The 121,896-nt window shown below is 43.0% G+C and overlaps 1 protein-coding gene across 1 annotated transcript; it reads right to left on the minus strand.

Moving 5' to 3' along the window:
- Window positions 1-61,740: 61,740 nt before the first annotated feature.
- PTPN20 (protein tyrosine phosphatase non-receptor type 20) lies at window positions 61,741-115,285 on the minus strand. Its single transcript, XM_055566452.1, has 10 exons — window positions 115,150-115,285; window positions 106,231-106,427; window positions 95,401-95,501; window positions 92,164-92,267; window positions 88,167-88,315; window positions 85,382-85,472; window positions 77,381-77,715; window positions 72,893-73,108; window positions 64,204-64,266; window positions 61,741-63,323 (listed from the first exon to the last, which is right to left on the minus strand). Exons 1-10 carry the CDS (start codon window positions 115,181-115,183, stop codon window positions 63,258-63,260), a joined length of 1,356 nt encoding a protein of 451 aa, XP_055422427.1. The 5' UTR covers window positions 115,184-115,285; the 3' UTR covers window positions 61,741-63,257.
- Window positions 115,286-121,896: the final 6,611 nt, after the last annotated feature.

Consider the following 121,896-nt stretch of genomic DNA (forward strand, 5'->3'; position numbering starts at 1 on the left):
CAGTGACAAATCCATATCTATTGAGACTATGGACAAAAGACATGGATTTACAAAAAAACAGCAATCCTTCCCAAATCCCATATTAAAATGTCACATATCAATCTTCCCTCTAATCTTCCCCAGGCTTCCTGTCTGTGGACAGAAGCTCTCAGAAAAAGAAAGCTGTCTCTGCCCTTTTCTTTTACATGGAAAATCAAAACCAAAGCAGCACTGATTGCTCAGTCCTTTGAAGGAAAGAAACAATGGTTCACAATTTGAGGCTGCAGCTTTCCATGCAAAGGTGTGACGGCCTCTTTTCTTAAGCTCCTCTTTCATTTCTACATCTAGGAAATGGACTCTACAGCACATGTCCGAGGCAGCCAGCATCACTTCTCTCTGGGTCTCCCTCCCTTCACTGGCCTTGAGATGGCTTAATAGTGCCTGGCATGTTTCTCGCAACGGTTGTCTTACTCAGGGTCTTCCTGCACATCTGAAGCACTTGCCCCAAATTAACCCTCCCCTCACACGCCAGCCTTTCCAAAAAGACATTCGGTGTACTTGTAGGGCATAATGAGGGCATCCCCGGTGGCTCAGCGGTAAAAAATCTGCTTGCAATATAGGAGACTTGCAAGGGATGTGGGTCCCATCTCTGGGTCAGGCAGATCTCCTGGAGGAGGAAATGGCAACCCACTTCAGTATTCTTGCCTGGGAAATCCCATGGACAGAGGAGCCTGGTGGGCTGCAGTCATGGGGTTTCAAAAGAACTGGACATGACTGAGTGACTGAAGGACAACAGCAGTAAGCCATGATGAAGGGGAGGCAGCCTCCTGTGTGCTCAGAGCACTTATCACACCTTGTGTGAATGCTGATCGTTTGAAGCTTCTGAGGCAGGAGGCCCTGTAGTTCTTCTCACTGGGATGAACAACTTTCTTTTCTCCCCCAGCCCTGGTTCACACTTTGGAGTTGATGCCAGTATCTGAGTCCAGGGGATCCCCATTCAGGTAACCAAACAGGTAGCCATCCCTCAAAGGGGAAAATAAATATCTTGAAATCCCAAAGCAGGGAAAACATCACTTGAACGTATACTTACACATTCTTGCTGCTACTGCTTCTGGAAATAATTCTGCACTGTCCCTGATTCTTTACATCACTGGCTCCCAGTTTAGGACGTCAGACAAGTGATTCTGGGCCATATAGCCTAGCAGCAGGGAACCTGGAAAGGCAAATTTACAAAATGATCAGCTTGTGTGAGGGCTGATTCTGGGCTAAGGGAGCCAATAATGGTGCACAAATCTTACTAGGTACCAAGATATATTACAATGCTGTAGGAATCAGAACATAGCAGCTTTAGCTGAGGAAAAAACAAATTAGTGAAAGGCAATAGAGTCCAAGAAAAAAGTAGCTCCTCTCTGTTCATGAAATTCTCCAGGCAAGAATATGAGAGTGGGTTGCCATTGCCTTCTCCAGGGGATCTTCTCGACCCTAGGATTGAACCTAGGTCTCCTGCATGGCAGGCAGATTTGTTACCATCTGAGTCACCAGGGAAGCCCATAAATGAAAAAAGAATAATGAAGTAAATAGAACTAGCAGAATCAGGTATCAACACCTGTGTAACAGATCAAAGATGGTTATAAAGTCCTTGATGCTCTTCCCATTGAGAGGTGGAGTCTCCGCTTCCACTTGTGAATCTGGGGTGGATTTTAACTGCTTTAACCACTAGAGGGCGGAAGGAGTGATGCTATGTCAGCTCTCGTCCTGGACCTTAAGAGACAGCTGACGCTGCTGCCTCTCTCCTGCAGCCCGGAGCTGTCGTGTGAGAAGTTTGATACCCTGCGGCAGACATGCTGTGAGGAAGTCCATGCTCACCACATGGACAGCCAGTGGGAAAGAGAGATGGAGGAAGATCCTGGGTCAGCCCCCAGCTGTATGAGGCATCCCAGCTGAGTTCCCAGACATTATGGACCAAGAAGAAGTCATTGCTGCTACGCCCTGTCCCAATTTCTAATCCCATAATCAGACGATGTAGTAATAACAAATTATTTGTTTTGGCCACTAAGTTTGGAGATTAGCTTGCCATGCAATAATAGCTAACGGGAAGACTTTAGGGTAGGAGGGTAAAGTTAGACCTCTAGTTTATAATGCACTCCAAAGTTAGTTCCATAGTGATTTAAATAACTTAAAAAATAAAAGATTAGAATAAAACCAAGACTGACAGTTTACACTACTAGCGAGGAAGTAGGGAAATGGCCACTTTCACTCATTGCTTGTGAGACTGTGAATCCCATGATTTTTTGGAAGGAAATACACCACATCTACTAAATCTATCAATTCTGAAAACCCAGCCTGTGGAAATCAAGGCCAGTGTGTAAGACTCTCTGTAAGAGGAAGCGCATCACAGCATCACAGACAGCGGCAAAGTACCAAGACAGCCCGGACGGTGGATTCAGCGGCACGACATCCACGCCATGAGGAAGAGCTGCGAGAAACAAAAAGGCTCGATCTGAGTTTAGGAACCCCGAAGGGTCTCAAACAATATTTTTAAAAATAGTTTCACAGTCTGGAAAATGGAAAACGGCAAATTTTTTATAAAACTAACCATGCATTACCATACGACCCACATCTTTTCATTCCTGGGCATTTTTCCAGAGAAATCAAACTCGTGTTCACACAGAAACCTGTACTCAAGGATTCATAGTAACTTTATTCACAGTAGCCCAAAACTAAAATCCAAGCCAGATGTCCTTTAACAGGTGAATGTTAAACAAACAGTGGTCTGTCCATACTATGGAATCCTACTCAGCAGTAAAGAGGAAGGGACTATTGAGAGACCCTGGATGATCCAAAGAATTACGCTGAGTGAATAAAGCAATCCAGAAAGCGATTACACTGTAGGTTTCATTTATATAACATTTTGAAATGACAAAATTATGGGAATAGAGGAGTTTAATGTTGCCAGGGGTTAGGGACTGGAGGAAAGTGGATGAAGTGTTGCTGCAGAGAGCATGCAGGAGGGAAGTGGATGTGCTAATAAAAGGGAGACAGAAAAGGATCCTGATGGTGATGAACTGCTCTGTATCTTGACTGTGGTGGTGGATACATGAACCTGCCCCCGTGATAATGTTGTACACCCACACACACACACAGAGAAGTACAAATAAAGCTGGGGAGAAGACCCCTGGGTCATCCCTGGAGCCACTATCCTGGCTGTGACTCTGAACAGTTTTGCAAGATATTACCGTCGCAAGATATTACAAGATATCTTACAGTTTTGCAAGATATTACCATTGGAGGAAAATGGATGAAAGATACACAGTATTGTTTACAAGTACATGTAAATCTATAGCTATCGCCATTAAAATTTTTATTAAAAATATTCTTAAAATGCAACAACAGAATCTATAATAAATAAAGCTTTAAAATTAATTTCAGAAATATTAAAGTGCCATCTTCCGATTTTAATAAAAACAAAGCAAAATTAAATCCCATAAATCTGAATATGCATTTGAATGAGCATAAGAGAAGGGGTGGAGAAGGAAATGGCAGCCCACCCAGGTATTCTTGCCTGAAGATTTCCATGGATAGAGCCTGGCAGGCTACAGTCCATAGGGTTGCAACAAGATTCGGACATGACTGAAGCATCTTACAACTCAGAAGAAGGGTGTGGATGACCTCAAACTGCTAAGGCTGGTAACCTGAAGAAGTTGGCCTGGAAGTAAAAAGGAAAGGATTGCTAACTTATCCTGTGACACGTCTCTGTGTTGACTATTGGGCTGCATTAGGATGCATTCTTTGACGTGAAAAATTGATATTTTAAAAGGCTAAATAAAGAAGCCATGAAAGCTTTAGGGAGAGAATTATTTATACAACTTTAGGGTGGGGGCTCCCTTCCACAGAAAGGAAGATTCAACACCCAGAATCCATAAAGGAAACAACTGCGTAATCTCACAAAAATTAAAACACATCATAAAGAAAGTTTAAAAAAAAACAAGCATTTGGAATTTTCTAACAAGCACACGATTCATAGCCAAAAACAACTCTTACAAATCACACAAAGAAAACAATCTGATGGAAAAATGGGTAAAGGATTGGAAGAGACCATTAAGACGAAGGCGATGGTGCTGGATGCTCCAGTGGGCTCTTTCATTCTTGGTTTGCGCAGCCTCCAAAGGTCAAGCACAGCACCGAGGATGCCAACTACCCCCCAGGGCCCAAAGGCTGGGTTCAGAGCCTGCCAGAAGTACTTTCTAATCACTCATTTTCCACCCACCTGCGAGGCAGAGGGACAGGGAATTGGTCCTGGGCTGGTAGGGCCAGGGCAGGGTGGGATGGGAGGAGTCTCCAGAAGAGAGTAAGCGAAGAAAGATCCGTGGGCTACCCAGGGTGTTAATCCAGTCTCTCCTGGAAGTTTCCTAAATGACAGCGAAGGAGGGAAAATAAGGTGAGGACAAAGAAACGGAGAGGAAGCAACAGTGACAAGAGCTTGGAACCCGGAAACCAGCTGCCTGAGTGGCCGTGATGGAGCAGATGTGAGAAGCCGGAAGCCTACCCAGGTGACAGGCGGAGCCTGGAAGCAAAGCAGGGTCTGCCAGAAAAGGATCAAGATCGCAAGCGGCAGTACTTCTGCAGGTGGTAATGTGAGTGGAGCTGAAAACAAAGGGCTAGTTAAAAATCAGTATGAGAATGTTTCGGCCTTGCCCTGATTTGTACAGGTCAGGAACTACTTCCCCGTTATCCTGGCAGAAGATGGGGCTCTGCTCTCTAGCAAGAGGGAACTGGGGGCTCTGGATTCAGGAGCCATGGGCGCAGATGCATGTGAGGGTACCAGGCTGACCACGGAGATAAAGTGAACGTGCTGAATGCTGAAACTTGCATCCTATACCTCTTTCTCCTTGAGAACTAAGAACTCAGTGGGATTTTGGATGACTTTTCTCTTAGGGATACTGGGCCAGCACAATAGAATCTATTCAGAACTGGCAGTTCAATCCCTCACCCCCACCCAGTAAAATGGCCCAGACTAGTCTTTCTCCAACAAAGCCCCATCCAGACACACAGAACTTCCAATGTGTTTGTTACAGCCTTACTATTACATCAAGTCACAGGAGAAAACTATCAAAGAGCAAAAAAAGAACTTAGAGGAAACAGAGACACCTCAAAGAGTAGGGGAGAAAAAAATGATTAATATATGTAAATTACAAGTGCTATATCCAGGAAATAAGAAGATAATTCATGTATCCATGAAATGAGTGAGCGGGATGCTTACAAAATAAAGACGGTTTTAAAAGAATTGTTCAGAATTTTTAAAGTGTTTTTGGAAATTAGCATGGCAGATATGCAAAACAAATTAGCATACAATAAGCTTCAACAGAAAGGTTAAGACATCTTTCAAAAGACAAAACACAACCAAAGAGATGAAGCATAGGAGAGAAAAACTGCAAACTCTAGAGAATCAGCTCAGGAGGTCCATGACTATGAAGCAGAATGGGTTAGAAATGAGACCAGAGAGAAAAGATTGGGAGGATGAGCTGGAGGGGTAGAAAATAATAAAAGAATATTTACCAGATTGTGAGTAACAATCATGAGTCTCCAGTTTGAAAACCCCCATGTGAAATGATACCCCATACCCGAGCAGCACAAGAATGAAATGTCTGAAAGATTTCAGAGAGGAAACTGGCCTGAAGAGAACAGCCTCTGACTTCTCAACAGCAGCTCTGTGAGCCGGAAGGCAGTGGGCGACAGCTTCAGAGTCTGAGGGTCAAGCATCTCACCCAAGCTGCCAATAAAATGTGAGGGTAGAATGGCTAAGTTTTGCCTGAACAAACTCTCAAAACACTGTATTAACATAAAACGTTTCTCAGGAACCTCTTGGAGGAGGCAGTTCATCAAAACAGGAGAAAACCAAGAGACTCAACTCGGGGAAGTCAAAGGGGTGCCCAGGACCCCAAGACCACGAGGTGGAGGGGGTCAGTACAGGGAGTGGCCAGTCCACGCTGGAGAGCACGTGAATCTGTACAAAGAGCAAGGAGAGCCTCCTTGAGCCCAGAGTCTACGAATGACTAGTAATCAAACACTAAACAAAGAGAAAACTTGGCAACTCTTTATTCCAAGCAAAACAAAATGCTGTACAAGATAGGAAATGTGCTCTACATGGTTTAGCTGTGAATAATATGAACATAGTCATAACTACATAAAACCGAGTATTGATTTGGCCAAAAATCACGCTATAACTACCGTGACGGGAGGATGAAGAGAGTGTGCATTTGCGGGGGGGGGGGGGGGAGGTGGAGGGTGGCTTTAGAGTGCTAAGTCCTCCTCTTCCATAGTCAGAATTCATCAAATAACATTTAAACTGGAAAATCAAGAAATGCAAGTCTAAGCATGTTATTTTAAAATTAGAAGGAAAGCACCAGAAGGATTCAACGTGATGGCCTCTGGGGAGGAGGGTCAGCAGGGGGGAAGGCAAATGCTGGTTTTCATTATAAGTCATGCAGAACCCTTTAACTTAAAACTATGTACATGTATGACTTTGATAAACATAAATTTAAAAAAAAAATCTACCAAAGAAACAACAAGGAAATGATTAAATGGGTGAAGTCAGCACATTTTGAACTTTTTATCCAATGAATCTCTAGTGAATGAAGAAGTCATTTGGGGCATTTGGGGCACAGACAGAAAGAAGCAGCAATCCAGAAAATTATTTGAAATCTTCCTTATAATCCTTAAAATTCATGCACAAGTTTCATTCTCCCTCATGATACATCCCTGCTTGTTTTTATAGTATGTGGAAGATTTTTTTTTTCTTTTCTTCTTTCTCCTCTTCCTCTGAGTCAGGAACACACCAGGCTAGGATGACAGAGACGGACACTTGGTTAGCATAATAAGGTCCGGGGGCTGGCGTAGGGGGGCTCCAGGTGCCTGGAGGATTGCTCACCAGGGAGAGTGAAATGTCTGAGCATCTTTCCATTGCTCTCGGCTGAGTTTGACTGCTCTGCTGACCCACATAGTCCCTCAGGTGCGCTGCCCCTCAATGCGACCATGTGATGAGGAGGATGCAGACAGGTGAGCACCCCATGTGGACTGCAGAGCTAAGCCTGCTGTCCATCAACAGGGCCGCAAGGATGCCGTCGCTCATCCACTTCTCAGTTGATCTGGCCCCAGTGTCTCATTTCTCAGTTGGATGTAAGCAGAGGAGGAGCGTAATGGTGTGTTATTTATGAGACCCTTAAAACCTCAACAGCCATGTGTCAGGCGCGGTGCCTGGTGCTTTATAAATGCAGCATGTCATTGGATCTCCACGACTCTCAGGGGTCAGGATTCGTACCCTGTGAATCAGACCCTCGGCCTCTGCGATTCCCAGCCCCGCTCTGTCTCCCCTGCACTGCAAAGCCTCCCAGTGGGTACAAGCACGATTGCCTCTAAGGGTCTGGTGAGGAATCACAGTGACATGGTTTGGTGTGAGGCCTTTGTCACCTGGAAAGCATGGAGCAAATATAGGCTCCAGCTTTGGTTGCTGAAGAACTGATGATGTCCTGACAGGGGATGGAGGCGGCCGTGGGGGCCCTGTTCCCTGCTCGTCTCAGCCCACACGTTCCCCTTAGATGATTTCATCCGCCGCGTGGCTCCAATTACTGTCTATCTGCTCAGAGTTATGTCTCCAGCCCAGACTGCATGTGGGGATCTGGCTGCAAGCAGCCCCTCTCACTCGGCAGATCCACAGTGACTGCCTCATCCTCATTCCCAGGTCTCCTCCACTCCAGCGTTCCTCTATCTCAGGATATAACCCCATATCTCTCTGATGCTGTCCCCTGTCTCCAGTCTAAGAAGCTCTCCTGGCTCTGTCCATTTCTCTCTCACCACACTGGCCAACATGCTTTCCTGCCTCAGTCACCGCGGTGTCTCTTAACTAGTCTTCCATATCCACTCTTTCCCCTACCTGACCCATTCTGGGCATTAGCCAGGATAATATTTTCGAAACACAGTCCAATCATGTCCACCCCTCACTAAAGCCTTTTGCATATTTCTGGTCCATTTGGAGAGAAAGCAGAGCCCTGGTGCAGCCCCTGGCACAGCAGGGCTGGCCCTGCCCCTCTGCAGAGCCCTGTGCACAATCACCCCCTCTGGACAGCCACCCCCTTGCAACTTGAGCTGCAGCCAGACTCCTTCTCTCTGCACCTCAGAGACCCAGCCCTCCCTGCTCAGGGCCTCCTACAGGTCTTTTTACTCCCCTGGCCTCTTGCTGCTGCTCTCTTGACCTGAGTGACTCCAACCACCCTTCAGGTCAGATGTCACTTCCTTGGGAAAAATGCCCTCATCCTGTAGACTATTTCGTGTCCCCCACCCCCACCTCACTCATTATTTCTGTGAAATACAGATGACTGAAGAAAACACTTATGGCTATTATGATTATTTTGGTTATTTTCATTTCTGGATGATGGTCTTTCTGCAGAATTATATTGTGACCCTAGGAATCTCTTCAGCCTGTTTCTTGACTATATCCCTTGGGCCTCAGAGACCGATTAATAAATATGGATTGAATGAATTACTTAGAAGTGGCTATTAAAGTATAAAATCATGGAATATATTGTTTTTAACAGCTTTTTATTTTTTAGAGAGGCAGGTTCACGGCAAAATTGAGCCAAGAGTAATATAGAGATCTGCCATATGTCCTTGTGCTCATGTGCGTACCATCCCCATTATCAACACCCACCCCAGCAGAGTGGTACCTTCATTACAATCGACGAACCTATACTTACATATCTATCACCCAAAGTCCATAGTTTACACTAGGGTTCACTCTTGGTGCTATACATTCTATGAGTTTGGACAAATGTACACAGGCATATCATGTTTTATTGCATTTCACAGATACTGTGTTTCCTACAAATTGAAGGTTTGTGGCAACTCTGCCATGAGCAAGTCTATTGGTGCCATTTTTTTTCCAACAACATTTGCTCACTACTTGTCTGACATATTTTGATAATTCTTGAAATACCTCAAACTTTCTGATTATTATTATATTTGTTGTGGTGATCTGTGACCAGTGATTTTTGATGTTACCATTCTGACTCACCAAAGTCTCAGATAATAGTTAACATTTTTTAGCAATAAAGCATTTTTAATTAAGTTATGTCCATTGTTTTTTATACATAATGTTATTGTACACATAATAGACCACAGTAGAATGTAAGCATAATTTTTATATGTGCTGGGAAACCAAAAAATTTGCGATTTGCTTTTTGCAAAATTTACCTCATTGCATTGGTCTGGAACTGAATACACAGTACCTCCAAGGTCTGCCTGGAATGACATGCATCCACCACTGTCACGTCATAGGATTTCTCTAAAAAGCCTCTGTGCTTCCCCTATTCATCCCTCTCTCCTCAGAAGGCCCTGACAATTATTGATCTTTTTTTACTATCCTCTTTTCTACAATATCACTTTCCCTTTTCTAGGATATCACTTGGTTAGAATCATACTGTATATACAAATTTTTGCCCCTTTTTACTTGAGTTGTTCACTTTCTTACTGTAAACTTTTAAGAAGTCGTTGTATATTTGACATAGTCCTTTATCAGATACGTCTTTTGAAAACGTTTTCTCCTAGTCAGTGGCATGCATTTTCTTACTGTTGTGAGAGCTCCTTGTATAGTATACATAAGTCTTTTATTAGATATGCCTTCCAGTCCGAAGCTTGTCTTTTCTTGAATTATATTGATTTTTAAAGACAAAAATAACCTGAAACTATTTTAAGGAATTTATAAGAGATATAGATCCATAAAATTTATTCAGGCCTTCTCCCTCACTCTTGAACCCAAGCACAAACACAGATTGGTAGGTATTCCTCAACATGAGAGAGCAGGTTTGTCAGGAGTTACAGAAATGTCTTCTTAGCTCCCCTGGTGAAGCTGAATAACGAACATGGTCAAGTCCATCTCACCTGGCCTGCTAAGCCACTGTCATCTACTCAGGCTAAGGCTTTGGAAAGACTGAAAGTCCTTTGAATAGAGATTCCAAAGTGCAGAGGGATGGCAATCCAAGATCGATGCCACAGGTGGACCTACCTTCAAGCTAATGCCACTTGTAAGCCAGGCTCTGAGTTTGCAGGAGCCCCTTTCAAAGCCCTGTGTTAGCCGCTCAGTTGTGTCCGGCTCTGTGCCTCTATAGACTGCAGCCTGACGGGCTCCTTTGCCCATGGAATTCCCCAGGCAAGAACACTGGAGTGGTTAGCCATTCCCTTCTCCAGAGGAGCTTCCCAATCTAGAGATCAAACCCAGGTCTCCTATATTGCAGGCAGATATTTTTACCATCTGAGCCCCAGGGAAGCCCAATACAAAAAGTGAGATTGCCTTCTTTTGCACTGGGGATACCCCTTTGTCACGTATGTCCCCACCCCCATTACGTGGCACCGGTGGGACTCCAGGCATTTTCGTATCCAGCTAAGGAGACATTCAATTGGGAATATATTGTTTAAATTATAATTTAAGAAGGCATCTTAAACTGTTGCAATAAAACAAATAAGTTATTTGTACGAATAAATTTTTGTACTTAAATTTTTAATTAAGAAACTTAGAGATGAGGCATACTCTCAATATAGAAGACAAACCAGTAGTTACCGGTGGGAAGAAGAAAGCAAGGAGGGGCAATGCAGGGGTAGGAGAGCAAGAGGCACAAACTACTAAATAGAAAATAAGCTACAAGGATGCATTTATCAGACAGCATGGGGAATATAGCCAATATTTGACAATAACTATAAATGGAGATAAACTTTAAAATTGTGAATCACTATATTGTATATCTGTAACATATAAAATTGTACAGAAACTGACTTCAATTAAAAAAAAAGAAACTAAGAGACACAGATGTATAGAACACTCTTTTGGACTCTGTGGGAGAGGGAGAGGGTGGGATGATTTGGGAGAATGGCATTGAAACACGTATATCATATGTGAAACGAATCGCCAGTCCAGGTTCGATGCATGATACTGGATGTTTGGGGCCGGTGCACTGGGATGACACAGAGGGATGGTGTGGGGAGGGAGGTGGGAGGGGGGTTCAGGATGGGGAACACATGTACACCTGTGGTGGATTCATGTTGATGTATGGCAAAACAATATAATATTGTAAAGTAATTAACCTCCAATTAAAATAAATAAATTTATATTTTAAAAAAAGAAACTAAGAAAAATATCACATTAAAAAAAATCAATGGACTATGATGTTTTAAAGATGTGCAATGGAATCAATAAAAATATTGTTAATCAAATTAAAATTGTAAATGTTCAGATTTTACCATGAAGAGGAAGAGCTAATTCTCTAATGAAAAGCATAAATAGGGTCTTGGAATGTTGAAAGGAGTGAATTAAAAGCAGTGAATCCCAGGAAGATAATGGGAAGATATTTAAATTTCCTGCTGAATTCACTAAAACTGACAATGAAAAAAAACACAAAATATAGAAATGCCACTATAACATGGACAAAGATGTGAATATCATCATTCAAAGACTATTTAAGAATAAAAACCATGCAAAAGCTTGAAATGCCCTAAAATTTTATTCCTCAGATACAAACAGAAACATAAAACAAATATTCCCCAAATCTGATAATATCCTATAATTTACATATCATTACCAGTGAGTTATGAAATTGAAAGCAATTTTTCTAAACTACTCAAACACTTTTACTATTTTTGATCAGCCGTGCTCTGAAGAAAGACTAAATTATCTTTTTATTATGACTGTAGAAAATCATTGTCACATGAAGAAAACAAAGAATCCTCAGCTAAATGTAAGGAAAGTGTTATAGAAGTATGGCTAGAAGTGAGTCAAAATTATGTGTTTGAAGGGCTTAATGATATTTATGTTATTTATCACCTTTTAAAAATGTCTGATTTATTGAGATTCTGGTCACATTGGAAATGTTCATTTTTTAGATCTAATTTTGTGCTCATACCTCTGTGTTTTTTCTTAAAGAAGCTTCCCAAATTGAAGAAGAACTACTAGAACCCAGGTCTACCGTGACTGACGGGGACGGAATGGGGCTCACTTGCCACCAGACTCGCTAGCACCTCAGTCTTTTGTGGGAGGTTGCCTGGTAGCCAAAGGCACACAGAGCCAACCTGAGAACCTGCAGAAGTGTAGGCTTTTCTACAGGAGGCCAGCTCTCTGTCCCTGACACCTGAGCAGAAGGACCCCTGCCAGGCAGCTCTGTGTCACGAGAGGATTGGATTGGCATCCAGTCACTAGATAACTAGGCACCAGGCTCACTTCTGAGTCATCTCCAGCCCTAATCCTTTCTTAAAGACTGGTGGTGGGTACTATCACACTCCTGGAGACAAAATAAAGTGACTCACACTTTCTGGAAGACAAATTGGCAGGATATAGTCAACATGTTCACACCCTTCAGCCCTGTGATGCCCCTTCCAGAATCTATGAATAGAAATGATTAGAAATGCAGGCAAATATGTCAGCAAAATGAAGCTCCCATGGCATTACTTGGCACAATGATGATACGATAGCAACAGTGTTTAAAAAAATTCCTCTCCTGTGTGCAGTTAGGTGTCTAGAACTAGAAGAAATTTACCAGAGTATTGCTAAAATGCTTCTGAGTGCTGCCATTTGTGATTGTTGATTTCTTCTTTATTTTTTATCCGTTTGTGTGTGTGTGTGTGTGTGTGTGTGTGTGTGTGTGTGTGTGATGAGCATAGGTAACTTTGATAATCAGAAGAACATGCTTTATTAAAATGAACCAGTCATAGAAGGAAATCAGACACCTACACTAAGTGACTTACACACCTGCTCCCACAGGAATGTCTGTCATCAGTCTTTCTTTAAAATAAATTGCTTTAGTCATCAAAAAAAGGATGACTAAACCCACCTCGTTTCTGCAGGATACCTGAAGCCTTTGCCCAGACACTTTGATTCAGCAACTCAGGTAAGTTAGGAGCCACTCTTTGCAAGATTCCTCGCTTCTAATGGGGGCTTTCCCCACTGTAGGTAGGCTATTGAATGCAGCCCCCAGGCACACCCTTGGTCATCTCTGTCACAGGAGTTATGCCTTACCTGGATGGGAATGTCTAAGAGAACATAATCTGAAAATGTCCTTCAGCTGTGGCATCCTTTAGACCTTACAAAGACCAGGAAGCAGAAAAAGAACAAGAGCCCACGTGATGGACCTCATTCCCCTCTCTGTAAAGTGAGGGACTGAGTTATTTCTGGGAACCTGGCTCTACCCCTTAGGGTACTGCTATCACAGAGGTGCATCATGGTAGCTACAAAGCGAGGACATAGACTCCACCCTGTCCAGTGGGATTCTCATGGCTCCATTTTAAGTTGAATGGTTCAATATTATTCATCCCAAACTCAAACTAGCTTCTCTAGGCTGCTCAAGTCTTTAGAAATAAGGCTGGGATTATGGACATATATAAATTAAACATGCTGTACAGTTGTAAGCTTTTAAACAGAAATGAGCAAGGGGAAAGGAGGCAAAAATACTACGTGCCTTTGTGTGCCTGGTCCATGCATGGCGCCTGTGTACGCGTGAGACAAGCCCACGAGCTGGCTCATTGCCCCTGAAGCCAGGGAGGAGATGGGCAAACCTGGTGGTCAGAGCAGGGGTGGAGCTGGTGCCACTGGCCGGTCCTGCCACGGGCGCCTTTGTGCAAGGGCCAGCCATGAGGAGATTCTTCATGGGACTCAGGGCCATAGGAAGTCAGGGGAGTCCTGGGGCCCAATCCCAGGAAGAAGGGGCTCCAGAGGGAAAAAGTGGGGCCCGGAGAGGTCAAGCTAGATGCACAGCTCTGTGCCAGGTACAGAGAAAAACCAGGAAATCCCAAGGGCAGCATGGGCTCAGGGCACTTTGAGGCCGCCAGCCAGGTGCAGCTGGGGAGGAAAGCCCCGGAAGTGGGTACCTGAACACAGCGTGGCCCGCAGACCCTGTCCTGACAGAGGCTCTGCACCCACACCCTCTCATCTCCCGTATCCTGGTATTCATACAAAAGCAGTTTCTATATGTCTATCCAGCCAGCAAAGGCCATGAGCAGCCACAGAAATGAGGTGAAACAGAACCCTTCCAATGCCTTTAAGTTCTTTGATCCTTTACTCAGTGTTATTCAGGCCGGTTCATGACACAAAGAACCATCCACTGCAGAGGCTCTACCTCCAGGAAGCCTTGGGTGCCTCCTTCGAGCCTGCTTGGAAGAATGTCCACATCACAGAAGGTTGGCCAATGTCTTGGAGAAGCTGGGGAAACTGAGATCCACAGGGGGAGGCGTACCACACAGTCCCAGCTGGCCGAGGCAGACTTGGAGGCAGCTGGAAACCACACTGAATTACCATGGTCTGTTTTGGCCACAACCCCCAAGAGGGCATTCCCCCGCCCCAACATGGCCTGCTCATGGGCTTCCAAACCATCCACTTGGAAGCGCCCCCCCACCAGCATCTAATGAAATGCACTCAGCGCTCCGGAGCACGGCCCCACTTTAACCGATTGGAGCAGCCCCTGGTCCAGGCCACACACAGCTGGGGGCAAGCCACTCCGGCTGGTGTGCTGTGAGATGCCGGGAAATGGTCTGCAAAGCTCTGATATTTATTACTTTCCAAATTTATCACAGCTCAGTCTTCCAACACAGAAAAATATGGTTTTAATTTTGTCATCAATGCCTCCAAAACCTCTGTCTGTGGGTCCTCAACAACAGGCCCCTCTTGGTGGGCAGGGCCTGAGGCCCGAGGCTGGGCTCAGACAGGTTGCCGAGCCTTCCTGCCCAGCCCAGCTGCTTCTGAGGACAGCACTGGTGTTGCCGACCTTACTGGGCATCAGCAGAACCCACACAGCCCGCGCGGTGCTTTCCCAGATGCCTGCAGGCTGGCTGAAGCTTCCCTGGTGTGCTTTCCCTGGAGGGCAGGGATCTCCTAGCAGGAGACACAGCTGCAGCCATCATAAGGAGAGTTCTTGGACACCTGGCGCACGCAGCATCCTTAGTACAGGACAAGCCCTGACACAGGCCTCGAGCCAGGCCTTGGAGGGGAGATGAGAGGACCAGCTGTTCTCAGGTCTCAGTGCAGAGGGGTGGGCCCCCGGCTGGTCCCAAGTCAGGTCGAACCGACATGTCCCAAGAAGCTCATTCAACTTCCTTTTCTTTCTTGTTCTAAATCTGTGTCTCCCTGTCTCTGCGGATCTCTGTCTGTCTCCATCTCTCACCTGCGTCTCCCTCTGTCTGTTTCTCTGTCTTTCTACATCTCCCCTTCTCGCTCAGTCTCTCTCTCCTGTCTCCTCCCCACCCCATCACCTTCAGGCTCATCTCTGTGCCCAGGGTCACCTGGGGGCTGCCAAGGTGGGTCCAGCTGCATTGCTCAGCCCAGGCTGACCAGCTCTTGCCCCTGGTCCTGACACCAGGAAGCTCTTCTTGTGCCTCCCAGGCATGCCTGTCCCGGGGAACTGTGGAGCCTGTTCTCCACATTCCTGCCTCCCCCTCAGCTTGGGGTTAAGAACAGTTGTTCCCATGTCTGTTGTCTGTCCTGGAAGCTTGTGATCTATCTGGAAGCTTCTGGAAAGTTTAGGAGCCTCTTTTTGCCCTTTCCCTTCACCTCCCCAGAGTGAGTGGAGCATTCCTCCCTATCACTGTGACTGGGGTCACTCAGCTCCAGCCTTCTCTCTCCCGGAATGAGAGAATCAGAGGTTGAGCTACTCACAGGGTCCTGGGGTGGTTCCTGCCATCAGGTTTCCAGCCCAAACCCGAATCATTAGTTCTGAAGTGGGGAAGCCCTCTCTCACTGCTTCCAATTCACTCCCTACTTTACTCTGGACTGCTGAGACCAATGACCTTGGGCACCTGTCACCACCGCCATACTCCTCTCCAGAGCAACTAGGATCATAGATTGAGGGTCCTGGGGAGGGGCCAAGGGCTGGAGGAGGACATCCCCATCCATAGTGGGGGCTGCTAACAGAGTGGTCCAGTGGGGGACATATAAGCAGTGAAGAGGGGCAGTACAGAGAGCAGTGCGGTCTGCAGTAGCCCTTTCCCCAACTACAGAAACTGTCTCTTCTCTCACAGTGTGGTTAGATCCTCCATTTTTTCAAGAGAAACTTCAAACCTGGATTTTTTAATAGCAAAATGTTGGGTGGGACATAATCAAAAACTTTTTGAGAAGCACTCTGTAAGTGAAATCAAATACCTTGGCTGGACAAATTTGACCTTCACACCACATTTATGACCTACCTCTGTTTGGTATCCCTTAACACCCATCCCCTAACCTCTAGACCACCCTGAGGATTGGCAGAAAGGCTCCTCACATATCCCACACTCTTCCTTTGCCCCCACCTGGGTCACATGCCCTGTGCCCCAGAGCCATCGAGGTACTCAGATGCTCCCCACGCAGGGACCAGTACAGCCTGCAGCCTCCAGGCTGGTCACCCTCCCCTTGGCCTGCAGACCCCTGGACTGCTCTTACTGCCTCTCACCCAGCATGGCTGACCACAAACTAATCCAAGGCAGCAAGATGGTCCAGGGCACAGGGAGTCCCTAGAGGGCCAGGCTGCTGATGACATGCTTGCTTGGGTGTCTTTCCCCTTCTTTGCTGCTACCAAAGATGATGTTTAAACGCACAGCTATTTTCTGTCTCCACTCAGGCAACCAGGTCTGAGAGCCTGCCAGAGGCTGAGTCCCCCAGCGAGGCCTACCCCTCAGGTGGTGAGAAGCGATGTGTGTGGGTCAGTTACCAGCTTTGCTGAGCTAAGGCTGAGTGGCCAGGGCAAGTGACTAAGCTCAACTGACCTTCATCTTCATCCATAAAACTCATGCTAGATAAAAAGACACAAAATTAGATACCATACTTAAATTTCGTCCCAACTTCCTAACCTGCAGAAACCCTGGAATAATAATAATGGTTAGCATTTGTTGATCCCTACTATGTGTGAGGTGCTGATGAGTGATTATGAATGTCTCATCTAACCTTCACAACTGCCCTGTCAGGCTTTATCATCGCCCCACCCTACCCCCATTTCCCATTTACAGTTGGAATTCCCAGCTCCAGAGAAGCTAGCTAGTTGTCCCTGGAAAAGCTCAGATTTGAAAGTTTAGTTTGTCTTAATGTTGACTCTAAAAATACCCAGGTAGGATTCGGGACCACCCATGCTGGTTTCAGTGATCAACCTCCATCCCTTCCAGCCCCCTTGTCCTAGGAGTGAGCCCCTCCCTGAGAGTCTACCGTTGGTCCTGGGGTCCACCACGTGTGAGTTCAGCTGCCTGAGCGCCCCATGGGGGTGGCTGGCCTCAGCTCTTGGCACGGACCTGCGACCTTCTACCACCTGCCCCCAACCACCCGGCTCATACTTCCTGCTTGCGCAACACAGGCCTTGATAGTGGGACGCAGCCCAGCCAACTCTCATTCATCCTCCAGAACACAGTTCAGACAAAACTTCCACCGAAGCTGTGCCTGGCAGCGCCCCCAACCCCCAGCCGAAGTGGACCCCTCCTCTGGGCCACCTGGCACCCACACTTGTCTTGTTGGTGCGCTCTTCATGCTGCATGCACTCCAGTGTTCTCGCCTGGAGAATCCCAGGGACGGGGGAGCCTGGTGGGCTGCCGTCTATGGGGTCACACAGAATCGGACACGACTGAAGTGACTGAGCAGCAGCAGCAGCATGCTGCATGAGTCCACAAAACAGTGAGTACAAAATTAGCAGAGGCCAAGCGGCCCCTCCAGGTGTGACCTGAGGGTCCCAGCAGCGTTCCCAGGGCCCCGTTCTTACTATTTGCCACTGCCAAGAAAACCACACCCTGCCAGGCGGCCTTAAGGCCCCCAAATCTGGGAGGACAGAGGCCTGGGGGTCCTGCTCCAGAGAAGCCCCTGGCCTTCAGGCTCCCTGTTGCTCCTCCTGTGTGGACTGGCACCTTCCCTTTCTCTGATTTTATTTCATACACGCTTCAGATGCCTTTTAACGGGGACCGTCTGTCCCTTCCTCAGGCCTGAGAAGGGTTGAGGGGACCAGGAACCCCAGGCTGCTCCGGGTGTGACATCCTGTGGTATTATTAGCACAGGAGGCAATGAGGTGTGGATGGCTTGCCAGCTAGGACTGGAGTTAGATTACCATCCAAGCGATGCCAGAGATGGGCACCCACTCAAAAATGTAAAAATATGTATTTCAGCTGTTGGAAGTGTTTCCTGGAAAGATTGGGGGGAGGGGCCACTCAGTGGCATCGCTCCCCCTGCTGGTCATGATGAAGATGACGCTTCATCCTTTGCCACAGGGAGAGACGAGTCGTGCACGCATGCACCACTTCACTCCATCACACACACACTGATGCCCCTCTTGAGCACCCTTGTGCGCACTGGCACCACAAACCAACCAGTCACATAGCCAACAAGTCTATAAGCACCTACTGCATGCAGACACTGCCCCAGACTCACCATGTCTGGGGTGACCCCAGCCTTCACTCCCTGTCTTCAGTTTGCTATGGGGTCCCCTGGCCCTCCTCCAATGGCCCCTGCCCCACAGAACTGGCCCTCAGCCTCTTCCTTCAGGCCATCATGCCCTCACAGAAGGAGGGCCTGGGGCCCAACGAGTTACCCTGCTTCTGCGGGGTTCTGCACTCCACCCCACACTCCACAGGCGTCCACTGCTTCCTCCCAAGCCTGGAGGGCTCCCCGTGGCAACTAAAGCCTTGGGTCCTGAGACCAGCCTGCTTACCAGCTTCCTACTCGCTCACTCATCCACCCTCCACTCAAACCGCAGCCCTGTTTCCTGAGAGCACCTCCTACCCGCAACCTCACAGACACCGCTCGCCTGCCAGGCACACCTACTTTATGCACCCCGCACAGCCCCAGCCCTGCTGCCCGCAGACAGACTCACACCGTTTCTCTTCCCTGCTCTGTGCTGTGTGTGTCCCCCTCCTCTCACCTTTCTGCATAAGACCCCCGGTCCCAGAAGTCCTTTTCCCTGACACCCTCTCATGTCCAGTCTCTCCCCTGAGCTCAGGGCTCTGCGGAGAAAGGAGGAACATGGGGGAGCATGAAGGTCCCAGGCCCCAGTGCCCAGTTTCCCAGGAGGAGACTTTCAAAGGCATTGCATTCAGAGGGCAGTGGTTGGCCGCCAGGGCCCCGCGTCCTGGTTGTGCCGGGCAGCCAGCAGGACCATTGTTCAGGCCTCGGCTGCTGGAGCCCCTTTTCCATTTGTAGAGGCAATGGGAAAACTAGACCTTGAACCCGGAGGCCCAGGGGCCCGTTTGAGCAGCTCTCCTCAAGCAGAAGTTTCCCATATCGCCTTCCAGCTGGGGCGTTGCACCAGGCCTTCCTGCCTCCCCAGCAACGCCCGCCTCCAGCTTGCTTGGCCTCTGCACTGGGTCCATCAGAGCAGGAAGGGCTTGGGAGAGGGGGATAGGTAGGAAGGTTTAGCAGCCTGGCCAGGCTCCTGGATGGTGGTGGTCCTTTCTGGCCCCCAGACCACCTCTTCCCACCACCCAGAGATACCTCAGCCTGCATGGGGTTCGAGGGGTGCACAGAACCAAAGTCCACATTACTGGGTCCCTTCCAAGCCACTGTATGACCCCAGTCAAGTGAGGGGACCTTTCCTGCCCTGTCTCCTCATGCTCTCCCCACTAAAGCAAGCTGGGAGGGCCCACGTGGAGATTCAGAGAGCAATCTCGTGTACAGGCCCCAGAGCAGCATCTGGCACCAGCGAGAGCCCCTTCTCAGATATTTGCTTGCCCAAATCTGAGCATCCTCAGCACTCAGAGACCCCCACACCCAGGTGGAACGGGCTGCTCTCTCGCTTTCCCCTCTGGGCACTCTGTTCCGGCTACACTGGGGAGGCTGTGTCCTCAGCCCTTACAATGCCAACTGCCCTTGGCCTGAGAGACTAGACGCTGGCCCTCTGTGTCCCCACTCTGAGCCCACCTCTTTGCTCCAGTCCCCCCACCCCACTTGGCCATCCGGGACTTCCAGCCCTCGCTGTTCCTCTGACAGGTTTGCTTCCAGCCCCAGGGTCTCACCTCTACACCCAGCCCCTCAGCAGGGCCAAGTTGCCTCAGCAACAGCTTGGCGGAGGGCAAGGTGGGGGCCTTTAACACACAGATGCCTTCTGTGTTACTCTAAGGAGAGGGGACCCAGAAAGTACTAGCAACTCAGCCTTCTTGTCCCCAGGCCCTTTTGGAGAAACGCTTTCTCCCTGCTGTCTTGGGACCCATCCCCCATGGCTGTTTCCCATTCAAGCTGTAGCCTAGCCATCCCAGTGGGTCCTTGGGCTCCCTGAGTCCATGATTACATGGAGGCCTGGATGTTGTGGTCCTTGGAGGCTCAGGATCCAGGTGCAGAGAGCTCAGGGCCACCTCCTGAAGTTCTCTCTGCAACGGTTCCTCCCATCAGGCCTGCCACATGGGTGGCTATTCACAAGAACATAGCCAGGCTATTCCTGCCTGGCTGGTCCCAGGACCTCTGAGCCCACCCCACCTAGCCAAGATCAGGAGGCCCTGCGATAGGCTAGAAAACTGTGCTCCTCCAGGGTCACCTGTCACCTTGGGAAGTACCACCTGTGAGTGCCTGGCACACAGTGGTGCTCATTAAATACTGGGAAGTGTCCACCGACTTGAGGTCAAGCGGAGGAGCGCGACCTCCCTTGCTGGCTTGAGTCCCATCTGTGCCACGCCCACACGTGTGCCTGCCTCATCTAAAGCTGAGGAGGGAATTGCGTCCACACAACTGGAAGGTTTCTCCCCTGTCCATGGCCAAGTGGACCGATGCCAGAGCTGCGATCCAGGGCATCCCTGCCAAGTTTCCAGGCTCTTGTCATATCCCCCTCTTACCCAGGAGGAAAACCCCTGCACGTTCTCACTTCTTCTGAGACAGATCAATTTGAAGAGAGTTGGCTCGCATCTAAGATAAGGCCTATTTTTTCTACACCTCTTTTGGAAGAGTGAACAAATTATTTTCCTTATTTTCAATGGGTTACTTAGGATGGGCTCTGGGGCACATGTTCCAAGGCACCTGTCGCTAAATCCCAGGGCTGGGAGGAGATAGTGCAAACTGCCAACTGCCGTGGGCTTTGGGATTAAAGAGAGAAGGAACCACTCAGGTTCTCTGTAGTCCAGCAGCAGCATCTTTCAGGAGATATGGCAGGGGTGCCCTGAATGTGCAAGCTGCAATGATGAAGCTGAAGGGCAGGTCTCCACTCAGCCAGGAGACCCTCTCTTGGGCCCATAAGAAATGCACCATAGCTCAAACCCACAGTGGGTAGAAGCAGAAGTGGGGTTTGAACCTAAGACTGTCTGGTTTCAAAAATGCACTTATGAACCACTTTGGTTCACAGCCAGATGGTGCTCTCCCGGGCATCCGTCCGGCAGGCATGGGTACAGAGGCTGTGCTGGGCTGGCATGTTCTCTTCCTGCCCACCTACAATGGACCGTTGATGTTCATGTCACAGCTCTAAAATATTATCACTGGAGGCCATGAGATTTCAGAAAGAACTTCCTTTCCAGAGCCACGTTGCTGTCTATAATTAGCACAAGTTTCCATAAGCATCAAGAAGAGGTGGGAACAGCTGCCCCACGAGCTAGGTTTGTTAATGTAAGGCATTCCTGGGGCTTCTGTGCAGTCCAGGCTGTGCTCTTCCATCCCTCCCTGCTTCCCTGGCCCCTGCCCTCAGCAGCCACTAGGCCCTCATTAAGGGATTAGCAACATCGGCTGTGCAATGCCTTGGCCGTGGACGCAAGAAATGCTGGGCTTTCTGCTCTGGCCCTTCTGCCCCTTATCAGTAATCCCCGAGCCATGTTTGTGCTGGAGAAATCATAGCAGGGCTTGGGCGGAAATTATGAACAATTGGTGTTACACACTAATTAAGGACTCCAGGGTCAAGCATCACGGAGGGGACCGGACTTCAACCTTAGTCCCTCTGCTAATGGAATGTTGAAAAGCACAGCTGGGGCTTCAGACTAAGAAAGCCCACTTTGCCAAGTGAGAGAGATAAAAAGGTGATGCAGCCTGCTGTGCCTCAGGAAAGATGACAGGTCTTCCTTAACCAAGTCCAGAAGAGGGGTTCTCCTACCTGGACCCCATGCCTGGGTCACAAAGGGTGCCGCTGCCAGGGCCTAGCCACATGCTGCAAACACCACCACCATCAGCGGCCCTCTCCTTTCAGTGCAAGGAGACTGGAGGGGCCCTGAGGGATATTCTCACATTGATCACAACACATTTATGACCTAATAGGATACTTGGCGGAGAAGGCAATGGCAACCCACTCCAGTGTTCTTGCCTGGAGAATCCCAGGGATGGGGGAGCCTGGTGAGCTGCCGTCTATGGGGTCGCACAGAGTCGGATACGACTGAAGCGACTTAGCAGCAGCAGCAGCAGCAGGATACTTGGGATAATTCTGAGGGTCTATATCGCTGTCATTAAAAACAAAACAGATTAAAATTCAAGGACAATTCCGAATAATGGGAACTAGACAAACATACAGGGGAGAAATAAAAATGTAATCCTAAATGGCTTCTCTTGTTGGTTATTTCCCAGACTCTCAGCCCCCTAGATCATGAGCAACTCCATCAATATGATCTTCCTCTGTTCCTATACCCAAGAAGGGCAGGTGAAAGGTGAAAGCCTGGGGCCAAGTCAGTTGCTGAGCACATATCCTTGCACGAGGGGTGAATAATACACCCAGGTGTCAGTCATATCTCCTTTTGCCTCCCAAACTCACTCAGTCCTTCTTGTGACCGGGGGCCCTTTCTCGAGCCTCCTCCCAGCTCCCAGCCCTTGCTCTCATCTTGCTCTTATCTTGCTCCAGATCCCAGCTGAGGACGAATGGACAGAAGACTCCTTTGCTGGTTGCAAAACAAAGGCTGTAAATATGAGACCACTAGAGTTAAGACCTGGCAATATCAGTGCGTTGATATTGCCGGAGTTGGCATAAGCTCCTGCACAGAAAGTATTCATATGATCAGGAACTAGCTCTAAAGTGTCCCATGGGCCCGGAAAATGTCCACAGAGCATAAGCAAGGATGAGCAAAGATGCTCACTTCCAGGACAAGGTAGCACGGGCAAGGGTCCAGCTCAGAGCCCCTGCCCACTCACTGTCCTCTGGTCAGGACTCCCAGTGGTGGCACTTCCGTTTTGGAGTGATGGTCAGCCCTGGCCCAAGACTACCCTACTCAGTGCAGCCATGTGGCCAGCCTGCATCTACTGGCCCAGGATATTCTCCAGCCTCTTTCTAGACCCCTGTAGGAGAGAGAGTGTTCAAGTTAGGCCTGCCTGTGGCTGGTGGTGCTTATGTGTCAGGGCAGATGCTCTACGGTACAATCCAGTCATTCTTGAGGAAAGCTTCTGAGCCCCTTTCTCTTCCTCCTGCCTGATCTCAAGCCCCACTTTTGTTGAACATGTTATTCAGCTTCTTCATCATCCAGTTCCACTTCCTCTGATAGAAGGGACCTCACTTTTATTCAACACCTACTATTTTCAGCCAACTAAGGCCTGCAGGTTGAATTCTGCCCACTGTCGTTTGTCAGTCAAGTTTTATTGGAATGCAACCAGGTCCATGTTTTGTCTTTGGGTGCTTTCAGGCTACAGCGTCAGGATTAAGTATTTGCGACAAAGATCGCATGGCCTGCAAAGCCTAAAATATTTACTATCTGACTCTTTACACAGAAATTTTGCCAACTTTGTTCCAGGAAGTTTACAACAATGGTTTTGTTGTGTCTTCATAGTTACCCTGAACACTAGACCCTGATTTCTATTTGGAGAGAAGCCTCTGAAGCCTGGCAAATTCAAGTAAAACCCACAGTCAGTAAGTAGGGGACACAAACCTCAGTCCACCACACTCTTGGCACTTGGCTTTTATTTTGTGACTTTGGTAGAACAAGCTGAGGGTGAACAGTTGCCTTGGTCTTGTTTGGGCAGCTAGAACTATGGCTCTCAAACCAGCAAGATGTCTGGTAGCAGACTCCAGCTTTTCTCCATGGAAATCCTAATTAAAAGAAAAAGATAAATGACCTCCTAATTATCTCCCAAGATGCCCAAATTAATCACCTAGATGACTAAGTCCCTCCTTTTACCCTTGGGTTTGTGACATGACTAAGTCCCTCCTTTTACCCTTGGGTTTGTGACATAAAAGTCAATCAATCAATTAGCCCCTTTCCTTTTCCCTCTGATCCAGGTATTAGGCATTTGGACCCCAAACCAATTGGGTAAGGCTAGGCCACACAGCCCTCAAAATCTTCTCTGGGAAAATCAGAGGATTCCCCATGGGCCACGAGACTCAGCCTGAGGAGGTTGATGTGGAAAGGGCCTTAAGGGCACCCAGAACCCTTCAGACCTTATCTTTAATCACCAGGGTCCCCAGAAAACATGTGAATTGGCACTAGGCTGCTTCTCATTCTCTCTGCTGGCTGCCAAGCCTCTGGATGCCCTTTCATGCTTGGAGAACCGGCCTTGGCCTGAGGCTCAGGGGACGCAGGGCACAACCACCGCTATGGAAACTGAGCAGTACGCGCACAGCTCTTCAGCCTTTCTCCTCCCTGTGCCCACAGGCCATGTCCCCACACTCCTCCAGCCAGCAGTGGGAAAGGGTGGAGGTGGCAGCATGGGGCAGTGGGGCCAGCGTGGCGGCAGTGGCCTGGGCCCACACCCTCCCAACCCACATGCCAAGGCCATGTAGCTGACCTTGGCAGCTCCACCTGCCTTGATTCCTGCCTGTTCTCCAAGCCCATGCACCAGGCTTCTTTGGCCCTGGCCTGATCTCTTCCAATAAATTCAACTTCTGCTGAAGCTGACTCAGGTCTGCAAAGAAACAACTTGAAGAGAGTAGATGTCCCTCCAAAGCAACACTAATAGTAACAGGTGGATCTGGGACTCAGTTCCCCAGCTTCTCTGGACTGAATAGGCCATGCCTTTCCTCCAGCCCACACTGCCTCACAAGGAGTCACACCACTTATTATAGAACCTTAGGAACCAGCCACCACCCAGATAAGGTTGGGACTGTCTCATGTCCCTCCTCACTCAGATCCCAGCCACAGCCTCCCTAACAAGTCTTTTCAGGTCCAGGGCAGCCTCTTGACCTAACTCCTGACTTCTCAGGAAACATAGTCAAATTTCTGGACTACCAGGTAGGTTCCAGAAATGAAAATGGAATTTTTAATCATGTTTGGAATGATGAAAGGAGGGATGGGCTTGGAAGGTACCAGTTAGCTTCAAGATGGGCAGCTTCACCCACGGGCAACAGCCACGGGAGGAGCTGAGTGGGAGATCGGATTCCTGGAGGGCCTGAGACCAAGACAAAGCATGGAGAAAGCGAGCCTGTGGCGGCTTGTTGTCGTACTAGAGCAGCATGATCAGGGCTCACTGGGTGGGTTGTGCAGGTCGGGAGCTGAGAGTGACCTGGGCAGAGGCCACAGTGGCTGCATGAGACAATGCCTCTGGCTTGCACCCCAGCAGGGCCCCTGTATGCTAGGAGTCTTGGGACTTCAGACTTTTTTTTTTAACCCTCTGAGCCTAAGTTGTGCGGACAGGACAGGTCTGGACTTTATATCGTTCCTCTTGCTCTTGTCCAGACACTGTGGTGGGGGGAAGGGTGGCATCTGGCTTCTAAGTTTGGGAACCCATGGGCACTGATTTTGCTGTCCAAGGCCAGGCATCTGGGTCTATTGGATTTGACTATGTTCGCTTGGGGTGCTCCCTCCAAAGGTGAGCGTGACAGCCCCATGCTGAGTACTTCACATAATTACATGATGGATTAGACAGATATATTTGCTGGTCTTCTAGCCGTCTCATTTTTATATCACAAAAGTGAAAATAAATAGGCTTTTAAAAAAGAATTCCTTTAACTTACTTTGCAGAGAAACTTAAGAAATGATCACACTTCCTCAGGCCTCCAAGTTGCCTTCAAATTTCTGTTGGAAACTTGAAAGGGGACCCGTAACATCCTTGTCAGACTGACCTGATTAACTCAACATTTTATTTAAGTTGCAGTTAGCACCTGCCTCCAATTACTCGGCTCGGGGCAGAGAGCAGAGTTCTCAATAAACGCTTGGCCCAGTTTTTGCACACCATTGCCCCAGGCGAAGGCCCGGCAGAGGAGGCGGCATCTGTCTTCATCAGGCCTGTGCTCCCGCGCTCTGCCACCAGCTGCTCAGGCGGTAAGAGGACGATCAGCCCCCGAGGTGGCCAGGGAGCGATTTGTATTCATTACTGTTCCCCCAATCGCTGTCCCTAGGTTTACGTACAGAACAGACTGCAAAGGCAAGGAGGTGGGGAGGCTAATGCCAGCAATGATGCTGATGACGGTGATGATGAGAGAAGGTGGCGGCCACAGATGCCAATGCCGGTGAGCCCTGTCACTTCAGGGGCACCTGCCATGACCAGGTACCATGGCCATCGTGTGGTCCAGTTCCTCCCAGGTCACACCCACACCAACTCTGTGGGATTAGGTTCTTGGGTTCTCCTTCCATTTTATAGCCAAGGAAATGAAGATGGGTGCGTGATCACTTCCCTGGACAAATTCAGCCATGTGTCTTGGCTTGGAAGCCCAACTGAAACTGCTTCAAAGCCTTGAGCGCTTGACCCTGCCCCTCATCTTTTCCTGCCAGAAAGTGATCCCTGGGCCAGTGGGGCTGGCTTTCTGAGGTCACAGAGAAGCAAGTATTCTTGGTGACTCTGGTCACAAGCTGTCCCCTCAACCATTTGTTTCTTGATTCAAACAAAGCCAATTGTTTAGTGTATTCAGTGTAGTTAGGGTGTGTGTGTGTGTGTGTGTGTAGCTGCAATTAGAGCTTGAACACTGGGAAGGCTGTGGAATGAGTGAAAAACGTCATGATTCATGGGAGCAACACAGGTTGGAGGCAGAGTTCTGCTTTCAACACTGTGACCTTGGGTAATTCACCCCTGACTAACACCTGCCTCAGAGCCATGCCCAGGAATGAAGCCCCAGGGCTCGACTCTACCACCAAGGGAACGCAGATCTTTCTCTAACCTTCCAGGCCAGATTAGTCACGTGAGGAGCCAAGCTTCCCATCAGCTTCAGAGTACTGCTGGCCCCACCTCCTATCTCTGCCCACCCTCTCCTCTCCTGACCCGTTTCCACTGACCTGGTTGCACCTTCCTTACCCATTATCTAGACCACGGCTGCTGAAGCAGTCTTGAGAAAATGCCCATGGTGCCACTTCCCTGCAGAAAGTCGTGGAAGAGCTCTTGTCTCCACCCGAGCAGAGCGAAGCCCCTCAGGGCATGGGGCACGTCACCTCACCTCTGCCCCTACTTAGCCCCTGGCCTCCTCTTTGCTACTTCAGTCGCACTGAACCACTGGAAACTCCACAAACCTGCCCGAGGGCTCCACCACCTGCACGTCTCAACACCAACTACTCCCTGGCTTGGAAGGGTCTTACTGCTTTTATTTATCCATCAATTATCAGACGATATCTAGGCACCCTGTGCCCACCTCAACCCATCCACCACACCAACCCTAATACCACGCTTTCTGCCTGCTGTTTCCCGTGTCCATGTGTCTCTCATCACCACCAGTCTAGAGGGGCCAGATATAGGACCTGTGACACACGCTCGTCTGCATGTCTGCTCAGCACGCGCCTTCTCAGGGCTCCCGGCTCCCGACTTGCCCTGGGCCACCCTTGCATCACATGCTGCCACTTGTTAGCACGTTCACCTCAAAGCTGTATGAATGGCTTTGGAATTGCCTGTGCCCCCTTCTTCATCCTCAAAATAGTCACTGGATTCTTATCTCCCAGTTTCTGATTTCCTTTTAATAAAAAGACTCCTTCTGGAGAACCAGAACCATAACAAAGAAGCAAATGAATGGAAAGAAAATAGGATCAAGTCTGAAACCCTTGGCCCTTCATTCGGGGAAAGCTGTCCCAAGGTGCCCTCCCAGCCAAGAGCCATCCAGTAAGCTGTCATGACCACCACGACCAAGGCCACAACCTGGATCACCTTGCCAGCCAATACTTGGTGTACAGCTGCCTGGAGAATGAATCACAGAACCACCCCCTTCTCAGTGCAGAGGTAATTTCCAAGATCCATCGGAACCAGTTCCTGCAAGAAGGGCCACTTATGTATTATCCCCTAAATGGAGTCCAGCTTCTCAAGACATCCCTGGGGGACGGGGTCCTGGGAGGGACTACAATTCCACGGTCAGAGGGCTCCTTCAAGGTCTTGGCAGCCCCTCCTCTGGCTGCCTCACTCCAGGAGGTGCAGAGCCACCCAGAGGAAGTGCCACCAGGGAACAGGTGCGTCGACTCCCTCCCTTTACCCCTGTGTGTGGGCAGCACCGTCCACTCAGCCACTACACTGGGTGGGTTCCGGGCCCTTCTCTTTGTCTCTCAGGCTCTTCTAGGGACACCACCTCTGTGGGGCCTGAGCAGCCCTGAAGAGGCCCCATGCCCTCATTCGAGCAGTTCCACCTCTATGGACACAGCGAGCATGGGGAGTGGGCTTCTGGCAGCCCTGATTCACACTGAACCTCGTCTTCATCCCTTGGCCCCACCCAATCGGAGTAGCAGAGCCTTGCTCCCCAGCCTCCACATGTGATGTCCCTGACCCTTTCACATCCTTGAACTCAAGCCACAGTAGATTTGGTGACATGCAATGGTCTCAGGGCCTGTACTTATAGAAGGCCCAGCCAGGGGCCCCTGCTCAGCTTATCCCTGACACTCCCCAGGGGGCCCTTCCCACCTCCCTCTACATCTCCAGCCCCATCTCCTCTGGCGCCAGACCTGCATTTCAATCCAGAAGTTCCAAGGGCCGTTCAAACTCACCATGTCCCAAACTGAACTCATTACTGGTTCTTCCAAACTCACTCCTGTTCCTTGCTCCAAAGAATGACATCACCACCACCCAGTCCCCTCGCCAGAAACCTGGGACTCATTTGAGATGTCTACCCCACCAGTGAGTTCACATTTACCTAATTTTTCTCAGATCCAGCCACCCGCTGCCCTTCCCACTGCGCTTCCCCTAACTCAGACTCTCGTCATCTTTGGTCTGGATTATGCATGCACCAGCCTTCTAACTGGTTGAATTCCAATCTGGATCCCTTCCAAGTCACCCTCAACACAGTACTCAAGAAGCTGTTCCTAAACATCCAGCATGGACATCGGTGGTTTCCCATACATTTCAAGGAAAGTAAACTTGCTAACCTGGCTTTGCGCCTGCTTCCCTAACTTGGTGCCTTTCTTCGCTTTCCTGCGCTCTTAACTCTCTCTTTATTTCCCTGTGACCCACTTTGTCCTCCACCCCCAGCACGGAGCACGCTGTAGGAAGTGACTGTCAAGCGTGCATCAAAAGCAACTGTAAAGGCCTGTTAGAGCACAACGCTGGGGCCGCTCCTGTTCACGGTGTTTGATGAGTGAGTCTGGATAGTATCTGAAAATTTGCATTTCCAACTTCAAATCTTCTTAGTGATGATGCTGGTGGCCACATTTACAGAAGCGCTGCCCCAGGGCTTCAGCGAACACTCAGAAAGGACTCAGCAAATGTCAAGTGAGTGAATGAGTTGCACACACGCTGACCAACTCAAGTTTTTCAGCCTATCACGAGGACTCTATTGATCAGGTCTTACATGTATAAGTAATCTCCGGTGGAATTTCTGAATAAGTTAAAAGAGACAAACTACATCATGCCCTCTCCACACTCTGGAGGACCCATCTGAGTTTCTACGATTGGAGCCTTGCCGTGTGCCTGGAGGAGTCAATATCTTTCCCAGGCACAGGGATGGGAACTGGAGGGTCTAGGCCTGGGATCTGTGACTGCATTCCCATTACACCATTTGGAATTCTTTATAGACTGGAGAGCTTACAACAGCATCATCAGAACACGTTTTTGTGATTTTCCAATAGCCCTGATTCCTGCTACCGTGTCCTGTTCCCATTTCCAGTCCACTGCCAAGCTTGGAGGACAAAAGCCAGCAAGCCTCAGAGCTCTCAAATGCTCACAGCAGTCCCTTCTCATGGAGGGAGTCTGGAGAATGGAAAACAGGATGTGAAAGACCCAGAAAATGCTAGAGAAGGTTCTTTAGTGAGTCAGCCTGTAACCAGACAAGCAGGAATTGTGCAGACACCATGCCTGCCGAGTCATGATCAGTTTAAAGAAGACCTCAATGTCCAGAATAGCCATGCCAGCCACCAAGGTCCCCTTGCTTCATTCATCATATGCCCTGAGCCCCAAGCTGGTCCACTTTGATTTTGAAACAGTTAACCTAACTGGAGGGACATCTGTTATCACATTCCTCAGTTTACCTTGACTCCAGGTGCTGCCAACCACCCTGGGACTTCACAGAGGATGTGCAGGTGTGGCTGCTGTATCCATGGCTGCATGTCCCCTGGGCACCACACACCAGTCACTGTGGGAACCCTTTCCCTGGCCTGAGATTTAGTGCTGAACCCTGGGCAAAGGGCACCTCCCAGGTGGAGCAGTGGTAAAAACATCTGCCTGCCAATGCAGAAGAAACAAGAGACACAAGTTCAGTCCTTGTGTCGGGAAGATCCCCTGGAGTAGGAAAGGGCAATCCCCTCCAGTATTCTTGCTTGGAGAATCCCCATGGACAGAGGAGCCTGGGGGGGCTACAAAGAGAGGGTCACAAAGAGTCAGACATGACTGAGTGACTGAGAACATGAGACTGAGCACTTGGGCAAGGGAAGCCCTCCCCAGGGAACTGTCTCAGTTCTCTCTTCCTCCTCCAGGTAACTCCAGATGACTCTACCACAGAAGGATGTGCTGCCCTTGTGCTCCCTGCTTTTTCCCCGTAATGCTTGGGAGTTCACTTTGCCTCAGGATGGCACCTGGATCACACACCAGTGTGTCTGGAACATTGTCATGGAGGGGATGAATGTAAGCGATGTGGTTGGTGAAGAAGGCTGCAGGCTTGCACCGTTCCAACACCAGCTCTCCACATTGATGGGGTGCCTACAGTTCATTTCATTTCTGATGCTAACTGCCTGATGTCAGAGCAGACCCCACAGGATAAGGACTTAGTCCCCCAGGACTTCCTCCGTTGCCGATGCCGGCCTCAATTTGGCAGGTGTCCTTAGGCTACCCGCACTTCTGCTCAGCAGACCACACACTAGGGATTCTCGTGAACCACCCCCCAGATTTGATGCTTTGCTAGAGCAACACAGAGAACTTGGGAAAATCCTATGCTGACTAATACTGTTTACAGAGGCCACAAGTGGACAACCAGAAGAGGAGCACAGGACAAGATCGGGGTGGGGGGACGCAGGGGTCCAGGGGTCCCTCCCGACACATCCACATGTTCACCAGCCCACAAACTCTTCAGGCTTCCTTGGTTCAGGATCTTTTCTTGGGGTTTCATCACATAGGGAGATTGAGCAAATCACTGCTCAGCCCCCCATGCCCACCCTCCAGGTGTCAGAACTGGTAGGACTGAAAGTTCTCAACCTCTAATCTCTTGCTTGGTCTTTCTGATGGCCACCCCCCCCCCACCCCCCCCCCCCCCCCGCCACAACCATCCTGAAGCTCTCTTGAGGGCCCACCAGGGTGCAATGTGTCTCTGAGACATAATGCCAGGTACAGCCAAGGTGCTCTTTACAAATAACTAGAGACATTCCTATGCTCAGGAAATTCCAAAGGGTTTAGAGTGTGTGCCAGGAACTGGGGGCAAAGTCCAAATGTATGTCCAAATTTATTTTACCTCAAGGCCCCAAAGACAAATGTAGGGGGGCGGGGGGTTCTTTCCCTTGTAGGGTGACCTCCCAGGTCCTACCCACAGCCTGCACATTCCCACTCCTTGACCCCCTGGCAAGGCCCATTCAAAGCAGAGGCAGGAACCCCACTGTGGCTCACAGCTCAGACGCAGACCACCCAGGCTGCTGGGATGCTGGGGCGGGGCACAGGCTGCAGAGGCAGGCAGGGGCCAGAGGGCCTGGGCCTTCGGGGCCTGGAGAGACGGGCTAAGGCGCCCCCACTTTAGATTCTAGGTGGCAAGCGGCCCTGGGAGCAGAGACGCTGCAACTGCAGAAAGGCCCCTTTCCTGCTGCGTGGGGACCATTCCTTGTGGGAACACGGAGCATGGCTTCAGGACGGGTTCCCACTGAAGCTCTCTTGAGTGGAACTGGGCAGTTAAAGCCTGAGAGAGGTGATCCTGGAGTTGGGACACCGACTAGGGAAACGTTCCCCTGTTCAGGCAGAGCGGTGGGGAACAGAAGGAAGGGATTGCCGTGTTTCAGTCAGAAAGCCAGGCATAGCTGGACAAACACTGTCGGGGGTGGGCAGGCAGAGGGCACTCCAGGTATCCAGCATGGGGCTCTGTGACAGGCCCTGGGGACACAGAAGTGGGAAAGGAAGAGTGGCAACGCAGCATCCTTGCAGACAGGCTGAGGATGAGGAAAAGGGATACTGAGCTTGGGTGGACAGGGCCGGGGGAACAGAGACCCTCACACGGAGACCTGATCCAGGCTCTTACCCTCCTCCAGGGCTGTACGTGATCTTCTGTTGTCGGAGTGAGCCTGGGCGGCACCCTCCCCACCCTTCCTATGCTGTCCCTTCCTGGGGTAAGGTGGCTCCGTCATCAGGTTTCTCGCAGGAGTTAGCCAGGCAACCTGCCCTGCACACCTGGCTCAGAGGTGGGTGCAAATCAGGTGTTCCCTCCCCTCCTCCAGCGGTGCTTGCTCAGGCTGGGGCTGGGTCCTGGTCACCGCTCCCCCTACACACACCATCCAGCCACCTTTGCTCATCTCAGGCAACTCAGGGGAAACCTGGATTCCCTGACTAGGGGACTGCAGAGTCTTCAGAAACGCAGAGGGATCAGCCTGCCTCTCCCCCTCCCCCAGCCCCCACCCTCAAACTCCTCAAGACCTCCTTCCCAGCTCCATTGCCTCTGAGCCCAGTCTGCCTGTGTGTGTCCCACTGGAAAGGGTCCTGCCTTGCTAGACTCAGGACTTCAGAACTGTGTGTCAGGGGCTTGAAGGGCAGCCCATATAACAGGAATTAGCAGCTGTGGAAACACGCTGGGCAACCCTAGGGCATGCCCATGGCTTCTTCCCCTTAAAGAAAGAGGCCATTAATGTCCACTCACACTGCTCTGGGCTCACAAGCCCTACAGGCACTCCCACCCCAGCAGACAGAGGAAGAGCAAAGCCCTGATCACAGAAGCCCCTCCGCCATCTGGCCTCAGTCTTCTCTTGGTCCACGACCCTTGATGCACCCACAAGTTCCCTGCCCTGCTCCCAGCACAGCCCCCTCCACTGAGCCTGCGGCAGGACCAAGGTGGGGCCATAGAAAGAGACTGAAGGCAGTCCAGTTTTCCTTCGCCTCCCGGCTGTGGGACCCTGGGCAGCTGCTGAACCTCTAAACCTCAGTGTCCTCACTGGACAGGTTATTTGTGAAGATCCAAATCAGTATTGCATGAAAAGTGCTTTCCTGGTGCAAGTGAAGGCTTCCTTCCTCCCTGAAATTAACAAGTGCAGCACTGGGAAGTGGAATATTAAGCCCATCCTCAAATAGAATTCGGGTGGGTCTGATGGCAGCAATTTCCAGATGAGGCTCATTTGTTGGCCACGGACTTCTCACTGGGAACACAGCTGGGAGCACAGACCTGATACGCAGCAGTCAGGACTCACGCGGCTCTGGCCCTGAGCTGCGGCTGCACAGGCACGCAGCGCCACCTGCTGGATACAGTTGACACCACGCATCAGTGCGCAGCTTTCTGGGGTGGGTGTGCTAAGCACCCTCCTATCCCACCTCTCTCACGCGTGACAGGCACACATACACCACAGCGAACACTTACCCCAGGCCTTACCCACACCTGCACCCACACGCAGATGTTTCCCAGCCTCCCCCCTGCTGGGTCTCGCCTTGGGGCTGGCCATCAGCAGCTGTAAAACAATGCTTCCTTTTTCTATCCAAAAACTGATTCTGGGACTTGTGAGGACAGCCAAAGTGTCTGAAAGGGAAATGGGGTGACGTCGCATTTGCTAAGGGCCTGGCCCTGCCAGGCTCCAGCCGTGACGTAGGTGGTGCCATCGCACAGAAAGGACGACTTATCCAGGCCCACCCAGCCAGGGAGGGACTCCAAACACCGGGCCCTGTAGCTCATGCTGCCGCTCCTCTGAGCTCCAGAAATTACTGCATTTTCTAAAATGTTGCTAGGGAGCCTATAACTTCCTTCTTGAACTAATATTTTTATTTGTGCTTGGCCCAGCATTCCATTTTTGGTCCCAAGATGATTTTCTAAGTGACAACAGAACACCAATTCTCAATGCTCATTGTTATACCTACCTTGTCCTCAGCCTCCTCCTGACAATGGGGTGTGAGTGTGAATGTGTACATGTGTGTGGTTTGGTAAGTGTGTGTGTGTGTGTGTGGTTTGTGTGAGTATCTCTGAATGTGTGTGTGTATGTGTACATGCAGATTGTGATAAGTGTGTGGTATGAGTGTGTGGTGGGTGGGGTGGGGTTTATGGCACAAAGGCTGCAGTCAGAGACAGGTGGGGTCAAACACAGTTCTGGCTCTGGGTATCCTGGGTATCCCATCTCCTTTGTGTAATTCCTCTCCTTGAACAGAAGGTGCCCCTAGTGACTTTCTTCTAAAGAAGAGAATATGGGAAAATGATGTGATATCACTTACAAAATTGTTACAAAAAAGACTCTGGGTTCCATCCTGAGTGCCCACTCTTGCTTTCTCGCTTACTTGTTCTGAAGGAAGCCAGCTGCCAGGCCCTGAGCTACCCTATGGAGAGGCCCACATGACAAGGAACCTCACGAGAGGGGCTTCAGTCAACAAACAGCACGTAAGTGAATGGTGCCAGCATCACTGGGCAAGCTTGCAGGCAGGCCCGCCCCAGTGGAGCCTTGAGATGATGCCACGGCCCTCGGCAACACCTGAATGAAGCCTGTGAGAGACCTCAGCCAGGGGCCACCAAGCCACACCTGGATTCCTGCCCCACACAACTGGGAGCTGATAAATGTTTAAGTTGCCAAATTGGAGTAATTTGCTGTGCAGCCTTAGATAACTAACACCTGGACCTTTCCTTTGCCTTTCTACTGCCAGTTTCCCTGCTATAAAACAGGCATTGGATCAGAGGACACGTTTAGCGCAGTGCCTGGCACAAAACAGACTCAACAAAATTTCCTTTTTCCTTTCCACACCGAAGCCTGGCTTGGTGTATCGCTCTCCCAAACAGCTTAAAGTGATGGAAAACCCTAAGTCAGACACTGTTTGAGGGCTGGAGGCTGATGGAGAGCCCACCTCTTCCCAGCTGGCGACCGGAGTACAGACTGCCATCTCTGGAGAATCAGGACCTGGCAGCCCAGCCGCCCGGAGAGCAGATCTGATGGTGTCAGCATGGGCCTCCCTCCGCTGAGTGGGGCTGTGGTGTCGCCTCCAGCCACAGACGCCCTTGACCTCTGCCCTTACTGGAGGGAGCAGGACCCTCTCCAGGAGGAGGATGGGGCCAGGGCTCCAGCACTCTGATGGCCTGCTGGGAGTCCTCTGGACCAGGTGCTAACAGCCCCAATAGCGGGCTGACTCTGCCTTTCTCCCAGGGAGCCCAGGGATGCACTCAGTCACCACCCACAGCTGTGGGAGGTCCTCCTGTCCAGCTTCTGCTGCCCCAGCAGCACTCAGGCATCTCTAAGTCCCTGTCTGTCCTCCTGGCTAGAGTGGGAGAGTGGGAGGAAGCCTCCCAGCTTCTACCTCTGCTGCTGCTCTAAAGCAGCCCACTGGCACACTGACCTGCTGCCTCTCTGCGGCCATCCCAGGACCTGGCTCTCCAAAACAGGCCCTGGGAGCTGTGTTCAAGGTGGCTATTGGGTCTCCTCTTTGAGCCTAGCCATGCCCCTTTTCTCCTGTGGCCCCTCGGATCAGGTGCAGCAGCGCCACAACTCTGCAAAGCGCAGAGAACTCGCCTCTGAGTCCCAGGCTCCCAGACGGGGCTTGCACCAGCTTCATCCTTCCTCCTAACAAGAGGAGGAAGTGTTTGTCCTCTTTTCTAGATGTGGTTTAGAGTCTCTGGCTAGGTCGCACAGCATGGGTGGCCCTTCTTAAACAGTCTTTGTTCCCCCAATTTTATGATACTCCTGGCACCTAGAGGCTGGGATTCTGCCCTCTGTCCTTGAATCTGGTCCTGGAATGGCTCGACCAAGAGAACAGGGCAGGAGCAATCCTGTGCCAGTTCTTCAGGTGGGCTGCAAGGAGCTGGTAGCTCCCACTTCTTGGAATGTTGCTCTTGGAACTCAGTCACCATGTGTGAGGAAGCCTGAGTGGACACACAGGAGGAACCCAGACCCCGGCCCTCAGCTACAGCCCAACCCCTGCCACCAGCCAGTGCCTGCTCATCAGCCACAAAGTGAGACTCCTTTGAAGCTGACCCTTAGTCCCAGGTCAAGCTGCCCCTGCTGACACCTCCATGCAGAGTCCTGTCCCAGCTTGCCTTGCAGTGTCCGAGCTAAATAAACATTGGTCTTCAAGCCAGTAGGTTCAGGGTGACTTTAAGTAACAGATACAGCAAGAAGTGGTGAGCACAGCTCAGCTGACAGCAAGGTCCAGGCTTCTGTAGATTCCCAGCATGACAGGAACATCCCCAAAATCAAACTCCCCAGCTCACCAGGGGCCAGGAAACTCCTTCTGGCCCAACCTGACTGCATTTCACCTCCAAGCCCTGTGGGAAGGGTAGAAGGCCGAGGTGGGCCTGAAGCCCCTTGCCCTGTACAACCTCCATCCCTTGAGTGTGGGTAAGATTTGTGACTATGATGAAATATCCCTCCCTTGATGAAGTTACTTATATGGCAGAGGGACTTTACAGATGGCATTGAGGCTGCTAATCAGGTGACCTTAAGACAGGGAGACTTGGAGGGATCTCGTCAAACCTAACATAATTGCCTGGGACCTCTAAATGCGGTTTTCTCTGGTTGGTGGGAGACAAGGCATTCGGAGAGGTCTGACATGTAAGGGGGCTTAGGCATGAAGGAGGGGCTCCCTTGCTGAGAGAGAGGAGCAAGGGGCCAGGACCTGAGGATGGTTACTGCGAGCTTAAAGCAGAACCCAGATCACGGCCAGCAAGAACATAGGGACCTCAGATCGAAATTCACAAAGACCTAAATCCTGCCAGCAACCTGAGACAGCTGGGAAGCAGAATCCGCCAAGAGCCTCCAGATAAGACTCTGGCCTGGTGATTTCAGTCTCGTGGGACCCTGGGCAGGTGACCCAGCAGAGCCCATCTACACTTCTGACCTACAAGAACTAAGATATGATAACTGGGTGTTCAGTTGCTAAATTTGTAGCTTGTTACACAGCATAGATAATTAATATGACCCCATTCCTTTAGCTTCCAGACTCTTCCTTCCCTGGAAGCATCCTTCCTTTCTTCACTGAAAACGGAGTGTCATGTAGGCCTTCAAGCATTGGCTGGGGTGGGGATCTACAGCCTGAATCAGGGCCCCTGAACCAGCTCTCAGGAGTAAGTGGTTCCACGCATCGGTGGGTTCAGGCATAGGCCCAGGATGGAACCCCTTAGTGTCCCAGGGCCAAGCCTCTGTGGCCTGGCAGGACCTCGGGGGATGGTAGCATCAAGTCCACTGGCCTCCAGCTATCAGGCTCCCAGACTTCCTGTTAGGGTGACTAAGCCCAGCCTTAATTAGCTGGGCTCTGATGACCTGGACACTCCCAATTCCCTCATTTCCAGGACACTTATAGCTCCCTGTTCAAACCAGACTTTCCTCCCCAAGGACCAATTTCAAACTATTCGTATGGCTGATTTATTCTGCTCCCTGTCTAACTAATCCAGCCATGATTTGTCTTGTACCTTCTGTGAACGCAGTAGCATTCTGGTCTGAATCCACAAGAACATCTCACAGCATCAGGACACTGGCATATGCATGGAGCTTAATGGGCTCAAAGCCTATTCCTTTCCTCCCCTCCTCTTGCCAGTCTGTACTCCCAGTTAGCAGACCACACCATGGTTCCCATGCCCATTTTCCAGATGGGAATCCTGAGGCTCAGAGGACTAACCCAGAGCATGGCACTTAGCCTGCCATCTGGATGGGTTTCTAGTTACCTCCTGTCAGTGCCATTACTTCTTAGGTTTTGAAGGACAGTGATTTTTGTCTTCTGTTACCAAGAAAGCCATCTCCATCAGAAAGAAGTGCCAGCCTGGATGTCCACCAGAGTTTTCAGAGAACTGCCCCAACAATGATTCCAAGGTGGTATATTTATTTATCAGATTATGCAGGGGGATAGTGTTTGGATTCTCTGTCTACTCATTTTCTTATCTGTTTATGTAGAAGCGAATTAAAATCTTCCATTATGGTGATAGCTTTGCAATGTTTTATCATTCTGTTCGGTTTTGCCTTATGCATATTGATACAATATTGGTTTTGATACTCCAGGGCTCTGCTATTCAAGAACATCCAGCTCATAACTGCAGATAATTCTTTTAGGATAGTGAATTCCCATTACCCCAAATGCCATTTGCCTAAATTCTATTGTATCTGTGATTAGTATCGCTTCAGCATCATTATTCAGGTTTGCACAAGCCTGATATGTGTATTTTTTCTATCCCTTAATTTTCTGCATAATTTTATTTCAGTTCTGTCGCTTGTAACAGCATATGGATGGATTTAAATTTTTTTTTAACTTGATGGTATCTATCTTTTAATAAGTAAGTTAATCTGTTTGCTTTTTTGTGATTACTGATGTAACTTGGACTTACTTCAGCTATCTTATTTTATAGCTTCTTTTCTCCATACCTTCCCGTTGCTTCTCTTTTTATTTATATTTTTCCTGCACAGGCAATTTTTGCTTTCTTGATGGTTTTGAAATGATTACATTTTTCTGTTCTTGCAGTTGTTACCCTGATCTTTCCAATCTGTATCCCTGACTTACCTTCTCCTTTGAGCTGAGAATAATCTGCATTGTTATTCATCATCTCAATCCTTCCTCTCAAGTACAATAAGGATCTTGCCAGGCTCAGCCACCCGGCCATGGAGCCCTTGTCTTCAATTTGTTATTTTTGCCTGAAGTCAGTTTTACCTCTTATCCTGAGATATAAAATATGACCTTTAATTTTTATAATCAAAAGTGCATTATAGATTCTGACATGCATTATAGATTCCATGCTGTATGACTGATGTGTTGTTTAAATTATTACCAGTTTCCTAGCCCAACAGATATTCTTAGTGTTACATGTTCACATTTTCCTAACCATTAACTCTTGAGCCTTTTGAGATTCAGGGGAGGCCTGAAGCAAAGGCTTTTACTTCAAGAGAGGGGGGATGTGGTTGGGGGGGAAGTATTCTTATACCCAAGCGTGTCACAAAGTGTCCTGTTCAATTTCAAAGCTAACACATCTGAAAACTAAAAAAAAGAAATCTTGAAAGCAGGGTAACAGACATTCATGCATATTAGACCATGCAAAGTGAGGGCTACATGCACTTTCATAGAGCAAAACTGGCCTGAAAGGGACCCTTGAGGTAGCAGAGACTAAGGTGAGCATAGAATCTTAAATAGTGAGAATCACTCCATCGCCAGTCCCTCTGATGTAACCCTCATTGACCACAATCTGCTCCCACTTCCATCTCTCCCCAGTCCTCCTTCATCTGCTCTTTATCTCCCTAAAGATCACCCATTTTCTCATCCCACAAGTTCCTTTCGAAATCAGTTTCAACTCTAAGCTCACATATGGTTCAAAATCCCTGGCTTTCCTGGCATTTTGCCATTCCCACCTTGCCAGGCTCCAACACCAGAGGAGCCAGCACCTCGTTTCCCCTGTGCCCCCTGGTCTGTGCAGCGCAGAGAGGGAGGCTGTGGAACTGCACGCCTCGGCTCAGCAAGCCAGTCCTTGCAAACCTCCCCGGCCCCTTGAGGCTGCTGCATAACCCAGTTTTTCCTCCCTTGCTGGCCTCCAGCAGGTTCCTCCAGCAGCTGTTCCCAATCTTTCTCCTCTCTCCAAGCCCACACACCCACCCCCACTTCCTGAGGAATGAGCTTCGTAATTTATTGAGATTTCATCTGATAATGACATTCTTACTTTCTCTCCCCTTTGCCTCAGAATGTCTCTATCTTCCCCCAGTGGGTCTTTATGGAGAAATAGTCTTCCTCTTTTCAAGACAAACTTTTCCTCCTGGACTCTGGATCCCTCACCTTCCTGATTCCTTCTTGACCTCTTTCCACATTTCTGTCTTATAACTTCTTTCTTTCTTTTTTTTTAGCTTTACTGAGATATAATTCATATACAAAAGCATGCATATATTTAATTTATACATCTTGATGAATTTGGACATATGCATACTCCTATGATACGATCCCACAACCACAGCACCAAGGCACTAAAAATATACATCACTTTCAAGAAAATTTCCTTGTGTTCTTTTTTTTCAGTATGAATATAACATGACATCAATCTTCTTTACATATTTTAAAAAGTACAATACTATGGGGCTTCCCTGTTGGCTTAGTAGTAAAGAACTTGCCTGCAATGCAGGAGATGCGGGAGACCCAAGTTAGATCCCTGGGCTGGAACATCCCTTGAAGGAGAACGTGGTAATCCACTCCAGGATTCTTGCCTGGAGAATCCCATGGACAGAGGAGCCTGGCAGGCTACGGTCCATAGCGTTGCAAAGACTCGAACACAACTTGAAGTGACTTAGCAGCAGCAGCAGCACACACACACACACACACACAATACTATATTGTTAACTAACAGGTAAGATGTTGTATAACAAAATCTCTAGAATTTATTCATCTTGTATAATAAATTGTATACCCATTGAAAACAACTCCTCATCCCCTCCTACACCCCAGCCTCTGACAACAACCATTTTATTCTCTGCTTCTCTGAGGCTGGCTATTTTAGATGGCTCATATAAGTGGGATCATGCGGCATGTGTCCTGTGACTGGCTTACTTCACTTGGCACAATGTTCTCTAGGTTCATCCATGCAGTCACAAATGACAGAATTTCCTTTTTTAAAGATTCAGTATACACATGTGTATATATATGTGTATATATATATGATACATATCATTTTTTTGTCCATTCATCTGTTGATAAACATTTGATTTGCTTCCATATCATGACTATTGTGTATAATGCTGTAGTGGACGTGGGGATACAGATATCTTTTAGGCTTCTTGATTTCATTTTTTTGGATATATACCCAGAGGTGAGAGTGCCAGATCATAGTTCTGTTTTTAATTTTTTTGAGGAACCTCTGTGCTGTTTTCCATAGCAGCTGTGCCATTCTACGTTCCCACCAACATTGTATAAGCATTCCAATTCCTCCACATTCTTGCCAACATTTATCTTTTGCTTTTGCTAATTATCATCCTAACAGACATGAGGTAATATCCCACTGTGGTTTTGATCTTGATTTCCTTGATGATTGGGGATATTGAACACCTTTCCATACGCCTGGTGGCCATCTGTATGCCTCCTTTGGAGAAATGTATACACAAGCACTTTGACCATTTTCTAATTGGATTATTGGAGGGGTTGCTGTTGAGTTGAAGTAGATGTTTATGTTTGGGATGGTACCCCCGTTAGATGGAGGGTTTGCATGTATTTTCTCTCATTCCATAGCATGCCGTTTCACCATTGTCTGCTGTTTCCTTTCCATTTTTCCACTTGGATAAAGTCCCACTTGTCTATTTTTTTTCCCTGTATTTTTGGTATCAAATCCAAGAAGTCATTGCAAAGACCAATGTCAAGAAGTTCCCCCCGCGCCCACCAATGGTTTCTTTGAGGAACTTTATAGTTTCAGGTATTACACTTACGTATTTAATCCATTTTGCTTTGATTTTCATTTATGGCATCAAATAGAAGCCCAGTTTCATTCTTTTGCATGTGGATATAGAATTTCCCCCGGAGAAGGCAATGGCACCCCACTCCAGTACTCTTGCCTGGAAAATCCCATGGACAGAGAGGAGCCTGGTAGGCTGCAGTCCATGGGGTCGCACAGAGTCGGACACGACTGAAGCGACTTAGCAGCAGCATGCAGTTTCCCCAGCACCATTTGTTTAAAGAGACGATGCTTTCTCGCTATGTTTTCTGTCTTGTGACTTCTCTTCTTCTACAAAACTCAGGAAAACCGAGTTTCCTCCCTTAAAATAAACTATGTCCTAGGCTTGTTGCCTTTCGGATTCCTGCCCATCTCCATCCCAGCTTCTCTCCGTGCTTGTAACGCTGAGCGGTGAGCTGCGCAGTCACCACTTGCCGCTCTGCCGTCCTTCCACCCTCGGTGCGCAGGCGTTGTGCCCCGCCCCACACACACCCTCGAGGAGCGAGTGGAGGAGCGGGTGGGTGCCGTGGCTCCTTTGCGGCGCTCACTTCCTTTGGCTTCTTCACGAATTGTTACTCTTGGGACTTTCCAAGTCTCAGTTTCTCTGATGTGACAAGTTCTCCCACTTCACATTAACCCTGTTTCCTTCCCACAAATCTCTAGGATTCTGCCCTTGACCCTCCTCTTTTGCTCCATATCACCTAGGATTCTCAATGAGGAGACATGGCCCTAAAACTTATCATCCAGACTGGGACACTTTGGAGAATTAAAGAAATTACGTAGAGCAATAGGTGTCAGGAAGGACTGTCTTGGTCAGACTACCCATAGGGCTGTTGTAAGGGTACTGGGATTTGTTTTAATCAGGTATGATAAGACACGCCGACTTGGAAATGATTGTCTTGAAAGACTTTGTTACATCCACAGATCCCTAGAAACAGGAGACACAGCCTGCCATGTAGGGCCCCCAGGGTCAATCAGGAGGCAGAGGAAAAGGGGGAAATTGTGGGCAAATGCCTTTATTGTGGTTTTCGTGGGAATGACTAGACAGGGCAGAATGAGGTTGCTTCGGATTGGCTAGTTTGAACAATTTTAGTAGTTCTGGGACACGTTTCAAGTATGTGGCCCTGGGTGATTAGGGCAGATGGATACTGGCCCAAAGTGTGAGAACCACTGAAGGAGGTAGTCAGGTATGGGCCCTGGGTTGGTTGGTTTGCAGTTGAGAAACATACTCTCAGGTAGGTTGTTTACTACCTTTAGGAACTGGCAGCAAGTTCCCAAGGTGTCCAAGCATCAGAATACAGAAGATAAAAGACAGGATCAATAACTTGACTCTGGGTTAAACAGTTTTGCTGAACTACTGCACTTCTCACAGCTTTAGCTACCAAGGAGACTTTAATAAAGACAGTCCTCCCAAGGAGAGAAGAAGGGAGTGTGGAGGCTGTTTTTGGTTTTTGTTTGTTTGTAATTTCCTTGGCCTTTATTCTCAGACTCATGGGATTGATGTTTCTGAAAAGCACTCTAGTCTAAGAGCAATGCTCTCAGGAGGCTGTGGGGCAGGTGAGTCCTCCTGCATCCTGCAAATCACATCAGCTAGACCGGTACCTATTTCACTGGCGTACAGTCATTCCCAGCCTCCAATTAAGGTGACCCTTATCCTGAGAAGCTAATATGACCCATCTGTTCCTTCTCTTTAGTTACCCTCGGGGACATAAACTAAGCCAGCCCTTCCCCCTCATCCTTGGCTCCAGTCAAGCTGATCAGCTTGCAGTTTCCAGAATGCAACACATTTCTCTCTTCTGCTCCTTTTCTCATACTACTTGCTTCAACTAAAAAAAAATATACATATATATGAAGAGCATAATCCTAATATATATAAAATCTAATACATATAATCATATATGTTCATCTGTATAAAGAACCGTATATATGAAGTTTGAGGTGCACATATATATGGATATGTTCAGAAAAGGAAGAGAAAGTGGACTCTGCTATGGACCCACTTTTCAATGTCCCAAAGTCCTGTATTTCACACCCACCATGTCTTTCTTGTCAACTTGCCCTCCTGCTCAACTCTCCCATTGTGTACAGTCCCCCTCACTCCAAGCAGATGACGCTGCCCCTACTTTCCAGGAGGAGCCTTCTGGAAAGGTTCCAGGAGGAACCGTCTGGTACACAGCCCCCAGCTGAGCCCCTGAGCCCAGCCACTACCCTCCCTCAGCTCTCACCCGCCACCCTCGCTTGACTAGCTGCACTGGTCTCTCAATTCCCTGGGCACAGCCCGCTCCCCCTGCATAGGCCCATTGCAGGCAGCTCTGTCTCTGCCATTTAGCACGTCTGGTGGGCCCTCAGCAAACTAACTCTTATTTGCCCTGCAGATCTCAGCTCAGACGTCACTGCCCCCTTGTCACTAGCCCTGAACCCTAAGAACGGATCCCCTTCCTCTGTCATATTCTCCAGGCGCCTGCTTCCTTTCATACCTTGCATCTCCTCAAATAATCATCATGAGATGATGTTTAAATTATAGGCATTGTGATCTTCCTCAAGTGTTTGAAAGCACCGTAGGAACAGGCACCTATCTGCTTCTACTGCTTAGGCTGTCCCTGACACTTAAGAAATACTCAATAATATTTATGACATGAAAGAAAAGGAAAAGAGAGTAAATCAATGAATTAATGAATGAAAATAAAGTCTTTAATACCCATGTTGGAGAATCTTGATCTGATAGGAAATAGAAGCTGTGGCTTGGCAGAGACTCCCTCCTTAACCAGACTGTAGCCAGGCACCTCCGAGCTCTCCTCTGGACTAGGCCTTGTCTTTGGCTGGCAGAACCTAGGGTCATGTGCTAACAGACTCTGAATGGGATGAGGAGACTCGGGACCAAATTTTGGGACAAATTTATACTCGCTTACAGTAAACCCACCTGTCACAAACCCAAAATGGCCCTGGAGAGAGAGCCCTGGCCTCTTTCTGCCCCAGGTCTGGCTGGCCCTGGCCAAGCAGCCAGCCTGCCAGTTCAGAAGGTGCCTGGGGACCCGTGGAAATGGCCGTTCTCATGCTCTGGTAAGGCTGACTGGGAGTGGAGATGTATCAGGCTCCAAACCTCACCTTTCAAGCTTTCCTAGAACAGAGCCTCTGAGGCAAAAACACCTCCTGGTTGTTCTCATTCCCTAAATGGCTGTGTTTTATGATGTGTTAAGTTTGGGGGGAAAAATGAAAATTCCTCCAGCTGTGCAGTTATCCCAGCTGAAGGCCTTGCAGGACGGTGATTTATGATCTGCTGAGTGCCAGCAGCGTGCTCAGCTCCACGAGAGAGCCCGAGAGGGGAGGCCGGGCCGGGGTACTGCACTGCACCCCGCTCAGCAGGTACGACCTCCATGGAGACCCTTCAGCTTGAGAGGCCCCTGTGGGCTCAGGGCTCTCCGCACACTGGGACTGTCTCCAAGCCTGGGAAACTATTGGCCTGCTATTCCAGTCACCCTGAGAGTCCAAGCCTGGCCTTGGTTCATGGCGCTTCTTTGGCTTGAGGGATGGCCTCCTGAGCTGAAGGCCCTGTGGGCAGCTGTTCCTGGCCTGGGGCCCTTGCAGCTTTGCCCCCCTCTCGGTGCCTGGGCCCAGGGTAAGCAGGGCCTGTTTGTCCTGGAGGCTGACCTGGCGACCTCAGAGCAGACTTGGTTTGCCAGCACCCCATTTCCAGACCTAGATGTGAGGGCTGCTGTCGGCCAGTTTCCTTCCCCAGGAAGCAGAAGGCTGTGCCAGAGGAGAAGGCTTCACAGTTGGCCTACCCAGCCGGTTTGGAGCTTTCTGGTTACATGGAGGGGAGCCAGGCCAGGCTTTGAGCAGAGTAATCTCATTAGAGGTAACAGACTCTCCTAGATGGGCACACACTATGACTGCTGGCAGGGGTGAGTGGGTGCCCTGTGGTGGGGGATGACAAAGGTGGGACTGCCTTAGTGGCAGGAAACCGTTTCGAGGTGGTTATAAAGGATCCAGGCAAACACTGATCCAACGGCCGCCCACCTTCCTTCTTTGATAGAGCATATCCCACCCTCTCAACGCTGACTGTAGAAACTGCCTGTCATTCCAGGTCAGCCTTTACCAGGGAGCGGGCTGAGCAGCCCAGAGGAGTGAGAACGTGGGGCTTCCAGTCACACAGAAGCCACCTGAGTTCAAACAATAGGTGCCCTGGGCACTGTGGGCTCCGGGAGCGGGTGCTGCCGGCAAGTGGAAAATCAGCCCACACGGGAAGTGTCAGGGTGGCTGTGTTTCTGTCCAAAAGGAGGCTCATTGTCAGCTCCAAATCCAAGCAGAAAAGCAGGGAACCCTGAGCCCCAGTGAAGAGCTCAGGGAGTGCAGAGGGATGGAGAACCGTGGGGCCGGCTCTGGGTATAATTCCATGTGACTTAGAGTCCGCCTCTCCAACAAAGACCAATTAACCTCTCTTTCAGGGGTTCCTGTGAGCTTCAGATGGGGTAACAGACTGAAGCAGTCCCTGTGCTGTGATCTTGCTCAGCAAAGAGACACTGCTCTCACACCCCAGGGTGGCTGTTGCTGCCTGGCAGGTCACACAAAGAACACGCATTCAACGACATTTAAAGTTGGAATAAACTCACCTCGCTGCCTCTTCTGTCATTTATGCAACCGCTCATTTAATTAACGCTTCGGGGCACAGAAAATACTTTAAGCACTAACAATACAGAGTGAATACAATGAAGTTGGAAATGTGTTAGATCAAGGTTAATCCAGAGGTGAGCAGTAAAATTATCACTCCAACAATAAAATTTTAATATTGTGGTCTGTTTTTTTTTTTTTTTCTTTCTTTTCTGTCCTCAGGTGGGATGGATTGTTTTGTAAGAGAAAAATCACATGGAAAATTAGAGCATAACAATTCTGAGAGGAGCTGTGCCTGTTCTAAGCCTGACCCAGTGCTGACCTACCCTGTCTGAAGGGACCCTGAGTTAGAAAGAAGTTGGGATACAACCAAGAAAGAGACAAATGACAGCTGATCCCAGCAACCGGGGCCTCCCAATTCTGGTACCCACCCTTCCTTTTCAGCAGCCTAGAATACAATGATGGCTTGTTCTCAGCTTGGATCTCTCGAGCCAGGAAAAGTCAGTACAAGGAACAGGCCTCAGGGTCTCACTACTTACTGTGGAAAGATGAACAACCACTTCCACTTAAAAGATGGCCATGATCCTCCTCTCTAGCAGGAGGAACGCACATATGCACCACACCCACGCGAGAGGACGCCTGCACTGCGCCTGTGCAAGGCCAGAAGCACACAGCCGGGCCGGTGTGGACACTGTGCCCCAGCCAGCAGCAGGGTTCTGAAGGGGCCTGGTGAGCCCCTGTCCTGATTCAATCCTTGTTTTCCTTCTGATCATTCTCGGTGAGTGAGTCATGTCTTCTCAGGTTCCAGGGTGAAAAGGGCTCTGAATCAGAAGCCCACCTTCTTACCCCTGTCTCTAGGACACACAGGGTTAGGCACTTTCAACATACCCAAGCACTATGCATGAGGAGAGAAGAATCTGGGGTTGACCAACACTCTGACTTATCTTTAGCCAACAACTTTTGCTTTACCTGTTATCAACAGAAAAAGCTGAGCAAAAGGGAATCCCCAAGTCCAGAAGGATTCGCTTAACAGTGATTCCCAAAATGCCTTATACAAAACAGCAACAGCAATCAAGATGGTGATTGTATATTGTTACCAGACTGCCTCTCTTGAGAGATGGTCTGGGAGAGAATGTCAAGTGTTCTCTATTAACAATTCTAGTCTTTAGCACTGCAGCATGAGAAGGCGACGTCTCTTTTCACTTCATGAAGAAGGAGAACTCCTGAGGGCCCTCCGTGACAGCACTAAGCTGCTGATTCACTTGGTTCTCTAACAGTAACGAGCGTTTGTGGTGACTGGCTTCACCAAAGCATTGGGAAAATGCACCCGAAAAATAAGGTATGGACATTCATTCACTCATTCAAATATATGAACTACTTGAAATTGAGGGGCAGGGACGTACGAGAAGTCAGCGCCAGTAAGGACAAGTTGAGAGGCAGCAGAGTGAAGTCCAAGCTTCCAGCCCTGACGATACCCACACCACCCTTGACTGTTCACTGTAGACAGAAGGGTTTCCTGTCCGAGTGGAAAGGAGTGACCACAGGAAACATTCAAACACCAGAGGAGAGGAGACAGGCAACCAGCGGCTGAAGAACACCTGACAGATGAGAATCACAGACCCACAAAACAAGAATTAGAGGAGACAGAAGCCCTCAGAGAGGAGGAGGAGGAGGAGAAAAAGGCCATGGGAGAACAACAGAAGTTTAAACTTGAGTACATGGTGCTTGGGGAAAAATTTCCTGTTTCTTAAACCCAGCCAGCCCTTTCGTCTTCCTGCTGGTCTGGCCATTAATAAGTTAAATGGAACAATGAAATATGTTACCTGTCTGTTTGCATGAGAATTATGTTTTCAACACAGTAGCTTCCTCCATAACAACATTCAATGCTATGCAGTTAGGTGCATATCTACAAAACGTCTACAAATATCGACAATATCTACAAAACCCTCCAAATGAGAAAAGAACGACTTGTTAATTTTATGCAGAGCCTAACAAACGTCATACTACATGAGAAAGACATTTTCAAATATTCCAGACATGGAATATAGAACTCATGAGCTCCTCTTGGAAAAGCAATTGGAGGATAAACGCTAATAAATGCAATAGAATTCCTATGTAACCACTAAAGAGACAAAAGTAAGTTTTCTATTACAACCCAATATTTCATTCATTCATCCTTCTTCCTGTAATCATAATTTCATACCAAAGATCAAGAGAGATGGCATTTTCTGTGTGCAAGTCCTTCTCCTGGTCCATCTGATGCTAGTACACTAATCTGCACTACAGAACTCCCGCAGAATGAAGTTAGTCACTCAGTCATGTTCGACTCTTTGCAACCGCATGGACTGTAGTGCCCCAGACTTCTCTGCCCATGGAATTCTCCAGGCAAGAATACTGGTGTGGGTAGCCATTCCCTTTTCCAGGGGATCTTGCCAACCCAGGGATCGAATCCAGGTCTCCTGCGTTGTACACAGATTCTTTACCAACTGAGCCACCAGGAAGCCTATGGAATGCAGTATGTCCCAAGAACTCTTCTCTTATTGACTCTCATGGGACTGGTTTCTGTGGAATATGCCTAAGCATTTCTGGATAGTATGCTCATGTCATAAACCAATGCCTAAGATATGAACATTGCTCCAAAATATTGACATTACATGATAGGTATGCAATGACAACTTTTCTGCTCATCCATTCTCCATTCATCTGACTTTTACTGAGAACTTACTCTATTTAGGCATCACACTCGGTAATGATGACTCAAAGCAGAGGAAAGCACAGTTGAGCCTGTGACAGCTCATAAGAAAGTCACCCATCAATAGTTATGATGTTGTGTTTGCTGTAGTATATAAACAAGCTGTGATATAAACAATGACTAACAGTCTAGGGGTGAGAGTGAAAAAAGTGTGTAATGCTTCGTAAGTCTGCACCTATTTCAAGGAGAGGGCTTTAAGTGGAATATGACACTGTCCCTTCCTGCTCTGCTCTGAAGAAAGGTGGGTGGTGGGGAAAGCAGAGAAGTACCAGGAGATCACACCTGCATGACTACCCATGTATCTGGGTGTGGACGACTAGGGAACTTGTGAGTGAGAATAGACAGAGAGGGAACTTCAGTTCAGTTCAGTTCAGTCGCTCAATCATGTCCGACGCTTTGCGACCCCATGAATCACAGCTCACCAGGCCTCCCTGTCCATCACCAACTCCCAGAGTTCACTCAGACTCACGTCCATCGAGTCAGTGATGCCATCCAGCCATCTCATCCTCTGTCGCCCCCTTCTCCTCCTGCCCCCAGTCCCTCCCAGCATCAGAGTCTAGTAGTGTACACTTGTGATTCTCCAGCAAAGCAGCCTACTCAGCCAAGAGTGCCCCCTGCCCACAGATCTATGCAGGCTCTCTTGCTGTCCCCCAGCATTACGGCTCAGGTTGCTGCACTTCCCCAGCACTCCTTCCGAGTAGGACACCATCCTGGCCACAGGCACAGATCTAGCCCTGGCCTCGGTATTACAGTGATGAGCAGAGACCTCTTTTCTTCTCATTTAATGAATCCCAGCAAAGGTGTATTCCCAGATTATTTGTTATTATTGCACTGCTTTCTATGACTTGCTTTTATAGCTTATCTTTTCATCAACATACCTCCTCTGAAGGTCAAGAGCCAGAGGAGATGTGAGTGACCCTGCTCAACCCCAGGCCTCCTTACAAATGCCTTACTCAGGCTCCTTGTCTCCAGCAGGAGCCTGGCAGTCTCTCTGCCCGCTCTCTCCCCCACAGGACTTGACCAGAGGAGCTAGGGGGTGGCCACTGTGGCCAAATGCCATCACTCAGCTCTGAGGGTAGCAGTTAGTGCCAGTGGGCAGAGACATTGTCTCCCCTTAGAGGTCATTAGAACACTCATAAAAATAAGCTGCTCACATAAGTATGCCAGCTCAGGCATCCCAGGCAGGCCACAACAGACCCCGATGCTCAATGGCAGGCCAGCTTAGACAGTCACTAAGGGACTCATGCACCGTTTTGTTTTGTAGGGCTGGAACTGCTCAGACTCTGACTGCTACATCTCTTTGATCTGGCCCTTTGTTGCAAACAGCTTTAATGTTCTGCTTTGTTTTCTGCTTCGTACAGGCGGAATTCCCTGCAAACAAGTACCCTAACACTGGAGTATTGAGCTCTTCAGATGTATTTTTTGAGAGAATAAAAACACTAACAGGCATTTCTGTGAAGTAAGTTTTCTGCGTTGGATTTGTGAGAAGATTGGTTCTGGATGGCTGACATCCCAAGTGCTGATACTGAGCAGAAAGGATACTGTTTGGGAATATTAAAGCTGTTCTATGGTGTATAATTAACCAAAGCCCTCAAATAGCTAGAAAGCACTTAAGAATCATCAGCAGTAAGGAAGGCATGATCTTTTACATGAAGGGACACTGAGTCATTTCCTTGGAGCTACTATCCAAGCTTGACTCTGTAGCGGACTCAGTTTCCCCAGTTCCACAGCTACCCAGCATTTCAGAAGACAAGTCCAAAACAGCCCTTGATTTGTCGGAGGGCAACCATGTCTTACTATTAAATGAGCATTTCCTGTGAGTTTGCTGCATCTGTTTGCTAGCAGATTAAAGCAATTCTCTTCGGTTCCTAGTTTGCTAAGAACTTTCTTTTTAAAAATCAAAAGTGGATATAAAATTTCATCAAAATTTTTTTCTGCATTTATTGAGCTGTGTGTAGGATTTTCCCTTTTAATCCATTAATGTGATGAATCACATTCATTGATTTTACATTGTTAAACCAATTTGGCATTTCTAGAATAAGCCAAATTTGATCATGATTCTTTTTATATTGCCATGAAAATTCATGAAAGACTTTGAAGTGGACCAAAAGGATTACTTGGTGTTCTCAATGGAGGTTATAATCCGTTTATATTAACAGTTATTGTAAAATATTGGCTATATTCCCTGTACTATAAATTTATTCTTATAGCTTATATTTTACCTAATTATGAATGATTTTTTAAATTTTTCCTGCGAACTAGGTTAGGGGTTCCCTATCATTAATTGATAAGATAAACACACATTTTGACTTGCGTATATTTTGTAATTAAAGTAATAATTACGCTGTCTTTAAACTCTCTTCTAACAGTTTCTCCTGGGCTCAGTTTGCGGCCACTTTGTCTCGGATATGTGCATACCTGTTCACGCGTCAGACTGACCTGGTGAGTTCTCATAGTTCCTTTATGGGTTTCGCGAGCAACGTTATGCTGATCTTTTTCTCTATCAGAGAACTGGATAAGATTGGAGAAATTTCTAATTATTTTTTTAGAACTTGCCAGTGGAGCCACCTACCTGGTTTTTATTGAGGAATGGTTCTAATTAGGAATCCGTTTCTTTGACATTTTAAACCTACTTACTATGAATTTCTATTTTGATTATTAGTTTTAGTATTTTTCTAGGACTCTGTCCATTTCAAGTGTATTGGCACAAACTTATTGATATGCTTTCATTTTCTTTTTTCAACATTTTTATTGAGGGATAATTGACATATAACATTATATAAGTTTTCAGGTATACAACATAATGGTTCTGTATTTGTATACACTGCAAAATGATCACCAGAACAAGTCTAGTTAACATCCTTTACCATATGTTTAAATTTTTTTTCTTGTGATGAGCACTTTAAAAATCTACTCTTAGCAGTTTTCAGATATTATATTGGTGACCATATTATTATCAATGTCACCAAGCTGTATATTATATCCCCATGACTTATTTTATAACTGGAAATGTGTACCTTTGATCCCCTTCACTCATTTCGTCCACCCCCCGCCTATGGCTTCTAGTAGACACCAATCTGTTTTCTATATCCATGAGCTTGGTCTTTGTTTTGTTTCATTTTTTAGATTTCACATTTAAGTGAGGTCATGTAGTGTTTGTCTTTCTCTGATTTATTTCACTTAGCATAATGTCCTCAAGGTCCACTCACGTTGTTGCAAATAGCAAGATTTCCTTTTCTGTTGCTGAATAGTATTCCATTGTGTGTGTGTGTGTGTGTGTGTGTGTGTGTATCTCACATCTATATCCATTCATCCATCTATGGATGAACACTTTGGTTGTTTCCATATCTTGGCTATAGTAAATAATGCTGCTGTGAACACGAGGGTACATATATTTTTTGCAAATTAGTGTTTTAATTTTCTTTGGATGAATACCTAGAAGTGGAATTGCTGGATCATAGAGTAGTTCCATTTTTAACTCCTTAAGGGCTTCCCTTGTGGCTCAGCTGGTAAAGAATCCACCTGTAATGCAGGAGATCTGGGTTCAGTCCCTGGGTTGGGAAGATCCCCAGAGAAGGGAAAGGCTACCCACTCCAGTATTCTGGCCTGGAGAATTCTACGGACTGTATAGTCCATGGAGCGGCACGGCAGCTGGAGCTGCAGCTTCATGGTGCTTGAGCGGCGGCTGTGGGGGGCTGGAGTGACTTGAAGGAGATACTCCATGTCCAAGGGCAAAGGAGAAGCCCCAGCAAGATGGTAGGAGGGGTGAGATCGCATTTAGAATCAAACTCCATACCCGCCAGAGACGCTCAGAGGGCTCAAACAAACCTTGTACAAACCAAGACCCAGAGACCCCACAGAGACTGAGGCAGAACTGTGTTTGGGTCTCCTGGGGAGGTGCGGGTCAGCAGTGGACTGCTGTGGGGGCAGGGGCTCTGGGTGCAGCAGACCTGGGTATGGCGTAAGCCCTCTTAGAGGAGGTCGCCATTAACCCCACAATAGATCCTCCAGACTTACACAGGACATGGGGAAACAGATTCTGGGAGGGTACAAACAGAATCTTATGCACATCAGGACCTAGGAGAAAGGAGCCGTGACCCCACAAGAGACTGACCCATACTTGCCTGTGACTGTCCAGGAGTCTCAGTGGAAGCATGGGTCAGCGGTCGCCTGCTGCAGGGTTGGGGGCACTGAGTGCAGCAGTGCCTTCATGGGACCTTTTGAAGGAGGTCTCCATTATCTTCATTACCTCCACCATAGTTTGTCCAGGTCAAATAACAGGGAGGGAACACAGCCCTGCCCTTCAATAGAAAATTGGATAAGGATTTACTGAATATGGCCCCGCCCATTAGAACAAGACCCAGTTTCCCCCTCAGTCAGTCTCTTCCATCAGGAAGCTTCCATAAGCCTCTTATCCTTCTCCACCAGACGGCAGATAGACTGAAAACCACAATCACAGGAAACTAACCAATCTGGTCACATGAACCACAGCCTTGTCTAACTCAATGAAACTATAAGCCATGCCATGTAGGGCCCCCCAATACAGACGGGTCATGGTGGAAAGTTTTGACAAACATGGTCCACTGGAGAAGGGAATGGCAAACCACTTCAGTATTCTTGCCTTGAGAACCCCATGAACAGTATGAAAAGGCAAAAAGATAGGACACTGAAAGATGAACTCCCCAGGTCAGTAGGTGCCCGATATGCTACTGGAGATCAGTGGAGAAATAACTCCACAAAGAATGAAGGGACGGAGCCAAAGCAAAAACAACACCCAGTTGTGTGTGTGACTGGTGATGGAAGTAAAGTCCGATGCTGTCAAGAGCAATGTTGCATAGGAACCTGGAATGTCAGGTCCATGAATCAAGGCAAATTGGAAGTGATGAAACAGGAGATGGCAAGAGGGAACACTGACATTTTAGGAATCAGCAAACTAAAACGGACTGGAATGGGTGAATTTAACTCAGATGACCATTATATCTACTACTGTGGGCAGGAATCCCTTAGAAGAAATGGGGTAGCCATCATAGTCAACAAGAGTCCGAAATGCAGTACTTGGATGCAATGTCAAAAACAACAGAATGATTTCTGTTGGTTTCCAAAGCAAACCATTCAACATCACGGTAATCCAAGTCTACACCCCGACCAGTAATGCTGAAGAAGTTGAATGGTTCTATGAAGACCTACAAGACCTTCTAGAACTAACACCCAAAAAAGATGTCCATTTCATTACAGGGGACTGGAATGCAAAAGTAGGAAGTCAAGAAACACCTGGAGTAACAGGCAAATTTGGCCTTGGAATACAAAATGAAGCAGGGCAAAGGGTAATAGAGTTTTGCCAAGAGAACGCACTGGTCATAGCAAACACCCTCTTCCAACAACACAAGAGAAGACTCTACACATGGACATCACTAGATGGTCAATACCGAAATCAGATTGATTATATTCTTTGCAGCCAAAGATGGAGAAGCTCTATACAGGCAGCAAAAACAAGACCAGGAGCAGACTGTGGCTCAGATCATGAACTCTTTATTGCTAAATTCAGACTTAAATTGAAGAAAGCAGGGAAAACCACTAGACCATTCATGTATGACCTAAATGAAATCCCTTATGACTATACAGTGGAAGTGAGAAATAGATTTAAGGGACTAAATCTGATAGAGTTCCTGAAGAACTATGGACAGAGGTTTGTGACATTGTACAGGAAGCAGTGATCAAGACCATCCCCAAGAAAAAGAAATACAAAAAGGCAAAATGGTTGTCTGAGGAGGGCTTACAAACAGTTGAGAAAAGTAGAGAAGTGAAAAGCAAAGGAGAAAAGGAAAGATATACCCATTTGAATGCAGAGTTCCAAAGAATAGCACGGAAATATCAGAAAGCTTTCTTCAGTGATCAGTGCAAAGAAATAGAGGAAAACAATGGAATGGGAAAGACTAAAGATCTCTTCAAGGAAATTAGAGATACTAAGGGAACATTTCATGCAAAGATGGGCTCGATAAAGGACAGAAATGGTATGGGCCTAACAGAAGCAGAAGATATTAAGAAGAGGTGGAAAGAATACACAGAAGAACTATACAAAAAAGATCTTCATGGCCCAGATAATCACGATGGTGTGATCACTGACCTAGAGCCAGACATCCTGGAATGTGAAGTCAAGTGGGCCTTAGAAAGCATCACTACGAACAAAGCTAGTGGAGGTGATGGAATTCCAGTTGAGCTATTTCAAATCTTAAAAGATGATGCTGTGAAAGTGCTGCACTCAATATGCCAGCAAATTTGGAAAACACAGCAGTGGCCACAGGACTGGAAAAGGTCAGTTTTCATTCCAATCACAAAGAGAGGCATGCTAAAGAATGCTAAAACTACCTCACAATTGCACTCATCTCACACACTAGCAAAGTAATGCTCAAAATTCTCCAAGCCAGGCTTCAACAATACATGAACCATGAACTTCCAGATGCTCAAGCTGGATTTAGAAAAGGCAGAGGAACCAGAGTTCAAATTACCAATATCTGTTATCATAGAAAAAGCAAGAGAGTTCCAGAAAACCATCTACTTCTGCTTTATTGGCTATGCCAAAGCCTTTGACTGTGTGGATCACAATAAACTGTGGAAAATTCTTCAAGAGATGGAAATACCAGACCACCTGATCTGCCTCCTGAGAAATCTGTATGCAGGTCAAGAAGCAACAGTTAGAACTGGACATGGAACAACAGACTGGTTCCAAACAGGAAAAGGAGTACATCAAGGCTGTATATTATCACCCTACTTATTTAACTTATATGCAGAGTACATCATGAGAAATGCTGGAATGGATGAAGCACAAGCTGGAATCAAGATTGCCTGGAGAAATATCAATAACCTCAGATATGCAGATGACACCACCCTTAAGCAGAAAATGAAGAACTAAAGAGCCTCTTGATGAAAGTGAAAGAGAATTAAAAAGTTGGCTTAAAACTCAACATTCAGAAAACTTAGATCATGGCATCTGGTCCCATCACTTCATGGCAAATAGATGGGGAAACAGTGGAAACAGTGACAGACTTTATTTTCTTGGGCTCCAAAATCACTGCAGATGGTGACTGCAGCCATGAAATTAAAAGACGCTTGCTCCTTGGAAGAAAAGTATGACCAATCTAGACAGCTTTTAAAAAGCAGAGAGATTACTTTGCCAACAAAGGTCCCTCCAGTCAAGGCTATGGTTTTTCCAGTAGTCATGTACAGATGTGAGAGTTGGACTATAAACAAAGATGAGCACCAAGAATTGATGCTTTTGAACTATGGTGTTGGAGAAGACTCTTGAGAGTCCCTTACACAGCAAGAAGATCCAACCAGTCCATCCTGAAGGAAATCAGTCCTGAATATTCATTGAAAGGACTGATGCTGAAGCTGAAACTCCAATACTTTGGCCACCTGATGCAAAGAACTGACTCATTTGAAAAGATCCTGATGCTAGGAAAGATTGAAGGCAGGAGGAGAACAGGACGACAGAGGATGAGAATGTTGGATAGCATCACTGACTCAATGAACATGAGTCTGAGTAAACTCCGAGAGTTGGTGATGGACAGGGAGGCCTCGCGTGCTGCAGTCCATGGGGTAGCAGAGTCAGACATGACTGAGGGACTGAATAGTCCATGGGGTCGTAGAGTGAGAAATGACTGAGCGACTTTCACTTTCACTTTAAGGAGCCTCCATGGTGTTTTCTGTAATGGCTGCATCAATTTACATTCTCATCAATATTTTACGCAGGTTCCCCTTTGTCCACACGCCAAAACTTATATATCTTTTTGATAATAGCCAATCTACCAGGTGTGAGGTGGTGTTTCATTGTGGTTTTGATATGCGCTTCCCTGATGATTAGTGATGCTGAGCATCTTTTCTTGTACCAGTAGGACATCCTCTTTGGAAAAAACATCTGTTCAGATTATCTGCTCATTTTTTAAAACTCAGCTTCCTTTTTGGTTTGTTGTTACTTGTTGTTTGTTATTGAGTTGTGTGAGTCCTTTATAAATTTTGGGCATTAACTCATTTTCAGGCATGATTTAGAAATATTTTATCTCATCCTATAGGTTGCCTCTTTCATTTTGTTGACGGTTTTCTTTACTGTGCAGCAGCCTTTTAGTTTGGTACATTCTCACTTTTGTTTTTGCTTTTGTTGCCTTTACTTGGAGCCTGCATTTTCTTTCTGTCAAGTCTCCAGATTCTATAATAATTTTTTTTCCATTCATGCTCTTCATTATTTGTGCCTTCTCTCAGCTTTCTAGATGTCTTACTATTAATAGAATCAATGTTGATCAAGCTATATTGATTCCCCTTATTATATATTTGTTATGTCATTTGTTTCTAGTCTTAACTTCCTCCAACTTTACTTTGGCTAATTTTGCTGTCCTTTAAGTTCTTGAGATTAATGCTTGTTTATCTTACTAATTTTGCCCTTTCTTTCCTAACATATGTATTTAAGGCCACAAATTCCCCTCTAAATATTGCTCTAGCTCTCTCAAAAAAGTTTTTCAAGTTTCTCCCTAAACTTTGTCACTGCATCTTACAAGCTGATATTGTTTTGTTTTCATTCATTTCAAAATATTTTCTAATTTCTCTTTTTTGTTTGACTCATAAGTTATTTAGAAGTACACTGTTAAATTTCCAAATACCTTGGAATTTTCAAAATACTTTTATATTGTTGATCTCCATTTAATTCCATAAACATATAGTTCTTTTCCTTTTAATTATATTGAGACTATTTTGAACCCCAAATATAATCTGTTGGTGAATATCCCACATGCACTTTAAGAAGTGTGTATTCTGCTATAGTTTGGTGCAGTACTCTACAAATGTCAATTAGGTCAAGCAAGTTGATATTGCTCTACGACTCTTTTACATCCTTACTGATTTTCCGTCTACTTATTCCTATCAACTATTAAGAGGTAAAACCTTTAACTATAGTTGAAGATTTTTCTATCTTTCCAGTTTTGTCAGTTCTATCAGTTTTCAGCTTCATATATTTTGAAGCTCTGGATTTGAAATGCCATTTTTCACGTACAATATGTATTAAATTAAATAGGTTTCTCAGGCGATGCTAGTGGTAAAGAACCTGCTTACCAATGCAGGAGACTTAAGTGATGGAGGTTCAATCCCTGGGTCAGGAAGATCCTCTGGAGAAGGGCATAGCAACCCACTCCAGTATTCTTGCCAGGAGAACCCCATGGACAGAGAAGCCTGGCAGGGACTGTGATCAATAGGGTTGCAAAGAATCAGACATGACTGAAGACAACTTAACATGCACACACATGTATGAAATATTCACAAATATATATGAGTCTATGGACTCTATTTTTGACTATTTTGTTCCACTGAACCATTTATGTATCCCTATACCAGCATCACATTGTTTTAATTACTGTGACTTTGGACAATACCTTGATTATTGCTAAGGCAAACCCTCTCCTTTCCTCACAATTAATTTTTCTTTGCAAAATATCATGGTTCATGCATTTACTATTCATTCAGAAGATCAGCATCGGTTGGTCAAGTTCCCAGTAAGTTTAATCTTCAGTATTTTATACATTTTATAAAATATATACGTTATATATCCCTATCACTCAGAGATACTTTTCCCATTAGAGATATATATCCGAGGCTAGTAACTTCTTCTTTAAAGGGTCATGATGATAAATACTTCAGACTTTATGGGCCATATGATCCCTACCACCTTGCCACTGCCATTGCAGCACAAAAGCAGCTACAGACAATATACAAAGAAGAACTCTATTTACAAAAATAGGCAATAGGTCAGATTTGGCCTGCAGGCTAGTTTGCTGACCCTTGATGTGCTGCTGCTGCTGCTGCTCAGTCACTTCAGTCGTGTCCGACTCTGTGCGACCCCATAGGCGGCAGCCCACCAGGCTCCCCCATCCCTGGGATTCTCCAGGCAAGAACACTGGAGTGGGTTGCCATTTCCTTCTCCAATGCATGAAAGTGAAAAGTGAAAGTGAAGTCGCCCAGTCGTGTCCAATTCTTCGCAACCCCATGGACTGCAGCCCACCAGGCTCCTCCGTCCATGGGATTTTCCAGGCAAAGGTACTGGAGTGGGCTGCCATTGCCTTCTCCAGACCCTTAATATAGAGAAAGATTAATTTTTGGTGCATAGATATTTTTTATCCATACTTCATAATGAGTTTTCTAATACTATACTTGAGTTCACTATTTCTAGGTGGGCAAAATATCCAAACAAAAGATTATATGTTCCCATTTGCTAACATTGATGCCAATTATACCATTCTGCAATCTTATTGCGTTGGCTGGGTAACTGTAGAGCAGTTCTCACTATAGTGCTAACAGGAGGTTCTGTTTTGTTCATCAGAAGACTCTGTTTTTTCATCTCCAAATATGATGTTGCTTGCTAGTAGTATGTAAAATATGTTGAGGTTTCAGATATGATGGTTGCATCAGATATCTTTTAAAATTCCTTCTAATTCAAATTGTTTCATTATGAGGTTATTAGTTATTACTTTTTGATTGTGGCAGTGGACAAATTGAGTGCTCCACTGAACGATTCATTATCCCATCATTGACCTATTTAATTAATACTTTCCAATCTTCTGGTTTAGTTACTTGAACTTCAAGACAACATTGAAGAAAATTAATTTTTTCTGGAGATTAAGAAAAAATAAGTAGAACATGAAACTTATTTGTTTTAAAGTTATTTAAGGTGTTTTCCTTGAAATTTTTCAGTATAAATAAATCACTGAAATGACCTTTGAGTAACAATTGTAAACTTAATCGAAAATTCAATAGTCCTTTAGACAAATTGGGGGTGAAAGGTCTGCCGGGAGCCAGTGTGAGGAGCTCCGCCCGTGGCAAAGGTCATGAGGAAGGAGGCTCGGCATACACAAAGGCGGGATCAAGCCTCAGGAGTCCCCCTGAAAATTCTCAAGCATCTACCCCCAAAACCAGAGTCTGCCTACTTTCTGCTTTGTGCTCTCACCTACACCTCTGACTTTACGGAGGGCTGTTCCCCACTACCTCTCTCTGAAAAAAGAGTTAACTTACAGCTCCAGTTAATAATTCCTGGGTGTGACAGTGTTTCAACCTACAAACTCCTTTGGAAATCCTCTAGCCTGTCTGAATAGGTTTTTCCGGCCACATGTGATTGCTCAGAGCCTCCCAACTGTGAGAAGCAGGAGATGTTCTAAACTGTCTAAACACAGATTCCTTTGAGCAGTTAAAAGATGGATTAGAAATTGTATTGGTGAAGGGATTTTCAGTTGTTGGGCCAATGTTTGCTGCTAAGTTTCCACATCCCTTACCTGCTGTGTCCCTGGCAGTGTATTGATTAATATAATTGGTGTAATTAGTAGCTTTAATGTTTGTAACCTTGGACCCTTGAGTTAATTCTTTTTCTTGTTATAGCCCACCACACCTTTGCCCCATAGGAATGCAACTTTATAATACTTTTGGAGGGTGTCGCCTGACTAATCACCTTTAGAGAAAAATAAGTTTTCTGAAGAAAGGGTCTTAAAATGTTAACAGGCCTCCTGGCCAGAAGATGATGCAAATCACCTAAACTTTTGCATATGATAAGTTTGCAGGAAGAAAGCCTGGCTTACTGCATGACTCTACCCCTTCCTCCATTATCCTCTATGCATAACTTAAGGTATAAAAACTACTTTGGAAAATAAAGTGCGGGCCTTGTTCACCGAAACTTGGTCTCCTCATGTCGTTCTTTCTCTTACCTTCTGGCTGAATTATTCAGCCTCTTTTCTCCACTGAATTTCCTCACTGAGCTATCCTTATTTAACCACTCTTTATATCTTTAATTAACGTTTAAATAAGCTGTTGTTTCCTAATCGCTGATGCCGTCTCCCCTTCGAATTCCCTGGATCCACCAGGGCTGGACCCTGGCAAAGGTCCAAAAGAAAAATAAATTGGTAAGACTTACATGAGCATAAAATTTACATTTATTTCTGAAAAGTTTGGGTCCAATATATAAATTCACCAAGAGCATGTGATTTAAACTATATTTAAAGTTGAAGCTAATATGTACATATATGCTTATATTTAAATGTTGTAAAAGTTCCTCTAAATAAGCATTTATATACTCATATAGGTGTTAGGGCTTTCCTGGTGGCTCAGAGGTTAAAGCGTCTGCCTGCAATGCGGGAGACCTGGGTTCAATCCCTGGGTTGGGAAGATCCCTGGAGAAGGAAATGGCAACCCACTCTAGTATTCTTGCCTGGAGAATCCCATGGACGGAGGAGCCTGGTGGGCTACAGTCCACAGGGTCGCAAAGAGTCAGACACGACCGAGCGACTTCACTTTCACTGTCATAGGTGTTAGTGGGAGTTTCATATTCATATCCTAAGGCAAAAATTGATTTATTATTGGCATAAAACTTTGTATTTCAATTAGTCAAAAATTTTCAATTTGGGATTCACTTCCCCAGAATTAAATAAAACAAATGCAATTAGTATTTTCATATTTACTTATTTCCCTGAAAAACTAAAAATTAATCCAGCTATAAAAATATGAGGCAGACATTAAAGAAGAGACATGTTTCCATCAAGAATTGTGGAAATTTTCTTTATAAGAACATTTCAAGGTCCAAATAATAAAAATACTTCAGGCAATACATAGTAAATCTTTCAATTTAAATAATAGCATAGAATCCTTTTCAGAACTATTACTGTACATTATATTTATTATTTTGCTATGAGAGAAAAGAAAATTAGTAATATAAATATTAAAAGCCAATCATCAAAATTAATGTTTAGCACAGATTATTATTTACAAAAATAATGTAAATAGGTAAAATCAATTCATTTAATATAAATTACATTTCCAGCATTTAATTATTTTTAAAATGAGAAGTATCAATTTTAATTCAACCTATTCAAGTGTTTTTTCAGCTAAGGGAACAAAATAAGCTCTTAAAAATTCAAGACTTATGGATTAATATTAGAAACTTTCTCAGTACAATGCAAAGACTTCTCTGATCTCAACTGAATTACATCATAGAAAGACATGAATCACTTGCTTTATAGTTTATAATCAAGTATAACTGGTCACTAAAATTCCTTGACAAAAATATCATTATAACTGTATGAGGCAAAGTCCTATAATAAGATGAATTTAATAATAGCCACATCTTTTCAAAAACAGAATATGGAAGTTTTCATTTTCACAACTACAAATTTGGTTCTCCAGAATCTGGTTCCCAAAGCCAACTTCTAAATGTCATGGCAGAGGTGGGGCAGTAATGGAAATAAATGATTAAATGGAACACTGAAGAAAAAAATAATCATCATAGATTTTAGTTTGAAAAATATATCTGGCGTAAAAGATACCTGGAAGTACGTAATAAAGCTTATATCAAAGTTTATTGCCCGCTAAAGCTAAAGGGCAGAGATTAAGAGGCAAGTAAAATGTAATGTTTGCTTTTAACAAAGCAGACTAATATGTAAAGTGTTAGGGTGGGATAGGAAAGAACTCAAGAACGGGCAAAAATTTCCTCTTGGACTTTCTACATAAACATCTATTTTAGTTTTGGACTGTCCACCAGTGTGCTCAAGTGATGGAGAAGAGGAACTCTGCCCACCCATGAAAATTCCCAGACCTTGTCCAGCTGCTCTAGAAAGGCAGCTTGTCCTTTGAGGTCCCTGGGGCTCCACAGGAGTAGAGAAGTACAGCGAAAGGGAATCCAATTTGCATAGAAAGTTGACCCTTTCTAACTGGGTTCTTTAGTGACCTAAGCTATTCAAATACTACCTAAAAGTACAGACTCTAGTTAAAAAACATGGATACGTATCTGTCTTGAAAATGCTTGTAAGAAATCATGATATAAGCTCACGATCTTGTGATCCTGAAAATTCTCAGCTCCCTCCAGCTGTCTTTCCAAATAAAATCTTAAATAATACAGTTTAAATCCTTTACTGGGTTCTGTAATCTCTTCAACCAAATAGACGGAAGTTGTTTTACATAACTTTCATTTCATGGGAAAATATGGGAAGGTATTTGACATTACCTAAGTAAGATCAGTGGGTAAACACCGTTTACCCCAAACCAAATGGCACTGCCTTCAGGGAACTGTCAGAAAGTCGAACGATATACCAAGAAAGCACATTTGTATCAGCAAAGCCCTTCAAGCACAGCTCGAACGTGTTCTTTAAGAGGAGGCTCCAAGCCACTTGCTAATAATTTCAAGTGTGAGGCAATAGTTCTTACTTTACAGTCCAAAGCTTCTGAAGAACTTCAAGCACAATTTTATAACAAAACATATACTGCTCCTAAACACACACATACATGAAAAACAATGCAATGTTAATTGAATACCAATATCCACTTTCAGAAAAGACATTTGTACTTTTTAACCACAAAGTGCCTAAAAAGAGTGCCTTAACCTAAAAAGAAGTGACTAAAAAAGGTTAACATTTAGCCAAGAACTTCTTATATGAATACATTTTTTAAAGCATCAGGAAGATAAATGGTAATAATATAGTCTTTGGTCTAGAATTAGTTAACTGAACAGAGGGGAATCTGACTCAATATCAGTCTCTTTATATCTTCATTGGATGAATCAAATTTAAACTTTTTAAAGATGTAGCCTCAGATCTCTTAGGCAACCCTATAGTTCAAAGGAAATACTTCATATCACTGAACATTGCCTTAAAAAACCATAAAAAAGATTTAGGGGTACCTGTTTGTTTTTATTATCCATATTCTCTTGACCCTTCAGTAATTAGTATAACTAATATCTGTGATATTTATGCTATCTTTTTTATGACATGCCAATGACTGATACTTTAGTTGCAAATAAATGTCCTAAAATTGCCATTCATAAATTTATGGAAAATAACTTTAGATATGTTACTTAAATAACATGGTATTATGGACTAAGCATGTGTTTGGGCATTAGGAGACTTCAGTTTCAGATTTGGCTCCTACACTTGCTCTCTGATAAAACAAACTTCACTGCTCTGAACTTGAGGTACGTCATCAGTAATGTCAGAGGGTAACTTATGTTTACCTCAAACAGTGAGAATTCAATGCAATTGTGTAGGTAAAAGAGCTTTACAAATTGTAATGTGCTGTACAATGTATGTTACAATGTAATATTCATCTTTACATCATTATTGTTCTTATGAGAATTTATGTGGTGTGACTTACCTTTGTTTGGATCATTCCATGACGCTGTTCTCTCATTTGGCCCACTATATTCATGATGTCGAACTGTAACAGGATGACAGTAATTTTGTATTATCCAGAGAGGGGGAAAACACAAAACCCACAGATGCCTAAGGGGTATGCCATACTTCTTTCCAGTAAAAGATATCTCAAGATTTAACTGGCAAGTTCTCGTTTTCAGTCATAAGAACATGTACTATGTTTAACCTAGTCTAGTGGATAAGGAAGACTTATTCAAATGGGTTTCCAGGAAAAAGCAGGAAGCAATCATTTATAATAAGAAATGTTCTCCAAAAGAAATAACAACAAATTTGCCCCTGTGTATACTTTTCTGTTCTCCAAAGGGAGAACTTAAAGCAGCATTGTGATTCTGCAAGAGTCTGAAGCATAGAAAACCTTTTCTGGCCACAACAGTAACACAGCTGTTTCTCATATAAAGAGCCCTCTCAACTCAAATGGAGACCCTGAGCAGCAGTTGGCCCAACCCCAGATTCTGCACCTGTGCATGGAGAACAGCACTACCCAGTGTGGTCACCAAGCTGGTGCAGGTCTGCAGAAGGCTGTCGCTAGACCAAAATGAGCTGAGGCCAGAAGCTGGTAATAAGTGTTTAGAAAATCTTAATGGCGATCTGGCAGTGGTGCAGCACCAAGCAGCCTCATCGGTGGAGCAGCCGCATCATAGGCCAGCTCAGGTGCTGCTCAGCTTGCTTGAAAAGCCACACGTGGTGCAAGCTGAGGACCAGTCATGTGCGATAAGACCACATGAAATTTAAGATTTGTCAACTGTCAACTATCATCCAAAAGTACATAAAAATCAGAGAAATGTTAAGTATTCCTTTATTTTTACAACTTTGTGTTACTATAACTTAAAATTTTAATTACTCCTTTGAATATTTTTATATTGAAATAACTATAGATACATAGTAAGTTGCAAAAAATGTACAGGGATAGTCTGTGTATCTTTTCACCTAGTATTATACCAATTAGAGTATAATATTGAAACCAGGAAATTGACATTGGTATAATTTACTAGCCTTTTTAGATTTTGCCAGTTTTACACGCAATCATTCATCAACATAGGCATACATGTGTTATTGTATACAAAGTTATCACACGTGAAGATTCATGTAACTGCAACCACAACCAAGACGCATAACTATAGCACCATAAGCCTTCCTCCTGTTATCTATTAGAACTACCCACCCCTCCAATCCTCAACCCTTGGCGACCAGTAATCTGTTCTGAATCTCTACAGTTTTGTTATTTCAAGCAGATCACATAAAGGAATCATGTAATATCCAATTTTTTGAGACTTTTTGTCATTGCTAATTGCTTTGAGATTCATGAAAATTGAGTATATCAATAGTTCATTCCTTTTTGTTACTAAATAGTATTCCACAGTCAGAGAAGGCAATGGCACCCCACTCCAGTACTCTTGCCTGGAAAATCCCATGGATGGAGGAGCCTGGTGGGCTGCAGTCCATGCGAAGAGTCAGGCACGACTGAGCGACTTCACTTTCACTTTTCACTTTCATGCATTGGAGAAGGAAATGGCAACCCACTCCAGTGTTCTTGCCTGGAGAATCCCAGGGACGGGGGAGCCTGGTGGGCTGCCGTCTATGGGGTCGCACAGAGTCGGACACGACTGAAGCGACTTAGCAGCAGCAGCACCAGTATTTCATAGTATGGGTGTGTTGAAGGACATCTAGGCTGTTTTCCAGTTTAGGGGGATGATAAATAGATCTGCTATGAACACATACATACAGGTTTTTACATGAACTGAAGTTTTCATTTCCATGGAATAAACACCCAAGAGTATTATTGCTAGGATTATATGGTAAGATTAGTTTAATTCTGCTTTTGTTTGTTTTTTTTTTTTCTAAGAAATTTAAAAACTCCTTTCCAGACTGGATGTACCATTTTACATTCATTCCTATAAGCAATGTATGCTGCTGCTGCTCACTTGTGTCTGACTCTTTGAGACCCTATGGACTGTAGCCCACCAGGCTCCTCTGTCCGTGGGATTCTCCAGGCAGGAATACTGGAGTGGGTTGCCACTGCTCCTCCAGGGCATCTTCCTGCCCCAAGGATCAAACCCATGTCTCCTGCATTGGTAGACAGATTCTTCACCACTGAGCCACCTGGGAAGCATAAGCAATGTATAACTAATCCAGTTTTTTTTCAAATCTTCATCAGCATTTGGTGTTGTCATTATTTTTTGTATCAGCTTTTCTAATCAATATCTAGTGATATTTCATCATGGTTTTAATTTCATTCTGTTGTTGTTGTTCAGTCGCCAAGTTGTGTCCAACTATTCTCAATCCCATGGATTGCAGCACATCAGGCTTCCCTGTCCCTCAGCATTTCCTGGAGTTTGCTCAAACTCATGTCCATTGAGTCAGTGATGCCAACCAACCCTCTCATCCTCTGTCACCCTCTTCTCCTTCTGCCTACAGTCTTCCCCAGCAACAGGGTCTTTTCTAAGGAGTCAGCTGTTTGCATCAGGGGGCCAAAGCATTGAGCTTCAACATCAGTCCTTCCAAAGAGTATTCAGGGTTGATTTCCTTTAACATTGACTGGTTTGAAATCTCTTTGATTTCATTTACCTAAAGGCTAATGAAGTTGAGCCTCTTTTCATGTGACTGTCATTGATTCATCCTTATCATTGAAATTTCATGTCTTTTACCTATTTTCTAACTGAATTGCTTGCTTACTTATAAGTTTTGAGGTCTTTACAAATTCTAGGTGTGAGACCTTTGTTGGACATGTGGTTGCAAACAGTTTCTCTAAGTCTGTAGCTTGTCTTTTCATCTACTTCACAGGGTCTTTCACAGAACAAATTATTTTAATTTGCTTTCTCCCTAATATTAGTGACGGCAAGAATGTATGCTCTGACTACCTGTTTTCAATACAACACTTGAAGTTCCAGGTAATGCAGTAAGACCAGATAAAGAAACAAGAAACAAATGCAGTGGGAAGGGAGAGGCGTGTGTCCCTACTTGCAGCTGGAATGACCACCTATGTAGAAAATCTCAAAGAACCTAAAAACAGAACAAAACAGGGCAAAACACCCTCTTAGAACCGATAAGTGAGTTCAACAAGATCACAGGATACAAGAGCAACATGAAAAAATCAACTGCATTTGTACATACATGTACATACAATGAACATGATAGTAAAAACACAATACCATTTACAGCTTGAAAGAAAGTGAAATAAGATAAATCTAACAAAGCACGTACAGAAGCTGTATGATGAAAATAACAAAATGCTGATGAAAGAAATCAAAGAAGACCAAAGAAGACCTAAATAAATTGACATACCACATTCATATTGGAAGATCCAACATAGTAAAATTCATCCTATCAAAATTCATCAAGCTTTTTTTTATAAACATAGAAAAGCTAATTTTAAAATTTATATTGAAAGGCACAGACTTATAATAGCTAAAACAATTTTGAAAGAGAAAGAATCACTCTCCCTGTGTTAAGATTTCCTATATAGCTACAGGAATCCAAAGTGTGGTAACGGCAAAGGATAGATACATAGATCAGTGAAACAGAATACGGAACTAGAATATTCAAAATATTCAAACTAAATGATTTTGAACTAAATATTCAAAATCATTTCTGACAAAGGTGCAAAAGCAATTCAGTGGAGGAAGAAAAGCCTTTTCAACAAAGGAAACTTAACAGCTGGACATCTTAGGGCAAAAAAAAAAAAAAGTGAACCTTGACTTAAGCCTCGCCCCTTCTAAAAACAATGAACTCAAAATGGGCTACAGACTTAAATGTCAAACATGAAACCACAGAACTTAAAGAAATGACATCGGAAAGATTCTTTGGGACCCAGGCAAGGTGAAGAGTTCTCAAACTTGACACCGAAAGAATGATCCATGAAAGGAAATATGATACAAATTCAACTTCATTGAATTTAGAATCCATTGTTTCTTGAAAGTTTGTTTTATAATTTATATTTTAAGATTAGGCAAGTTATGGAAATAAATTTGTATTATTCATTTTTAACCTTAATTTACTGATAGCAAAAGAAGTGTCACTGGATTGTCTTCTCAAGAAAAGCACAGCTTTTCTGAATATAGCTTTAGTGGTTAACCAAATAATAATAATGGAAGTAACTGCAAAGAAATGAAGACCAAAAGAGTTCATGTTATTTTTACCTGGAATTACGATTCCTCATATATTGAGTTTTAGAGCCATTATTGATTGTGAAGTGCTAAAACCACACTTGTATTAATTGCAAAGATGTACTGGCTAACATAGCAAAGAAACAATTAAAATTTACTTGTCACATACAGAACAAAATAAATAGGCTCCAAGACAAAAGAATTATTTTCAAGAATACTAAATTAAAAAGCTCATGTTCAATATTTCACATGAAACATATATACTTTGCAGACTTACAAAATAGTGATTTGAACAGCTAAGATTAAAAACACATACACGACAACCAGACAATGGTGATAGAAGTCATACTGAAAGTGTTTTATTGAAAATTTGGAGTGAAGATGTGGCAGAAAAAGGTCAAGTCCCATTTTTATAATGAAATCACAGTGTGACAAATTCAGGGACTGGCGAGTGATACAGAGCAGTACCAACTCACAAAACAGAAGTAGCAAAGTATTTACCATCACAACTTGCTGAATAAAAGATACTGCTAACATAAGGACTCAGTATATGTGTGATTTGAACATGAAGTGAAAAGAAGGAAGAATGTTTCCTTTTCTGTTTTATTACTGGCAATCACAACTAACTAATTTTAAATGGCACAAAATCGCTCACAAATATGGTTTTTCCAGTAGTCATGTATGGATGTGAAAGTTGGACCATAAAGAAAGCTGAGCACCCAAGAACTGATGCTTTTGAACTGTCATGTTGAAGAAGACTCTTGAGAGTCCCTTGGACTACAAGGAGATCAAATCAGTCCATCCTAAAGAAAATCAATCCTGAACATTCACTGGAAGGACTGATGCTGAAGCTGAAATTCCAATACTTCGGCCACCTGATGCAAAGAACTGACTCATTGCAAAAGACCCTGATGCTGGGGAAGACTGAAGGCAGGAGAAGAGGACAGAGAATGAGATGCTTGGATGGCATCACTGACTCAAGGGACATGAGTTTGAGCAAGCTCAGAGAGTTGGTGATGGACAGGGAAGCCTGGCGTGCTGCAGTCCATGGGATTGTAAAGAGTCGGACATGACTGAGCGATTGAACTGAACTAATTTTAAAGGGCATGAAATTGCAAAGTACTACGTTGTCATCAAATGTAATTTGGAGCTTAAGTTTTGTGTAGAATTATGTTCTGATTGTAGAACTGCAATGACAAGAAAACAGTCTGAGATAGTTACACAGATTAAAGAATTTACCCCAAATTTGAGTCAGTTCTAGTGAGGTGGATGAACCTAGAGACTGTTACACAGAGTGAAGTAAGTCGGAAAGAGGAAAACAAATATCATACGTTAACGCATATACGTGGAATCCAGAAAAATGGTACTGATGAACCTGTTCGCAAAGCAGAAATAGAGACATAGACATAGAGAACAGACTGTAGAGACAGTGAAGGGAGGAGAGGTTGGGACACGCTGAGACAGTAGCTCTGAAACATATGAATCACCATATGTAGAACAGACAGCTGCACGGGGAGCTACAGTACGACATGGGGAGCTCAGCTTGGTGCTCTGTGACGGCCTCGAGCGGCAGGATGCGGTCGGGGGTGGGAGAGAGGTTCAGGAAGGAGGGTGCATATGTATGCTTGTGACTGATTCACGCTGTTGTGTGTCAGAGACCAATATAGCACTGTAAAGCAATTACCCTCCAATTAAAAACAAATTTTTAAAAACAGTCTTGCTACCAAAAAAACAAAAACCAAAGAACCCCTTCCAGATGAACCAGACAGTGTGTTTAGTGATACGGTAAGTATTCTTGATTTTGTGAAGGTTAATGTGTTAAATTTTGGACTATTCACTTCGTTACATAATAATATGGTAACTGATATTTAACTGTTGCTGTATGATGAACAGCATGTTAGAGGGGAAAGTTCTATCAAGAATGTTTCAACTACAGAACAATCTCAGGTTTTCCTCAAGAGAAGAGCCAGCTTGTTCCCAGTGTTTTAAGGATTTTTACGCAAGCTTACTTAAAAATAAAACTGACTATAAAATAACAGTAAAAAGAAATAAATCATTATATTTTCTCAGATCTTCATATCCTTTAGAGTTATAACTGATAAACTAATCTTAAAATGTCGGTCACATACGGCTGAAAAGCAGCCTGCAGCATGTAGGTCTCTCTGTGTGAGTTCCACAGCACACAAACCGGTCTGCATCCTGTTTACCAGACCAACCCACTGTCATGCTCTTGGATGTCTCTCAAATATATCAAACTGCTTTGAAAGTTTCTAAATGCTTACTCTCAATTTCAGAAAACTTATCTTTCTGCAAATAACAAACATTCACAGATTGGTACTGGTCCAAGACCATACTTTGAGTAGCTCTGGTGAACAAAATTTCTGAAAAGAGTAGAGATGGGCATCAGTAAGGATAATGGACATCTCAAGCCTCTATGAAAAGCCAATAAGGCAACAATGGATGCATTTCCTATTTCTGAACCATTTTCCATCAAATCTGCTGCCGCTGCTAAGTCACTTCAGTTGTGTCCGACTCTGTGCGACCCCATAGATGGCAGCCCACCAGGCTCCCCCGTCCCTGGGATTCTCCAGGCAAGAACACTGGAGTGGATTGCCATTTCCTTCTCCAGTGCATGAAAGTGAAAAGTGAAAAGTGAAAGTGAAGTTGCTCAGTCGTGTCCGACTTAGCGACCTCATGGACTGCAGCCTACCAGGCTCCTCCGTCCATGGGGTTTTCCAGGCAAGAGTACTGGAGTGGGGAGCACCCTTAATTGTAAAATACATCACTATTTTACATACTGCTAAGAAAAACACTGTTATTTAAGCTGACAGATGACTTATTATAAAGCACATTTTAAGTTTACAAAAGGTATAACGGCAGGGGAAAAAAGTGCTCCGTAGAAGCATAAAATACAATATTTATAGTTTTTACAATTTATATAAGTTATATAAAATGAGAACAAATATAAACAAATTAATTATGATGAAGAAAATATAAAATAAAAATTATAAAAAAAAATTATGCTAATGTATTTTCTGTTAAAAGGATAAAACAACACTAATTACAGGAACACGTAACATCAGATTCATACTACTGAAATTTTCAGCATTTTTTAGTATTTTTGTCATTTTTTGGCCACCCAGTTTATATTCATTGTTTGTAATAAAACTCTCAGTTTGCTTTGGGAAACCGTTACTTTTTTATCCTCAACCGTATAGCCTAGAGTAGTCCTGACTGACTTTGATGGACCAGTATCTCCCACAGTGGTTAGTTTAAGGAAAGGGTTATAGCTGAATCACAAACAGGGAAATGCTAGGAGATTTTGGCTCAAGCTTCTGAGAAGAAGAGACTTCCTCTGTCCTTTAGAAAGTCCCTGGTAGAGGCCATTTTTCTATCCCCGACATAATGTGACCTTAGGATGTAAACATGTAGAACTTATGCAACCCATTTGTTGTCATAGGGGTGACCTGGTCACTGCTAGGGTATAACTACATATAGCCTGAGAGAGCAGTGATTTAACATTTATGCTGATAATAAGATAACCGCAGAATTTGCCTATCAGGGCAAATGCCTCCCAGCCCTTGTTGCCTTATGACTGAGCTGCGGACTTTCCTATTCCTTGGAGACACGGTAAGAGGCGCCACCCTCCCCAACCCAAGTGCCTGCTAAGTAAACAAATGTCTTCCCCTCCTCACTTTGGCAACGCAGGAAAGCAGTTCAGTAAAAGCAGGCCTTCTGGGGCACAAATCTAAAGTCATGTTCCCTAATTAATCAATCTAAAGGTAACAGTAAAATCACTACATGTCTAATTCTTGTGTCTATCTCTTCGCTGGTTCCAAATTTAGGAAGAAAGTAAAGAATTGTTAATGGTTGACTAAAACCCAGCAATATTATTATCCTTATTTTATGTAAGAGAAAACTAGATTTCAGAGAAAATGAGCAATTTGTACAAAGTCACCAAAACCTAAAGTGTGTCGCAAACTAGCAGTCAGACCCAGGGACCTCTCATTAACTCTGAGGTCTACTTTTTTCCCCAATGTGCTCACATGCATGTATTTCTATTCATTAAAAACAGACACACTTTGGGCCTTCCCCAGTGATCCACTGGTTACGAATCCATGTTTTCACTGCAAAGAGCATAGGTTTGACCCCTGGTCAGGGAAGTAAGATCCCACATGCTGTGCAGGGCAACCAAAAAATAAACAGGCACACATCACTGACATTCTTTAACAAGACTTTAAAAACTGTACATGTGGGTGGAAGCAAGAAAAGAAAAATGAACTCATATTTACTGTACTCCAGACATTGTCTGAAGCCATTCACTTGCATTATCTATTTAGTTTAATCCTCAGAACCACCTCCAAGAGCCTGCAGCAGTTAAGTGAGAAGCAGGTATCCAAAGCTGACATGCTTTCTATTGACTCAGTTGCTCTTGAAGACCAAATATTAGTCTCCAGCTATGGAAGGCTGTTAAAAATACAGTGTTTACTAACAGCATCAGTTTATGTGCTTAATTCACACACTTACTGAGAAGTTCTTTTCAATGGCACAGAATACAACATCCACACACAGGAACACCCCTGTCCGACCCACGCCTGCGCTGCAGTGAACGACGACGGGTCCTGTCAGGTGGCTCTTCCTCACGTAACGAACGTACTTTATAAAACCTTCTGCTGAAGCAGGAGTGCCATGGTCTGGCCAGTTGGTGAACTGCAAGTGTTTTACAAAGTGACTAGCTCCTGTCTGTGGGGGCGGGGGTGGGGAGGGAGAGAGACAGGGAAGGGGAGAGAAGAGATTTATCAACTTCTCATATTAGAGAGCTTCTTTTAATTTCTAATATGCCACAAATAGTAATAATAATCGCTACATGGTAATACAATAATAAAAATAAGACTATTAACAGGTAACATGAATTTAGGACTTACTCTGGAGGAACGGTACTAAAGACTTCACATGCATTATCTCATTTAATCCTCACATCAGCCCTGGGGTGGCAGACACTGTGTTATCCTCATTTTACAGACGAAAAAGTAAGAATTTGAGTGATTGATAGATGTATGCTAGGTCAGGAGGCTCATATGTTTAGAGCTGGGACAATAATGTAGTCCTTCCAAATCTAACGCTACCATCTTTCTTCTGCACCATGAGAATGCAGAAGAAACCAAACAAACCAGGAATCCAAAACAGAGTGGAAATGAGCTAACATGTCGGGAATAATATAGGGAAGCAATATATCTTGGTTTCAATATTATGATGTGCTGTGCTTAGTCGCTCAGTCATGTCCAACTCCTTGCGACTCCATGGACTGTAGCCCGCCAGGTTCCTTGGTCCATGGGGATTCTCCAGACAAGAATACTAGAGTGGATTGCCATGCCCTCCTCCAGGGGATCTTCCCAACCCAGGGATATAACCGAGGTCTCCCGCATTGCAGGCAGATTCTTTATTCTTTATTCTTCACCAGAGAAGCCCAAATATGATACTAAATTTAATTAAAACAGGTAGGTGCTGTCAAGCTGCTTAATCAGGGTTTGATGGGAAGCAACCTCCTCTGGCAACCAGGACAGGGTGGTTAATGACCATGTGAGTAGACTTTGGTCCTTAATTCTTTCGCTGAGCCCCCTGAAAGTGGAGTTATGGACTCTCCCAGGGGTTGACAGATAAGATGCTTTGAGTTTATCCATCATTCTTTCAGAGGGTTCACCCCTTCCCCAGTGTGGAACCCTCATTTTACTCCAGTGGGCAAGCTTGTGAAGAAATTCAGGAAGGATTTCTCACTCCTTCTCTACTTCTCCTTAATGCACCACTTTTTCCCCCAAGTTCCAAATAAAAATACCATTTTCTATGGTGTTAGAAAATAGAAAGACTCAAGTTTGAATCATTGGTACATGAAATTGGATGAGGCAAATGATGCTTAAAAATCGCGTGAAGGAACCACATTGAGGATAGGTCTCACTCCATCACGTATTTCAGGAATTAAACCTTTCCTACACTGTTGACCACTGAGAATCTGCACAAAGGTGGGCATCACTGCTTTCCTGACCCAGTACCACGAGGCAGGTTCTTCAAACGTCAGCCCCATGGTTTTGAGGTCTGGGAACATCAGCCCAAAGGCCACCAAACTCCACAGGTGGACCTGAACATTTGAATCTTTTCAGACAGATCGTTCCTCTGGGCCACCCACCTGACCTATATTCTCCAAGCATGCTGTCCTTCTCCTGCCACAGCACACATCACATGCCATCTAGAACTGGTGCCTTCCTTCCCCATTAGACTGTAAGTACTCTAAGAGTGGAGCCTGTGCCTGCTTTCTACCTCCAGTGTCTGACACAGTACTTGGTTCACATCGGGGAATCAAGTGTTAGGAGAGGGAGGCCTCAGGCAAATCCTCGGGTGCGCAGAGCGAATGCAGGGCCTCACACGCAGCTAGCAAGCCCAATGTCAATGTCAAACACTGTTATTATTCTCGGCCTCCCTGGTCACACCACTGTGTACTCTGATCCTCAGACTCCTCAATTCTATCTTTCTATCTCTCTCCCGACTTTATCTTTTCAACATCTCCCTTCTCACTCAGACCCCCAGTTCAGTTCAGTCGCTCACTCGTGTCCGACTCTTTGCCACCCCATGGACTGCAGCATGCCAGGATTCCCTGTCCATCACCATCTCCCAGAGCTTGCTCAAACTCATGTCTGTCGAGTCAGTGATGCCATCCAACCATATCATCCTCTGTCATCCCCTTCTCCTCCTGCCTTCAATCTTCCCCAGCATCAGGGTCTTTTGCAATATCAGTTCTTCGCATCAAGTGGCCAAAGTATTGGAATTTCAGCTTCAGCATCAGTCCTTCCAGTGAATATTCAGGACTGAATTCCTTTAGGATTGACAGGTTTGATCTCCTCAGGCCCCCATGCTACAGTGAACTCTTGGAAGGCATCATCACTCCCCTAAATGCTTCTTCTACTTCCTTGCCTTGCCTCCATGGGTGCTGCACTCTGCAGTTCTCTCTAATCCAGGCCACCTATTCTCCTGTGCTCCAGGTACTACAGAGTCTAGAGATTAGTTGCATTCTCCTTGCTGCCCAACACAATTTCCAACTCATTATTTCTTCTCCTTGTACAAAAACTCCACTTCTTTTTAAGTTTCATACCTCCTAACTTCGTCTTCTCATCACTGTCAACTTACCACAGATTCTGACAGGGAAAATTTGGGATCTCAAAGGCCAAACAGACATGCTAGCCTCACATTTTTACTTCTCTCTTACAGAGGAGGCCATTCATGTCTTCTAGTCCTCACAATGTGATTACTCCTTGGACTCACCATCACCTATAATGGCCAGTATCAAAAATCTTCCAGTTCTCAGATTCCAACATCATTTTCTGAGCAGAAACTCTTCTGCTACCGCTTTATCTGTGCTTCACCTCCAACAATGTGACTAGATGGAATTCTGCCCTTGACGTCCTCTATTTCCTCCTAGCTGCTGATTACATTCATTTCCCTAAGTTTAGACTTTATGACTGATTATCTAAATCATTCTCTTACCAAACTGTCAACTCCATTCATCCTTTGAATCTTGCACATATCCTGAGTAACATCTCTCCCTGAATCAGTCCCATAATCTCTGTTCAGGAATCCCATGGTTAGGAAAAAGAAAATCACATAGTTGCATATTTTATTGTTATTGCAAATTATGGGTTCCAACCTCAGCACCTTCAGCAACCTTTTCCTGATCATTGCCTGTGCTCCAACCAACTTCTTTGGTGATGATTCCAAATCTCATCACTCTTCAAGTTTCCAATTTAACTCCCACCCCTTCACTCCTATAGAACACATGTATTACCTACTTGCTCATCAAATCCACTTAGAGCAATGTAACATCACTTTCTCCTATAACTCATTCCTTTGCTATTTTCTGAGTCTGTTAGAGCAAGACATGAATTGCTCTATGGATTATTCTAGACCAATACTTCCCAATATTACTTTATACAAGAATGCAAATGCTCTGTATCTGTGCTGCCCATATGGTAGTCACTAGTAATATGTGATTAAACATTAGAAGTATGGCTATTGCAAGTGAGGAACTAAATTTGGTATTTTATGTAAGTTTAAATAATTTAACTCTAAAACAGTCAAATGTGGCTATCACATTGGACAGTATAATTTTTGAACACTCCTTATAAGTCACAAGTCATAAGTCATATAAAGTCTGCCAATTTTATCTGAAAAGCATCAAAGTCTTTGCTTTCTACCTAATTGCTAGTTGCCCTAAGTTGATCATATACCCTTCTTACTAAAATTCTTCAATGTCTCCTAATTATCTTCATAATAAAGTTTGTGTTCCTTAGCTGAAATCCAAAACATTTCATGTTCCGGCTTTCTCTACTTATTTTCTATAGCCTCATCTCATCTCTCATTTCTCCCTGGCATTTGAACTTTTACATTCCAGAAACTCTTAACTACCTACATCTCTCTATACATATGCCCCATGCTATTTTATACCTTCATCATCTACTTACTGTTTTCATTTTTCTCACTTGGGTAAATTCAGATGTCACCTCCTCTAGCAAATCGTCTGTCCAAACCAAAAGAGAGCCTCCTTTCTGCAGCCCGTACAGATCTCAGTATTACCATCCACTGAGCATAGTAACTGCAGGTACCAGTGAGCGCCCCGAACAATTGCAGCCACGCCCAGCCCAGCGATTATCAGCATGTCTCAAGGACTTCATCATATCTGTCCCTCTCAGCAGAGGTAGCCAAAGCACACCCCAGGATTAGGTAACTTCCAATACTCTTTCTCAACCGCCCCAACTCCCCTTTTCAATTATTTCGTCTCTTCAGTCCGAGTTTGGCTAGGCAGAAGAAGAAATGGCATTGTCTTAGTTTCTGGTAGCAGGGAGAAGTAAAAACAAGTTACTTTAAACAAGTGTCCCCAGCTATGGCCCACCTTACTCCTAACTTCCTCTGGGACATGTGTGCATATATAACGAAATATATATCTAATACTGATTTTATTTTTTAACTTACAGACTTCTTGACAACTTGAAACATTCGAATGATGAAATACCGAAGTATCTGGTAGTTCTCCAGGAAGATACGACAGTTCTTCAATTCCAAAGGTTTCTTCATAGAAATGGGCCAGTAATGGTGGCATTTGGTAACTCCACCTTCTTTCTCTTTGGTTATCATGGCAATAACATTAGAGTTATTTTCCCAAACCATTTGCCAAAAGTCATTCGTGGTAGTTGGCAGTGGCCCTTGGGTAGCAATATAGTAATAGTCTTCTCTAGAATTGGCTATTTTAATATAACTGGCATTGATGTAGTCCTTGTTTTCTCCAAGAGGAACACGTGTTGAATCATCTATTACACAAACAGAAACATATAGTAGATAAAGGAAAAGCAGGATATGCAATACACGCAGATTTCATGAAACCATTTCACAAAAGTAAATCTATTTATCTCTTTGACTAATAGAAAAGATGGCATAGAAATTTCTAGAAATATACAATTAGAGTAAGGTTTAGAAAAAAATCGGTTTCTACTAAAAAGAGAAGAATGCCATCAGTATCCAGACACCTTGAGAGATTTCTGTTACATATGGCACAAGTAGGAATCGGCCAAGGGAGGTATCTCCCGGCCTATAACTAAACACAGCAAAGGAGGAGCCCCCTGAAGCAGCAAGTGAGTGAATGGCGTTCTCCCACAAATCCAGGGAACTGGAAAGCTCAGAGCAGCAGTGGCCAGAAAGGAACAAATGTTTTTGGGAAAAAAAAAAAGACTGGGATATAGTTTATACAAATTCTAGGATTATTAGAATTCTATTGACTCCCTGCACACAGAGTAGCCATCTTTCGTGTCCATTCTCAGCTTTTACTGGTGAAGCAGCATGCTCATCAAAGCAAAAGCATTGTGCCAAAAGGATGCTACAAAGGGGACTTGCTCAAAGTATGGACTATTATTAACAAATATGAGAGGGGGAAAGCCAATTACGTGGCTCAGTGGCCTGGGAACTCTCTCTTCACCCTACATGGACATCTGGAGCTCTGCTCCCACAGGGAGAATAAAAAGAGGGTGTTTCCCTGCCATGCAGGGGTCTCACCAGTAGCTCCTCCCTAGTACTCAAGTCAGGAAGCCCGCTCATCTACCAAAAACACTGTGACAAGATCTCTAAACAGGGCTTACACCAGTTCTGACAGAACCTTTCTCAAATTCAAAAATAGCAAACATAAATCTCTCCTTGTAAATATGAAGAGACAAAACAATCACTAGATATGTAAAGATACCTAGTACTCCACAAAAGGATACCATTCTGAGAAATCACAGAAAATGCCTTCCTTTCTATAAGAGAAGAATACTTTAAAAACTCTTATTTGTATTTTAAATGAAATCTGAGCAAACATTTTATTATTTAAAGGATGATATACATATATATGTCTGTTTATTGACATAAATTTGTTACATTATTAAATTACAAAGGAGGTAAAAGAGCATTAAAGTGAGATCTTTCCTCATATATATGTATATATACATATATATCATATATAAGAGCTTCTCTGGTAGCTCAGAAGTAAAGAATCTGCCTGCCAATGCAGGAGATGTGGGTTTGATTCCTGGGTGGGGAAGATTCCCTGCAGAAGGAAATGACAACCCACTCCAGTATTCTTGCCTGAAAAATCCCATGAATAGAGAAGACCGGCAGGCTGCTGGAAGTCCATGGGGGCACAAAGAGTCCGACATGGCTGAGCACAACACAGCACAGCATTTATCCAAATGCTAGTAGGGACTGTTTTATTATCTAAATTTTTACAGTGAATATGTACCATTTTGTAGTAGGAAGTAACTTTTTATTTTCAAAGGGGGAATTTAATAAGTAAAAATTAAACAATCTAAAGTAATAAAAGCTTGCTTTCAAATAAAAAACACAATTTATCAATTAAAAATCCCTAAAGTGAGAAGAAAACAGAAAAACAAATTAGTGATTTAGAAAATAGCTTAAGGAATTTTCCCAGAACCAAAAAAAAAAAAAAAAATAGATGAAAAGAAGGACAATAATTATTAAAATACTGAAGGATGCAGAACATACAAAGGGAATATATAAAAGGAAAGGATTTCAGAAACAAACTATAGAACACAAGCATACATCAGAGACCACACAGGTTTGGTTCCGGACAATAAAGGGACTATCGCAATAAGTAAGCCACATGAATTTTTTTGTCCCCTAGAGCATATAAAATTATGTTTACACTACACTGTAGTCTAGTAAATGTGCAATAATAACATTATGTTTATATAAAACGAAGTATGTATTTTGATTAAAAAAAATACCCTACTGCTAAAAAAAAATGCTAACCATCATCTGAGCCTGCAGCAAGTTGTAATGTTTTTGCAAGAGTAACGTCACAGATCACTGATAGTAGATCACTGTAACAGATACAATAATAATGACAAAGTTTGACACATTGCAGAAATTATCAAAACATGACACGGAGACATGAAGTGAAGAAATGCTGTTGGAAAAATGGTGTTCAACACAGAGTTGTTACAAACTTTCAATCTATAAAAAAAACACAATATCTGCAAAGTACGATCAAGTGCCGCACTATAAGACCAGGGATGCTTGTACTCAGCAGGGAAGAAATAGCCCTGGCGGCCACAGGAGAAAGGTGGAGGTGGCGGTTTAGTCTCAGTTCCCCTCAAAAAGAGAATTTAGCGCAAACACGCAAGCCATGCATCACCTCATCTGAACTTCAAAACTGTCCTTTGAAGAGTCATATTATTATTCATGCCTTTCAGATAAGGAATATTTATTCAAAGCACCTAAGTCATTTGTTCCGTATTATGCAGCAATTCTTCTAGACTCCATAATCTACATATAATTCCATGATTTGCTGCCCTTCAAGGAAGACTCAAGTTTTCAGGTGGAAAGTCCTTACCAAATACCAGATGCCATTAATGAAGAGAGCCACTAAGACCTTGAGACCAGCAGAGCATAAGGTTACAGTGACAGGAAGCAAAAATTGTGTTAGTGGATCACTAGCAGTAACTAGCGGTATTGGAGAAGGAAGTGGCAGCCCACTCCAGTGTTCTTGCCTGGAGAATCCCAGGGACGGGGGAGCCTGGTGGGCTGCCGTCTACGGGGTCGCACAGAGTCAGACACGACTGAGGTGACTTAGCAGCAGCAGCGGTAACAGTGAGGCTTCCCTGGTGGCTCAGACGGTAAAGAATTTGCCTGCAATGCAGGAGACAGGGGTTCGATCCCTGAGGTGAGAGGATCCCCTGGAGAAGGGAATGGCTACCCATGCTACAGTCCATGGAATCACAAAGAGTCAGACACAACTGAGCGAGTTTCACTTTCAGCTTTCACTTCAGAGGTGACAGTGACTGGGGCCACTCTCATCTCCATCCCTTGACTCCTGACTCCTGGCTGTGGCAGAAATAGCATCATGTATTGGACCCTAATTTGGAGCAAATATAACCTCTTGGCAAACACTGCTCCAGCCCTGTGAGGTACTGCCACCTAGCTGGCACTGTTACTGTGTCTACAAAAGGTCATTCCGTTGCTCTATCAAGCCAGCTCCCTCGGAATGAGGAGGAGTGTGTCAAAGCCAGTGAATTACATGATCATGGGCCCACTGTCACAAATAATTTGACTCTAAGTGAGTTCCTTGATCAGAAGCAAAGCTGTGTGGACTACCATGATGGTGGTAAGGCATTCTTCAGGTCCATTTGGTAGATTTGGTAGAAGTTTGTATGCAGGGAAGGCAAATCTATGTTGTGTCTATTTTAGAATGCAAAAAAGCATTGTTCCTTCCATGACAGAAGCAATTCAATGTAATCCACCTGTCATCAGGTAGCTAGGCGGCTGGTCACTCTTGGAAATGCTGTCATATTAGGGCCTCAGTGTCGGTCTCTGCTACTGGCAGATTGGGCACTCAGAAATGGCCATAGCAAGGTCAGCCTGGTGAGGAGAAGTCCATGTTGATGAGTCCATGCATAGCGTCTATTCCTGCCAGCAAGTCTACTTTATTCATTAATCCATTGGGTAATGACAGGAGTATTTGAGAAAGAGGCTGACTAGTATCCACAGAATAGGTCATCCTATCCACTTGATTGTTAAAACCTCTTCTTAAATCACCCTTCAATGAACGTTCACAAAAGACACAAATATATCATGTTTTTGCCCTTTCAGAGAGATCTATACACACTTATCTCTCCCAGATTTCCTTGTGATCAACTTCCCAGTTATGTTTCTTCTAAGTCTCTGACAATCCAGTCAAACAACTGACTACAGCCCATGAATTAATAAAGATTTGTACCTCTCACCATTTCTGCTTCCAAGCAAAATGAACAACCAAGTACACTGCTTAAAGTTCTACCAACTGAGAGGACTTCCCTTCACCCCTGCCTTTCAGGCATGTCCCAGAACGGCACTGTGGAGTAGCTGCTAGCTACTTCTAGGTGCTGCCCGCGTGGCACGCAGCCTGCATGGCACGCAGCGCCATCTGTTACCCGGGCCCAGTTCTCCTGTCCTGGGTCACCTGATCATGGGGAACCTGACACGAAGCCGCAGGTGCAGGCTGGGAAAGAGGTCATGCAGCAGAAGGGGGGGATTTTGGCCACTTCATGTAACTTATTTGTGCCTTCAGAGCTTTTAGGGGAATTATTTCAGTAGCTACTGTGAGTAGATGGGAGTAGAGGCAGTGAAGAAGACGGAGACTGGCCGAGAGAGAAAGCAGGCTCAATCTAGGCTAGCGGCAGTGGCAATCAAGAGATGCGTGAGGACTCTTGCGGTACTAAGAAGGCAGAACTGAAAGGACTTTGTGACCACTTTGGATACTGCAGCTGACTCAGGTTCTCTGGCTTGAACAAATGAGTAGTTAAACTAAACAAGATACAGGATAAAGAAGAAGGTCATTTTGTAGGAAGAAAAATGGTAATTTAATTTGGGAAAAATTTTTTGACTTTGAAAGGAATGTGAGGCATAAAAATGAGATTTCCACCCTAAGAGTAAAATTGTGTTGCTTTGTTTCTGCTCTTTAGAAGGTCTGAGACAAATGAATCTGTAACTGGGTGGGGAAGAAACTAGCCCTAGAAAGCAAAGAGCAAGTCTTTGGCAACAATCAAAGGGAAGCCTCCTGTTGGAGGGTAGATTGGCAGCTTTATTGTTCAGGACAAAGGATAGAAATAGTGCCACTGTATTTGTGTGTCTAAACAAAATGATCAGGGAAGGTGGTAAGGGCTTAGGGTGGCAAAAGTGAAAGATGTCTCAGTAATAAACTTTCTGTTTTAGCTGCAACAATGCATAAGATGTTTTTTTTTTAAATTAATTTTATTTTATTTTTTAACTTTACAATATTGTATTGGTTTTGCCATATATCAAAATGAATCCGCCACAGGTATACATGTGTTCCCCATCCTGAACCTTCCTCCCTCCTCCCTCCCCGTACCATCCCTCTGGGTCGTCCCAGTGCACTAGTCCCAAGCATCCAGTATCGTGCATCAAACCTGGACTGGCAACTCGTTTCATATATGATATTATACATGTTTCAATGCCATTCTCCCAAATCATCCCACGCTCTCCCTCTCCCACAGGGTCCAAAAGAGTGTTCTATATCAGTGTCTACATCAGTGTCTCTTTTGCTGTCTCATATACAGGGTTATTGTTACCATCTTTCTAAATTCCATATATATGCATTAGTATACTGTATTGGTGTTTTTCTTTCTGGCTTACTTCACTCTGTATAATAGGCTCCAGTTTCATCCACCTCATTAGAACTGATTCAAATGTATTCTTTTTAATGGCTGAGTAATACTCCATTGTGTATATGTACCACTGCTTTCTTATCCATTCATCTGCTGATGGACATCTAGGTTGCTTTCATGTCCTGGGTATTATAAACAGTGCTGCGATGAACATTGGGGTACACGTGTCTCTTTCCCTTCTGGTTTCCTCAGTGTGTATGCCCAGCAGTGGGATTGCTGGATCATAAGGCAGTTCTATTTCCAGTTTTTTAAGGAATCTCCACACTGTTCTCCATAGTGGATGTACTAGTTTGCATTCCCAGCAACAGTGTAAGAGGGTTCCCTTTTCTCCAGACCCTCTCCAGCATTTATTGCTTGTAGACTTTTGGATTGCAGCCATTCTGACTGGCGTGAAGTGGTACCTCATAGTGGTTTTGATTTGCATTTCTCTGATAATGAGTGATGTTGAGCATCTTTTCATGTGTTTGTTAGCCATCTGTATGTCTTCTTTGGAGAAATGTCTATTTAGTTCTTTGGCCCATTTTTTGATTGGGTCATTTATTTTTCTGGAATTGAGCTGTAGAAGTTGCTTGTATATTTTTGAGATTAGTTGTTTGTCAGTCGCTTCATTTGCTATTATTTTCTCCCATTCTGAAGGCTGTCTTTTCACCTTGCTTATAATTTCCTTTGTTGTACAGAAGCTTTTAAGTTTAATTAGGTCCTATTTGTTTATTTTTGCTTTTATTTCCAACATTCTGGGAGGTGGGTCACAGAGGATCCTGCTGCGATGTATATTGGAGAGTGTTTTGCCTATGTTCTCCTCTAGGAGTTTTATAGTTTCTGGTCTTACATTTAGATCTTTAATCCATTTTGAGTTTATTTTTGTGTATGGTGTTTGAAAGTGTTCTAGTTTCATTCTTTTACAAGTGGTTGACCACTTTTCCCAGCACCACTTGTTAAAGAGATTGTCTTTAATCCATTGTATATTCTTGCTTCCTTTGTCAAAGATAAGGTGTCCATATGTGTGTGGATTTATCTCTGGGCTTTCTATTTTGTTCCATTGATCTATATTTCTGTCTTTGTGCCAGTACCATACTGTCTTGAGGACTGTGGCTTTGTAGTAGAGCCTGAAGTCAGGCAGGTTGATTCCTACAGTTCTTGAAGGAACATACCTCAACATAATAAAAGCTATATATGACAAACCCACAGCAAACATTATCCTCAATGGTGAGAAACTGAAAGCATTTCCTCTAAAGTCAGGAACAAGACAAGGGTGCCCACTTTCACCATTACTATTCAACATAGTTTTGGAAGTTTTGGCCACAGCAATCAGAGCAGAAAAAGAAGTAAAAGGAATCCAAATTGGAAAAGAAGAAGTAAAATTCTCACTGTTTGCAGATGACATGATCCTCTACATAGAAAACCCTAAAGACTCCACCAGAAAATTACTAGAACTGATCAATGAATATAGTAAAGTTGCAGGATATAAAATCAACACACAGAAATCCCTTGCATTCCTATACACTAATAATGAGAAAATAGAAAGAGAAATTAAGGAAACATTCCTTTCACCATTGCAACGAAAAGAATAAAATACTTAGGAGGAATATATCTACCTAAAGAAACTAAAGACCTATATATAGAAAACTATAAAACACTGGTGAAAGAAATCAAAGAGGACACTAATAGATGGAGAAATATACCATGTTCATGGATTGGAAGAATCAATATAGTGAAAATGAGTATACTACCCAAAGCAATTTATAGATTCAATGCAATCCCTATCAAGCTACCAACAGTATTCTTCACAGAGCTAGAACAAATAATTTCATAATTTGTATGGAAATACAAAAAACCTTGAATAGCCATAAGATGTTTTAGAAGTAGTAATGCATAAGAACGGAGAAGGCAATGGCACCCCACTCCAGTACTTTTGCCTAGAAAATCCCATGGACGGAGGAGTCTGGTGGGCTGCCGTCTATGGGGTCGCAGAGTCAGACACGACTAAGCGATAGCAGCAGCAGCAGCAGCAATGCAAAAGAACAGAGTTGAAGGACTTGTGAAAAGAATCCTGTGACAGTGAGTAGATTTACCTGGGATAGAAGATTTGACCTTCTTCATGACCTAAGATAACCAAGAATATGCCCAGGTCACCCGGTGCTAGCTTCCAGAGTTCTTCATCATGGCCACAGGTCAAAATGGCTAATACCGAAAGCCATACAACCCACTTCTTACCTTTCATCAAGTGTAAATAGGAAAATAATTAAAACCATTGTTAGCTTACATGGAAGAATATCTCGATATCTGTTTTTGTCTCTGTTGTGTAGTTCATTCCCAGAGTGGAAAACAGCAGGCAGATTCTTAACTTCCAATGCCTTTAAAAGGTAAGAAATATATGTGATATATTTACTATGACAGAAAAAAAAAGGAGGAGAGAAAAAATATCTGTCTTTGTGTAGTGTTCATGATTCTCAAGTCCCTTTATGACATATCCTGATATTCAATGTGTTCTATGGTAAGTAAAGAAGTCAGAGCTCCACTGGAAAAGTCCTATATAAAATATCTCGGATTTGAGATGTGAATCAACAAGCTGCTTGATAAGGAAATGCTCAACTCTCTGGAGATACTTTTTCCCTTGAACTCCAAGATTTTTCCTTTTTCATTAAAAAAAAAAAAAAAAAAAGCCAATACAGAAGAATTCTTCTTTTCAAAAACTTTATAACCAACTGTGAATTCAACATTAAATGAACATTTAGTATGAACTCATCACTGTCCCACATTCTGCAGTACAAAGATGACTCTGAAAATGGCTTTATACGTAAGAAGTTAACAGCAGCTAGAGAGGTGGCCACGTGATCAATGTAGAGACACACCAGCATAAATGACTAGACCGCACTCAAAGGCACAGAAAGGAAAGCTCCTAGAAAGAAAGCAGTACTTGAACTGAGCCTTCGAGGCTCAGAAGTTAGTAGCGTGGAAATGGGTGTGTGTGAAAGGAAAGAAGAGGTGAATGGGTATCACACCAGGTAGGGGAACAGTAATAAAGGCATGGACGTACACAGGTCCTCTTTAGAAAACAATCAGCAGTATGGCAGCAACAGCGCAGGACACAGGAACGCAGAACACAAAAGGGGAACTAAAACTAAGCAGGAACGCCTTGTTTCACACACACAGGAACGCAGAACACAAAAGGGGAACTAAAACTAAGCAGGAACGCCTTGTTTCACACACACAGGAACGCAGAACACAAAGGGGAACTAAAACTAAGCAGGAACGCCTTGTTTCACACACACAGGAACGCAGAACACAAAGGGGAACTAAAACTAAGCAGGAACGCCTTGTTTCACACACAAAGGGAGCTGGTACGTACCCAGCCCTACTCTAGTTGGACAGTTGCGGATAAAGCCTGAGGGTGCACACTTTTTAAAAACTCTTCAGCAGCTCTCGGGTAGCCAACTTGGCACTACCATAAGTTAATGTTGGCCACTACTGCAATGGAGAATGAGGATCCAGGTTTTAAGCTATAAGATAATATCAGGGTCGCATATAGATCTTGGTTAAAACCAAAATATTTACCACAAATTCCTGGGTGATTTCATATTCTGATACTTTTTTTTGTAAGTACTTTAAAATAATCCCTGATGGTTGACTGCTCCGGAGTATTGAATATTAATGGTCAAACCACAGCTAACTGAACTAGCTCCTTTTCAGAAACAATTTCCACACCTATTTTTACAGTTTAATCTTTCTACAAACCAATTCTAAAAGTAGTCTAGGAAAAAGCAACTGTAAAAAGAAGCAGAACAATTCTATAAAAGAAGAGTAATGAGGGAAGACGAGTCTTAATCGATGGTAAAATATAATACAAAGCTATGTTAATTTTAAAACTTTGGCACGTGAATAAACAAATCAATTTTAAAAATCACAAAAATAAAATATATATGGTGCTTCAGTTATGAAAAAGTAGCATTTCACATCACTGAAGAGAAGTTGGGACAAGAGGATCATTGGACAACTGACTAGCTATAGAGTGTTGGATCCCTACCAAATATCTTATAACAAATTAAATGCTAGCTGGATGAAAGATTTATGCATTGAAAAAAATCACAAAATATTAGAAAAAAAGCAAGAAATAATTGCTATGTTCCTAGAGTGAAAGGGGAATCCCTAAAGGATGCAGAAAACCCTGAAGCCCCCAAAAGAATGACATTCAACCATTAAAAATTAGCTATTTCTTCACAGTAGATGTATATGCATGTAACACGAAAAACAAAGTGGAAAATTTTACCATATATACAAAACACGTACAAAAAGGGTAATTTCTTCATTATATAAAGAGTTAATAACTGATAAGAAAAGGAATAAATAGAAAATTAGACAAACAACTGGAACTAGTTCACTGAAAACAAATATGAAAGGCTTAAAAGCATATGGAAAGCTATCTGTTCTCAAATTAAGAAATGCCAATTAGAATATCAACAAGAAATCATCTGTCACTTAAAAGATGAGTAAAGACCCAAAAATCTAACAGCACAAAATACTGGTTGTCTTTCCAGGAATTTGTTCTAAAGACTATGCATAGGAACATGAATGAAGAGGGGCAATGTTTTTCATAATAACAACATCTGTAATAAACTAAATGTTCATCATAGAGGACTATTTAAAGAAAAAAAGTCTTCATTCATATAACTACCATGCAATACTTAAAAGAATGAGATAGAACTATATATGCTTATAATATATTTGGGAATTATTTCTTATTGGAATTCTTCATAAAAGGAAAGAAAGAGCAAAATAATAAAGTACATGCCAGCAATTTTTCTGAAAGTTTATATGACAGATTTAATAGTGGTATAGGGAATCAAGAGAGAAAAAGAGACTTTATCTGTTTTATAACATTTTATGCTATTTTATTCTTTTACTATGTACACCCATTACTTTAGAAACAAATTTAATATTTAAAAATAAAAACAATATATTCAACCTGAAAAAAAAAGAACAGATATTCTCTGATCAAGAAGTAGAAAAACAAATCATATATAGACCTTGGTTAAAACCAAAATATTTACTTTAAATTCCTGGGTGATTTCATCTTCTGATACTTTTTTTGTAAGTATTTTAAAATAATCCCTGATGGTTGATTGCTCCTGTGTATTGAATATTAATGGTCGAACCAGAGCTAACTGAGCTAGCTCCTTTTCAGAAACAATTTCCATACCTAAGAAAGAGAAAAATTCACATCTCTAAGTTACTTATATATGTGTGAAGGGAGATTTTATTTTTATTGTTTTCTTTTAAGTAAAGAGCCAGCCATTTAAGAAGTAATGAAATTTTATTTTTCCAGAGGTGAAGAGTCTATTATTACTTTTAAAGGAAGGGTCCTTATTTTGGAAAAATCATGACTATACACCTTGAAATTACACAAAATCCACTATTCTTAGAAAAAAACTATTGCATTATAAATAGATATGATAGACTGAGAAGTGATCTGTTTTATAATGTGACTGAGTGTATATATTGACAATTATGCCAAGGCAAGCAAGGTAGAAGAACCAGAGATCAAATTGCCAACATCTGTTGGATCATAGAAAAAGCAAGGGAATTCCAGAAAACCATCTATTTTTGTTTCATTGTCTATGCTAAATTCTCTGCGTGGATCACAACAAACTGTGGAAGATTCTTAAAGAGATGGGAATATCAGACCATCTTACCTGCCTCCTGAGAAACCTGTACACAGATCAAGAAGCAACAATTAGAACCAGACATGGAACAATGGACTGGTTGCAAATTGGAAAAGGAGTACATCAAGGCTGTATATTGTCACCTGGCTTATGTAACTTATATGCAGAGTACATCAGGCGAAATGCTGGGCTGGATGAAGCACAAGCTGGAATCAAGATTGCTGGGAGAAATATCAATAACCTCAGATATGCAGATGACACCAACCTAATGGCAGAAAGCAAAGAGGAACTAAAGAGCTGCTTGATGAAGGTGAAAGAGGAGAGTGAAAAGCTGGCTTAAAACTCAACATTCAAAAATGAAGATCATGGCAGCTGGTCCCATCACTTAATGGCAAATAAATGGGAAACAATAGAAACAGTGACAGACTTTATTTTGGAGGGCTCCAAAAGCACTGCAGACAGTGATGGCAACCATGAAATTAAAAGATGCTTGCTCCTTGAAAGAAGAGCTATGACAAACCTAGACAGCACATTAGAAAGTAGAGACATTACTTTGCTGACAAAGAGACATTACTTTTGCTGATACAGTCAAAGTTATGGTTTTTCCAGTAGTCATGTATAGATGTGAGAGTTGGACCATAAAGAAGGCTGTGCGCCAAAGAATTGATGCTTTTGAACTGTGGTGTTGGAGAAGACTTGAGAGTCTCTTGGACAACAAGGAGATCAAATCAGTCCACCCTAAAGGAAATCATTCCTGAATATTCATTGGAAGGACTTACGCTGAAGCTGAAGCTCCAATACTTTGGCCACCTGATGCGAAGAGCCGACTTATTGGAAAAGACGCTGATGCTGGGAAAGACTGAGGGCAGGAGGAGAAGGGGGCAATGGAGGATGAGATGGTTGGATGACATCACTGACTCAATGGACGTGAGTTTTAGCAAACTCTGGGAGATACAGAGGGTGTCCCTGGTGGCTCAAATGGTAAAGAAGTGGGGAGATACAGAAGGCCAGGGAAGCCTGGCATGCTGCAGTCTATGGGCTCACAAAGCGTCAGGCACAACTGAGTGACTGGACTAAAACAAAACACATACAAGACATGGACGGGAAAAAGAAAGAACTTTTGTCCTCTCTGGGACCAAGTGTTTAGAAGTCCCGGACCCTGGAATCTGAGATGAGAGTATATGCAGAGTCTAATACACCTCTGACTCTAATTCTAAAACAGGTCAAGCATGCACATGTGCATAAACACACACACATCACAAGGATTAAGAGGATCTATATAATTGATAGCACTAAAATAAATGTATAACATTTATCTCTATATGCTGTATACAATTGTAAGTAATTTGGATGGCATCACTGACTCAACAGACATGAGTTTGAGCAAGCTCAGGGAGATGATGGAAGACAGGGAAGTCTGGAATGCTGCAGTCCATGGGGTTGCAAAAAGTTGGATATGACTGAACGACTGAACAACAACAAAAACAATAATGATATATTATACTACAGATACAGATCTATATTATATAGCTATATACTTGTAACCAATCATAACAAAAGAGCATACATTCTATTTAATAGTACATATGGAAATTTTCTGAAAAACTAATGGTCTTTTAGGTCATGTCAATAATCTAGATTCTAAATATCTAAAATTTTAAAGATCATGTACACTGGCCAAAATGCCATAAATCTAGAAAGTCAGTATTAAAATAATTTTTTTAATATGAATTTTGAGGGATTTCCCTAGTGGTCTGGTGGTTGAGAATCTGCTTTCCAATGCAGGGGGTTTGATCCCTGGTTGGGGAACTTGGTTCCCACATGCCTCAGGATAACTAAACCCACACACCTCAGCTACTGAGCCCAGGTGCCTCAACTAGAGAGACTGCATGTCACAGTCTACAAAGTCCATGCGCTCTGGAGCCCATGCATCACAACTAGAGAGAAGCCTGGCGCCACAACAAAGATCCCACATGCTGCAACTAAGACCCAACACAGCCAGAAAAACAGAGAGAAATCCTGATACATAAAAGGGCTCTCATTTTTTAAAAAAACAGAATAATTCTGAGGTAAAATGCGTAAGTGAAATCTCTTTCCAAAGCCAAATCTTATAACAAAAATCAAGTAAATACCAGCAAAAATACACAAGAAGCAATTAAACAAAAGAACTGGCATAAAGAAGAGATAGAAGTTTCCAAAAATCTGCACTGCCACGAGAAACTCATCTTGTCTTGGACCCTATTATATCCAAAAGCTCTTTCTAGAGGCGAAAATGAGGAACTGTTGGTGGGGAGAGGCAGTCACAGAAATCCTAAAATTTCCCACAAGTATCTCTAGGAAGCCCAGAAGTAAAGTCACTCAGTTGTGTCCAACTCTTTGCGACCCCGTGGACTGTAGCCTACCAGGCTCCTCTGTCCATGGGATTTTCCAGGCAAGAATTCTGGAGTGGGTTGCTATTTCCTTCTCCAGGAGATCTTCCCAACCCAAGGATTGAACCCAGGTCTCCTGCATTGTAGGCATATACTTTACCATCTGAGCCACCAGGGAGTAGCCACTAGGAAGCCCAAGGAGCAGACAAAATTCCCATTCAAAGCCATTTTGATCATCTCCCATCCCCAACAGAAACACCCGTTTGGCTTCTCAATGTGTTCTAGCCTTGCTGGGAAAAAAACTGCTGAGAGAAGGCAGAGACAGTATTATGGTTTACTTTATTATTCATACCTATATTTTCTTTTTTCCCACATATGATAATGTATAATCCCCCAAAAAAGCTATTATTTTACTTACAAAGTAACTGCTGCTGCTACTGCTGCTAAGTCCCTTCAGTCGTGTCCGACTCTGTGCGACCCCATAGACGGCAGCCCACCAGGCTCCCCTGTCCCTGGGATTCTCCAGGCAAGAACACTGGAGTGGGTTGCCATTTCCTTCTCCAATGCATGAAAGTGAAAAGTGAAAGTGAAGTCGCTCAGTCATGTCCGACTCTTAGCGACCCAATGGACTGCAGCCCACCAGGCTCCTCCGTCCATGGGGTTTTCCAGGCAAGAGTACAAAGTAACTATTGTGCAACAAATTCAAATTAAGTAAATGAAGAAGCAGGTAATATTTACTCTATAAAAGTTGTTAAGAAATAAACAGCTCATTTTATTAAATTGGCATGTTTGCTATACTAAAATACTTAAAGAAAGAATAGAAATGTACCCTTTATTAATGTGAGGCATGGAATAGTTTCTTCATTTTTAAAGGAAAATCCTAGAAAATCAACTTTTTCCCTTTTGAAAAAGTTTTTTCTAGCTCTTTTCCTGCATCTCTATTAGAAATTTCTTGTGCATACCTCTTAAATATAGCCTCATCAAGAATCTGCTAATAAAATGGGATGAGGGCATACCCTGAAGTGCAGGATGGGAAGGCCCTGCAAGCTCTTCATCTTCATTGCTCGACTTCTGCTTTAGAAAGAAGCTATTGGTTTTCCGCAAGGTGCCGTCATTCTCACTAGAAAAGAAATTTATATTTGTCCATGGCTTAGAGAATGTATGTGTATTTAAGAGAGAATCTCTGATAATCTACATTAACTAGTCAATTGACATTCACCTCCATTTCAGTTAAACCACCCGCTTCCATTGTCAACCCCAGGAGCTGGCCCACTTTCAAAGAGATAGTTCCAAAGTTCCAACGTCTGATCACAAACTCCAACTTTAGCTTTCACTTCGCTTCTATTTCGTTTCCTCTACCACTCCTAATTTCTGAACTACCGTTCTCAGGTACTACCTTCCTCAACGCTCTGCTTTAGTAACAGTGCAGCCCCTTCTATGAAATGTAAGCCAGAAAGTAAGAACTTTTTCAACTTACTCTCTTTAAAAATGTACACTTAAGTGCATCAACATTCTTCATTATTCCTTGTTTTCTCCATGTTCAGAATTAATCCTTTCAGGTTTTCAACTCTCTGCTGTCTCCTCTGAGACATTTTTCTAAAATTATGTTTTCTTCAGTTCAGTTCACCTCAATTCAGTCGCTCAGTCATGTCCAACTCTGCGACCACACGGACTCAGCACGCCAGGATTCCCTGTCCATCACCAGTTCCCCGAGCTTGCTCAAACTCATGTCCATTGAGTTGGTGATGCCATCCAACCATCTCATCCTCTGCCGTCCCCTTCTCCTCCTCCCTTCAACCTTCCCCAGCATCAGGGTCTTTTCAAATGAGTCAGTTCTTTGCATCAGGTGGCCAAAGTATTGGAGTTTCAACTTCAGCATCAGTCCTTCCAATGAGCATTCAGGACTGATTTCCTTTAGGATTGACTGGTTGGATCTCCTTGCAGTCCAAGGGACTCTTAAGAGTCTTCTCCAACACCACAGTTCAAAAACATCAATTCTTCCGCACTCAGCTTTCTTTATAGTCCAACTCTCACATCCATACGTAACTACTAGAAAAACCATAGTTTTGACAGGATGGACCTTTGTGGGCAAAGTACTGTCTCTGCTTTTTAAAATGCTGTCTAGGTTGGTCATAGCTTTTCTACCAAGGAGTAAGCATCTTTTAATTTCATGGCTGTAGTCATCATCTGCAGTACTCTTGGAGCCCTCCAAAATAAAGTCTGTCACTGTTTCCATTGTTTCCCCATCTATTTGCCATGAAGTGATGGGACCGGATGCCATGATCTTAGTTTTTTGAATGCTGAATATTTTCTTAAATATAACTAATTTCTCCCTACCTACAAATTCTTCCATATCATAAGAACAGACATGAATCAACTGATTCTCTCTCACCTTAAAAATAAAAAACCCTTAAAAAAACCCTTTAATCTTTCTATCTCCATCGAAATACTGTTCTATATACTCTATCAGGTTCTCAAATACCAGCCCACGTTCCCTTTCCACTTCCTTTCCACCTTCTCACTACTCAGTGTACTCACTTACGCTATCAGCTGGGCTCTTTTTGCACTTTCATTTGCAAGCCCATTTAGCAAAAGGCTCCTAATGTGATTTCTGGGTCTGCTCTCCAATTCCTGAGAAAATTCTCCCCTAAATGAAAATTTAGGTGTTGTACTTTCCCACCAACCTCAGGATAGACTCAGGCTCCTCACTGAACCCATAAATCCAGGAGGCTAATAGTCTCACCCTTGCCTACTTTTCTGTCCTCATCTCTATTAATTTCCTTTATGTACTGTATGCCTCAGCCTTAACAAAGTAAATGTCTTTCCCCTTTGTTTCTGTGGGTAATAACAGGTTCCTAACTCTTTGCTCCTCCCTCCTTTCTTGAGTTACTGTAAACATCCACTTGTTCTCCATTTGCTACCAGCTGTCTTTCACCATCAAGCCTCCTTCCTGATAGATAACAGATAGATGGATGACTGATAGACAGACAGGAAGATGCAAAAAGACTCCATCTGTGCTTCATTTTCATTCTAACAGACTGAATAAAATGTGTACTCCTTGGTTTCACATATCTTCAGTTCATTCAAACTATGGCCCACATTATACTTTCTATTCTGTCTCTCATCTTCCCAAGCTTCCTGGAATTCCAAGAAATGTATATCCTATAACTCTTGACACATAACATTTCTCACCAAAAATAAGATATTTTCATGGCTCCTTATTTTTGCTCAAACTTCTTCCCACAGCTTGAAATTTTCTTCCCTTGCTTTTCACCTGCTGAACCTTTGTTTATTTAAGATCCTAAAGCCAACCAAAATCTCTTTTCCTCAAAGCAGCTGCTGGAGAACTCTCCCCCTTGCCTAGTTTTTGTTTTCTGTATCCACAATCCTTGGACTCTGATTCTATAACAATATTTACTACTGTATTTAACTTTGTCTTGTAGGTGTCTGAGCCCCAACAGTAAACTACAGAACAAGAACTATTAATATTTTGTATTTGTATACAGTGCTTAGTATGTAATTAGTATCTAATAATTAGTATATATTAGTAACATATAATATTATCTCAAAACACTTTTGAATTAATGTTATTTGTTGTTCATTTAATGCATTTCTGAAAGTTGTTTATACAACTATATACTATACACACTATTATGCAGTGCTCTTCCAGTGACTGTAGCTAATATTACTTACAAATCTCTAAGAAAATATGACTCAATAAAATATTTTCTTATTTAATGTCTTTGTACATAACATCTAAATTTGAATATTTATAAGCATTAAAGTTGCTGTTTCTTTTGTTTCTAATGGAAATTTACTTTTTCTCCAAGTTTTTAAATTTTTTCATATGTAGTATTCACCATGCTAATAGTTCCATTTCTAGTATACGTTATTTTCTTTCTGGAAACATGTAACGTCTTATAAAACCTAATTGTGTACTAAGCTTTACCTTACTCCAAGTACACTGCCCCATCCAAGAACTCAAAACACACTTACAAAGGTTTTGGAACTGGGTAATTGTTGAGATGATAGAGAAACTGAATTCTTTAGGAATACCTTTTTCTTGTGTTAATATCATATTTATGAGATCATAAATACATCCTATTTCTTGATAAATCAGATCGTACTTACTACAAAGTACTATATTTTTAAAATTAATCAAACATTTGAGGGCCGCTATTCAGCCTCCATCAAAGGTTTAGCTATGAATATGAATAAGCAGAAAACTTACTAAATAAGCATATGAGTTATACCTTTCAGCCTCGTCTTTAAACTGATCTTCAAAATCATCACTATGTTGGAAATCTCGAAGAAAGACTTTTAGCTTCCTTGATTTAACTTCATTTTGAAAAACCTGTAGGCATATAAAAAAATTATAACTATGTTTTAGGAATCAATAGTTTAAGAGAAAATGATTTCTATAGCTTCTCATGAAGAGCAATAAGGTCTTCAATAATAGAATTAAATCACAATCATGGTGTGATTTCTACTCTTAGAAAATCACTTGAAATGTATATCTCCCTTTCAATATTTTCCAATCCATCAAAACAGCATGTAGAGTACCATGCACATATAAATTATTTCTATTGAATCACCCAAGTTTTAATCATCCAAATTATTTTCCAAAAGTTCATGAAAAGAAAGCTTATTTTTCTTAAAAAAAAAAACAAAAAACAAAAAAAGATTACTATTGCAGCCCAGAGGAGATTCTTAAAATGAGTGCTTATCTCATTTAGCTTACTCAGATGACCATTATATCTACTACTGCGGGCAGGAATCCCTCAGAAGAAATGGAGTGGCCATCATGGTCAACAAAAGAGTCTGAAATGCAGTACTTGGATGCAATCTCAAAAACGACAGAATGATCTCTGTTTGTTTCCAAGGCAAACCATTCAATATCACAGTAATCCAAGTCTATGCCCCAACCAGTAATGCTGAAGAAGCTGAAGTTGAACGATTCTATGAAGACCTACAAGACCTTTTAGAACTAACACCCAAAAAAGATGTCCTTTTCATTATAGGGGATTGGAATGCAAAAGTAGGAAGTCAAGAAACACCTGGAGTAACAGGTAAATTTGGCCTTGGGATACGGAATGAAGCAGGGCAAAGACTGATAGAGTTTTGCCAAGAAAATGCACTGGTCATAACAAACACCCTCTTCCAACAACACAAGAGAAGACTCTATACATGGACATCACCAGATGGTCAACACTGAAATCAGATTGATTATATTCTTTGCAGCCAAAGATGGAGAAGCTCTATACAGTCAGCAAAAACAAGACCAGGAGCTGACTGTGGCTCAGACCATGAACTCCTTATTGCCAAATTCAGACTTAAATTGAAGAAAGTAGGGAAAACCACTAGACCATTGAGGTATGACCTAAATCAAATCCCTTATGACTATACAGTGGAAGTGAGAAATAGATTTAAGGGCCTAGATCTGATAGATAGAGTGCCTGATGAACTATGGAATGAGGTTTGTGACATTGTACAGGTGACAGGGATCAAGATCATTCCCATAGAAAAGAAATGCAAAAAAGCAAAATGGCTGTCTGGGGAGGCCTTACAAATAGTGTGAAAAGAAGAGAAATGAAAAGCAAAGGAGAAAAGGAAAGATATAAACATCTGAATGCAGAGTTCCAAAGAATAGCAAGAAGAGATAAGAAAGTCTTCTTCAGCAATCAATGCAAAGAAATAGAGGAAAACAACAGAATGGGAAAGACTAGGGATCTCTTCAAGAAAATCAGAGATACCAAAGGAACATTTCATGCAAAGATAAGCTCGATAAAGGACAGAAATGGTATGGACCTAACAGAAGCAGAAGATATTAAGAAGAGATGGCAAGAATACACAGAAGAACTATACAAAAAAGATCTTCACGACCCAGATAATCACGATGGTGTGATCACTGACCTAGAGCCAGACATCCTGGAATGTGAAGTCAAGTGGGCTTTAGAAAGCATCACTATGAACAAAGCTAGTGGAGGTGATGGAATTCCAGTTGAGCTATTCCAAATCCTGAAGGATGATGCTGTGAAAGTGCTGCCCTCAATATGCCAGCAAATTTGGAAAACTCAGCAGTGGCCACAGGACTGGAAAAGGTCAGTTTTCATTCCAATCCCAAAGAAAGGCAATGCTAAAGAATGCTCAAAGTACTGCACAATTGCACTCATCTCACATGCTAGTAAAGTAATGCTCAACATTCTCCAAGCCAGGCTTCAGCAATATGTGAACCGTGAACTTCCAGATGTTCAAGCTGGTTTTAGAAAAGGCAGAGGAACCAGAGATCAAATTGCCAACCTCCGCTGGATCATGGAAAAAGCAAGAGAGTTCCAGAAAAACATCTATTTCTGCTTTATTGACTATGCCAAAGCCTTTGACTGTGTGGATCACAATCAACTGTGGAAAATTCTTCAAGAGATGGGAATACCAGACCACCTGATCTGCCTCTTGAGAAATTTGTATGCAGGTCAGGAAGCAACAGTTCGAACTGGACATGGAACAACAGACTGGTTCCAAATAGGAAAAGGAGTTCGTCAAGGCTGTATATTGTCACCCTGCTTATTTAACTTAATGCAGAGTACATCATGAGAAACGCTGGACTGGAAGAAACACAAGCTGGAATCAAGATTGCCAGGAGAAATATCAATAACCTCAGATATGCAGATGACACCACCCTTATGGCATAAAGTGAAGAGGAACTAAAAAGCCTCTTGATGAAAGTGAAAGAGGAGAGTGAAAAAGTTGGCTTAAAGCTCAACATTCAGAAAACGAAGATCATGGCATCTGGTCCCATCCCTTCATGGGAAATAGATGGGGAAACAGTGGAAACAGTGTCAGACTATTTTTCTGGGCTCCAAAATCACTACAGATGGTGACTGCAGCCATGAAATTAAAAGACACTTACTCCTTTGAAGAAAAGTTATACCAACCTAGATAGCATATTCAAAAGCAGAGACATTACTTTGCCAACAAAGGTTTGTCTAGTCAAGGCTATGGTTTTTCCTGTGGTCATGTATGGATGTGAGAGTTGGACTGTGAAGAAGGCTGAGCACCGAAGAATTGATGCTTTTGAACTGTGGTGTTGGAGAAGACTCTTGAGAGTCCCTTGGACTGCAAGGAGATCCAACCAGTCCATTCTGAAGGAGATCAGCCCTGGGATTTCTTTGGAGGGAATGATGCTAAAGCTGAAACTCCAGTACTTTGGCCACCTCATGCGAAGAGTTGACTCATTGGAAAAGACCCTGATGCTGGGAGGGATTGGGGGCAGGAGGAGAAGGGGATGACAGAGGATGAGATGGCTGGATGGCATCACCGACTCGATGGACGTGAGTCTGAGTGAACTCTGGGAGTTGGTGATGGACAGGGAGGCCTGACGTGCTGCGATTCACGGGGTCGCAAAGAGTTGGACACGACTGATCGACTGATCTGATCTGAACACACTAATAAATAAGATTACTTATCTTTATTTCCGTGCTTGTGTAATTTAATCCAGTAATTCTAGGTATGTCTCTGCATGAGATTTTGTACTACTAAATGGACTTTAGTCCACAGTGTTGACTTTGCACTGTCCTGTACAGGACCCAGACCACTGGTAAATAAATTGAATATAATTAAAGGGAAAAAACACCTTAAAATAAGGAATAAGTAATCAATATTTTTGCCCTCAATTCTGCTTCAATTAACCCATTCATCTGACCGTTCTTTTCTGGGTCCAAATACATGGAGATACTGTTCTAAGTGCTACAGATAAAACACTGAATAAGAGGCATGATGTGTTCTGCCCTTGTGAAATGCATACATTCTCATGGGGAAAGAGAAAATACACAAGCAAATATATAAAAGCTAAAATAATGCAGTAACAAAGTATGGTGATACTTAATCACCATGTACCTAAAAGATAGAAGGAAAGTTAGACAAAGAAACAGGAAAGCATCCTGACCAAAAGGAACAGCAGGTCCAAAGTCCAGAAGGCCGCCATGGTCTGGCCTCTGCCTAATTTTCCACCCCCAGCTCCCACCTATTTATGCAGCATCTCCAGCCATACACTGTGTTATGTCTTGTCATCTTTTTGAAGTGTCTTTTGATGATTCTTATTTTGTGAAACATTAATCCTTTCCCCTCTTCTTAGTCCATATTCATGTGTATGTGTTTTGCTTGATTCCACGAAATTTCCTAGACTTGAAATACTTCTTGTGGGTATGTATACATTTTTGGACATATGTAAAGCTGACATTCTAGAACATGGACCGAAGCACAATTAATTTTAAATATAAGCATATTAATGGTATAACTACCTAGTACTCTTACCAAGCACATTCATTTTGCAGTATAAGTCAAAACATATCACTTATTAAGTCTTAACTTCACATAAATAACCACTAGCGGAGGTGAAGGAATCCCAGCTGAGCTATTTAAAATCCTAAAAGAGAAAAAACAAACAAACAAACAAAAAATCCTAAAAGAGGATGCTGTTAAAGTGCTGCACACAATATGTCAGCAAATTTGCAAAACTCAGCATTGGTCACAGGACTGGAAAAGGTCAGAAGGGCAATGACAAAGAATATTCAAACTACCCTAAATTGTATTCGTTTCGCATACTAGTAAGGTTATGCTCAAAACCCTTCAAGCTAAGCTTCAGCAGTAAATGAACTGAGAACTTCCAGATGTACAAGCCGGGTTTAGAAAAGGCAGAGGACCCAGAGATCAAATTGGCAACATTCGTTGGATCATGGAGAAAATAAGGGAATTCCAGAAAAATACTACTTCTTCTTCATTGACTACACAAAGCCTTTGACTGTGAGGATCACAACAAACTGTGGAAAATTCTTAGAGGTGGGAATACCAGATCACTTTACCTGTCTCCTAAGAAACCTGTATGCAGGTCTAGAAGCAAGAGTAAGAACTGGAATGGAAAAACAGACTGGTTCAAAATTGGGAAAGGAGTACAAGGCCGTTTATCGTCACCCTGCTTATTTAACTTATATGCAGAGTACACCATGGGAAAATGCCAGACTGGATAAATCACAAGCTGGTCTGGTTGGTGATGGCCAGGGAAGTCTGCTGTTCTGCAGTCCATGGGGTCACAAAGAATCAGACATGACTGAGTGACTGAGCTGAGCTGCATCACTAGCCAGTCCCTGAATTTGTCACACTGTGATTTCATTAGGAAATGGGACTTTATCTTTTTCTGCCACACCTTCACCCCAAATTTACAAAAACAAACCCTTTCAGTACAACCTATCACCACTGTCTGGCTGTTGTGTATGAGTTTTTAGTCTTAGCAGTTCAAAGCACTATTTTTCCTCTTGGGATAACCAATTGTATCCGCACCATAAATTGAACAGACCATTCTATCCACAATGCCACTTGTCAGAAAAAGTTCCCATATATGCATAGGTCATCTTCTGTAATCTCTAAGCAGTTTCATCTGTCTTATTTGCCACTTCCTAAATTACTACCACATTTCCTCAACTCTTGAGGTTTATAATGAGTCTTGATAATCTGCAGTTATCCCAGTTCTCATTCCACCACATATACACTTTGCCTTCCTTTCCTAATACTGCATATTTTTGGACTTCTGTTTCCCCAAGTAAGTTTGATTCAGCTGATTAAATCTCTCTCTCCCTCACCTACAAACACACACAATTTGAAATCTGTATTAAAACTAGGTTAAATTAACTTTGTAATTTAAATTAAGAAAAACTGTTATCTTCATTATATTAAGTTTTTATTATCCATTAATATGACATCAGTTCAGTTCAGTTGCTCAGTCATGTCTGACTCTTTGCGACCCCATGGACTGAGGCACACCAGGATTCCCTGTCCATCACCAACTCCCAGAGTTTTCTCAAACTCATGTCCATCAAGTTGCTGATGCCATCCAACCATCTCATCCTCTGTCATCCCTTTCTCCTCCCGCCTTCAATCTTTCCCAGCATCAGGATTTTTCAAATGAGTCAGCTCTTCACATCAGGTGGCCAAAGTATTGGAGTTTCAGCTTCAACATCAGTCCCTCCAATGAACATTCAGGACTGATTTCCTTTGGGATTGACTGGTTGGATCTCCTTGCAGTCCAAGGGACTCTCAAGAGTCTTCTCCAACACCACAGTTCAAAAGCATCAATTCTTCGGCGCTCAGCTTTCTTCACAGTCCAACTCTCACATCCATACATGACTACTGGAAAAACAATAGCCTTGACTAGATGGATCTTTGTTGGCAAAGTAAAGCCTCTGCTTTTGAATATGCTGTCTAGGTTAGTCATAACTTTCCTTCCAAGGAGCAAGTGTCTTTTCATTTCATGGCTGCAGTCACCATCTGCAGTGATTTTGGAGCCCCCCAAAATAAAGTCTCCCACTGTTTCCACTGTTTCTCCATCTATTTGCCATGAAATGATGGGACTGGATGCCATGATCTTTGTTTTCTGAATGTTGAGTTTTAAGCCAACTTTTCACTCTCCTCTTTCACTTTCATCAAGAGGCTCTTTAGTTCTTCACTTTTTGGCATAAGTAGGTGTCATCTGCATATCTGAGGTTATTGATATTTCTCCCGGCAATCTTGATTCCAGCTTGTGCTTCTTCCAGCCCAGCATTTCTCATGATGTACTCTGCATATAAGTTAAATAAGCAGGTGAGAATATACAGCCTTGATGTACTCCTTTTCCTATTTGGAACCAGTCTGCTGTTCCACGTCCAGTTCTAACTGTTGTTTCCTGACCTGCATACAGATTTCTCAGGAGGCAGGTCAGGTGGTCTGGTATTTCCATCCCTTTCAGGATTTCCACAGTTTATTGTGATCCACACAGTCAAAGGCTTTTGAATAGTCAATAAAGCAGAAGTAGATGGTTTTCTAGAATTCTCTTGCTTTTTCCATGATCCAGTGGATGTTGACAATTTGATCTCTGGTTCCTTTGCCTTTTCTAAAACCAGCTTGAACATCTGGAAGTTCATGGTTCGCATATTGTTGAAGCCTGGCTTGGAGAATTTTGAGCATTACTATGTTAGCATGTGAGATGAGTGCAATTGTGAGGTAGTTTGAGCATTCTTTGGCGTTGCCTTTCTTAGGGATTGGAATGAAACTGACTTTTTCCAGTCCTGTGGCCACTGCTACATTCTCCAAATTTGCTGGCATGTTGAGTGCAGCACTTTCACAGCATCATCTTTTAGGATTTGAATTAGCTCAACTGGAATTCCATTACCTCCATTAGCTTTGTTCGTAGTGATGCTTCCTATGGCCCACTTGACTTCACATTCCAGGATGTCTGGCTCTAGGTGAGTGATCACACCGTTGTGATTATCTGGGCCGTGAAGATCTTTTTTGTATAGTTCTTCTGTGTATTCTTGCCACCTCTTCTTAATATCTTCTGCTTCTGTTAGGTCCATACCATTTCTGTCCTTTATTGAGCCCATCTTTGCATGAAATGTTCCCTTGGTATCTCTAAATTTCCTGAAGAGACCTCTAATCTTTCCCATTCTATTGTTTTCCTCTATTTCTTTGCAACGATCACTGAAGAAGGCCTTCTTATCTCTCCTTGCTATTCTTTAGGCTAATAGAGTATTGCTGAGAGAATTCACTGATCATAGTAAACACCCTATTCCAACAACACAAGAGAAGACTCTACACGTGGACATCACCAGATGGTCAACACTGAAATCAGATTGATCATATTCTTTGCAGCCAAAGATGGAGAAGCTCTATACAGTCAGCAAAAACAAGAACTAGAGCTGACTGTGGCTCAGATCATGAACTCCTTATGGCCAATTCAGACTTAAATTGAAGAAAGTAGGGAAAACCATTAGCCCATTCAGGCATGACCTAAATCAAACCCCTAATGATTATACAGCATAAGTGAGAAATAGATTTAAGGGACTAGATCTGATAGACAGAGTGCCTGGTGAACTATGAACAGAGGTTTGTGACATTGTACACAAGACAGGGATCAAGACCATCCACAAGAAAAGGATATGCAAAAAAGAAATGGGGCCATGCTTACTCTTTGACAAGATCCCTCCCATCTCCAAAAAGACATGCTAAAAAACCATTTGTATACAACTCATTTGCTAAGAAAAAGTGACATCAACTGAATGAGAAGTCCTACCATAATTTAAACCTGAGATATACTTCAAGCCATGCTTCAAAATAAACTAGATTATATTTATCAAAGAAGCAAACTGTTCTACATAGCTGTAATTCAAATAAGGCTCACTCAGGACTCTTAACATGTCTCTGATGGAATGAAATGTGATTTGGTTAACAATGCCAAGAAGGCACAAAGAGAAATATTTTAAATTATCAAGATGCCAGGTCTTTTTGGAGAGTGCTCTTTTTGTCAAATTAATATCAAAGAAAAGATTGTATACATTTTTCCAAGGAGCCTAAGTTAACTGTTCTGCACTACATATGCCAAAGATTTATGAGTGAAATTTGAAAATAGTCAGCTAAGAGATTGAAGCCTGGTTTCTAGTCTTTTTTATGTGACTTGAAGGGCTGTATGATCACAGAAAAATCATTTCAGCTCCCTAGGACTTAGTTTTTTCACCTTTAAAATGAGTGTTGGAATAAAAATTTATTTATCTATCTACTAAATCTAATCATCAACACACAAGTCTATGAAGTCTAGACAATTCCTAGGGACAGCATCATAACTGAAAGGCTATCAACTGACTATAACACCAAATTAATTCATGAAATGTAAGCAAGGCAAATTCTAATAAAACTAGCTGGTTTTCACAACATATTCTAAAAACACCCAGAAGTATTCTAAGATATTCTTTTCTAAAAGGAAACTTTAAAAAGTATCATAACTCATCCTAGAAAAGTCAAGTCATAAAATACAGAGGAAAAATCCAAACTATAAAATATACTCAGTTACTCAAAAAAAATCATATACATTTTCTCTAAATAGATAACTTTGAAAAAATTTAAAAAATAAGATACACTCAGTTCTAGAAGGCAGTCAAGTATGGTTATGTAAAGGATCTACTCGAGACAGTCCATGAAGTTTCTCACTTCCAAATACTTCTCCAAGTAGAAAATCATTCAGATCAGAGAAAAGTATCAACAGCGGAACTGAGAACCGTGGATTACACTGAGAAAGACTGCCAGCCACAAATGGGATGGCTGCTTTGATGTGGCCATCCTACATGTCACAGAGGAATGGACAGACTTCTACACGAGAGAACAATCAAGCCACAATGATTTTTTTCAAAGCAGAAACACACCTGTCAGCCCTGGGTGGCAGTGGCAACCAAATTGGGAAAGTTGGGGAGACAGTTCCTGCTCTGGGCACTGATTTTTATCTCTATTAATTCTGGAACCTACTGGAAGTGAATATGAGGACAGCAACATGATTGAAGTTCCAAAGCTCCAATAGATCAGATAAGAAAAAAGGGCAAGGCACCCACAAGATGAAAATGCATTTCCCTTTTCGTAAAGGACAGAAACGGTATGGACCTAACAGAAGCAGAAGGCGTTAAGAAAAGGTGGCAAGACTACACAGAAGAACTATATAGAAAAGATCTAGTGACCCAGATAACCGTGATGGTGTGATCACTCGCCTAAAGCCAGACATCCTGGAGTCTGAAGTCAAGTGGGTCTGAGGAAACATCACTGCGAATAAAGCTAGTGGAGGTGATGGAATTCCAGGCGAGCTGTTTAAAATCCTAAAAGATGATGCTGTGAAAGTGCTGCACTCAATATGCCAGCAAATTTGGAGAATGCAGCAGTGGCCACAAGACTGGAAAAGGTCAGTTTTCATTCCAATCCCTAAGAAAGGCAACGCCAAAGAATGCTCAAACTACCGCACAATTGCACTCATCTCACACACTAGCAGAGTAATGCTCAAAATTCTCCAAGCCAGGCTTCAACAGTACATGAACTGAGAACTTCCAAATGTTCAAGCTGAATTTAGAAAAGGCAGAGGAACCAGAGATCAAATTGCCAACATCCATTGGATCACAGAAAAGCAAGAAAATTCCAGAAAACCATCTACTTCTGCTTTATTGACTATGCCAAATCTTTTGACTGTGTGGATCACAACAAACTGGAAAATTCTTATGGATATGGGAATACCAGACCACCTTACTTGCTTCCTGAGGAACCTGTATGCAGGTCAAGAAGCAACAGTTAGAACCAGACATGGAACAATGGACTGGTTCCAAATTGGGAAAGGAGTACATCAAGGCTGTATACTGTCACCCTCCTTATTTAACTTATATGCAGAGTACATCATGAGAAATGTCGGGCTGGATAAAGCACAAGCTGGAATCAGGATTGCCGGGAGAAATATCAATAACCTCAGATATGCAGATGACCCTACCCTTATGGCAGAAAGCAAAGAGGAACTAAAGAGCCTTTTGATGAAAGTGAAAGAGGAGAGTGAAAAAGCTGGCTTAAAACTCAACATTCAAAAAACTAAGATCATAGCATCTGGTCCCATCACTTCATGACAAATAGGGTAAACAATGGAAACAGTGACAGACTTTATTTTCTTGAGCTCCAAAATCACTGCAGATGATGACTCAGCCATGAAATTAAAAGACACTTGCTCCTTGAAGAAAAGCTATGACCAATCTAGACAGCATATTAAAAAGCAGAGACATTACTTTGACAACAAAGGTCGTCTAGTCAAGGCTATGGTTTTTCCAATAGTCACATATGGTTGTGAGAGCTGGACTACAAATAAGGCGGAGCGCTGAAGAACTGATGCCTTCAAACTGTGGTGCTGGAGAAGACTCCTGAGAGTCCCTTGAACAGCAAGATCAAATCAACCCTGAATACTCGTTGGAAGGACTGACGCTAAAGCCGAAACTCCAGTATTCTGGTCATCTCATGGGAACAGCTGACTCATTGAGAAAGTCCCTGATGCTGGGAAAGATCTAGCACGGCAGAAGAGGTGTCAAAGGATGAGACGGCTGCTGGCATCACTCATGCAATGACATGAACCTGGGCAAACTTCAGGAGATGGTGAGGGACAGGAAGGCCTGCTGTGCTGCAGCCCATGGGGTGGCAAAGAGTCAGACATGACCGGGTAACTGAACAACGACACAGCCAACTAGCAGAGATCCCTCTCCTTCCAGGTTTACCTTATGATTCACTGGTCTAGGTGTGGTCTCCTGACTCGATGAATGCAGGTGGTCGTGACATGATGAGTAATGCAGGTCTTCACAACTTGATGAATGCAGGTCGTCATGACTTGACGAGGGAAGGTCATCATGAGGTGACACAGGCAAAGGTACATTCAGGTTTTTCATATCAGAGTCCTTTCCTTTCTGATCTTCTCCTGAACAAAGAAAAGGAAAGAACTGATTAAATGTAACGGGTTACAGAGGACAGGTTGACACTTAGTGAGAAAAGTCAAGTTACATGAGGGGAACTTTCATCCACTTTTCCATTTTAGAGTCACCTCATCTTAATCTCCTGTATTAATCACTTTTCTCCTTGCTTTGAAAAAATAACTTAGCAAACATGATCCTACCCCTAGGATTTTCCTCAGAAAGTGGATTTTTGAGCAGTCTCTTTGTTCCTGCTTCCATATTACTCAGTAAAGTACTCTTCAGGAAAATTCTAAATATATAGCACCTACAGAACCTGTGCACTGGGATCTATAGAATTCAATTCTTCTGTGTTTCAGAGTCTATTTCTTAGATAAAGAATAGTGTCTTATATAAGTCTCCTTTTTACATTTTGTATTGTTAATAATAAATCAAAAATATGTTAGTGTACATAGAAAGTTGTCTTAGACTTTATTGAAGAATGTCATATAAATAATCCCTAGGAAACTCACTGTTGGCTTTATTTTAAGATTTTTGGTAATTATCTGTTAATTTCACTCCACAGAATCTTTCATAGAAACCAAGGGAGTTATTTTTCTCTGATCTTAGAACTGAGCACTCAGAGTACTGTTTCTTATATCACAGTAAACTTAAACGTTATGATTGAGAAATTTATAACATAGCATATTAAAAAATCAACGATAAAAAGTAAAGCATAGTTAACAAGTACTGTAGAAATGGAAAAATGCATTTCTGAATGTGTCAAAAAAGGAAATCAAATAGAAATTATGAACTATAACATGAATTAATTTTCTAAGTATATATTAAGAAATATCAATGAAACACAACATATTAAAACTAATGTGAAGTAGGTAAGGAAGTGTTTAAAGGGGAAATGTATAGTTGGAAAAACAGTTTTTAAAAGACAGAATAAATGACAAAAATGTGTTTTGTATTCAATCACAAAGGCCAAGAATAACTGAGGAAATCTTGCAAAACAGAAAGATTCATAAAGAAAAATAACACATAGAAAATAAGCTAACATAACAGAATAATCAACAAAATCAAAAGTTGTTTCTCTGAAATCAAAGACTTAAAAATATACAAACTTGTTTCACTACACCTTATAATAGCAAAAATGAAAAAAAAAGCACAATCACAAATCCAACTATCATTTTAAGAACTAAGAAGAAAATTCAATTAGACAAACTTGATTAAATGGAAACTTTTATAAAATTATAAATTATCAAAATCTACTCAAGAACATACAGAAAGTCTGAATAGTATAACTATTTAGAAAGTTAAACCAATAATAAAAAGTCTCACACCCTGGAGGAAAAAGGAATCTGGACCCAAACAGATCCCCAGATGATATTTTATCAAATTTCGAATGAACAAAAATCTCTTTCTTATGGAAACTGTTTTAACAAAAATTTTAAGTACTGATATTTCGTTTATATTAAAAGGTGAGCAAATCCTGACATGAAAACAATGCATGTAAAATACAAGTAAGAAAAATTATAAGCCAAATTCAAAAATGAACATAGCTGCAAAAGTCCCAACTAAAACACTACTAAAGGGTGCAGTAGGAAAAATGCATAGATGAAGGTGTGTCTCAAGAAGTCAAAGGATGCCCAGTTTCACAAAAATCTGTCAATGCAAACTGGCATATTAACAAATGCTAACAAAAGAAAGGACAGAAATCCTATTATCATCTGAACACAAAAAAAATCATGTGAAAAATTCAATAGTATTTCAAGGTAGAAACAGAAGAAAACTTCTTTAATTTATAGACAAGTTTTATCTGATCAAAATACTGAACCAACATTATCCTTAATGGCAAAACTTTAGACACATTCTCATTGTTTTAAAGAAAATATAAGAAAGTCTACTACTTACTTAACATTAAAGACATAATGACTGGGGGAAAAGCAAGTAAATTGTTATCTGCAAATATTGTAATTGTCTACATAGAAAATTAAAGAGACTCCAAGGTCAAATACTAGTAATAATAAGAAAGTCTGACAGAAGAGTTGACATGAGATCAATAAATTAGGATCATTCATAGGCCAACAACCAGATACTGCGACAAAGGAAAATGTGTCATTCACAATAGCAATAAAAATACAAAGTAACTAGAAGTAGACCAAACCAAAAATATATAGTGAAAATAGCAAAATTTTGTTAAGTTACAAAAATAGAATTAATAACCTATATTTCATACAAATGAAAACTCCTATCATAATAATGGTAAGTACCCTCCAAATTAAACCGCAGATTCAATGCAAATCTGATAAATATTCAAGTAGTATGTGTGGAGGTATTTGCGTGTATGTATGTGTGTGTGTGTGTGTAAACAAACTCGGAAACAGAAATCTAAGAACAGGAAAAACAATTCTGGAAAAGGAGAACAGACTGGGTGTGTTTGCCCTATAAGATACCAATACTTATTATAAACTAAAGTCATCAAAACAGTGTGAATTGGTGTAAGGATGGGAAAGCAGGTCAATATAAAGGAACTGAGATTCAAAAACAGTCTTGAGCATGTAAGAGCATCTGCCATTTGATAACGATGGCAGTGCAGATTAGAGTGGGGAAAGCACAAAAATAAATGGGGACAACACAGAAATGCAAAGGATCGTAAGAGACTATTAGCAGCAACTATATGCCAATAAAATGGACAACTTGGAAGAAATGGACAAATTCTTAGAAAAGTATAACTTTCCAAAACTGAACCAGGAAGAAATAGAAAATCTTAACAGACCCATCACAAGCACAGAAATCAAAACCATAATCAGAAATCTTCCAACAAACAAAAGCCCAGGACCAGATGGCTTCACAGCTGAATTCTACCAAAAATTTAGAGAAGAGCTAACACCTATCCTACTCAAACTTTTCCAGAAAATTGCAGAGGAAGGTAAACTTCCAAACTCATTCTGAGGCCACCATCACCCTAATACCAAAACCAAACAAAGATTCCACAAAAAAAGAAAACTACAGGCCAATATCACTGATGAACATAGATGCAAAATCCTTAACAAAATTCTAGCAAACAGAATCCCACAACATATTAAAAAGATCATACATATGACCAAGTGGGCTTTATCCCAGGGATGCAAGGATTCTTCAGTGTCTGCAAATCAATCAATGTGATACACCACATTAACAAATTAAAAGATAAAAACTGTATGATTATCTCAATAGATGCAGAGAAAGCCTTTGACAAAATTCAATATCCATTTATGACAAAAACCCTCCGGAAAGCAGGCATAGAAGCAACATAATAAAAGCCACATATGATAAACCCACAGCAAAATTATCCTCAATGGTGAAAAATTGAAAGCATTTGCCCTAAAGTCAGGAACAAGACAAGGGTGCCCATTCTCACCACTACTATCCAACATAGTTTTGGAAGTTTTGGCCACAGCAATCAGAGTATAAAAAGAGATAAAAGGAATCCAGATTGGAAAAGAAGAAGTAAAACTCTCACTGTATGCAGATGACATGACCCTCTACATAGAAAAACCCCAAAGACTCCACCAGAAAATTACTAGAGCTAATCGATGAATACAGTAAAGTTGCAGGATATAAAATTAACACACAGAAATCCATGCATGAGGCAGGGTGCTCAGGGCTGGTGCACTGGGATGATCCTGAGAGATAGGATGGGGAGGGAGGTGGGAGGGAGGGTCAGGATGGGGAACACATATACACCCATGGCTGATTCATGTGAATGTATGGCAAAACCACCACAATATTGTAAAGTAATTAGCCTCCAACTAAAATAAAAAAAATAAAGTATAGGCTGCACACCAGAAAAATAAAATAAAATAAATGAGGCTGGGACAATTGGTTTACCTACCATAAAAGAAAGATCATATCCCTTCCTCACTGCATAAGATCAAAAATCAAAATATACAAAAGAAAAGAGACTATTTTTATTATTTCAGAGTAGAGACAGATTTTGGAATCATGAAAGCAGAGTTTATATAAGAAAAAACTGATATTTGAATATCAAAAGATAGTATCAAAAAATAAGCATTTACTAGGGGAAAATGATATAACTGATGACGAAATTTATCTAGGATATATAAAGAACTCTTAAAATTCAATAAGAAGAGAAAGCAACTATTACTGATTTGAGAATAGAGAAAATTTACCTCATGTCCTCTGGGAAACTCTTTTAACCACTAAAAAAAAAACTGAGCAATAAGATAGGGTCCTCTGACTGCTGTGGGATACAAGGCTAACACTCCTGATAATGAATGTTAACATTGCGCCTGCTCCCTAAAGCCCTTGCCATTGGATATCGCCGCCACCACTGCCTCACATCCAGATTTAAACAGCACTGAGCTCTTCAAACCTAAGAAGGAGCTTCAAGTGCAACCGAGGTCAGTTACATGGAAAAAATGTCTAGAAGAATTATTAACAGGCAATTCATAGAAGAAGAATACTTAAAGACTAATAAATGTATGAAAAACTGTCCACCATCAGTTAATAAAGAAATGAAAATTAGAATAACCTACCACTGACTTTCACTTCGGCCCATGAGGGATTCAGTGCTGAAAAACTTATTCACAACCAGAAAATAGCACAAAAGTACATGTGACAACAACCTTCAGATTCTGTAAGATAAGCCTGGAGTATCTTATCATGCAGTCAAGTCATTAAAAGCTCGGAAAACAAAAGGATGGGTTATGTCAAAGAGACACAGGAGTCAACCTGAAAGAGCTCCCAAGGGCCCAAACTGGAACATTTTGAACAAAGTAAATAACATAACTAGATTATAATATAAATTATAAAATACATATGCACGAGTCCATACTGATATATGCTACTGCTAAGTCGCTTCAGTCGTGTCCGACTCTGTGTGACCCCATAGACCGAAGCCCACCAAGCTCCCCCGTCCCCGGGATTCTCCAGGCAAGAACACTGGAGTGGGTTGCCATTTCCTTTTCCAAAGCATGAAAGTGAAAAGTGAAAGGGAAGTCACCAGGCCTCCCTGTCCATCACCAACTCCCGGAGTTCACTCAAACTCATGTCCATCAAGTTGGCGATGCCATCCAGCCATCTCATCCTCTGTCGTCCCCTTCTCCTCCTGCCCCCAATCCCTCCCAGCATCAGAGTCTTTTCCAATGAGTCAACTCTTCGCATGAGGTGGCCAAAGTACTGGAGTTTCAGCTTTAGCATCATTCCTTCCAAAGAAATCCCAGGGCTGATCTCCTTCAGAATGGACTGGTGGATCTCCTTGCAGTCCAAGGGACTCTCAAGAGTCTTCTCCAACACCACAGTTGAAAAGCATCAATTCTTCGGCGCTCAGCTTTCTTCACTGTCCAAATCTCATATCCATACATGACCACTGGAAAAACCATAGCCTTGACTAGACGGACCTTTGTTGGCAAAGTAATGTCTCTGCTTTTTAAAATGCTGTCTAGGTTGGTCATAACTTTCCTTCCAAGGAGTAAGCGTCTTTTAATTTCATGGCTGCAGTCACCATCTACAGTGATTTTGGAGCCCAGAAAAATAAAGTCTGACACTGTTTCCACTGTTTCTCCATCTATTTCCCATGAAATGATGAACCAGATGCCATGATCTTAGTTTTCTGAATGTTGAGCTTTAAGCCAACTTTTTCACTTTCCTCTTTCACTTTCATCAAGAGGCTTTTGAGTTCCTCTTCACTTTCTGCCATAAGGGTGGTGTCATCTGCATATCTGAGGTGATTGATATTTCTCCCAACAATCTTGATTCCAGCTTGTGCTTCTTCCAGCCCAGCGTTTCCCATGATGTACTCTGCATATAAGTTAAATAAGCAGGGTGACGATATACAGCCTTGACGAACTCCTTTTCCTATTTGGAACCAGTCTGTTGTTCCATGTCCAGTTCGAACTGTTGCTTCCTGACCTGCATATAGGTTTCTCAAGAGGCAGATCAGGTGGTCTGGTATTCCCATCTCTTTCAGAATTTCCCACAGTTGATTGTGATCCACACAGTCAAAGGCTTTGGCATAGTCAATAAAGCAGAAATAGATGTTTTTCTGGAACTCTCTTGCTTTTTTCATGATCCAGCAGAGGTTGGCAAATTGATCTCTGGTTCCTCTGCCTTTTCTAAATCCAGCTTGAACATCTGGAAGTTCACGGTTCACATATTGTTGAAGCCTGGATTGGAGAATTTTGAGCATTACTTTACTAGCGTGTGAGATGAGTGCAATTGTGCAGTAGTTTGAGCATTCTTTGGCATTACCTTTCTTTGGAACTGGAATGAAAACTGACCTTTTCCAGTCCTGTGGCCACTGCTTAGTTTTCCAAATTTGCTGGTATATTGAGTGCAGCACTTTCACAGCATCATCTTTCAGGATTTGAAATAGTTCAACTGGAATTCCATCACCTCCACTAGCTTTGTTCGTAGTGATGCTTTCTAAGGCCCACTTGACTTCACATTCCAGGATGTCTATTACCAGCCATAAAAAAGGACAAAATAATGCCATTTGTAGCAACATGGAAGGACCTAGAAACCATCATACTGAGTGATGTTAGACAGAGAAAGACAAATATCATATGATATTGCTTATATGTGGAATCTAAAAAAAGGGTAAAAGTGAACTTATCTACAAAACAGAAGTAGAGCATGTAGAAAACAAACTTATGGTTACCTGGAGATGAGTGGGGGGAAGACGTAAATTGGAAGATTGAGACTGACACATACAGACTACTACATATAAAATAGATAACTAATAAAGACCTCCTGCATAGCATGGGGAACCCCACTCAGTACTATGTAATGGCCCATACGGGAAAAGAATCTAAAAAAGAACGGATGTACGTATTAACTGATGCACTTTGCTGCACACCTGAAACTACACAATGTTGTAAATCAGCTATACTCCAGTAAAAAGTTTAAAAATAATAACGTAGTTTGGCTCTTGCTTCGTCTCTCTCTTATTTTGGATTTTAAATTCATCCGTATGTTTAACTTTTCAATTTTACAAAGCATCCTCTTTCCTTGAGAAAAGAGACAATTCACTAAGTGGAAAGAATAAAACTATAAATTACTATAACATTATGTAGTTCTTTTTGAATATAGAAAAATACATTCAGAATCTGAAAAGTTCTACCAATAAACTATGATAATTGTTAATTTTACTTTAATTTCTTTCAAGAAAGCACACCCAGTTGGGTCACTTGCATATTAATTTGCAAGTGTCTTAAGAAAATTAATGACAAATATTCTTTGTATACTGTTTTTTGTCCTTTGCCCAGATGCTAAAACAAAGTCGTGGAGTGCGTAGGATGTAATAGGAAAGAAGGTGAGTCAAATTATATTTTAAAAGATTCCTTTAAAATTTAAATTTCATCAGGTTCTCGAATAGAAGGTCAGAAGATAATTGATAGAATGGTTAGTGCACAGTTAGCTTAAAATGGGAAAAGTATCAAGCAGATTTTTTTAAAAATCCGGTTACACGAAAGGAAATAAATAATCCTGGACAGTAAACACAGCAATGTAAATTAAAGGAAGCTCAAAGCATCATTTCAAAACAAGTAAATTAACCACAATTCTTTTTGCTATGATAACACCAAATCTGGTGAGATTATAGTATAACCAGTATATTGCTGGTAATGTGATTTAAACTCTTCTAATAATAAAAAGTGATACAAAATTCAGATCCATTAGCTCAAGGATCCCCATCTGGAGAATTTATCCTAAAGAATAAATTGGGCTTCCCAGGTGGGGCTAGTGGTAAAGAACCTGCCTGCCAATGCAGGAGACATAAGAGATGCGGGTTCGATCCCTGGGTCAGGAAGATCCCCTTGAGGAGGGCATGGTGACCCACGCCAGTATTTCTGCCTGGAGAATCCCATGGACAAAGGAGCCTAACAGGCTACAGTCCGTGGGACTGCAAAGAGTTGGACATGACTGAAGCGACTTAGCACACATCCTAAAGAAATAATTCAACAAAAGAACAAAATCTATAAATATTATTAATAAATCAATAATAGTATTTATAGTCAAAGGGAACAAAAACTGGAAACAACATACATGTTATGGATAACTAATATCACAATGAGAAAGAAAGCGGCCTCCAGGCCTTTCAGATTGCAAACAGGACCAGAATACTTCTGGAGTCAGACCTGCAAGGCTAGAGCGGCAGCCTGGCAGGGAACGCCCATTGTAGAGCTCTGGCTTAAACCTCTAGCTGGAGGGAGCAGCACCCACACCGATTACAGGGAGGCAGCGTAGAAGAGCAACCAAGGGCTAAGCTGAACAAGGAAGGAGTGAAAAAAGGTACAGGAGAAATGTTGGAAACTGACGGCAAGCTACTAATGTGTGAGGCGTGCACGACAGTGACAACATGGGTCGGCTGGGGACAGTCAGCATCTAATCAAAACACTGCGTTAGTATTATACACAAAATCCTCTTTTTTGTGTTTCTGTGCTTTTATATACTTTCTAAAGTACATAGGTATTTCTGTAATACATATATATTACACCTACAATCAGAAATAAACATTATGTAATCAGAGTAAAATAAAACACAAGAGTCTAATCTTTGCTATTCCCAGCACAGTGGCTTGTTAAGAGATGCAGAATCTTGGGCCCCACCGCAGACCCAGTGGATCAGAATGTGCAGGTTAACACATTCGCAGGTGGTTCATACATATTCGCAGTCTGAGGAGCACTGCCCTGACTCTCCTGCTCCCGCACCCGCCACAGCGCACAGTGCCTAAGAACCTACCAGACGCTGCTGTAGCATTTTCCGGTGAAGACATGCCGTCATTCCCAAAAGAGATGGGTGAAAGGCTTCTCCAGGTACTGAGCCTTGCGTTCTGAGAGTTACATAGACAGTCTAATTAATATCCTGGGGCTGGCACACAATTGTTTTTCACCTGGTCAAACATACAACGTAAAGGAATTTTAGACAACTCGAGTTCCCACAGTTTTAACATATTATTACTCATTTATTTAGTCACTGTTATTCAGCAAATTGAAGGCCGGGAGGAGAAGGGGACAACAGAGGATGAGATGGTTGGATGGCATCACTGACTCAATCGATGGACATGAGTTTGAGTAAGCTCCAGGAGTTGGTGATGGACATGGAAGCCTGGCATGCTGCAGCCCCTGGGGTCGCAAAGAGTCGGACACGACTGAATGACTGAACTGAACTGATTCAGCGAATTAATTCTTTTATGCCAGACTTATTCTGAATTAGGTGCTGGGGACTCATTATTGAAGGATAAAAATTAAGTTCAGAGCCTGTCTTCAAGGAGTTAGTTCATTTTCAACCTATAAAACAGCCCTCACATAGGATAAACATTTTTTTCTCTTCTGATCTTTGCCATAGTAGGCCTGTAAGATGATGTTATATTGTTCCTATTGGTTAAAATTTAGAGGGTTTTGTTTTGTTTTGGTCTGGAGACTTATAGTTTACTTGCCAATGAAATAAAGTGAAACTGTTAATTGCTAAGTCATGTCTGACTCTTTGCCAGCCCGTGAACCATAACCTGCCAGGCTCCTCTGTAGAATACTAGAGTGAGCTGCCATTTCCTAAGCCAGGGGATCTTCCCGACCCAGAGATCAAACTCATCTTCTGCACTGCAGGCAGATTCTTTACCATTCCACTACAGAAATAAGGTTACTATAACTGAACCTAAAAGTTATTATTTTGAAACATATATTTTAAAACTTTATGATACAGTATGTTAAGAATGATTATTTAAAACATGGAAGTAAGGCAAAATCATAGGTGGCATGTCCTTCTAACGTTATACGAGAATGGTGTTTAAAAGGCCCTCCCAAGGATTATTTAATAATATAAAGGGATTGTACTTTGTACAACTCATTATTTACTGTTGATTAAAAGTCCTAGACTTAGTAAGAATACGTGTTAACCTATAAATCTTCATCCTGTAGGGATACAAATAATTTCCGTCTGGATAAAGAAAGATAATACCAAAGATTATAATTTATCGCCCTGTTGGACATAGACCAGGCTTTTAAAATCCGACCCAGCAGTCTCACTCTGACATTTGTTCAGAATACGTATAAAACCTAGAGCCTCGAAATGTTCTCAGGACCACCTTTGTCACCTTCCCAGCTGCTTCACTAATAAATAAACTGAATAAAATCCTTAACACGGTTTCATTTCAAATTTTAGTGAGTTACATTTTAAATTTTTTGAAAATTCTACTTTTATGAAGGGGGGGTAGATTTCTTCTTTTTAAAAGGACATCAGGACTTCCCTAGAAGTTCAGTGGTTAAGACTCTACATTTCTAAAGCAGCAGACGTGGGTTTGATTCCTGGTCAGGGAACTAAGATCTCACGTGCCGTAAGGCCAAACAATAATAAAAGGGCAGCAGTGGCCTTGTGACGGGCACTGAGGCGCTGGGCGTAAGTGGTGAGCCTCCTCTGGAAATAGCACTGAAAAGTCAAACATCTTATTGTTAAATAAAACCCACCAAGAACGATGCCCAAGCCTCTGCCTCCCAAATATATGACTGAGAATATTTTAAATGATACAATCTTCTAAAAGTTTTGAAGTATGGTTGGTTTACAACATTGTGTTAGTTTCTGGTATACACCAAAGTGATTCAATGATATAAACACACACACACACACACACAGTGTTTCCCATTTCAGCTTCTTACAGGATTTGAGTATAGTTTTCTGTGCTATACCATAGAAGCTTGTCGCTTATCTATTTTATAAATGCTGCACTGTGCTCAGTCGCTCAGTCATGTCAAACTCTTTGCAACCCCATGGACTGTAGCTCACCAAGCTCCTCTGTCCATGGGGATTCTCCAGGCAAGAATGCTGGAGCAGGTTGCCATGCCCTCCTCCAGGAGATCTTCCCAACACAGGGAATGAACCCAGGTCTCCCACATTACAGGCAGATTCTTTACCATCTGAGCCACCAGGGAAGCCCATTTTATATATAGTAGTTTGTATCTGTTAAACTCCTAATTTATCCCTGCCTTATGGTTACCCCTTTGGTAACCATAAATTTGTTGTCTATGTCTGTGAGTTTGTTTCTGTTTTATAAATAAGTTCATCTGTATATTTTAGATTCCACAAACAAGTGACATTATATATTTGTCTTTGTCTGACTTAACGTGATAATCTTTAGGTCCATCCATGTTGCTGAAAATGGCATTATTTCATTCTTTCTTATGTCTGAACAGCAGTCCATTGTTTATATATACCGTATCTTTTTTATCCATTCATCTGTCAGTGGACACTTAGGTGCTTCCATGTCTTGGTTATTGTAAATAATGCTGCTATGAACACTGATATGTATGTATCTTTTCAAATTAAAAGTTTTCTCCAGATATATGCCCAGGAGTGGGATAAATAAACAAGTATTTTTGTAAAAATCAATAAGAAAACAAACCAATTTTAAAATAGGGAAAAAAAGCTAAACTGACACTCCACCCAAGAATATGTTCAGATGGCAGGGGATTCCCTGGCAGTCCAGTGCTTAAGAGTCCATGCTTCCACTTCAGGGGGCACAGGTTCGACCCCCAGTCAGGAAACTAAGACCCCACATGACACTCGGTATGGCAAAAAAAAAAAAAAGGTACAAATGGCAAACAAGCATATGAAAAGATGCTCAACAGCATATGTCACTCCGTTCAGTTCAGTTCAGTCACTCAGTCGTGTCCGACTCTTTGCAACCCCATGAATCGCAGTATGCCAGGCCTCCCTGTCCATCACCACTAGAGAACTGCAAAATAAAACTACAATAAGATGTTAAGAGCTAACTATCAGAATGGTTAAAATTCAAAAACGTGACAATATTAAATGCTGGCAAGAATGTGGATTCACTGCTGAGAATACAAAATGGTACAGTCACTCTAGAAAACTAGCAGATCCTTATAAAGCTTAAAATAGTATTGCCATATGATCCAGCAATTGTTCTCCTAGTTATTTACCCAATTGATCTGCAAGTATATCCACACAAAAACATGCATTCAAATGAATATAGTTGGTTTATTCATAATCAGCAAAAACTGGAAGTAATCAAGATGTAATTCAACAGTGGAATGGATAAACTATGGTATATCCAAATGAAATATTACTCAGTGATAAAAAGAAATAAGCTATCTAGCCAGAAATAGATATGGAGGAATCTTAAGTGAATGCTGCTCTGGGAAAAAGGCCAGTCTGAAAAGGTATGATTCCAGATTGGCCGTATGATTCCAACTCTATGCTGCTAAGTCACTTCAGTCGTGTCCGACTCTGTGCAACCCCATAGATGGCAGCCCACCAGGCTCTCCCGTCCCTGGAATTCTCCAGGCAAGAACAATGGAGTGGGTTGCCATTTCCTTCTCCAATGCATGAAAGTGAAAAGTGAAAGGGAAGTCTCTCAGTCATGTCCAACTCTTCGCGACCCCATGGACTGCAGCCTACCAGGCTCCTCCGTCCATGGGATTCTCCAGGCAAGAGTATTGGAGTGGGGTGCCATTGGCCTTTATCAGATATGTGTTTTGCAAACATTTTCTCCTAGTGTACAACTTATCTTTATTTTCTTAACAATATCTTTCACAGAAATTTTTAATTTTAATAAAGTCCAGTTTGTAAGTTTTTTCTTCTATCTTTTGGTGTTGTGTCTAAAAAATTCATTGCCAAAACCAAGGTCATCTAGATTTCTCCTATGTGACTGTGTCCTTTAAAGAGCTATTTTAAAGTCCTAACCTCCAGCATCCGTGAATGTGAATTTATAGGGCATTTCCAGGTATAACCAAGTGAGGATGAGTTTCTAACCCAATGACTGATATCCTTAAAAGACAAGTGAAATTTGGACACAGATACAGAGGAAGAAATCCACGCAATAACAGGCAAAAATTGGAGTCAAATGTCTACAAACCAAGGAACTCAAAGATTACTGGCAATTATGAAAAGAGCGAGGCAAGGAAAGATTCTCTCATAGAGACTTTAAAGCCAGAAAGGCTTGCTGACAACTTAATTTCAGAATTTTGCCTCCAAATGTGAAAGAATGCATTTTTCCTTTTTTAAATCATCCAGTTTGTAGTACTCTGTTATCGAAAACCTAGGAAACTAATATATATTCTGGCACCAGAATGTTGTGCTGATGTATTAGTTATGTAAAAATGTAGAATTAGGTAATGGGTAGAAGATGGAAGAGTTCTGAGGTGCAGAAAGAACTTAGATTGCCTTAAAAACACTATTGATGCAAATACAAATGTTAGGGATTTCCCTGGTAGTCCAGTGGCTAAGACTCCACGCTCCCAATGCAGGGTACCTGGGTTCGATTCCTTGTCAGGGAACCAGGTCATACATGATGTGTGGCATGGTCAAAAAAAAAAAAAAAAAAAATTTAATTATTTAAAATTAAAAATATAAATACAGATGTTAAAGGCAATTCTAGTAAAAGCATTGTAAAGAAAAGAGGGGAATTTTAGAAAAAGAACATATCCCAAACATACAAAAAGTTTTACAACTCAAAAAGAAAATCAACCCAATGTTTTTTCAAACGGGCAAAAAATTTCAAAAAAAAATTTTTTTTTACAAAGGAAAAATACAAATGGTACACAAACAGATGAAAAGATGCTCATCACCATTGGCCATCAGAAAAATGCAAAAGAAAACAATACTAAGATATCACCACATACCTATTTTTAGAATGGCTGAAATGAAACATATGCACACAAACCAATATAAAGTAGTTTTGGCAACAATGTGAAGCAACTGGAATGCTCATTACTGCTGCCTGGATCACTTATTACCCTGTTTATTTTTCTTAGAAGCACTTGTCATTACCTTAAAATTTGCTTACGTATGTATGGAATAAGTCAAAATTTATCTGCTTATATGTTTACTGTGTATCTCAGTCAATATAAGGACCATGAGGCTGGTGACTTGGTCAGTCTTGTTACCATTTTTGACATCTCCACACCAAGAAAGATGGCACAAACTGGGCACTCAAAACATTTATTAAGAGGCAGGAAAGAAAAGAAAGGACACTAAGATAAGTGAACTTGTGGGGGAAGGAGCCAGTCACAGTGCACAGAGGACAACATGCTGTTATAAAAGAAGATGAAGTTAGACCACCAGAAGGCTCCATGCAGAGGCCGTTAACTTCAGCTGCCTGTCAGAATTACCTGGAGAGCTTTGCAAAGTGCCGATCCCTACACCAGATCAAGTTGGGAACCACTGAGGAAACGGAGCCTAAACCACAGAGCTGCCTGCATCTGGGTGTAAATCTGGGACCAGTCACTTAACTTCCCTTTGCCCCAAAATTCTCACCTACAAAGTGGAAATAATACACACTTCCCGGAGTCACTGTCTAAAACTAAGACTACAGATAAAGTTCTCAGTAAGTGATAATTCTCCTCCCCAGGGAAAACTTGATGAAATCGTCACTGCCCAGTGAGAAATGCTAATGCACTCATTAACTTATTTCAGACAGTGCCTGAAGCCATGAAGTTAAAGACACTTGTTCCTTGGAAGAAAAACTATGAAAAACCTAAGCAGCAATATTAAAAAGCAGCTAACATCACTTTGCCAACAAAGGTCCGTATAGTCAAAGCTATGGTTTTTCCAGCAGTCATATATGGATGTGAAAGTTAGACCATAAAGAAGGTTGAGCGCTGAAGAATTGCTGCTTTCAAACTGTGGTGCTGAAGAAGACTCTTGAGAGTTACTTGGACTGCAAGGAGATCAAACCAGTCAATCCTAAAGGAAATCAACCCTGAATAATTTTTGGAAGGATTGATGCTGAAGCTGAAGTTCCAATACTTTGACTACCTGATGTGAAGAGTCAACTCATTAGAAAAGACCCTGTTGCTGGGAAAGACTGAGGGCAGGAGGAGAAGGGGCAACAGAGGATGTGGTGGTGCGATGGCATCACCAGCTCAATGGATGTGAGTTTTAGCAAACTTCGGGAGATGGTGAAGCACAGGGAAGCCTAGTGGGCTGCCATCCATGGGGTCGCAAAGAGTCAGACATGACGCAGCAACTGAACGACAACAATCATCAATTCGTATTTTTCTTTCTTACTTGATTATTAAATTGAACATCTGCATTGGGTAGATTTAGAAATACAAACTTTTTTTATTCTCCTGCTAAGATGATGTCTGAAGCCATGTGATTCTCAAACCTGGCTCTAAGTTAATTACCTAAGAAGACTTTTTTTTTTTTAAATATCAATACCAAATGTCCAGACTTGGCCCAAGTCAAGTGACTTAGAATCTCTGGGGTGAGTCTAGAACATCAATATTTTTAAAAAAGTTTAACTCAACAGTGATTTTAAAACACAGGACTGAAAAGCACTCATTTGCATTAATGATATCCCATGCTAACTGCACGTAAGAGTCATTCAGGGAGCTCTTAAAAAACAGATTGAGTCCAGAACACCATCATGACTTACTGATTCAGAATCTGTGGATGTAAAGCCTATCATTTTGCAAAGCTTCATTAAACTCCCCCAGTTATTCTGGTGCAGACCCACTGGGAACCATTACT

Source organism: Bubalus kerabau, chromosome 1, assembly GCF_029407905.1.
Source record: "Bubalus kerabau isolate K-KA32 ecotype Philippines breed swamp buffalo chromosome 1, PCC_UOA_SB_1v2, whole genome shotgun sequence".
NCBI classification, from domain to species: Eukaryota; Metazoa; Chordata; class Mammalia; order Artiodactyla; family Bovidae; genus Bubalus; species Bubalus kerabau.

Coding starts and splice junctions, on each gene's coding strand:
- PTPN20 (XM_055566452.1), bottom strand. CDS start 115,183: ATGTCTTCACCGGAAAATGCTACAGCAGCGTCTG. Junction 92,268..95,400: donor TTTAAAGACGAGGCTGAAAG/GTATAACTCATA, acceptor TTTCTTTTCTAG/TGAGAATGACGGCACCTTGC. Junction 88,316..92,163: donor TTCCCATCCTGCACTTCAGG/GTATGCCCTCAT, acceptor TCTCTTTCTTAG/GTATGGAAATTGTTTCTGAA.